The sequence below is a fragment of the Pistacia vera genome, unplaced genomic scaffold (genome assembly GCF_008641045.1).
Source record: "Pistacia vera cultivar Batoury unplaced genomic scaffold, PisVer_v2 Contig672, whole genome shotgun sequence".
Lineage (NCBI taxonomy): Eukaryota > Viridiplantae > Streptophyta > Magnoliopsida > Sapindales > Anacardiaceae > Pistacia > Pistacia vera.
This window is the reverse complement of record NW_022196526.1, coordinates 97,021-235,366: the sequence shown is the minus strand read 5'-3', so window position 1 is coordinate 235,366 and position 138,346 is coordinate 97,021. Positions and strand designations below refer to the sequence as shown.

The following is a 138,346-nucleotide window of genomic DNA, read 5'->3' as shown; positions in this document are numbered from 1 at the left end:
AATGATATACTGCTTGTTTGTGCTATCACTCTTGGATATTAATATTTCTTTATTTTGCAAGCTGTCAAAGCAAGAATCTAGAAAAACAGATGGGTGCGTGAAGGCTTCAGAAGATGAACTGACATGCACTATTTGCTTAGAGCAAGTGAATGGGGGCGAGCTTGTCCGTAGCCTACCTTGTTTGCATCAGGTTCATCCTCTATCCATTGTTGTTGTCAGTTAACATATTTTTAAGTCAACATTTCTTTACCTTAGTACTTTGTCAAAGTTTTTCCTGTAATGATGCTGAAAATCTCTATAATAGTGTACTACTGTGACAACTGTGCCATCATCAGAATTATTGCCACTTTGGACTTAAAATTTTCATTCTGACACAGGAAATTAACTGGGACCTCATGAGATTTAGGGATGTAATGACTGAATCCAAATTTATATAGAAAATCCCAGTCAACTTCTCTAACCTTTCACAACTGTCCCAAATACTTCCCCTTAATTGAAGTTTGAAACAATCAATCCTAATCGATGGGGCAACATTATTGAATTAACCTTCAATGTTGATTATTGGATGAATACTAAATACCGAAAATTATTAAAAGAAAAAATTAGGCTAAGTGGGCTCCTGACTGCCTTGGCATAAGATCTGGCCACAATCTAATCCAAGCAGAGTCTAGATCCAGCCATGACCCGGCCAAGAGATTATAGATCCGACCACGATCTGATTTTGCAAGGTCAGATCATGCTTGGGCTTACACCAACAGATTTCATTTGTTGCCACTACCATGCTGCCAGTAATCAGGCCACCACTGCCATTTCCGACAGCTCCACAATCAAGCAACCAAAATTATACCCTTACCCGCACAAATAATCATTGAAGCACCAAATTTAAACTCTTACCCACACAAATAATCATTGAATCAGAATCTCAGAAGGTATTTGAGAGTTTTACAAATCTTAGGGGAGGTCCATCGGAATTGCCCTGTTGAAAATCTTTAAAGATTGATTTATTTAAGTTGGTGAGGAATATATTTAAGTCCATCTAAGATTCTTTGATGTAATGATAGAATTCTCAGCCTGGCATTTAAGACTTGTTTATCTAGATTTGGGTTCTTGTGGTGGTTAGGCTGACATATAGGGAGGATGTGGATAATATATGATAAGTTGTATGGGTTATTATTTTGCAGTTCCATGCCAACTGCATCGATCCATGGCTACGGCAGCGTGGCACATGTCCTGTGTGTAAGTTCAGGATGGTATCAGGATCTGGATGGCAGGAAAACAGGGGAAGTGAATCAGACGATTCAGACATGGTTTGACGTAAACATCTTATATGCATATAGTATTTCGTATATGTATATGTATAACATCTGACTTGCACTAAAATAATTTTTGCTGTAGAACATGTGTATATAGAACCTCAGGGTCGGATAAAAGTGAAGGAACTGTATTGTTAGTGAACCCAGTTTTCTTAGCCTTGTATTTTTTTAATAATAATAATTGTGAAGATATGGTCAGGATGGTTACTTTGATTATATCAGCTTTAATGTCAACTGTTTAGGAGATATATATAATTTTATTAAAAAAAAGTGTGTATATGCTAGAAAATGCAAGTCAACACTTGAGATTAGAAGTATGACTTCAGATCTAAGGAAATGATTTTGATTGAAGGGCTTTTATTTTATTTTTTATTTTTATCAATTTCTGCTGTCATTATCCATTTATTCGTCACTGTTTTCATCATAATTCTTATTATATTGAGTGATTAAATTGGCCATCTTTTCTTCAAAAATGTACTATGAAATATCTTGCCGAGAAGCTTTTAAAATTTTGATACACGTTTAATGGTATATCATACATACAACATTTCAAGAAAATAATTATATTTCAAAAATAAAAATCTTAAATAAAACAGTTATTTCCCAAGTTCTCTCCAACCTTTTTAATTCATAAATTAAGACTTTTTTGCTTTAAAAAAAAAAAAAATTATTCGGCCGGCTTGTACAGTTGTACTAGGCTTCACCCCAGCTATTGCCACCCAGGGTTTAACTGTGGTGTAGTACAACTTCACAAAGTCAAAACTGTACTGCAGCAAACACACTAATCCAATCTTTCTTTAAATAAAACCAACTTAACTAATCCAAACCAGATCAACAAATTCTACTACAACAACTCCATTCATGGCTTCTCGAATTGTTTCCTTCAAGTCAACCATCCTATTCATTTCTCTTCTCCTCCTACAGTTCTCCTTCACCACTGCTCATGGAGGGAGCGATGGCGATGAAGATAGTGCTGGTCATGATGACCATGCAGATTTGCATGCAAAGGGCTTAATTTTGGTTAAAATATGGTGCTTGATCATTCTTTTTGTAAGCACTTTCGCTGGTGGCGTCTCCCCCTACTTTTATCGATGGAACGAGAGCTTTCTCCTCTTGGGTACGCAATTTGCCGGTGGGGTTTTTCTTGGAACTTCTATGATGCATTTCTTGAGCGATTCAAATGAAACTTTTCGTGATCTCACAACTAAAGAATACCCTTTTGCATTTATGCTGGCATCAGCGGGTTATCTTCTGACGATGCTTGGTGATTGTATAATCAGTTTTGTTGCAAAGGGATCAAGTGAAAATGAAGCTAAAGTGGAAGTGGAAGAAGGAAGAATAGTTAGTGATCCTAAAGAGGATGTGAGCCCCTTTTTTTTAAGGACAACGTCCTTTGGGGACACCATGCTTCTCATTCTTGCCCTTTGTTTTCATTCAGTGTTTGAGGGCATCGCTGTTGGAGTTGCAGGTATGTCAAGGATTACTCAATTCTCTATTACTGTTTTCCTCTAAATTAAATACACGTTAGAACAACTCTGCGTTTTGCATTATTATATTAGCATGTGTGAGTCCTGTGTATATCTTTAAAAATCGTATGCATGTTAATCACAAAACCTGACAACAAAGCTCTATATATATATTGATCATATATTCATACTGCTTCTTCATGATATAGATTAGTACTTATAATTATACATGTACTTTAAAATGAGCTCAATGTGTATACGAGCATAAGTTACTATCAGTAGTTTAATCTTTTGTTTGGCAGCTTGATATTCGTTTCTGACAATATAAATTTGTGTTTTCAGATTCTAAGGCAGAGGCATGGAGGAATTTGTGGACAATTTCCTTACACAAGATCTTTGCAGCTATTGCAATGGGAATTGCACTACTCAGGATGATACCAAAGAGGCCATTTTTATTAACAGTGGCTTACTCGTTTGCCTTTGCTGTTTCTAGCCCCATCGGTGTAGGGATAGGAATTGCCATCGATGCCACAACTCAAGGACGTGTTGCTGATTGGATCTACGCAATCTCAATGGGACTTGCTTGTGGGATTTTCATATATGTTGCCATTAACCATCTCATCGCTAAAGGGTTCAAGCCGCAAGATAAATGCTATTTTGATACCCCCTTCTTCAAGTTTCTTGCTGTGCTTACTGGGGTTGGTGTTATAGCAGTTGTTATGATTTGGGATTGATGTGATGCAATTTTCTGTAGTAATTTTGGTTTTTTTCGAGTATATTTATAGTTGTTCAAATTCCTGGATAAAGTTTGGGGAGCACTCACTATAATTGAGAAACTTTTTTCTTTGATACAATCATATGCATTAATTACGTAATATTTCTTGCTAATATATTCATCCACATCCATACAAGATGTACAAACATGGATGTCCAGGAAAGCGACCGTATACTGCCATGTTTAATGTTGATTGTTAAATAAGTAAGATTTCAAATTTACAATTATGATTACACTTTTTTTTTTCTTTTTTCTTTTTACCTAAGGTGTATGGACTCATTTATACGCACTTCGACTAAGTTTTTGGAGAGACTAACGTAGTAACTTGCCGTCACGACTTCAGATTGGGAATCGAATCTAAGATTGTGTGCCTATCCACATTATTTCAAATTCGTCCTGATTATCTGAATTACTCACAAATGGATACTTATGATTACAACCCTTATAGAGATCAATCATAAACATTGTCCAATGAGTGATAAAAATGTAATTTATGACCTTTTTTAACAAAGTGATAGTATCCCTTTTAAATTCTAGTAATAGTATTGATTTAAAAAAAAAAAAAAAATCTGCTACATAAATTGAGAAAAATAACATCCTAGCATGAAATATTTTGCTAAATATATTTACAAGAATTTAATATTGCAAAATTAATTAAGAAACAAGCATAGAAATGTACGTTGCTACAAATATCCTTTTGAATTTAATTTGAGTACATTGTAGAGAGATGATTTGATACTCTATAAGGATCGTAGTTGTTGTAACTACAAATTCAGCCCATCCATGATCATAACTGTTACTTACGTAATTGTTTTTTACACCCAAAAAAAAAAAAAAATACTGTAGATATCCAGATGGGTCAGTAGTTTTCCAATATGTTAAATTAAGTATTAACTTGATGATTAAGCTTTCATATCCATCATTAGTTGGTTAATACACAGTGAGAAGTATTGAAACAACCAAATCTCTATCATTCTTATGTTGCTTGAAAGGAAGGTGGATCAAATGTCCTCCTCCTCCGCGGCTTTTGAATTCTTAAGGGTTGGGACAGATGCTATATGTCACCAACCGAAAGGACATCTCCCACTCTGTCTTTCTCGATAGTTATCAACATGAACGTAAATTTGACTTAATAAAGCACTGCTTTTCATTGGTTTATTTGTGGAAAAATATTAAGGATTTATCTTCATCACTAAGACTAATTAAACGAATGTTGAATTTTTTAAGAACTGCCTTTAGTTATTAGCTGAATATTAACGTTACATATCTGGTGTTACCCTTAATTCAAAAGGTTTACAGTAAAAGAAAGACAGTCGAGACAGATCATTTCTTAATTAATCTTCAATGGCACTCTTTTTTGAACTTGAACCAGCAGTAGGTAACTCTCTCTTCTTCTTCAAACTTAGCTTACTCACTCTCGTCACCTAATCGACCAAACAAAATCTCATGCAGGCCTATATAATCCACACTCACTGGCGCCTTTCTTGAACCACTGCAAACTAAATACAAACTGTTAAAGTTCAACCTCACTGTATTCGCTCTCCAAGTTTTCAACAAGCTGATTCATAAATTAAGCATGGGGTCTCCAGCAAATATTCTTATGGGTTTTGTGTTTGTTATGGTCTGTCTTTGGGTTTTTCCAGAGGCTGCCGTGGCCACTTCAAACCATGCCAGCATTACAAGGCACTACACCTTCAACGTCTGTATCAAATTAACACTGATTTTTAGTTATTAATTATCATACTTATATATTTTTGTCCTGAGAATAGATTTGTTTTGCAGATAAAATTGAAAAATGTGACTCGGTTGTGCCACACAAAGAGCATGGTGACAGTCAATGGGAAATTTCCTGGTCCTCGTGTTATTGCCAGAGAAGGTGACCGTGTGGTGGTTAAAGTGGTCAATCATGTTCCAAATAACATCAGCATTCACTGGTAATAAAATAAAATGAAATTAATAATTGCAGTTGTCTTAATCTTTAACATATCTTGGTGAATGACAAATTATTGGTGAACATATATAAACGTGACAGGCATGGAGTTCGACAACTTCAAAGTGGATGGGCAGATGGACCATCTTATATAACACAGTGTCCTATTCAAACAGGCCAAAGCTATGTATACAACTTCACCATTGTTGGGCAAAGAGGAACACTCTTCTGGCATGCACATTTCTCATGGCTTAGGGCAACTGTCTATGGACCCCTTATCATCCTCCCAAGGCACAATGCTTCTTACCCATTTCCCAAACCAGACAAACAAGTCATCATCATGCTTGGTAATATCAACTCTGTTGCCATACATCTTTCCTATCTGTACTTTAGATTTTATGATGTAATATTTAATCTAGTGTATTACTCATATGTGTTTATTTTTGATTAAAAAAAAAAAAAAAAAAAAAATTCAGGTGAATGGTTTAATGCTGATCCTGAGGCAGTAATTAATCAGGCTTTACAGACCGGAGCTGGCCCAAATGTCTCCGAGGCTTACACCTTTAATGGACTACCAGGCCCATTGTACAACTGTTCCGCAGAAGGTGCAGCTTACATTTTGATTATTTGCCTATAGCTCGCTACATGCCATGGAACTTTTAATTTCTTACAAGCTGAAACTAATTTGCAGACACCTACAAGCTAAAAGTGAAGCCAGGAAAGACATATCTTCTTCGTTTGATCAATGCTGCACTCAACGATGAGCTCTTTTTCAGCATCGCAAACCACAGTTTGACTGTTGTTGGAGCGGATGCAACTTATGTTAAGCCTTTTCAGACTAATATCTTACTCATTACACCAGGACAGACCCTGAATGTACTTCTTAAAACCGAGTCGAATCCCCCAAATGCTACATTCTATATGTTAGCCAGACCATATTTCACAGGCATGGGCACATTTGATAATACAACTGTAGCTGGCATCCTTGAATATGGAACCTCTTCTTCCACAAATACTAAAAATCGTACAATTTTAAAACCATCTCTTCCTCCCATCAATGCTACAAATTTTGTTGCCAATTTTACAAGCAAATTTCGCAGTTTGGCAAATGCTCAATTCCCAGCCAATGTGCCTCAAACTGTGGACAAAAAGTTTTTCTTCACAGTAGGACTAGGAACCAACCCCTGTCCCAAAAATCAAACATGTCAAGGTCCTAATGGCACAAAATTTGCAGCATCAGTGAACAACATTTCCTTTGCTCTACCAACAACAGCACTACTTCAATCCTATTTCTTTGCGAAATCTAATGGGGTATATACAACTGATTTTCCTAGCGTTCCTTTGCATCCATTCAATTATACAGGAACACCACCAAATAACACAAAAGTTATAAATGGTACAACTAAAACTGTGGTGCTACCATTTAATACAAAGGTTGAAGTAGTGATGCAAGACACTAGCATTTTGGGTGCTGAAAGCCATCCTCTACATCTTCATGGCTTCAATTTTTACGTTGTTGGTCAAGGTTCTGGTAACTTCAATCCTAAAACGGACCCTGCCAATTTTAATCTCGTTGACCCTGTTGAAAGGAACACCTTTGGTGTGCCATCAGGTGGTTGGGTGGCAATTCGTTTTCTAGCAGATAACCCTGGTCAGTATATTTTGCTTAACCACTACATTAATAAACAAAACACTTACACATATTAATTATAATGTATTTTATGATGAAATGTACTGTCACTCAGGTGTTTGGCTTCTGCACTGCCATTTTGATGTCCACTTGAGCTGGGGCTTAAGGATGGCTTGGATTGTCCTGGATGGAAAACTCCCAAATCAGAAGCTGCCTCCTCCACCGTCTGATCTCCCCAAATGTTGACTTTTGAATTGAGCATGCATTCCATGCACAAGAACACACAACACTTTGTTGTTTTCCCTTTTTTTTTTTTTTTTTTTTTTTCTTTGGGGTTATGTTTAACTTAATTATTATGATTTTGGTGAGGTGAAAGAGTTAGCCTAGCCAACCTAAGATGGCAACGATGTGGGCATTGATGGTATCTTTTGTTGCTTTGGTTTGTGTTTTCTGAGATTGATGTTATTAGAGTTCTCCACTGAGAAATGGGATGGAGATTTTGTACTAATTGAGAATTGTCAATGCGTTTGTTTGTTTGAGAATATAAATAATAATGTTTGTTTATAAATTGATTAATGCGGTGTGAGTGACCCTTCATCATCCTTATTTTGCCTTCAGTTCAGCCAAAAACAAGAATATGAATTTCAATGGTCTTCAACCTTTTCTTCCTTTATCAAACAAAAAGTAATACTTTAAAGTTGCTTTAAGTAATGACTAACCCAAATCATGATTTTCATATGGTGGTTTAATATATATGTATCTTTTGAAATATTTCAGAAAAATTATCATTAGTTTTGACTATTTCACTCCTCTTTAATTAATTAGAAATTAAGGTCAAGTATCAATTCAAGATATGCAACTAGCTTAGGCATTTGCATTTTGATGGCTACTGTCCTTTAATAACAACATCAAGGGTTGATGATTACCCATGCATATTGATCCCAGAAACGAGTGGCGGGCTTAGTGAATATAGATTGTCATATCCACAAATAAATTAAGTATGAACTATTAAACAAATTATAGAAAGGAATGGTGCATCATTGAAGCTAGGCCACTTTGTTAATAATCTCAAAAGAAAATTGTTTTTCCAAATCATAAAATCATCAGTGTTGGTCCATGCTCCATCATATTTTAAAAAAAGTTATATATGATATGATGTGAAATCGATACTCTTTGAATAAATGCATAAGAGACCAGCAACATAAAAGTAATATTCAAGATTCCTTTGGACGATTTTAATCATCAATTCAACTCCATTATACTTTGTCCCTCATGCCTCCTTGATTCTATTTATATATCAACATTAATACAAAGCCTAAATTTGTGCAGATTGTCCAATTATTAATCTTTTAATTACATAAATTCGCCTGATAGTGAATAGTGATTCAGGTGTTCCAGTTGCAGCCCTGTGTTTTCGTGTAAGTCAAGCTTTGCGGGTGGCATGCAAAGCCACAGTTTTAATGGTAGTAGCTATATGTGTCGTTTTTTATTTGCTCTTTTTGGCCGTGCACGGCTCTGCTGAAGAATGGCTTTATCCACATGGCTGCCATTCTCTATGGCATCAATTAACTTTTCATATGACGAATGGATTGTTGACTAGAGAAAAAGGTCTCAATTTGGTCAAATGTGTTTATCCTTTTTTCATCTCAATACTAAAAGTGTCTTGTTCATTAATCATTGAAAGGCTGAGACTGAGACCTCATAAATCTAATAAATGTGTCGGTGCATTATCCAAACTTTTTTCTTAATTTAATTAAAGTACGTACTCAAATTATATATAAATATCGGTTCCTTCCAACTCAAACTATCAGGGTCAGGGACTACTTTAATTAGATAGCTGTTGATTAAAATTAAAGTTTAATAAAGGTTAATGACTACAGTATCAGTGAAGTGATGTGAGCATTCATTGATTTGTGAGTTAATTAAGGTCTGTACAGTTGCGGCCAATTGATTGTCAATTATGAGTGATATTGCAAAGTTTACCTACGAAGACTAGCAACACTTCAATTGATTTGTCATTTCACTAAAAATAAAAAACTGGTGAATTTTCTCGTATATTTTAATAATTTGATTAATTAAGAAACCTGGTACAATAATGGAATACAGGGTAGCTAGGAGCTACTGATGAGCTAGCTATTCAACTCTAACTTCTGTCAAGTTTCTCTTATTTATACAGTCATCTCTGAACTTCACCATTGGCAGTGTTTAGCTATTTACAGAGGCTCCAGAATTCGTAGAATCTTGCAGTTTATGATAATAAAATTGATGAAGAAAGTGAAATGTATGGTGGGAATGTTGTTTCAACTTTTTTCAGTGTTGCAGAGTGGTGATATGGCGAAATGAGAGATTAGACATTGAGATATGTTGGGAAGAATGTATGGTGAGGAGTTAGATAGTAGATCCCTATACTTTAGAAATGGATCTAACAAAGGTTTGCTATACTTTTTACTGAATCTGAACTCCCACTCCCAGCTCTCTCTTTTTCTCAAAGTGAGAAAGGTGACTTTCATTCCCAATGCAGATCCAATTCAATCACTAGTAATGTCTTATTATTAATTATTTTATATATTTGCCGTTTAATAACCGAAAGGAATCTCTCTTTCATCAAGCTAGACAAAAAGAAGAAAATTTACTGAAATGGGAAAAAAGAAGAAAATTAATTGTTTATAAAACCAACTAAAAAAAGAATCAAGTAGAAAAGGTCATGCTCATAATGTTGAGATCTAAAAAGTGAAGATTAAAACACAACCAAGATGAGTAAATAAAATAAATGTTGGTAGTTTGAGAGTTGGATTGAATTAAATCTCTATGATCTCTTCTTACATTGTGTAAAAGTTGGTAGCTCTTCTCGATTGTAATTACATCTGAATCTAGAAAATAAAAAAGAAAGAAAAACAAGAGTTAAGGACTTGATGGGATGACAAAAATGTACGAGTGGTTTCAGACAACACCAAGATCGATCCATCTCACAGAAGGAAGGAGGAGGGCTACAGAGTCGATCCAAGTAGAGCTAGACATTAATTACTCTCTTGGTCCCTCAAGAATCACCATGTTTATGCCAACAAACAAGCATAGCAACACAGCGCCTCATAATATAAAACCTTGCCTTTTGTTCCTTGGCCAAGCTACTACACTTTCGCGAAATGGAAGGACCCTTATTTGAAAAACTCCGTGGAAGAGGGCATTTAGTAGAAGAACTTTTCTGCAGGAGTGGAGACTTTGAAGAAGTACTCTTTGTTGAAAAACTTCTTGTAAATGAAGAGGACTTAGAACTGGATGCATGACTGCTTGAACAATCTTTCTTGGAAAGTTTCCACTTCTCGTCCATGTAAAATAAAAACTTTTAGCAACCAACTCAACACTTGTTTGGTGATTGTGAAAGAGAGAAAAGAAAGAGATGTGATAGAGAGTGCGGATCGGAGGAATTCTCTGGGCTTCAAGTGGGGCTTAATATTGTAGTTATATATATATATATAGTGGTGTAATAGGGTAAAACATATAGTGGTGTTTACCTGGTTGATTCACTTGCATGATAACGTAATGTTAATGATGTCGTGGCAAGATGTGATTAGCTGAGTAATTTACCCTTTACCATATAAAAGATTTCTTGCTATGCTGATTCTTCAGCTCCTTGAGATCCATCATTTATTTTGGAGACATACTTGTCGTACGGTGCAATTGCAGTCTCTTATTTTAAGGCTGAAGAGAGAGATGATAAGACAGTTGTTTAGCTGTTTCTCTTGCGATGAGGATCGTGCCCATTGTGCGACAAAATACACCCTTTAATAATTCATATGTTTTTCACTTTTTGGTGAAACTTTCTTCTTCTTACTTTCACCCTCCCTCTCAAATTAACCCCATAATCATTAACTCCATTATCTTCATTATTATCCCATATGCTTAAAAATCTCATCCTCGGAGATTACAATAAAGTTGGAGACGCCATGCATTCATACAATATAATTACTATATATCTTCTTTTAAGCATGGATGGATCTATCATAACTGCTGCTAATTGAAATGGATTATGTAAAGCTTTGGATTCTTTTTTGGGTTAACCTAGGTAGATTGTATGTGTAAACTGGTGTACCAAATCTTTTTAAATGCTTAATGGTTTATTAAACCCAGTTAATTATAATTATAATGCATAATTAACGCTGGTTAATGGGATTGTAAAGCATTTAGATCAACAAATCTGGAAGTACGTACAACCCAGAGTTTTAATAATAGAAATAGATAGTTAATTAGGTGATGTGAGCATGTGATTTGTAATGGTAGCTTCATAATTAAGTATGATGGACAAGACCAACCCACAGGATTAAAGTTCAATCTACAACAACTGAAGTTTACTTAGCAATGCAGAGATGATGAATTTGGTAACGGCTTTATGTGTAAATGAGAAATTAAATATCATGTTTGAATTGGTAGGGAAATATTAAATCATTTATGAACAAGTGCTTTGACTGGTCAAAATTCTCGGTTTCACAGAAAAAAATTAGCAGCAGCAGTTCACACACAGTACTTCTGAGTCAATAATTGCTTTGTTTTTCCAATGAACACAATTAATGACCTATTTTGGGTTAGAAAATAGCTCATTCATTGGCACATGATGAATCCTTGTTAAGATTATATATGAAGTGATGAATAGAATCAGTGTACTGGAACATGTGGGTTTATTAAGTTGGGTGTGAATATTATACCCAAAGCCGAAGAAGGAGTAGAAATTGGGAACCACATATTTGATTGGTCAAACATAAGGTTGTAGATGAGTCAAAATCAGGTCACATGGTGTGTTGTGGTTGGAAGGAATAGAAATACAAGGCATCTTTTTAAGAACAGAAGAGGGGGGTGGGGGTCCGGTGGGGGCTTACCAAAGTTTTTGCTTAATCATGTGGAGTTGAGAATAACAGCAATTGGGAGACCCACATGCAAACATGTGAGCTGCATACAACCATCGTCAGGGGGGGCTGCCTCTTCCTCTTCATTAAAATACGAGTCAAACTTTGCGTCATTTTTAACATCAAATTTCAGCCTAAGATATTTACTCAGAATCACGTTTGCGTTTTCCACAGGTTGACAACATTACATTAGTCATACCAATACTGGTATTATTCTCCAAGAAGCCAGATTTATTTTACCTGTTTATGAACATTTTCAGCAAATCTTATTCAGCTCTATAAACAAATTTTCATGTTTGGCAATTGCCAGACTTTAGAGTTAACTCTTGATTTTCATGCTTGTTTCCCTTTCAAATATATGAAAATCGAAACAAGAAATAAAATCTTACAGGTATGTCGTGAAAACTGACTACAACTAACAGATGTGCTCTTCATGTATTTCTTTGCAATTCTTCTCTGATAACCATATATAATTTAGCTTACTAAGATAACCCACTGAATTAGTCATCTCATAATCAAATGAAAACCACTATTGCATATGACAAAAAAGATTGTAGCTTTCCAGTTGCTGATTCTGGTGCTTAATTATTGAGTCCAATATTATTTAGCATCTTACATAATTGCTTGCAGTTTGGAAACCTATACTGGGTATTTTATTCGATTGAAATCATAATTTACATACAAACATAATCTAATTATTTCAGCAAATCGATGCCTTCATTTCATGTATTAAGTAAAGTGCTGTATATATAAATATGATCCACTAATATCTTCAAGTAAATTTTATTATTATTAATGGAGAAAATGTGTATACAAATCATTTAATATGTTAATTTCATTGGTTACACCTCTGAAATGAAGCACCAAACGATTCAACAGATGCTAATTTGCTTTATAATTCTATAGGCCGAGTTTGAGATATTAATTGTACCAATATATTAGATGGAAAACTATCAATTAATAGAAGCTGTAAAGCTAGCTAGATGGCTTCACCTAACAGAGTTAATATTCAATTCACCAATTAGGTAACTAATATTTTCAGTTTTACCTATAATTTGAAGACCCACACACACTACCAGAATTACTAAATGTAAAGCATCACGAGTTCTATATATGTGTACTCTTCGCATGATTAAACTGACCAAATTTATGCACAATGACTCGTTTTTCAACAAGAATATTATTAATTTTGGCATGCTGTAGTTAACTTATCTATTAGATTCCTCTAATTCGACTGCGACCGTAATACTAATGCATGCAAATTTCTGATCAGGACTTGTTTAATTTCCACATGCACGACTAAGTCACTTCTTCTGGATATCCGAATTTGAGCATATTGATTACTAATAAAATGAAAAATTAGATTGAATAATGAACGAAATAGAGAGGTGCGAAACCAAAATAACAGAAAATACACAAACACAAACAATAAAGAGAAAAAGTAATACGTGTGATTTACCGTGGTTCACACAATTAACAGGTTATGTCTCACCTAATTAATAGGCTACGTCTAGCACAATCAATATTATTTCAATACTACCTCACCTCTCTCGTTTATAATGAATGAATTTGTCATATTGTTTGTTATCACTCATTACAAGAGAAAAGTATGTTTATGTATTAGGTTTAAAAAACTAAAACTTAGTATTACAAAAATTCTTATTTCTGAGCCCAAACCCAATAAAGAATTAATAATTTAAAGAAATCATTCGACGGTTATACATAGAAAAAACTCAAACCGCCTACATGACCCATTAATACTGAAATAGTTGACAACTCTAACAAATGACAACCAATCCCAAAAACAAAAGCACAAAATCTTATAGCTTACCAGAGAGGATCAGAAAGATTTCGGGGTCTATATATGAAAAAAAGCTAGATATCAAATCTTCAATCACATATATATTGATACACAAAGAGAGATTATAACAGTAGAAAAATTAATTGAAGGTTCTACCTCTTGTACATCTTTATTTAGTGGAAAACTTCAGATTGTATAGTTGGCCTGGGGTATCCTGACAGTTTTCAGCAGTGGCATAAAAGATCAGTCATAAAGAACGACAAACGATTGAACATCAGAAGATGCTCTGTATGTTACATGATAATACATAGGTTCTATTCTCAGCAAATTAATTATGTCGTAGTAGAGAAACATACAATTAATTAAGACAGTTATTGCTCAAAATAAAAGAACTAAACCCTACTCTGGTATTAGCAGTTTTGCATATGGATAGGGAAGATGAATAGCAGAAACAACTGAATTTCAATTTTCAACTGGTTGGGAAGCAAAAGGATTAAGTAGAAATGAAGAGCATGTAATCAATCTTTTCAATTTCTGAATTCTAACCAGCGATTAAATACCTTCATACTCTTAACTCGATCAAACTGAGCAGATATCTGTTGGATGATTTGGAATTAAAATAGTATGAATAGTCACATATTTGCCGATGCAGCATCATCAAGATTCCCATTTTTGAAAGGAACTTTTCGAGAACTAATCCCCTCAATGAAGCCCTTATTAAAGTTTGTGAATCTTGATGATGCCGCATCCGCGAATACTGGCTGGTGGTCCTGAGATCTTCCCATGCATGTATCAGTATATATAGATAAACATAAACCCTAATTAACCCTCAAAAGAAAACAAATTCATATAGTAATTAAAGTATAAAGGAAAGCCGATAGAGAAGCAGTAAAGCCAACAAACCCACCTGAATAAATCATGATGCAACTATACAAAAAAGACCCACCATCAACGTTAACCCAAAAAACAAGTCATGAATGAGAAAAAATAATAAGTCTATAGCTACATATATCTATATCTATCTATATATTCCACTACTATATGTCTAAGATGAAATTATTGATACCAAAAAACAAATGCCAGCTATATATCTACACAGATCTGACTTATACAGTTGAAAAGCAAACAAAGAAGAAATGATATGAAAAGGAATATCATGATGAAGAGAATGAATAGCAAACCTTGTGAGTGTAGTAATGAGGATTGAAAGGAGAAGCGAGGGTATATATAGAGAAAGCTCAAGGAGACGATTGGTTTAGGTTTTGACATAGTCAGCAACGAATAGAGTTATATATGATGAGGTGCAAATCTATAGCGATCTTATATTTAAGAATAACAATCTTAAGGAGTCCAAACCTAGCGCACTTTCGCATACAGGTGTCCTAAAAAGAACTGGGAAACAAATTCATGGTGCGCCGCTGGCGTAAGAGGATGAGAAAATAAGTTTGTATAGTACATTTATAAAGCCGATTGTGAAGCCCAAGCAAGCATTTCATGTGAACTGTGGGGAGACTTTGTCAGGGATATGACCCCAGATATCAAAAGGCTGCCCTCTTTAGGGGATTCTTGCTCTCACCACTCACCACTCACTACTGTGCTTTTAATTCTACACTCGCACCTACTTGCCTTACATCTATTTGTAACTTGGTACTATATTAAATACTCTTCTGTTGATCTCTACTCAAACAATCTTGAAAAACTTATCAGTATCTTTCAAGTTTAGGAATCAATTAAATTTCTTTCTTTACAAGCTGAAGGGCAAAAGCAATTCTAGCGTATAAAAAACTAGGGAGACCTAATTTCCATATACTAACTCCAACTGTACTTGTTTCTTCCTTCTATATTTTTAAGCATTTCTTTCGTTGCTTCTTAATTATTCTAGAAAAAAAGTTTCACCATTACTGTAAAACAAGTCTGATGGCTTCCTATTATCATTTGATTTTGGTGGAATTTCAAGCTTCGTGCAGTAGCCTTCCTCTCCCTCTTATAAGCACAAACCATGTGTATTAGTTATGTATAATTATTTATGCACAGTTAATGTTTGGATGGAATGTTGTTGTTGATGAACTACAGTATATAATTGTGTGTGACATCATATTGTAATGCTTTTCTTACGAGTTACAGTAAACATAACCAGTAATTTGATATAGATAATTGGATCCGTACGGGTGAAAGATGAGGAAGGCATCAACCCAACTTCGAGAAAAAGTGAAAGCTGAATTCAATTCAAAAAGGGCAAGTGGCATTGATTAAGATAAGTGTACATGGTTCTTTATAATTATGATTGTAATTAGAGGATAATTGGCAGCGCAACGTGTGTTCTACGTGTAAAGGAATGATAGATGTATCAGAAAAGTGAGGTGCTTTAATTTGCTTAAAAATTATTTCTTTTATTATTATTATTATATGGGAATCAGTTTATTCGGCGTAATGTGAGGAGGGAATCAAATGGGTAATGTAGATTGTAGATGTGACAGTTTTAACAAAGATTAGAAAGGTCTTATAGTGGTGCGAGGCCATTGGTTCAGCGGTGATCAGCATATTAATAATCCCTCTGCCGCCTGTTTACAGTTTTTATATTATCGGAGAAGATGATTTTCCTTTACCTCGTTTAGTGCTATACTCATGATAGAGATAATGATCATCATTAAGTGAAAACTATACATTAAGAGGATAATCACTTCAAATTCATAATTCAAATAGGTAATTACTAACTTAGAGTTTTTTCAATTTGATTTACTCTCTTTGTTTCGAAATAAAAGTCGTTTTAAACAATTGCATACTTTTTAATAAACTAATTTTTTAATGTAAATTTTTTTTCTCTTTCTTACTCCCTCTCTTATTCGCTCCTCCTTTGAAAGTGCGATAGAAAATACAATAAAGAAAAAATGATAATGAGAAAGTTGTGTTAAATAGCGTTTGAAAGAGATACAGAAGAGATGAGGAGAGATGATATGTCATAGACAAGACAATGACACTTAATTTGAAAAACCATCGAAAGGTCATTTATTAAAAAAGCGAGAGAGTAGAATTAACACATGAAAGAAACATGTTATTTGCTTTGCTTTTTGTTTGGGGCAGGGTCCCTTGTGTTTATTTGCTTCTTTGTTTGAGCCCTTGGGGTTGTCCAAGGTGCTTTGCTTTTTGGGGCTTTCCCCTCTTCGGCTGTATTATAAATAATGAACTTCCATCATTCACCTAGTGGTGGAGGTAATTTGAGGGGAGGGTTGGGATGGCTATAAACACGCCCATCCATTTCATTATTTAATCCAAAAATTTGAGAGGTTAAACTATATCAATCACATATTGATACTAGTTATTTACTTTCTCTCAATTCTCTGACTTTGATATTGGTACTTGTTATTTACTCTTATCTTTCCGAAGCTGTATTTTATAAATTCTTTATAAAATTTCTGGTTTATCAGGAAAAAAACGTTATTCATTTTTAAACCAACCTAATTTTTTTTTCTCATGAAAAAGACAAGTATTTTAAGTTGCTTTTTGGTCGAGTAAAAGAAACATGTTATTCCTTTTTCATTTTCAAAATTATATCTATCCCATGACACAAACGTGTTATTCATTTCAATACTAACTTAATTTTATATTTATAATTATTTAGATTAAGGTGTCATTTCGAGATTGGGTTGGACTTGGTAAATCCAGCCTGATATTGATATATGATCCAAAATACACAGGTGAACTAAACTGGGCCTCTTGGATTTTGCCTTCCCAGCCCAAAGAAATAATAGACAAAAACAGAATAATAAACCAGCCAACGGAACGGAATTGAAAACACCCGCTTCTATATTACGATAGATTGTGCTTGCAGGCCAGTCATGAGACATATACAACACAAAGGCTACCGTCTCAGGATTACAGTATTAACTTGGCTGCTCTTTGACTTCACAAAAACATGTCAAATTCAACCAACCAACTAACTAATTAACTACAAGCATGTGCATGTCCTCTTGTACTCATAGTGAAAAGCTGCTCAACCTCAGGTGGGTGAAAATATCCGTTCTTCGGCGGCTCCTTCTTTCTCCCAAACGAACAGGGCTTTTTCCTCGGCGGTGGTGGACACACCGCTGGCACCACTGGTATCCGGCAGTCCTCACGTGTCGGCGTTGCAGACCCTTCTTGCATCATCATCATCATCATCTCCTCCAACGCCTCCTCCATCTTACAAAACTAAACTTCACTTAATGTAATGTAATGATAACTGTGTAAACTTATCGGTTAACTGTAGTTGGAGCTCCCAGGGAATGGTAGGGAAGAAGAGTTTTGAGTTTCGAGGACGTTTAATGATTATATATATACACCCCAATTTCGACAAAGATTTGCGAAGTGCGTGGCGTATTCTGGAACTTGGTAGTAGGAATTAGCTCGTGGCTGTAATGGATACAGCTAAGCTAAGTTAAGATCTACGTGTCGTGCAGTTGTTACGCTTTGATCTACGTGGAAAGACACGCGTCCTACTTAAAGTTCCATTCAATTGAAAATGGCGCCAATTAAGGTCTGTGAAGCGCGGGAGAAGCTGCATAACTTTGAGTTTTGAATGCTATGATTTATTGGCCACTAGATATTAATATTTTATTTCCTTTTAAATAATTTGTTTATAGAGTATTGGCATGAAAAATATGAATGAAGTAGGACCGTTCAAAAAGCATTGGATGCTAATCGAAGGGGTGTTAATCTGATGGCCATGGCCAAATTTATGAGTTGTGATTGAAGATTTGAATGGGCACTCCCTTACCTACTCTTGTTAGGCCTTTTTGGGTGCTTATCAAGTCTGTTAGGCGTGTTGTATAGAGGAGCGGCGGAGCCCAACCCAGTCCAGCTTAGCTTTAGTTTAAAACATTAAACTTTGGCATAAATAGTATTTAAAGGACACCCGTAAAGAAAATGATGTACAAAAAGAAAATAAAGTTGTGTACCAGCCCACAACAAAATATCTCTCCTTTGAAAGTCGTAGGCGTGGACATGATAGTTAGTGTTCAGTTTTGACAAGCAACACATACACATACACATATATCATCTTTGATTCAATGAATAAAGTCTTCTGGAGGGAACAGGATGTGCTCTATTGCTGCGCGCGTTTCAAGAAATTAATGTTGATCCACGTATTTTTATTTTATTAAATAATAACCCCAAATCAATACAAGACATGATTGTCCAACTCCCGCCCCGTTCAAACTTACCGTAGGACGTATGCTCCTAAATTTGCCGCAATTTCTTTTTTGGAAGATTTAGATGATGCCAACATAAATCATTTTAATTTACTTCAACAAAGCCTCAATCACTGTCACCATCAGTGGGTGGCCACGTGTTTACACAACTATATTAAAATCAAATCTCTACACGTACCACTACTAGCGGTCATCCCCAAGACACTGAGTGCGTTGGAGAATCAAGGCCCTTAACGTGGCATTGGAAATTCCATCTTCCAGCAATGGCGTGCCGGGATTATATTGCGGCGTTTCATAAATCCCTGCCTATTTCTAAGTTTCCGACAATTACCAAGTAAATTTGATAACGACAACCAAATAGGATTATTATTTAGTATTTAGATATTTGTATATTTAATTAATTACTGTTTATATTGATTTTAACACCAACAATTTACACGTGTAAAATATTAAGAAAATCTTAAAAATTACATAAATGAATTCATGAGATTTAAATATGGTGTTGAAATTATTTATGTTTGCAGAAATATAAATAATAGATAGATAAGAGAGATTTTTTTATAATAGTTCAGATACTTAAAGCAAATCCTACATTCACTGTTATTTTATCATTCTTTGACTATTTTCATGATATTATCCAAAAAGCGTACAAAAATAGAGAAATACTTTATTTACAAAGAGAAATAAGTTCTCATATGTCTAACCCTCTTTTTTAAGAAGAAATGTGTCTATTTATACACATTTGATGTCAATGTAATGAGTATTTTTATAAATTACTTTAACACGTGAAGAACTTTTATTTATCTTTAACTTAAAATGAGATGGAATTAGTATAAAATATCTTTGAGATGATATAAGTTTGACAGCTAATATACTTTATTTTTTAGATAGGTGTTAAACTTACTGTTAGTGTAATTTTGTAGCCATAACAGTTATAATAAAATTGAGAAAAATAAAAATGGTGAGTAATTCTCGTGGGTAGGGGACGGGATGACGATGTGATGTAAGTAACACGTGGGAGTGATGCTTAAAGTGAGAAAACTGAAACTAAGAAGAGGGCATGTGGCGGAGTGAGGGAGGAGGATGACAGTTGGTGGTGCACCCCACGTGAATTGGTTACACATCCCACCTTTAACATAACTTGGATTATTCTTTCAAAACACCCCATTTCTTAACCAAAAAATTACGTGCTTCTTGTTTATTATTTAATTGTACGTGAAATAGCTTCGGTTTATCCATTTTTTAATCAAGTTTGTTATATAATATGCCTAGTTTTGTTTATTATTTAAGATCAAAGGCATCAATATCTGATTTCCAATAACGGAATTATTCTAATAGATTTAGATTACATGCATACCTTAAATTACAAAAAGAAAACACAGGTGGCAGCATTAGATGTTTGTTAAGTGATATCACATCAATGACAAATCATTGCCAATCATAATCGGGAACCCATTTCTTTTTATTATTATTATAAACCATTTTATGCTGTCACTGTCTATTTTTACTATAAAAAGGTTGTGCATTTGAGTTAAAGTCGCCACTACTGGTTACATTACATGTAACGGAGGCGGTGAACTATTTTCCTAAAATAGCAAAATTAAAGTGGAAGGGTAAGACAGACGCAGAAAAGAAGGGGTTGGCTACTTGGCTTGGTTTACGGTTTACCTTGGCTTATATTTCTCAAAGTACGGACTGAAATCAAAGAATCTGACAGATGGTTCAGAGTCACCTACACGTGTTAGAGTTTGACAAGATCCCTCTTGGGCTGGGCCGGGCTTCTGCTGGGCTGACGATAACTCTGAGGAAATCACGGGACGGGGTGTTTTGTCTCTTCCATCCCGCTTGACGCCTGTTCATNGAGAAAAATAAAAATGGTGAGTAATTCTCGTGGGTAGGGGACGGGATGACGATGTGATGTAAGTAACACGTGGGAGTGATGCTTAAAGTGAGAAAACTGAAACTAAGAAGAGGGCATGTGGCGGAGTGAGGGAGGAGGATGACAGTTGGTGGTGCACCCCACGTGAATTGGTTACACATCCCACCTTTAACATAACTTGGATTATTCTTTCAAAACACCCCATTTCTTAACCAAAAAATTACGTGCTTTTTGTTTATTATTTAATTGTACGTGAAATAGCTTCGGTTCATCCATTTTTTAATCAAGTTTGTTATATAATATGCCTAGTTTTGTTTATTATTTAAGATCAAAGGCATCAATATCTGATTTCCAATAACGGAATTATTCTAATAGATTTAGATTACATGCATACCTTAAATTACAAAAAGAAAACACAGGTGGCAGCATTAGATGTTTGTTAAGTGATATCACATCAATGACAAATCATTGCCAATCATAATCGGGAACCCATTTCTTTTTATTATTATTATAAACCATTTTATGCTGTCACTGTCTATTTTTACTATAAAAAGGTTGTGCATTTGAGTTTAAGTTCCCACTACTGGTTACATTACATGTAACGGAGATGGTGAACTATTTTCCTAAAATAGCAAAATTAAAGTGGAAGGGTAAGACAGACGCAGAAAAGAAGGGGTTGGCTACTTGGCTTGGTTTACGGTTTACCTTGGCTTACATTTCTCAAAGTACGGACTGAAATCAAAGAGTCTGACACACGGTTCAGAGTCACCTACACGTGTTAGAGTTTGACAAGATCCCTCTTGGGCTGGGCCGGGCTTCTGCTGGGCTGACGATAACTCTGAGGAAATCATGGGACGGGGTGTTTTGTCTCTTCCATCCCGCTTGACGCCTGTTCATTTTTATGACTCATCCTCATCTCATGCCCAATCTAGTCCAACTGCCTTTTTGCATCATCCTTTCTTTCCCGTTAAGGAAATTGGATCCTTTCCCCATGTCTAACTCGGTTCAATTTTTTAACATCTTCTATCTTGTTTTTTCTTTATTAATAACCAACTATACATTTTATATAAGTAAAATTTACAAATTTTTATTTCTAGTGATGCAAAACTACTTTTTTCTATACATAATTACTATGATGTGTTGCGTGTAATATATTATTCTATATCGGTTAATATGTCATGTAAAAATTGAGATAGACACGCACCACTGATGTAATCACCTTAGATACACGTCAGATGTGTGTATTATAGGCACACATTGAATAGACAAAGACATGTGCACCCATTTTAATTAAGAGACTTCTTCTCGTTTGATTCTTTTCATCATAAGTATGACGTTCGTATCGTTTGATATAATAAAATCTTTTCTATCATAAGATTCTTCCTTTCGTATATATTTAAAGTAATTCGACTAAGCTTATCAACTTTGTATATGTTATTACGTTATAATGAGTAACTTAATAATATCATTGTCAAATTCATTTTTATCAAACATAATAGAGAAAGGAGTAGTTATTAATAGAGAAAGGATGCATTTCAGCCATATCTCAAACTAAGTATTTTAAAGGTAATAATATGAATACATATAGTTTGATATTTAAGTATATGATGCGACAAATGAAGGGGGGTTTGCTTTAAGTTTGAAAATTAAAAGCACACAAAATACAAAAAGAAGAAAGAAAAAATATAAAAAGAAAAAGAAAATAGTATGGCAAGGTGTTCCAAGAAATGTGGTGACGTCTGTCACGAACCACCACTGCCCTCTCCGCCCTATTTAAATCCCACCACTTCACCACATACTCTCCCTCATTCCTCTGCCTGCCACCTCTCTCTTTCTCTCTTTTTGTAACCATGCAACTTTCTTGTTCTTCACTTCCTTTTCACTTTATGTTTCTTCTTTTCATGTTTCTTCTTTCATTCTCTTCTCTTTTCTTTCTCTTACTTCTCTTTCTCCAATGGCGTTACCCCAATCACAAACGCCTCCCCCCTGGTTCTATGGGCTGGCCTTATATTGGAGAGACTCTTAAGCTTTACACTGAGAATCCCAATCTCTTTTTCTCCAATAGGCAAAAACGGTATATTAATATCCTTAAACTCCTACCTACTGCTTATGATAACCATCTCTAAATTAATTAATCGGGTTAAAATTATCTAGTGTATACTCCATTTTGTTTCTAGTTTCATAGTTATTTATTGCAGGTATGGAGATATATTCAAGACACACATACTGGGATGTCCTTGTGTGATGATTTCAAGCCCAGAAGCAGCAAAAGTTGTGCTAGTCAGTCAGGCTCATCTGTTTAAACCGACTTATCCACCCAGTAAAGAGAAAATGATAGGACCAGATGCTTTTTTTTTTCACCAAGGGGCCTATCATTCAAGACTTAAGAAGCTGGTTCAAGCTTCTTTTTTACCTTCTGCAATAAGAGGATCGGTTTCAGAGATTGAGCAGATTGTTTTGAAATTTCTCCCTACATGGAAAAACGCAACAATTAATACTTTACAGGAAATGAAGAGGGTATATATGTCTGTTTGTTAAACCGTATTTATCTTTTACTGCATGACTCTCTGCAAAATAAAGAATCTTACTAAAAGTTTGTTTTTATTTTTATATTTTTGTTGTGTTAGTATGCTTTTGATGTGGCAATGATATCGGCTTTTGGAGGCCGGCAAGATTTAGAAATGGAAGGTATCAAAAATTTGTATCAATGTTTAGAGAAGGGCTACAATTCTATGCCCTTAGATCTACCTGGAACTCCATTTCATAAAGCAATGAAGGTAACTAAAGACTGTTTCTTTTAGTTAAGGCAAGGTCCACAATTAACCTTGTTTATTACTGTTGATGTGATGTGGTGTTATTTGTCTTAAAAGGCAAGGAAGCAGCTCAATGAGACGTTGAGGAGATTGATACAAAAGAGAAGGGAAAGTGGGAAAGAAATTGAAGGGTTGTTGGGAGTGTTATTGGCAGCTAAAGACGATAAAATTAATCACCTTACTGATTCTCAGATTGCTGATAATATTATTGGAGTCATCTTTGCTGCTCATGACACAACTGCTAGTGTTTTAACATGGATCTTAAAGTACCTGCATGATAATGGAGATTTACTAGAAGCTGTTACGGTAATAATCATTTCATTTAATTTAAGTGAATTAATTTGTTTTTGAATCATTCCATTTTTAATAAAATAATATAAGAAATTAGCAGGTCTATATTCAATATATAACATTGATTGGCAATCATGTGTTACAGAGGGAACAAGAAGGTATTCGACGCAAAATAATAGAAGCAAATCGGGGGCTTACGTGGGAGGATACCAGGCACATGCCTTTGACTACCAGGGTATTATATTATCTTTGACCAAATTAATTAATTTAAACAAATAATTAATTAAGCTAATAAAAACAGTACTTATAATTGAAGTTAAAATGGATTTGATCAGGTGATTCAAGAGACTTTAAGAACAGCAAGCATACTCTCATTCACATTCAGAGAAGCTGTTCAAGATGTTGAGCTTGAAGGTTACTTTATCCCTAGAGGTTGGAAGGTTCTTCCTCTCTTCAGAAGCATTCATCACTGTGCTGATTTCTTCCCTCAACCCGAAAAATTTGACCCTTCGAGATTCGAGGTGAGATATCTTATGACGCTGCTATAAGATATGTAAATTTTATCTTGATGGTGAAGAAATATAAGGTTATGGATGAATGGTAGTGTCGTTTTCATTAGGTTAAAATGAATGTTTGGTGAATTTGAAAGAAATGTTGATAAAATCTTCAAAGTATCAGAACACGTGAGTTAGGTTTGTTGGGTAGTAACAGTAGTGTAGTGAATATAGGGTTATTTGGAAGTATGTAAAGTTCGGTGGTGAACAGAAGAAGAGAAGAGATGAGGAAGATGTACAGGTTTCATTTTAATTTAATTTATATTTTTAAATTTGTGTCTGTGTGTGATTGTGCAGGTGCCACCAAGACCCAACACGTACTTGCCATTTGGCAATGGAGTGCACTCGTGTCCAGGCAGTGAGCTGGCTAAGCTTGAAATGCATATTCTTCTTCACCATCTGACTACTAATTACAGGTCCTCTCAGGATTCTCATTCTAATGCTCACTCTTAATTACCAACAGGAATAGGGATTGCGGGAAGGAGATTAGGATTATGATTAGACGTCGTTTGCATGCATGCCATATTATGCAAACGTATTCCTGTTGTTTCTTCTTCTAATTAAACCTGCTTAGTTTTGAGTTACTATATATATATATATATATATCCAAACTCATTCAACGATATTTCGCAGCCGTCTCCATCACTGATTCACCCCTTTCTTCCCCGTCCTCGTATTCTCTAATCTCTGTCAAACAAACGTGATTCTGACCAATTTGAGACTACCTAATTATTATCCACAGTAAGCGACGACCTTTGCCAGCTGTACAAACTCCACATTATATAGTATATATATAATGCCAGTTGTTTACAACCCGAAGACAAATATGTACTCTTCTTTTTCATTTACAATTACACCACTGCTTCCCTCCACGTTGTACATTTTTTAATATTTTAATTATTTTTCCAAGAAAGTGAAACCCTTTCATTCAAATCTAAATTTAACAGTAAACATAATTGTTTAAAATCATGGAGTTAAATCAAAGTTGAATTTCGATGTTGGCCACATAGTAAGATAGATAAAGAGTCGGAGTCAGGGGGTCTATACGTTTGAAACTAACGAAATTTTTTTATTTTTTATTTTTTTAGTAGTCAAATTTGTTCTCATCCTCTTTTGGTGGTAATATAGATGTTTACTGATGGGTGGTTTTGTTATGTGATTGGTTACAGGTGGCAAGTTGTAGGAGACAAAGACGGTATCCAATATGGGCCATTCCCTGTACCCAAACGGGGATTGCCCATAAGGGTAATCCCAAGGAACAAAAAGGCAAAGTGATCATCAAAAGGATTGGTTGAGCAATGGATTCTTGATGATGACAAGTTGAAGTTATCCCAGTTGTGGGTTGAGAGTCCATTGTATTTGATATCAAAACTTCAGGTGTTGTCAAGGTCAACCAATGGAGATTTCTTACTGTGTAACTAAACCCTAGTTTGTAAAGAAAGAAAATGCAACAAGAAAAAAAAAATGTACTGTGGTTTATGAAAGAAGGATGAAATTTGTGTGGACTTGAATGTGGTAAAGCAGCTATCATGTTGCTTGATATTTGTTTCCCTTGTTTCTGGTTCATATAAAATAGCAGTGTTATTTACAGCAGCACGTTATTTGTGCACACTAGACGCCCACGTTTGGCTTGCACTGCCTCAGGTCTAAGTAAATACATGTGTGTGCAGTGTGTTCAAAGTGAAAGTTTTAACAAAGTTCATAATAATATTGGTGGAAATGAAATGAGTTTGAACATGGTCCAATTCTTTCTTATCCGGTTGTCACCTCACCTCACCCCACCTCTTTCTCTGCTTCCGTGAACTTGTTTCCAATTCTTAAAGCGTCAAACTAAACAATGACTTTGATATTATTCTCCATCAAACATTTATTATACATTTTCCCCAAGAATCACACCTCCAAGCCCGCCCCAAAAAGATAATGATACCACAAATCCTATGGATGTGTTCAATTTGATGATAGGAAATCATCTATACTTGTGATTCAGAATGTTACCAATTTCTCTGAAGTAATAGACTATCTAGTATTTTCACTATGTAGGGAATTGACAAAAGAAAAAAAAAAACAGGATTTTCTGTAGTCAATATCACGAGGATAAGGATCTTTCAGTTTAAGCTTAGCAAAGATAACTGGAATACTTGATAAGTACCACTACCAAGACTATCGTATAAAGTGCAACGGCTGAAAACTACAAATCAGGTCCCTTGTTCAAAGCAAATTGACACTTCAAATACAAAAAAGCTCTATCCATCAAATGGAGCTTATCGGAGGAATAGGAACGCTACATCTGCAGCTTTTACTACTTCTTAAACAGGATTAAAGATATATGCAGGTGTGCTACTAGATTGAACCCCCTCCATAAGCCTCATGAATACTGATAAATGCTACTTAGCTCCCTAATGAATGCAAGATGTACTGTTTTTACCTGCAAGCTCATACAAAGTCACATCCCACATTATAATCTCAGTCACAAAGTCCGCATAAATAAATAACATATCCCCAGCATCAAATGCATTTATGCAAAAGGTATTGTGATATTTATCAATAATGTTGAACAGATTAGAAGATGGTTTCTAAGAAGCAACCAGACCCACATTGCGCAAGATATAACTTCTCCCAAGAAATGTATTTTCATATGCAAATTATGGAAACAAATCTTGACACTTTTGAGAGTGACCTGCATCTTAAATTTCTGAATTTAATGACACCACATAACAGGTAAAGCTTTAATTCATTTTGGAGGGTATCTAGCTTGAGAACAAACACATTTAAGATACAGACTACTGTATTGCAGACTGGAGAAATACATGGAGAAGAATTCCTGAGTTACCTGATTAGGAAATAAAATTATTCAGCTTTCAAGGCCACATACAAAACACGAGTAGCCTTGGTAATGCCAGCTTGCATTAACACACACAAATATAGATGATACAAAAAGATAAGAAATGCAAGAGAAAAAACTCAGAAGCCAAAACAGGACCAATTACTATTGTCTTAAGTGCACAGAAACAGAAACACAAGGGACATACACGAAAGTGATATGGCTCAAATGCTCTCAGAAGAAGGAACCTCTTGAGTGTTTTGGAAGTGATCTTTTACAAGTATCTTGGATGTGCCTGTTATGAGCTAATATGTGGTTCAAAACAAGGATAAGCTGACATATGTTACATCTTTATGAGTTGGCTATCATGTGAATGTGAGGTGGCTTCCACATTCTCCAGGTCTGTTCTCTTTCTATGATGTCGAGCCCACAGTGTCAGTCTGCAGATCTCATCAATCAATGGAATGTTGGGTCACCATTACAATTACAGATATAGAGTTGCAAAGTAAGTTGGCTCATGAAGTAATTCTATGGTTACGTTCACGCTGCAATACCATGGTCGGGTAGATGATGAACAACAATATAAGGCTACACATCATTCTGAAGCCGACATGGCTTTATTGTAGATCATTTGAAGGTTAAAGCTTCCATCATTTGGTAGTAAATTCAGCTGAAGCTACCTATTTTTCTGTTCAGGATCTTTCTATGGGAAATATAAAGAGGTGAGTCAAAACAAAAGAGGAAATAGAGCTTGGTTGCAGGAAAAGTTCAATTTGTAGGTGCATAACCCAAAAACAATCCTAGAGAGGAATAAATTCATGCTCAACAATTAAAATTAGGAATTTTCCAGCTACTAATACAAACACTTCAGTAACCAAAGAACACTAAACATATAAAAGTAAGATATCCTATCATGTACAGATACTAACAATTTAAGACAATATGATAAATGATGACCATTGTGATCAAGGCTACTCCACTGGGCCTGGGCATGGAAATCCTTCAACTGAGCTGCAATAGCAGGAATATTCACGCCTGTGCTCAACAGTCCTATGATATGTTGGCACTTTTCCTAAATGAGCTTGACCCCAATAATCATTTCCATGCTCAACCTTCCTTGCATTCATCAAGTTCTACATAGAAGGCTACTTTTGGATTCTACAACCTTGGTAGCCAGAAAACTTGTGAGACATGATATATCCTAAGTGGGTGGTCCCAAGGGATCTGAACTCCTGACCTCTTGGTTGAAACCAAGCGTCTAACCACTCAACCCCTGGGGTTAAAAAGTTCCCAAGAATTAAAAAAAGGAATAGAATCATCAGATTGCCAGAAGTGCACACAATTACCAAGTAGTGGTCAACAATGATATATCACTAACATAGCTTCACAAAAAAGACTCTTTTTAAAAGGGTAAATACCAGTACACTGCATGCTCAATTGCAAGACTTCTTTCACAGCTTTTCATAATTAATATTTTGCGTCTGTGAAGTAATACAAGACATTAAAGGGGATCCATTAAAAATTAAAAGGCATTTAAATTTTCCTGTTAGTATATGGACAACTCACCAAAATTTAATAATTGTAGGCAAATTACATCCATGTTGTGAATGATTGCTATTACCTTCACCTTTCAACAATTCATTCATCATCATTAATTTCTTTCTTATATAGGCATTCTTCTCAACATCTTCATTTCATTTATGCTCAAATTTCAAAGTTATTGCTTTTTGAGAAACCAAAAAAGTTCAGCTGCAAATTCTTATTAGCCTTATACACATCCCTTAATACTCTGATCTTATACATATTTAAAAGTGCTATTCTAACTGTAACCTTCAGCATCTCATCTTCTCAAATTCTATGTGATACCGGTTCATAGAAGTTCCTTATGAACATTTATTTTTAGTCTTCACTCTTCATTTCAAGTCCATTTTTGTAAAGTTCATTTCCTTTAAGAACAATTCGGCATTAGTGTGACTATGGCTCAAGTCTAGATCCATAAACCTAGGCCACCATTAAGTTCATTCAACCCACATAGTTGTTGTAGGAAAAACCTCAGTGATGACAGTTTATTCACCATTCCAGAGTGCACAATATAATGACTTAGAGAATACTTAGTACTTCTGTTAGGCAAAAGATTAAATATAAGATTTCAGTTCTTATATGTTTCAGTACTAGCATATTGTTCCATGGAGCTAAGGTACAAAATATGGAAGAAACTGGTGTTTCCACAACTCTACCACCCAGTCAAAGCTCTTCTACTTTATTCCTATTTAATGGGGCCACACACACACACACACACATATATATTTTTAAACCAACTTCTTAAAGTCTGATCATGATGAAATTTGCAACAACATATTTTCAGGAAATAGGGGCTAACAAAGAAACATGTAGATTTAAAAGATAAAACAGCAGTCAATATGTTGTGGCCAAAATTCTATTGAATCAACAAAAGTTTTCTCATATAGCTAAATTCATGAGTTACTTACTAACCGGAAACTATCAACCAAAATATAGCAAGGAGGATAATTGGTAATGACGAAAGTGGTGAATTGGCAAAACTATAAACCCATTTTCCCTTCTTTCCCAACTGCCTTAAAAATGCTGAAAAACAGGTGACACAATTGGAGAAAATCAATGAAATGGTTAATGGTTACTAGAAGGATTGACATGGTTGAAATCAGTCAAGTCCTGGCCCAAACCAAAGTGGTTGACTATCTCTCTCGTAGCTTACTAAGGAGCTTGGTAGGAAATGAGACAATGCTATATCTACAGCTAGAATGTTTTTATTTTATTTTTATTTTTATTCTTTATTCGTTATTTAGTTTTATATGAGTATACTACAGCTACAGTTAAGAGCATTAAAAGAAAAACCCGGCTCGAAGAACCTTATAATCTGTTAAATGTAAGAAGCCATGTTGTGCTAAAACTGCTGGCTGATGATTGGTGAACAGATATGGTGGATACATGTCAAGCTCCAAATCAGCTAAAGGATTAAAATGGAGAAATGCAGTGCAACGGGCAGTTTGAACCTCTATAAATACAAAGAGAATTGCAAAGAAGAAGAACACAACATATACTTAACGACAAACCACATAACTCTACAATAAATTTTCAAGGTCCATTCCTGCCATCAGAACTTTCAAACTTCTTTGAGACACTGAAATTTGTGTTCTTTTGATCTGCTAGCTACTGTGTCATGTGTTTGTGTTAGGTTATTTGCTCTAGAAAAGGGCCATGGTCAAAGACAGATTTGTTCTAATTTAAGTTCATGAACATGGACATGCCCACAGATTGCGGATGATTGGACAAACCAAATATTGAGCAACTAAGTTCATATAAATTCTAGAAAAAACATTATGAGATTCAGGTATAGCTAATGGCATACAAAAACCTTGAAATTTCTCAATGAATCAACCAATATTAATTATGCAGGTGAGGCTGCCAACAAAACCAAAGTGAGCTCAAATTTCTCAATGAACCAACTAATACACTCAAGACTCACAAAAACAATGAGTATAAAAAATCATAGTCAAACTAAGAACATATAATTGGTATCAAAAGCAACAAAAAACATGACTGGTATGGGTAAAGAAAAAGTACACAACAATTTCATAATCTAACATTTCCTTCTACGTTCAAAGCTCAAACACTTCAATTAGATAAATCCATTACACTGCATAATTAACAGCTGCATACCTGTGCCACTAGTATACAAAAGGAATGAATTTGTGCATAACTTTGTTTGCATATTCCAGGTACCTTTCTCCAAAAGTCTCCACCATCAAAGCTTCCTCTAATTTCACCTTTTGCTCATAATACACCAAACACACTGCTATAACAAACAGCGAGCTCAGAGGTGCCCGAAGTGCAACAGAATATGTCACGAACAGAAGCATTGTAGAAGCATATATCGGATGCCTCACCCACCTATATGGTCCAAACTGGACAACAGCAGTTGGCACCACCACCTTCTCCGAATATTTTGCCAGGTACAATGTCGAATTATATTGCATCAACAAAGTCAGCACTATCAAAATCCACACTCCTACATTGTTCCACCCACCAGGAATTCTATGCAACTCCGGCGCTTCAAAGGCTGCAAGCCAATGACCAACCATAACTCCAATACAAAACAAAAGGCGAGACCAGATAGGCAGGCTTATATCCCACTTGGGGTCATGTTCACGAGTGTAGTAGTCGCCATATAACCGTTTTCTTACACTAACATTGAAGAAAAAAAAGTAATGGTACACAAAAAAGAAGACAAAAGGCCAACCTTCGAGGTAGCCATTTAAATGGGCTGGTGGTACCAGTGTTAACCATGTAAACACAGAGGTAACAACGGAAAGTTGCTCCAATATGCTAGCTTCACCTCGAGAATACTTTCTAAAACAATATAAGCCATAAACACCAACCGCAATAGCCACAAACCAAGGCCAAAACAACCAAGTCCAACTAAAGTACATCCAAAAGAAGGGATTTAAAACTAAATTCACAGTCCATTTAGTGGCTGCAACTGCAATGGATAGGATACCAGACCACTTGATGATATCAAAAGGGGTTACTTTTAAAAGGGCTGTTTTGAGTGAATCAAAGGTGAGGTTTTTCAAGGGTTCTAGCAATGGCTTTCGAGAAGAATCTGCACTTGTTGAATTAGAATATGAACATTTAAGAGGCGATAACAAATGGGTTCTAGTTCTTTTCAGAGGAACAACAAAACTTAATGTAGTTCTGATGGGATTGTGTTTTTGCTGAGAGCGAAAATACTGGTTCGGTATATTGTTTGGTAGCTGTTTGTTGAAATACCCAAGAGAAAATTTATTGTTGTTTTTTACGGTGAAACAAAAGGGAGCTGTTCTTGAGTAGATAAGCACCGATGTGGTGGCTTCCATGTTTAAGTGAAGCAAGAGATTAAGAGAGTTCTAGTAACAAATTTTGGGAAAGTCCACCAATTTGGAGTAAAAGCATAGAGGAGGAGTCTCAAGGTCAAACAGTAGTGTTGTTTCAGAGTTTCAGATGTCATCGACTGATGTTTAGGATAGAACATGGGCCCAAATCGTTATTGGTGTAACTGGGTCACGTCCACTTCTTGGATGGGCCGAATATCATAAGCATGTTAAATTTTTTTGGATCAGCAGTGTAAGGCTAATGTGAAAACAATTGGCATACATAAACTGACGAGAATTGCCTTTTGCCGTTAAGACGTCCGAATTTTAACGATTGAGTGGGAAATATGTTTTTTGAAACATTCCGGGTGGGAAATTACTTACGTCTTACCTTGGGTGGGAATCATTCTCCCAACACATCAAATGTAAAACCTCTACAGATTCTCTAACCTAAACCAAACATCAAAACTAAAAACCCTATTCACTTTTTTATTTCATTTCCTCTTAATTACTCATATTAATTATGATATTTTCCAAGCTCGGCCGTGGCCTCACGCGATCTTCTCATTCTAGAGTGAGTTTTTGTTTTTGTTTTCCTTTTTTTTTTAAGCACTTTTTTTTTTTTTTTTTAAATTTTGATTTTGGTTTTACTTTGAGTTGATAGAATTTGTTGTACGGTACTGGTGGACTGCGATCGGCGATTGAGGGTGGGGGGATTCTTCGGGTACCACGTGTTGCGGATGGAGTGGATGGAAGATTGGGGTTTTGGACGGGATATTTAGCTGCAATAGGAGGTCAAAATGACTCGTATTTGTCAGATTTGAATCATGCTCTTGCGAACCCTATAATTCGCAGGTTTTTCTCCACTGAAGCGCCGAAGAATAAGAAAAGTATGGCATTGCTTTTTTTTTTTTTTTCTATTTGTTGTCTTTGCTATAATTTATTGTTTAGAGTTTGTTGTCTTCTTTGCTATAATTTATTGTTTAGAGCTGACCCTTGTTTAATTAGAATACCGGAAGTCGTTTTATTAAATTTAGGAGTGGAACATGAGCAGTTTTGTGTGTTTGAAGTGAGAAAAGTACTTTATTGATTTCCGATAGGGAACTGTTTGAAACCTTTTTTGCTTTTGGAGGAAAAAAAAGTTGCAGTTAGATTGGATTCGGGCAGTTTTGTGTGTTTTTATTGAATTTTCTTTCAGATTTAAGAACCATCATGTTTGATTATAAGCAAAATATAATATTTATTCTTGTGAAAGCGAAGAAAGGTAACCTTTGGGATGTTTTTAAAATAAAAACTCGGATTCTAAGTGGATACAATTTTGAATTTCAGAGGAAGATAGTAACTTGAAAAGCTAAATAACTATGTTTAGGTTTCTTGTCATTTTGTTTTGTTGATTACAATTTAAACATTTGATTATGTTGTGCTTTGTATTTGCAGATTATGAGAATTTCTACCCAAAGGAGAAGAAGGAAATACCAAAAGGAAATGAGCAGAAATCTGAGTCCAAAGGTGACTACCACTCACTTTTCAGCTTTTTTTACTGGCACTCTATACCCTTTGTCATTTTAAATTGGAACTATCTAAATGTTGTTGTTTTTATGCTTGCAAAGAATGTTGGCATTAAAAATCGTTCTTAACATCTGGAGGATGTACACAATTATATGATTATACTGTTCATGTTGCATAGACAATGAATCTGCTTGTAAGCTGAATATAACATGTAGTAACTAATTATAAAACAATCTTCTGTCAGTTTGGAATTATTACTGGAGGGCTTTTTATTGTGTGTTTTAGATAGCTTATAGTATAAAATGGTGACTTTGTTTTCTTTGGGTAGGTGTCATGTTTTGGTTTGATGTTTACTACTTTTAGATGAACAAACTGTTTTCCATTCTTCAGGACAAAGTGCCTCTTGCTTGCTCGGCTGGCTAGCATCACCAAATTTTTAGGCATGTTTCAATCTGGAACTTGGAAAAGGGTAATGTGTGTACCTTAATCTACTAAGGGTCATGTTTGTTTTGGGTGTATTGAAGTGGGAGGGGAGAGTGGTTGTTGTAGCCTATGATAGGTTTGGTGTTGAAGATTTATTGTACATCTATTTATACCCAAATTGTTATATTTATACCCAATTTGTTATATTAGACAACTGGTGGTCCGGGAGGAACTGAAGAAAATTAGATTTTTGAGGTTTTGGTTTGGCTGTACATGGGCAAATTACAGTGGCAAACTACTACAAACCTTTTCTGTAAACTTTTCACAGAAAGTGTCCTGTCCCAAGTATCTCAAGGTCAGACAGTGTTATAGAAGTCATCGACGATGGTTACGATCGAAATGGGCCCAACTTATTATTGGGGTAACTGGTTGTGGTCCGCTTCTTGTGGTGGCCCAAATATCATAAGCGATGTAAAGCTAATGTGAAATAAAAATTGTATTTATACCAAGTTTGTTTTCTAAGTGTGATTTATTTGATTAAGGTTATAATAAGATATTATATGGTTTTATATCATAAATTAGAATTAACGTATCAACCAAATATGTGAGATAGGCAGCTATGGAACGTGTCCCCATTTAACTTAAAACAAGAGGCACAACACCAAAAGCAGCACAAAAATCTAACCGGTTGTTTGTTACATAATCTACCTTATCTATCTCATGCCTTGTTTGTCAAGTTGATATGTGATTATTAATTTATTATTAAGAAAAATAAAAAAATAGACACAAATATCGCGCGTCTCCAAGCACTGGCTACTTGCCTCAATCATCATATTCATCAACAACAGATACAGATTCTGTAACCTAAACCAAACATCAAAACTAAAAACCCTATTCACTTTTTTTTTTATTTAATTTCCTCTTAATTACTCATATTAATTATGATATTTTCCAAGCTCGGCCGTGGCCTCACGCGATCTTCTCATTCTAGAGTGAGTTTTTGTTTTTGTTTTCCTTTTTTTTTTAAGCACTTTTTTTTTTTTTTTTTAAATTTTGATTTTGGTTTTACTTTGAGTTGATAGAATTTGTTGTACGGTACTGGTGGACTGCGATCGGCGATTGAGGGTGGGGGGATTCTTCGGGTACCACGTGTTGCGGATGGAGTGGATGGAAGATTGGGGTTTTGGACGGGATATTTAGCTGCAATAGGAGGTCAAAATGACTCGTATTTGTCAGATTTGAATCATGCTCTTGCGAACCCTATAATTCGCAGGTTTTTCTCCACTGAAGCGCCGAAGAATAAGAAAAGTATGGCATTGCTTTTTTTTTTTTTTTCTATTTGTTGTCTTTGCTATAATTTATTGTTTAGAGTTTGTTGTCTTCTTTGCTATAATTTATTGTTTAGAGCTGACCCTTGTTTAATTAGAATACCGGAAGTCGTTTTATTAAATTTAGGAGTGGAACATGAGCAGTTTTGTGTGTTTGAAGTGAGAAAAGTACTTTATTGATTTCCGATAGGGAACTGTTTGAAACCTTTTTTGCTTTTGGAGGAAAAAAAAGTTGCAGTTAGATTGGATTCGGGCAGTTTTGTGTGTTTTTATTGAATTTTCTTTCAGATTTAAGAACCATCATGTTTGATTATAAGCAAAATATAATATTTATTCTTGTGAAAGCGAAGAAAGGTAACCTTTGGGATGTTTTTAAAATAAAAACTCGGATTCTAAGTGGATACAATTTTGAATTTCAGAAGAAGATAGTAACTTGTAAAGCTAAATAACTATGTTTAGGTTTCTTGTCATTTTGTTTTGTTGATTACAATTTAAACATTTGATTATGTTGTGCTTTGTATTTGCAGATTATGAGAATTTCTACCCAAAGGAGAAGAAGGAAATACCAAAAGGAAATGAGCAGAAATCTGAGTCCAAAGGTGACTACCACTCACTTTTCAGCTTTTTTTACTGGCACTCTATACCCTTTGTCATTTTAAATTGGAATGGTCGAGCAGCTGAAGGGATTATGAATTTTCCTTTTCTTTGTTGTTTGATGGGATAATGATAAAATATCTGCGTAATGGTACTATGATTCTATTGTTTATTCCTCTGCCCTGATTGCACCACTCTCAACCGTAAAGTGGAAGGGAAAAAATGAAATTATGAAAAAAATTAAAAAGTTTTAAGATTGAAAATAAAAAAGGACCGACTATTGATATGAAATAAATTTAATTTCTTTAATGATTTCAGGTTTTGTTGGGGAAATCTCGACTGGAGCACAAAATGACTTAGAGAAGGTGACAAAAATGACATATGACCAATTTGCAGTGTATGGCTTTAGTGATAAGGTGGGTCTCCTCTCTTTCCACAAAGGGAAGACTCATTTGAGATGTGAAGCCCTACAGCAGCGAGACTGGGCAATTATACAGTGAAGTGCGAGAATGGGTGGGCAAGGCAATACACGAACGATTGAACTTATAGGGGAACACAGGAGCAAGTGGCTCAGATTGCTGAGTTATTGCTGAAAAAAGGAAGTTCTCCACCAAGATGATATGGTTCAAGTTTGGGTGAACGGCCATTCAAATCCAGTGAGCTGACAAATTATGACAGATTCAAGCTAGGTTTTCAAGAGGAAGAGAAGAGTTCGCAGCGCAGAGAGTGGAGGTGTGAAGGATGTTCTCCACCTCTGGAACCTCAGGTTGCTCCCACATAGTAACTGGGGGGTATATTTGGTGTTCGTAGGTAGATGATCTACTTTTCCTTGATGAATTTTTACTAATGTAATTTTTATTCATACTATAGTGTTGTATTTTCCTTGAAAAGATATTTTGACAAATAAAGTCCCTAATTGTCAAATGTTTTCGTGGTCGTGGGAACTTAGCTTGCTTTATTGACGGTGGAAAATCGTTGCCCCTGCCTGCGTGATTGACCTTTAGAATTATTAAATTGTGGAGACATGTTCACCTGCTCTTCTTCTATGGAGCTACAGAGATTTCATAGAAGACCGCAAAGCAAATGTTGAAAATTTTATTCATATGGCTTGTTGATAGTAATTTCTGCAATATTTATAAAGGACATCAGATCCGAGCCTGATGGAGTTAGACCCAATTATTCCAGATTTTGGGGCATAAGAAAAGGCAATCTAATTGTTATGTTAATAAGTTGAAACTAAATTTCAAACCGGGGTTTGGCCATGTACTGAAACTATAACGACATGATAAAGTATGTTGACAAGCATTGTTCCTTTGCCCATCTAATGATTTCTTATTGAAGCTATTAAATCTTCTCTACAAATAGAAAAACGTTGAGCCTAATAAATGCAGGAAAAAAAAAAAAAAAAAAATCAATTTTTACATGGTCAAATATAATTGGACTGTTAAAAGACAGATTTGTTCTAATTTAAGTTCTGAACATGGACATGCCCACATATTGCGGACAAACCAAACTTGAGCAACTAAGTTCGTATAAATTATAAATGCTAGAAAATGATGAGATTCAGGTATAGCTAAATGGCATACAAACCCTTGAAATTTCTCAATGAATCAACCAATATTAATTATGTAGGTGAGGCTGCCAACAAAACCAAGTGAGCTCAAATTTCTCAATGAACCGACTAACACTCAAGGCTCATAAAACTGAGTATCAAAAAATCATAGTCAAACTAAGAAATTAATTGGTATCAAAAGCAACAAAACATGACTGTATGGGTAAAGAAAAAGTGCAACAATTTTCATAATCTAACATTTCCTTCTACGTTCAAAGCTCAAACACTTGAATTAGATAAATCCATTACCATGCATATTAACAGCTGCATACCTGTGCCACTAGTATACAAAAGGAATGAATTTGTGCATAACTTTGTTGCATATTCCAGGTACCTTTCTCCAAAAATCTCACCATCAAAGCCTCCTCTAATTTCACCTTTTCACCAACACACTAACATTGTAGAAGCATTGTAGAATCATATCGGATGCCTCACCCACCATATGGTCCGAACTAACAATGCATTTGGCACCACCACCTTCTCTGATAGGCAGGCTTATCCCACTTGGGTCAGTTTCAAGAGTGTAGTAGTAGCCATATAACCTTTTTCTTACACAACATTGAAGAAAAAAAGTAGGTACACAAAAAGAAGACAAAGGCCACCTTCGAGGTAGCCATTCAAATGGGCTGTGGGTACCAGTGTTAACCATGTAACACAGAGTAACAACGGCAGTTGCTCAAATAGTTAGCTTCACCTCGAGAATACTTTCTAAAACAATATAAGCCTAAACACCACCGCAATAGCCACAAACCAAGGCCAAAACAACCAAGTCCAACTAAAGTACATTCAAAAGAAGGGGTTTAAAACTAAATTCCCATCCATTTAGTGGCTGAATTGCAATGGATAGGTACCAGACCATTGATGATATCAATTTTAAAAGGGCTGTTTTGAGAGAATCAAAGATGAGGTTTTTCAAGGGTTCTAGCAATGGCTTCGAGAAGAATCTGCACTTATTTCATTAGAATATGAACATGGGTTCTAGTTCTTTTCAGAGGAACAACAAACTTAATGGAGTTCTGATGGGATTGGGGTTTGCTGAGAGCGAAATACTGGTTCGGTATATTGTTTGGTAGCTGTTTGTTGAAATACCCAAGAGAATATATGGTTGTTTGTTAGGTAAAACGAAAGGGGAAGATTAAGAGAGTTCGTGCAATTTTAGAAGTCGTAAAAGCATAGAAAAGAGAAACCTCTTTATATTCGTCACTTAATACAACCTTAGCCAAACAAAATTAAAAGAGTTGTGATGCAGAACCAAGAGACTTATTTTAGGATAGTTATTTAGTTTTAAGATTTATCTTTATTATCTGTGAAGTTTGATTTAATCAATTATAGTTATCTATTTGAATAAGACTTATGTTTAGGTTTAGGTTAGGTCATTATAAATAAGCCTGGAATATGAATAAAAATTATTGATTGATCTTCGTTATCTTTTTCTCCCCTTACTCTCCCTTTCTTCTAATTTCTGCTCTTCCCCTTTTAATTTCTATCTTTTCCATTGTCTCCTTTTTCTTAATTCTTTTCTACCTCTTGCCCTTTCTTGCTATTCTCCCTAATCTGTCCCTTTCCTATTCTCCTTTTTTCTCTATTTCTCTATTCTTTCTATCTATTCTATCTTCTCTTTCTATTCTCTCTTATTCTTCTACATCAAGCTGTCTTTGCATTATTTTATTGTATAATCAGTTAATAAGTGATGATCAAGATAGCTTTTCTCTTAAATTTCTAGTATGGTTGTTTCTGATACGAATATGATGGATTTTTTTTGTTTCTTTTTGAAATATATAACTTTCTTCTTATTTTCTCTAATTTTTATTATACACAGATTAGTTTCCAAGAGTTCAAAAACAAACTTCTGGAACCTGGTTTAGTGGACCATATAGTTGTTTCTAACAAATCAGTTGCAAAAGTATATGTGAGGAGCTCCCCACCCAATCAAACTAGTGTAGATGATTTCCAAGGTCCTGTCAGTGGTGCGCCTGCAAAAGGACATGGGGTTCAGTATAGATACTACTTCAATATTGGCAGTGTTGAGTCTTTTGAGGAGAAGCTGGAGGAAGCCCAGGAAGCTCTGGGGATAGACCCTCTTGATTATGTACCTGTTACTTACATCTCTGAAATGGTTTGGTACCAAGAATTGATGCGGTATGCACCAGTACTCTTTCTTTTGGGAACCCTCATGTTTGCTGGGCGGGTAATTAAAATAGATGCTCGCGGTTTGCATGGAAAAGGTGGAATATTTGACAAAGGAAAAGCCCAAGTAACAAAAATACGCAAAAATGCCAAGAATAAGGTTAGTCTTCTGTTTCCTCAAATAATCATGGTGCTTACCTTTTTCTGCATTATTTTTTCTTCTATTTTATACCAATATCCATGAAGTTTTTATATTCATACCACAGTGAGAAAACTGTTATAGATTTGTATTCTCCTATTGTTATTTATAAAGTGGAATATGCCAGGTCTATTTCAAAGATGTTGCTGGCTGCGATGAGGCAAAGCAAGAAATCATGGAGTTTGTGCACTTCCTCAAGAAGCCGAAGAAGTATAAGGAACTTGGAGCGAAAATTCCAAGAGGTGCGCTTTTGGTTGGCTCTCCAGGGACAGGAAAAATCCTCCTTGCAAAAGCAACTGCAGGGGAGTCTGATGTGCCTTTTCTGTCAATATCTGGTTCAGATTTCGTGGAGATGTTTGTTGGTGTTGGACCATCTAGGGTTAGAGACTTGTTTCAAAAAGCAAGGAAGTGTGCTCCTAGTATAATTTTTATTGATGAGATTGATGCTATTGGTCGAGCAAGGGGGCATGGAGGCTTCTCAGGTTCCAATGACGAGCGTGAAAGCACACTCAATCAGTTGCTGGTAGAGATGGATGGCTTTGGGACTACTTCTGGAGTTGTTGTGCTTGCTGGCACTAACAGGCCCGATATTTTAGACAAAGCTCTATTGAGGCCTGGTCGTTTTGATCGCCAAATAGCTATTGATAAACCTGATATCAAAGGCCGTGAGCAGATATTTCAGATCTACTTGAAAAAGATCAAACTTGATCATGAGCCATCGTATTTCTCTCAAAGGCTTGCAGCACTTACTCCTGGATTTGCTGGAGCAGACATTGCAAATGTTTGTAACGAAGCTGCCTTGATTGCTGCAAGGGGTGAAAGTGCACAGGTCACAATGGATCATTTTGAGTCTGCTATAGACAGGGTGATTGGTGGTCTTGAGAAGAAAAATAAGGTAACCAATCTTTAAATTAACTTGTCATTGTTTGAGCTCTATATGTGTTGCTTTATAGATTCTTCAATGCGATAGGACTTCCTGTATGCTGCAGCCTGCAGGATAACTTTTTATTTTTTCCTCAGTGACTTATTTTTCTTTTTCCTTGAAAAGTTACTAATATGCTGTCTTTGGACAGGTGATAAGCAAGCTGGAACGCCGGACTGTTGCTTACCATGAATCAGGCCATGCTGTTGCTGGCTGGTTCTTGGAACATGCAGAACCTTTGTTGAAAGTGACAATTGTTCCTCGTGGTACGGCAGCACTTGGATTTGCCCAGTATGTTCCAAATGAAAATCTTCTTCTGACAAAGGAGCAGCTTTTTGATATGACTTGCATGACACTAGGTGGTCGAGCAGCTGAAGAGGTGATTATGAATTTTCCTTTTCTTTAGTTGTTTGATGGGATGAATGATAAAATATCTGCGTAATGGTAACTATGATTCTATTGTTTATTCCTCTACCCTGATTGCACCAACTCTCAACCGATAAAGTGGGAAGGGAAAAAATGAAATTATGAAAAAAAATTTAAAAAGTTTTAAGATTGAGAAAAAAAAAAAAAAAGAAGACTGACTATTGATATGAAATAGATTTTAATTTCTTTAATGACTTCAGGTTTTGTTGGGGAAAATCTCGACTGGAGCACAAAATGACTTGGAGAAGGTGACAAAAATGACATATGCCCAAGTTGCAGTGTATGGCTTTAGTGATAAGGTGGGTCTCCTCTCTTTTCCACAAAGGGAAGACTCATTTGAGATGATGAAGCCCTACAGCAGCAAGACGGGGGCAATTATAGACAGTGAAGTGCGAGAATGGGTGGGCAAGGCATATACACGAACGATTGAACTTATAGAGGAACACAAGGAGCAAGTGGCTCAGATTGCTGAGTTATTGCTGGAAAAGGAAGTTCTCCACCAAGATGATTTGCTTCGAGTTCTGGGTGAACGGCCATTCAAATCCAGTGAGCTGTCAAATTATGATAGATTCAAGCTAGGTTTTCAAGAGGAAGAGAAGAGTTCGCAGGCAGCAGAGAGTGGAGGTGTGGAGGATGGACCTCCACCTCTGGAACCTCAAGTTGCCCCCGCATAGTAAGTGGGGGGAAATGTTTGTGTTCATACGATAGATGGTCTACGTTCCTTTGATGAATTTTTTACTCGTGTAATTTTTATTCATAATTATAGTGTTGTATTTTCCTTGAAAAGATATTTTGACAAATAAGGTCTCCAATTGTCAAATGTTTTCGTGGGCACTGGGATTGCTTTATTGACGGTTGAATAATCTTTTGCCCCTGCCTGCATGATTGACCTCCAGAATCATTCAAGTTGTTGCCTGCTTCTTCGTATGGAGCTACAGAGATTTCATAGAAGACGCTGAAAATTTTATTCAGCTTATTATTAGTCATTCACTGTAGCAATATTTATAAAAGCCATCCGATCCGAGGCCTGAGCCTGATGGAGTTGACCCTATTATTCCAGATATCGGGGCTTAACACAAAGGTAATCGGGATTCGGTTATGTTAGTGAAACTATAATGAGATGATAATGTAGTTGTGCCTATCTCTAGAAGTGTGTTGAGAGAATGTAATAAATTATGTTTGGGAGTATTTAATAATGTACTTTCAAGCGCTTGTTCACGTTGCCCATCTAATTCTTCTCGACAAACAGAAAAAACGTGTGAGCTTAAATAAATGAAACAACTAATTATCTTACCTGGTCAAACATAACTGGACTGTCACACGCTTATGGAGCTTTTAGTATTTATTTGATTTTATAATGCATTGCATTCCATTAATTCAACTCTCATTCTTAACTAACATAAAAGACAATTCCAATTTAGACTTTTGTTCAATAGAAAATATAAGCAACTGTTGTTCTCCATTTCGACAATTATTTGAGTTACCAACCATCCTCCTGAATAATACTAATTAATTTTGATTTAATACATGAGATGAGTTGTTGAATTTGTTTATAAATTAAAGAATTAATAACTTGAGAGAACATTGTCATATTTAAACTTGGAATCGTTGCTCCTCATTTCTCGTAAGCTTTCACACCCGTGCCTTCATTCTAACATTTATTTATGAATTCTTAAATTAAAAAAGTGACTCATAATTCAATAACTGTAGCACTATTATTTTTCTTTTGCTTTTTGATGAAGTCTCCATTCTAATGGTGGTGCCCTTGAGTCCTCTAAGTCAAGATTCAAATATATGTGGCCAATTATATCATCACCTTCCTCTCTCTTTCCATTCTTGAGCTCTCTTCCCTATTTAACTTCTTCATTTCCTCCTTCTTCTTATTCTTATAGCCTCTCTATATTTATCTCATTACATAGTATTTAAGGTCTTAATTTAAGATTTTTGAGGTTGGTGAACACCTCTTCTGTTTTTCCTCTTTTTTTTCTTCCTTCATTTTAATTGCTTTAATAAGCCTAGCTTCATGTTTCCTTCATTGAGTTTGTTACAGATCACACAAATTTTATTCATCTCCCCTTATACACCAATGTCCTATTCTTGCCTAAACACCACTTATTCATTATGTCTAAGCTATTAATGACTGCAATTTTTTTTACTTTCTTTTCTTCTTTTTGATTAAATCCTTTATCTTCTTCAGTTACATTCTTATTCGTTTTCTTTTTCCAGTTTTTCAGTTCAAAATGGCATACGAAAGTCAATATGATCAGCAGGCTCCTCTCATGGCAAAATATGAGTGTCTTCTATTTGGTAAGTAATCTTTGTACATATTAGAATCTTTTTAATTGCCAGAAATAGATGGTATAGTTTTATGACAATTGGAAATATATTTGTGTTCAGATGTAGATGACACCCTTTATCCTCTGAGTTCTGGTTTATCAAAACAGTGCACCAAGAATATTGAAGGTAAATGCATGTAGACATGATTTTCTAATCTCTCTTATGTATTTCTTCTTCAAGTTGTTCAATGTTTAGTTGATTATTGAATAAATTTCTCTTGTTCAGAGTACATGATTCAGACACTTGGCATAGAGGAAAGTAAAGTTTCTGAGGTAAACCGGGTTCTGTACAAAAATTATGGGACATCTATGGCTGGTCTCAAGGTATGGTAAAAGTTAAATCTCTTTTTGATATATCATTATAGAACAACGATAATTATAGTCCCTGACTTTACAGGCTATTGGCTATGATTTTGACAATGATGATTATCACAGGTATCTTTTTCCTCCTCCCTGATTCATCTCCTTCAAAAATATCAAATATGTATCATATATGATCTCACACTTTTTGTTTTTGTAGTTATGTTCATGGGAGATTACCCTATGAGAACCTGAAACCTGATCCTGTTCTAAGGCATCTGCTACTTAGCCTGCCTATTCGTAAAGTTGTAAGTTCCTTTGCCTCTTATCTGATTAACAAGCCAATTGGCTAAAATTTTTTTTGAGTAATCATATTTGATTCTGTGTAACAGATTTTCTCAAATGCGGATAAGGTTCATGTGGCTAAAGTTCTTCTCAAGCTTGGATTGGAGGATTGTTTTGATGGGATTGTAAATTTTGAGAGTCTAAATCCCACTAACAAAACCACTGATTATGATGAAAACAAAGATTCTGAAATTCTTGGTGTCGACAATGATTGTTCAGCACTTCCAAAGACTCCAATTATTTGTAAACCATTCCCTGATGCATTTGAACAGGCTTTCAAGACAGCTAACATCAACCCTGAAAAAACAGTAAGATAACCTTTTTACTCTGATTTACTTGATGCCACCAACATCTACCTTTAGGATTATGAGCAAAGGGTTGTACGAGAAATAATCTCTCTTTCATCTTGATATAACTTTGAGCATTAATCTTGCTTTTATTAACAACAGTTTTCTTGATTTTTCAGCTGTTTTTTGATGATAGCATCCGCAATATAGAGACAGGAAAAAGTGTTGGCCTCCATACAGTGTTGGTAAGTTGATAAATTTTTGACAGATACTACTAGCAGGAAAAAAATTCCCAAACTTGTTTTGATGGTGATTAATATTCATCACCCAATTGTACCAGGTGGGCACATCACGTAGAACAAACAGTTGTGATTATGCCTTGGAGAGCATTCACAATATCAGAGAAGCACTGCCAGAGCTATGGGATGCCAACAACAAGTCCGAAAGCATCAAGTATTCAGGAAAGGTTGCTATTGAGACCACTGTTACAGCCTAGTGTAAATTTGTATGACGACAGCCATGTGTATAGGCTGCAGTTAGCCCTACCAATATCTACTATTTTTGTTTTTGAGGATTTATCTTTAAATATGAACATCAATAAAATCTCCTTAAATGTGATTTTAGATCAGTGTTTAATATTTGTTTCGGAAAAGCCAAAAAACAATCCCCAAATGGAGCTAACATGGGCTGTCTCTGTGTTGGGATCCATATATGACTTGTGATAAGAGTCACTTTATGCAAACTTCAATAACTCAGTGTAAATTTATACACCATAGATCGTCTTCTGTATATAAGTCGTCTATTTATTTAATTATTTAACAAAGTCCATCCATTTTCAAGAGTGGATCTACGTGAACTGTCTCTTCGATTCCCTTTTATATTCTCCATATCTCATTCCATGAGGAGCAGATCTTGTTAATTATTAGTAGACATGAAAGGATGATAAACACGTTCTAAATGAAGTAATATTAACCAATTATATTTATAAGAATACATTATTCACAAGCTGACGTAATGTATTCAAGCAATCTTAAAGTTGGTTTACATTTATGAAAGTAAAGCGACTGTTTTTAGATATTGACTTTGGAGCCGCGTCTGCAAACAATCAAAATGCTTCGTCCAGCGACGACCATGTGTCAGTTTACAAAAACCTGTGAACACAGTTCCATACGCGACACAACGTGTCAGAACTCAAGTCGACCACGTCATAAAATTCAGAAAATAGTGGCTCCTACTTTTCAGTATCTTCCAGAATTGCAACCAATTAGAAACTGTCGCTTTGATATTAATATTGGGTATTGGGTTCATGGGTTGTTCAACCTCCCTTATTTAAAGCGCCTTGTTTCAAACACTAAAAACCCTTTTATATCTTCCCATTTCTCTCAACTCTTAACCTCTTCTTCTTATCTCTCTCCAGCTTTACTACTTTTGTTTCGCTCCTTTTCTAACAAGACATTGCTAATTTTAGATCTGGTAATGTTCATTTTTTTTTTTTTTTTAATGTTAAATGATTCTTTATATGCATTTTTAGTAACATTAGTTAGATGTTATATCTAGTGCTTTTGTATACACACATTTGATCTCGCTTTTTTTTTGTTGATGCACTCTTGTGTTGAAGATTGAATAAAGTTGTATAATAGGTTTTTGATGCTTTTATTTACAGATTGTTTGATGAATAATTTTGGGTTTGTGTTGCGGTTCCATCTTCCAAGTTTTTGTTGTTAAAGTTTTGAGTATTTTTTGGATTTAGAATTTCGACTTTGCTTGCTAATGGTATTCGCTTTCAAAGCTTTTACATTTCACTTTTCTGTCCCGTCAAATCATATGTCATTAATGAAAGTTGAAAAATTCATTATCTGTTCTTATAGGGTAATTTGATAATTTTATGCTTAATGCTCGAGTTTAGGTCTCTAAGATCTCAAGTGATGCCTGAAATTTTAATTGTGTGCTTTTCTTTTTGTTCTTTGAAGTGATTTAGTTCAAGATGGATTACAACAATGAGAACAATCAGATTTCAAACCAAAAATATGATTGTCTCCTATTTGGTAAGTGTTGATTTGCATTTTGGAAATCCCTTTTATGTTTTAATTTAAATGTTATTGACATTAAAGTATCAGCTTGTTTTGTGTAATTTCCAGATCTAGATGACACCCTTTATCCTCTGAGTTCTGGTTTATCTTTGGAAGTCACCAAGAATATTCGAGGTATTGAATACATATCATTTTGACTTCAATTTCTCTGCAAATGATTCATTTTCTTAATTAAAAGTCATGAGCAGTTATTTACTTTTGTATTTTTATTTCTAGAATATATGTTCCAGAAGCTTGGCCTGGAGGAGAGTAAAGTTCCTGAATTGTGTATTTCCTTGTATAAACTCTATGGGACAACAATGGCTGGTCTTAGGGTATGATATTGGCGATCTTTTCTTTGAATTTTATCAGAGTGAACTTCAACATGTTGACAAGTAAATTTCTTATCATGGTCTTCTTTTAGGCAATCGGCTATAACTTCGACTATGATGACTTCCACAGGTACCCATTTTTCCTTTGTTTCTGTTTGTGTAGTTGATGTAAAGCATACAGAATAACATTTTCCTTGTTTCACAGTTTTGTTCATGGGAGATTGCCCTACAATATGCTAAAACCCGACCCTGTTTTAAGGAATCTTTTACTTAGTCTGCCTATTAAGAAAGTTGTAAGTTTTCTTTCTTTGTTAGAACACACGCAACTTGTTTGTTTTTCTTTTTTCTCATGGTAACATTTTGTTGTTGTGTCTAGATTTTCACCAATGCAGATAAAAATCATGCTAGCACAGTGCTTAGCAAGCTTGGTTTGGAGGATTGCTTTGAAAGGATTATATGCTTTGAAACTTTGAATCCCACCGACAAGGACACTGTTCCTGTAAATGAGAATGTCTCTGAATTAAGAGAAATATCTGACATCAATGATTATTCTTTACGTCCCAATGCTGATTTGGAACTTCCTAATACTCCAGTTGTCTGCAAACCATTTGAACAAGCATTTGAACAAGTTTTCAAGATTGCCAATATCAATCCTCAGAAAACAGTAAGATGTTTATTCCTCTTTCTGCATAACAGATTGAATTAACATTTGAAATGCACTGCTTAATTCTGAAAATACATGCTTTTGTTTTTTTCATCACAAACAGTAAGACCTTTGTGCCATTTGACATAATTATGTGTATTGTATGGCAGTTGTTCTTTGATGACAGTGTTCGAAATTTACAGACTGGTAAAAAGATGGGCCTTCACACTGTGTGGGTAAGCTGTTGATCTCAAACAAAGAATAAATGTGCTTAATTGTTTTTCGTTTTTTTATATAACCTCGATTTCTTGGTTAAAACTATCTATGAAACGGGTATAGGTGGGAACTTCTCACCGAGCTGATGGTGTGGACTACGCACTAGAGAGCATACACAATATCAGGGAGGCATTGCCAGAGCTCTGGGAAGCTGAAGAGAGGTCTGAAAGTGTTGTGTATTCAGGAAAGGTGGCTATCGAAACACCAGTGAAGGCTTAGCTTTTAGTCATTTAGTGAATGAGACTTTTTTGCCTTCGCTATGGTGTAGCAGGAGAGTTAAATGTAACTTAATATAAACTTTAGTATCTGTATCTTTTTTCCTCCTTTCCTGTTTTTAAGTGAAACTTGCAGACTTTATCTCAAACGGATTATCCCCGATGATGGTAAATAAGCTGAGACAGTTGCATGTAGTTAGACTTCAGTTGCCAATAAATATATGAATCAGCATGTTTTAGTATGTTAGAGAAGGGTCTCGCCCATGTAGTTCCTGAAAAAAAAAAAAAAAAAAAAAAAAACCTTGAACAAAGAACGTTCGTTGCAATCTCTGCTTGAGGGGGACGACTCAATTGGCAAGTATTACTGGCTATTATGACCAGAAATGATTACAGAAAACTTACTGCAAGAAATAGAATTTAAAAAACACGATCTATAAGCCCCATTTGCTCCTGAAACAAAAAAAAAAAAAAAAAAAAAAAGCTCGGTTCATGGGTTGTTCAACCTCCCTTATTTAAAGCGCCTTGTTTCAAACACTAAAAACCCTTTTATATCTTCCCATTTCTCTCAACTCTTAACCTCTTCTTCTTATCTCTCTCCAGCTTTACTACTTTTGTTTCGCTCCTTTTCTAACAAGACATTGCTAATTTTAGATCTGGTAATGTTCATTTTTTTTTTTTTTTTTTTTTAATGTTAAATGATTCTTTATATGCATTTTTAGTAACATTAGTTAGATGTTATATCTAGTGCTTTTGTATACACACATTTGATCTCGCTTTTTTTTTGTTGATGCACTCTTGTGTTGAAGATTGAATAAAGTTGTATAATAGGTTTTTGATGCTTTTATTTACAGATTGTTTGATGAATAATTTTGGGTTTGTGTTGCGGTTCCATCTTCCAAGTTTTTGTTGTTAAAGTTTTGAGTATTTTTTGGATTTAGAATTTCGACTTTGCTTGCTAATGGTATTCGCTTTCAAAGCTTTTACATTTCACTTTTCTGTCCCGTCAAATCATATGTCATTAATGAAAGTTGAAAAATTCATTATCTGTTCTTATAGGGTAATTTGATAATTTTATGCTTAATGCTCGAGTTTAGGTCTCTAAGATCTCAAGTGATGCCTGAAATTTTAATTGTGTGCTTTTCTTTTTGTTCTTTGAAGTGATTTAGTTCAAGATGGATTACAACAATGAGAACAATCAGATTTCAAACCAAAAATATGATTGTCTCCTATTTGGTAAGTGTTGATTTGCATTTTGGAAATCCCTTTTATGTTTTAATTTAAATGTTATTGACATTAAAGTATCAGCTTGTTTTGTGTAATTTCCAGATCTAGATGACACCCTTTATCCTCTGAGTTCTGGTTTATCTTTGGAAGTCACCAAGAATATTCGAGGTATTGAATACATATCATTTTGACTTCAAATTCTCTGCAAATGATTCATTTTCTTAATTAAAAGTCATGAACAGTTATTTACTTTTGTATTTTTATTTCTAGAATATATGTTCCACAAGCTTGGCCTGGAGGAGAGTAAAGTTCCTGAATTGTGTATTTCCTTGTATAAACTCTATGGGACAACTATGGCTGGTCTTAGGGTATGATATTGGCGATCTTTTGTTTGAATTTTATCTGAGCGAACGTCAACATGTTGACAAGTAAATTTCTTATCATGGTCTTCTTTTAGGCAATCGGCTATAACTTCGACTATGATGACTTCCACAGGTACCCATTTTTCCTTTGTTTCTGTTTGTGTAGTTGATGTAAAGCATACAGAATAACATTTTCCTTGTTTCACAGTTTTGTTCATGGGAGATTGCCCTACAATATGCTAAAACCCGACCCTATTTTAAGGAATCTTTTACTTAGTCTGCCTATTAAGAAAGTTGTAAGTTTTCTTTCTTTGTTAGAACACACGCAACTTGTTTGTTTTTCTTTTTTCTCATGGTAACATTTTGTTGTTGTGTCTAGATTTTCACCAATGCAGATAAAAATCATGCTAGCACAGTGCTTAGCAAGCTTGGTTTGGAGGATTGCTTTGAAAGGATTATATGCTTTGAAACTTTGAATCCCACCGACAAAGACACTGTTCCTGTAACTGAGAATGTCTCTGAATTAAGAGAAATATCTGACATCAATGATTATTCTTTACGTCCCAATGCTGACTTGGAACTTCCTAATACTCCAGTTGTCTGCAAACCATTTGAACAAGCATTTGAACAAGTTTTCAAGATTGCCAATATCAATCCTCAGAAAACAGTAAGATGTTTATTCCTCTTTCTGCATAACAGATTGAATTAACATATGAAATGCACTGCTTGATTCTGAAAATACAAGCTTTTGTTTTGTTCATCACAAACAGTAAGACCTTTGTGCCATTTGACATAATTATGTGTATTGTATGGCAGTTGTTCTTTGATGACAGTGTTCGAAATTTACAGACTGGTAAAAAGATGGGCCTTCACACTGTGTGGGTAAGCTGTTGATCTCAAACAAAGAATAAATGTGCTTAATTGTTTTTCGTTTTTTTCTATAACCTCGATTTCTTGGTTAAAACTATCTATGAAACGGGTATAGGTGGGAACTTCTCACCGAGCTGATGGTGTGGACTACGCACTAGAGAGCATACACAATATCAGGGAGGCATTGCCAGAGCTCTGGGAAGCTGACGAGAAGTCTGAAAGTGTTGTGTATTCAGGAAAGGTGGCTATCGAAACACCAGTGAAGGCTTAGCTTTTAGTCATTTAGTGAATGAGACTTTTTTGCCTTCGCTATGGTGTAGCAGGAGAGTTAAATGTAACTTAATATAAACTTTAGTATCTGTATCTTTTTTCCTCCTTTCCTGTTTTTAAGTGAAACTTGCAGACTTTATCTCACACGGATTATCCACGATGATGGTAAATAAGCTGAGACAGTTGCATATAGTTAGACTTCAGTTGCCAATAAATATATGAATCAGCATGTTTTAGTATGTTAGAGAAGGGTTTCGCCCATGTAGCTCCTGAAAAAAAAAAAAAAAAAAAAAAAAACCTCGAACAAAGAACGTTCGTTGCAATCTCTGCTTGAGGGGGACGACTCAATTGGCAAGTATTACTGGCTATTATGACCAGAAATGATTACAGAAAACTTACTGCAAGAAATAGAATTTAAAAAACACGATCTATAAGAAGAAAAAAAAAGGCAACATTACATTTTAAAGAATTGTGATCTGCCATATAATACTTATATACACAATTTGAATGAGTAAATTTAGTATAGTGCTTATACAGGGATCTCTAGTCTCCAAAATGATTCAACTATCCTTTCATTAGCCAAAAGAGGACGAATAATGAGAAAGCATGAAGAAAATCAACCTTTCAATGAATATTTCTTCCCAGTGAATGCTTGGAACTTCCGTTTTTCCATCTTCTCAGGTGAATCTTGGCTTCCGCTCTTTGGAGCAACCTAAATCATAAAAGTCAATGCAATAGATAAGTGGGAGTCTCCTGAGTTAGGTTTGTCATCAATTTGTGCGTGTTTGTGTGCTTTAAAATCAGGTGATGAAGTCCTCTGATACCAAAAAAACTAATAAAACATGACATACTTTTGTAGTTTCATTTAAGGTCTGGCTTGCATTTGATCCAAACACGAGTTTTCCAGAATGCTGACGTGATGAAGCACTAGACTTGGAACCATTAGTTTTACTGTCATCTTTTGGTTGCTGGGGTTTATGCAAGAAAGAGGGAGCTTGTGCAGCTGGTTGTGTTGAGGATTTGCCATCCAAGCGTTTCCCTGAACCAGTAAAGGGGCTGAACTTTGCGATCTTTTTGGCTGGCTCTTCTTCAACTGAAAGATTGGGATTATGGTCATCTGTTAAGAAAAATATTCACAAAACTTTAAGTTCCAATTTAAATATCAAATGCAACATTTTTAAGTGAAAGATACCTTCAGGTCTTGTCCTGTTCGACAGAGAAGATGTAGGTTTTTCTGGTTCTTTATAATCAAGTGGAGGGGCAAAGTCCACCTCACAGTCTGTTTCAATAATACTGACAGCAGAGGAGGGCTTTGTTTCAACTATATCAATATAATACTTCTTATTGTTATAAGGAACCATGATGGTATCACCAGTGGTCAAGCAAGAGTAGCTCCTCAAAGAAGTCTCCAAGCTGCAAGTGACCATAAAGAAAGAAAGTTGACAAACAAATGAAGGGAAAGAATCATTCTTGCAGGTACTTTATAGAAAGGGAGATGCCAGGGTGATAAACAAACATGGCTTTGGGATTTGAGATGTCTAAGAAGTCCTTGGTGTGGGGCTGTAGCCTCACATAAGATCCCTTCACTAGACTGGTATTTTTTACTTTCACAATGTCTCCCTCTTGTAGGAGCATGTTTTCCATCATCTGAAATCATAAAACAAATAAAATAAGTAGCATCTAGAAACTGATAACGGCACTCATACATATTTTCACTAGCAGTTGCTTTTCACTTCAGAGAGAAAGGAGCCTGACTTATGGTTTGCATACAATCATCAATACAAACAAAGAGGCAACCATATTCATAAAGGAAATAGAAAAGCAAAAAGCATACCCAGTATGGCAAGTATATCAGACCCTCATCAGCAATGAACTCTAGGACGCCACAATGAGTGATCCGCCCAGCAGAAGTATTACTCAACTCAAACAACATAGGGTACTCAATATGTAGAGAAGCTGAAGAGAAAAGGTAGACGTTGACATTGACATTAAGAAAACTGCATTTGAACATTCAGCTTGAATGGAACTAAGAAAAATTGCATTTGAAATTCAGCTGGTCTGGAATGAATGAAGATAATGCAAAACTAAAACTCTCTACTTACCAAGGCGATCAAGAGCTGAGGGTGGCATAACAACTGGAAGTATAAAGGTACAACATAATCAGTAAATTTGGAAGCCTTTGAAGAACAAAAAATAAAAGAACTTTGAATCTCTTTTCTAACAGAAAAATGAAAATTAACAAAACTTGGCCAAGAAAAGAAAACATACTTTTATCACCCTTTTCCAGATGCGGCTGCAAAGATTTTAAGTAATTAAATTTCATCGACAATCTGATGTTTATAGAGCATTTAAGGAAAATCCAAAGCATAAAGGTCAAATTTAAATTTACTGATATTAACTAGAGATTTTGGAAAATTAGTCAAAACCTACTTTAGTTGAAGTCTAGCGGATGAACTAATTATAAATATAAAACGTTGATAAGCTTTGCAGCTAAAATATTAGTAGCAGTTCATCTAATTTAGGAAAGGCTTTTGAGAGTAGCTGATTAGATCTTTGGTTATTTCACAGAGAGAATCAGCAAAGCCTTAACCACTAAATCTCCTTTCTTGGCCAGAATTAAAGGAAAAGAAACAAAAAATCAAATTATCTTACCTTATCAATGAAAGAAACAGGATAGCAACGATAAAGACGTTCAAATGTTGAAATGCGGTTGTTTCCGTGAGCCTAAAATCACAAAACACATGATTAGAAGAGTGAACAAGCACACATTACCATATCATAACTAAATAAATTAAAGCCTGATCCAAAAGCATCAAAGAAATTAGACATATATAGTAAATCTTTTCATCATACAATAATAAGCAAGATCGTGGATTGCGATCCACCAACCGTTTGATAGTATTATCTAGTACAAGCCGGTAAACCAACTCTTAATCATGCTCAACAATCACACTGATCAAGCATATAACCAGGAAAATTCTTATCATATAACATTGCAATTTTGGCCCACAGATCCTTACTTCAACAAGCACGTACTAAAACTAAGTGCAATGATGAATGAGTAACATACCATGATCACCAAATCAAAGAGCTAAACCCCACAAGATAGTGAACAATCTGCATATATTCACAAAACAATAAACAAGTAAGCATATCAGTGGACATAAAAGAAACCCAGTTCACATCTTGATCAACCAAAACCAGAAAAAACTAATCCGAGAACAAAAACGATAAACTATGACTTTTAAAAAAAAAAAAAATCCCATGAACCAATGCACAAAAGCATAGTGATGAAGAAAAGACAATAAAAAATATAAAAGTGAAAGACGAGAATAGAAGTTTATGAATGTAAATAAACATGTTTTGGTTGTGCAGCGATCAAGAAGTTGAAAAAAGAAGAACCTTTGAGGTGTATGATAAAAAAAGTTGGCAATTGTAGAAGGGTTGAAGTTTGAAGTTGGTTTTTTAATGTTTAATAGTTAAAAAGAGAGTGAAGGTATTAACTCTAATCCTAGTTAAAACCTGGTTGGGCGATTCCTTTTATGAGTTATGAGACGTTTTGTTAACTTATATTATTGTTTTTCTGCCTTCAATAATATTTGATCCCTACATCAATAACACTCTCTTTTACAACCTTAGGTGAGAGTTCGTAATTGAATAATTCACAACGAATGTCACATGAGTCGCACATAGATCTTATTAATTAATTATGAGCTACTAAATCAGGATTATGAACAAAATTTATAAAAAATAATTGTTAGTGTAATATTACTCATATTTGATTTATCTTACACTTTTATGTAAATTTTGTAAAACGAAAAGATGACTCTATTATTGGGCTTATATTTACACAAGAATATAAAAGAATCGGGTCGAAAATACTATTTAAGGCCCAATTCAGAGAGGAGCCATCTAATCGTCCATATAAGTAGTGTTTATGGCCCGTTAATTACCTTTTTACATTATTGGGCGTAAAATCATGTCTCTTTTTCGAAGGCCCATTGTAGGAAGAGCTCTAAATCCTGTCGACTTGCGTAGCCCTCGGTTTTTCCCAGTCGTTGTCCTTGTAGGTGTTCCTGTCAGGAGTACAGCACACCAACACCAAGTTTCACAGCAAAATAGGTTTATGATTTGTTGATTTGAGCCCTTGTTTGACCTTCGTGCCAAAATTTATAAGGTCAACATGGCCCGGCGGGAGCTTTCCAGCACTTTAAAGAACTTGAAGGTAATACATAACCTCAACCTTTGAAGATTTGTACTGGGTCTTGCTTTTATTTAAATGCGTTTGCTTGATTTCGTTAGTTTTTGCGTTCAGTTCAGCTCGATTAGCTTATTCGGAATTCTGAGCTGATATGGGATTTTTGGTTTATAATGATTGTAATTTTGTAATAGTTTATGCAAAGGGTGACTCATAGGGAGGAGAAAATTAAGAAAGAAGAGGAGGTCAAGCCTGATGGGAACTTCATATTTCCTGGAACCGTTAAAAGAAAATGGTATTATTACTTTGTCAACTTTTCTGCTTTGGTTTGAAATCTTGTTTGACGTCAATTGAAATTTTTTTATTTTTGTATGCTTTTAACTTTTAATGTCAGTCTGGCATTAGTCTGCTTATGGAATGATATGAGTTTACTGAAAGAGTTGGATTTATTACTCAAATTAGAGACCATAATGCCTCAGCTGAGGTTTAGTTTAGGTCACCAAAGGTTATATTCTATATTTTCATATAGCTGAAATGAGGGTCCTTGATGTAAAAATCTAGACACTTTTGTTTCCAAAGTAAGGGATACTGAATATCTCAGTGCAAAGGCCCTTGCTTTTTTGAGTATGCTTATTTTTTAGCTGGAAGCTATTGTCAAAGATACAGAACACTTGTTGAATCAGAAAGTTCAAGTAATCTTGTTGAGTTTAAGATGGGTTTACATTTTAACATGTGTCATTAGCACAAGTGAAATCTGTTGAGACTTTAATGAATAGGCATCGAGATGTGACATTTGGATTGTATGAGGAACACAATGACCTTCCTTCAAAGATGTATTTATACAACTTAAACTCTAGAAGTACATTTGTAGATGCCCAGTATGGTAGAATAGCAGCAATCATCTACAGAGCTTCAGTTTTAGTTTAATTTTCTGTAATGATTTTCATTTTTGACAGGCTTTTACCTGTCTTCTTTATCCTGCGTGATGGTTTGTAATGTATCATTGTGTGCATGCAGTGTGGTTATAATGGAGGGGGATCCACATCCAGGAGCTATTGTAGGCCGGATGTCATTTCAAAGTTTTAATCCTTCTATTGATGTGAGTATACAGGTCGAGTGACTTGAAAATTTTCCATTTGACCATTGACTACTTTTCCTCATGTCTAAGCCTTGTCTTGGTAGAAACTGAATGAAGCAGCAAGCAATGTTCAACAACCAGAAGCATCTGCCTCATATTCTGGCAATCAAACTGTAAGAAATTCTGAAAGGTAGGTGGTTCTTTATTCTGATTGTCTTTTACACAATCACCAGGATATATTTTCCACTGCATTTGAGTGACATGTCTTTGAAAATTGTTGGAATGTTTTTACTGTATTTAATGCTAAATTATACACAGAGTTGGAGTTCTGTACTCAAATACATAGAGTTAAGTTCTGAATTTCCCTTATTTTTTGAGTCTGCCATTTCTAAACTTTATGGCTGTACCTGAAGTTACCAGACTCAACTGTCACTTCAAGTTGTGGGCATGAGCTTAATTCACAAAACAGTAAAGGAAATAAATGAGTTCAATATGAGTTTTCGCCCTTGTTTATTGATTGATTGACTTTTTCTCTAGGGATGCTTCTGTCCTCATATCTAGTCTACAATGTCTTTTATTATTATTTTTTTCACAATTCTCTATAAATTCACTATAGGAATATGGGTTTTTGTTTGTCACTATCCATGTGAAACATCTCTGATCAAAGCAATTTTGCAAAACTAATTTTGATTTTGGATGACTGATAAATCCCTTACACACTTCATAAGTATTATGTATGGAGATATGGTAGAAAAATGTGCGGATAATGGGTGAATCAGTGGATAGAAAATTTAGAATTACAATTTGTTTGCTTACATACATATGGATGATATTTTTTCAGTTGTTACTTGCACTGACACAGATTATTGTTATCGTTCTTTGCTGTGGTATAGAGAAAATGGATCTTCACAAGATGGAGCAGAGTGTTTGAAAGTTAGACTGCCTGGTGAGGGAAATATAGACCTTAAAAGAAAACAGTCTGAAGTAGAGTCTGAACAACAATATTCAAATAAATCACCAAAAACTATTGAAGCTGGGAATCAATCACCACCAAGTAAACATAAAGGCTCCTATAAGCAGGCAAAGCGGGACAAGGTTGACTGGAGTGTTCTTAGACCACCAAAGTTCCCAAGCAAAAAGAGTGAGCATAATCAGTAGATTTTAGTCAACATTTTTTTTTTTATTTATTTCAGGTGAAAGTTGAAACTGTAAGCTTGTGATCTTCTGAATTTTCAATTTTGTTCATTAGCCACTTGATTTTATTGCTTAACAGTAAGAGGTAACCTCTCTCACACTCTCATGTCCGACGACATGTACTGAAACTTAAAAGAACCAAAATAATTCAGAACTATTAAAATTTGCATTCGAACAGTCAAAAACATTTTTGTACCTGTTTGGTTGTTTCTTTAACAAAGAATAAAATAAATGAACATATTGTAAGATATATTAATGCCCAAAATCATCAAGCAAAAATCATCTAAACCTGGCATTACGTTCTACGACTACCGCACAGCGGTTGAAACAGAGTAAAGGTATGATAATATGAAAGTTGAATCCATTTAGCCATTGGGTAATGGGTATAACCTTAACAATATGGCAGTGGAGCTACTCCTGGATAGGTTTCCAGCAAGAGAGAGCATAACTCACTCTCCCTTTCCACCCTTGGAGAATCCACTTGGCATCCTCATCGATAACAAAATCTGAATTGTAACCTGATTTCACTAAACTCTTCATTTCCCTCAATATTTCCTTATCTAATGGGTGTTGCCTGAACCCAGCCCTGGCATTTCTAACCTGCCACTTCTTGTAAGTCTCCGGCCTTTCAATCCTCTGTATGTCCTCACAGGCAATCACATTCATGATATCTCTCCCGAATGTTTCTCTCTCAAACATCAACCTCTGTTGATCTTCGCGAGGTATAGTGGCCTCAAGCATATCAAACAGTGCAGAGAAATGGAACAAAGCCTCCCGGAATCTTGTGATGAAGAATGGTGCACTGTAAGTACCATTAACCACCCCGTGGATGAAGATATCTGGATTAATTCTCTTTATTAGTCTTAAAACAATGTCCCTTGGGCTGTTAACGAAGTCCACTGTCTCATCCGGTATGCTCCTCATCCGGTACAAACAGTTAACAACAGTCATCTCATCCCTGTCAATGTTGATATCCTCAACTTGAATAGTATCCCATTTCTGCGCTATGACATTGTACTCAAATGGTACATTGAACCTCTCTCAGTATCTTTTCAAGCGACGCCCTGTCTCTTCAACTCTTTCTGCAGGTCGAAATCCCGGTTGAGGAAATTCAATTCCTGTTATACGAAGCTTGGGAGGTCCACCAGGCCTAGCCGATAGACATTGGATAAGATTAGGCCATTGGAAACCGCAAAGGATGCCAAAATCAATGATGTGGAGCCTTGTTGCTTTCTCTGACAGTTTCATAATGGTTTTGTTTGAAAGGAAAACTGACATTTTCTTGAAGGGGCACACTGAACTAAATAACCTGTAAACTTTTAGGATATCAGCTGCAGATATTCTGTTACTTACAGTTGGGCTATAGGCTGGAGTTTCTGTGCCATCGAGTCGTGCCTCAAGACCATTAACAAAATAATGCGCCATTCTCTGAGTTCCATCTCCAATTGCAGAAGAGTGCTGTTTGATTTGTTTCAGTAGTTCATTTGCAGTCCTTTGTTCATAGCTAACCACAGCTTGTGCACATTGAGTCAGTAGATTACGCAAATCCACCACCTCTCTTCTGTTACCCCGTTTCTTCTTTGTGTGTTTCGTTCTTCCCTGTCTGTTATGTTGCAACTCCTCACTTGATCTATTCTGGATTGGTCCATGAAGAGAACACAATTCTGAATTGTTATTCTCAGCGTTGCTGAGTAATACGTCATCATACATCTCTGTTTCGTCCGGGTCTGCAAGAGAAAATGCAGGATGCTTCTTGCTCCTCCCATCTTCAAGATAATCATTATCATCACGCTGATAAATTTTACGACCTCCTAACCCATCTGGAGGAGAATAACTTATAGTCTTCTCTGCCATGGTTACTGCCACTACTTCTGGCTTCGAAGGCTTCAATAAGTTGCTTTGGGCAGCAACATTTACACCGCCATTAAGATGTCCCTTACCAGCTTCTCCTATTCCTCCCCGGAACCATTCAAAAGGTTGTATCTGACTATACAAATCTGGTACCAAAAAGGTACTAAACGGAGAGTTAATAAGAGAACTTTGAAGTAGGGTTTGATCACAAATATAATTAGATTCAACCAGGCTACTAGCAATTGTATAGCTATTACTGCTATTGTTACTGCTTCCCATAATGAAATAATCATCTGGACTGTAGATGTTCTGATTGAAACAAGGAAGAATTTGATTTGGCGAAGGAGGGTATTTTTGGCCAAGGACATCATAGAAGGATTTTTCAGCAGCTTGGAGGGCCAAAGAATCCTGCAACATGCAGTTCTTGTCTTCTAATTCTTCTCCCATAAGCATCTCACTTATGTACTTGAGAACAGAATTAGCAGAGTCATCGTCATCGCATGCATTATATGGAGAATCTCTGTTAGGGTTTGCGTCTGAAAATGGAGCTGAATCAATAGGAAGCTGTGAACTGGTCGGAATAAAAGGTGGATGAGGATATGTGGAGTCACCACTTTCAAGATTCAGATTTTGAAAGACCGATGAAATTGAACCATTGTCAAATTTAAATCCGTACATAGAACCATGTAATTCTTGGAGAAAGCTATCCATAAACACCTATGTGAAAAGAACTGAATAGAAGTCTGATCTTCAATAAGTGTATTCCTCTATTTGGTTATTCAACAGAAACTTACGGCAGAATACGGTTGGTTGCATGAAAAAAATGAAGCCTTGAATCTTGATTATAAGAGACCCACCAACAGGACTGGATATAACTAAACAATACCAAAAGAACACAGAAAAGAATGAAATTATGAAGTGAAAGTGATAAGACCAGATGAAAGGCAAGACAATCAAGAGTAGCCTCTAAGAAACCTTATTGATTCTGGAATATTAGAACCCTGAGTATGCCCATACACAGATTCAGCTAAAGTGGTAATAAGGCCAGGAAAAGTCAATTCTGTGACACAGAAACAGCCGCCATTTAATCTTCACCAGTTTGAATGATTAGTGTTAGGCCACTTTGGTTGTCTCTAAGCCAATGAGGAGACATACTATGCGTCTTGATGAACAAGCAATTGACCACATTATAAAGTTGTTGAGAAGTGAATCATCAGATTTCTGTAAATAATGTTCTTTACTTGTCAACCACGTACTTGGGTTCAAAGTTTTATGAAGTAATTAAACGGTATTCTATTTTGATACATTCTATTTACACAAGTCAGACGTCTTATCTTTTCATCATGTAGCAAATTCCTCAACTTGAAGATTAAACAGGGTAAAAGATCCATTCTTGTACATATTTGCTTTTAGAGACGAGTTCTGGACTTCATTGGCTTATTACAAGAAATCCCGTAGACTTTTTTGAATAATCTATCAATAACCTGTTGTTTAATTAAGATGTATGATACATTTGAGAAGTGGAAAGTAATCATATATGGTAAATTGGAAACTCGTCACTCTCTAATTTTAGTAGGTTCAAAAATAGGAGAGCCTTTAAGCCAATACCTATGCCAAAAATTATGCTAAGCTGTAGCACACACCGACCTAAATTTGTATGAATCTTTTTTTTTTTTTCAATTGAGTTCATAATTTGTACCTCTTTTAATTGGAATTGCAAATCAAATGTAAAATACCATAAAGTTCATGCTAAAATATAGGTGATTATACAGTGAATACTCTGACTGGAGAATGAGTACAGGTGCTGTCTCTCTTTCTTTCCTGTTGAGTGTGCTTATTATTAAACCAGGATATCATTATAATCAAAATACTACCAAATTAGCGTGCTTGGTAGAATAGTGAGCGAATAGCGATAATTTCTTGGTGTTGCCATTTATTTTTGAAGATTTTTTTAGGTTGTATTTGAATTCTCTAAGGCCATGCCTTCGGTTATGAAACTGTCTGCTTGAATGTCTCTAGGCTTGCGCATTCAAAATGAAAAGCAACCTTCCAAGTATTACCCCAATATTTCACACCTACACTTGAATTCTAGCTTAACTTATATCCACATAAGGCATGTTAAAAAGAATTGAAGGAATCTGATTTTGAGCTACAACCAAGAAAAAAAATAAATAAAAATTCATCATTTACATGCCAATTGCCTTACCAGCCAACAGACTTCACTCCCTCTATACACTAGTGTAATTTTCTTTAGCAGCTTTCTTAATTCTCTACACTCCCATCTAAAATTCTCCCTAGACTTTCTTTTCCATTCATCTGCTCTCTATGATCCAATTTAGATCTAAGCAAACTAGTGTAGGAATTTTATATACTTCAATCATCACAACAGCATAGAAAATTGACTATATAGCATTTAATTTTTCTCTTACATCAGCATATGGCTACAGAACAAAATACTAAAGAAAAGTACTTCACAGAATCTCATGATGCACCAGCTAGAAGTATTCATAGGTCTGGTTTTAATCAAGGCTGGACAGGTTTCCAGAAAGAAAGAGCATAAATTAATCTCCCCTTCCATCCCTGCAGCATCCAATTGCTGACTTCATCGAGAACAAAATCTGGATGAAAGTTGGATTTCACCAAAGACCTCACATTCTTCAACAAATCCTTATCCAGCGCGAGTTGCCTGAACCCAATTCTCAGATTCCTTGCCTGCCATTGCTTATAAGTCTCTGGCCTATCAACCCTCTCCATACCCTCACATGCAATAACATTCATCGAATCTTTGCCATATATTTCTCTCTCAAATAGCATCCTCCCCTGATCTTCACGAGGTAAATTAGCCTCAAACATATCAAACAATGCAGAAAAATGGAATAGTGCCTCACGGAAGCGTGGGAGAAAGAAAGGTGCATTGTGGGTACCATTAACAACTCCTTGGATGAATATGTCAGGATTAATTTTCTTGATCAATTCTAAAACAGTATCTCTTGGGCTACTAATGACCACTGTGTCATCGGGCAGGTGTTTCATCCTGTACATAGAATTAACAATTGTCATCTCTTCTCTGTCAATCTTGAGATCCTCTAATTGGATATTCTGCCACTTCTCTGCTATAGAAGTGTATTCAAACGAGACATTAAACCTCTCGCAGTAAGATTTTAATCGTCGCCCAGTCTCTTCAACCCTTTCTGCAGGTCGGAACCCTGGCTGAGGAAATTCAATGCCTGTCATGCGGATCTTGGGAGGACCACCCGACCTTTTTGAAAGATTCTGAAGAAGGCAAGGCCACTGAAAACCATAGCCAATGCCAAAATCAATTATGTGAATCCTTGTTGCCTTTTCTGATACTTTAATTATCGTTCGGTTTGCCATGTAAAAGGACATCCTATTGAAGGGGCACGATGAAATATATGCCCTGTAAGCTTGTAAAACATCAGCAGCCGACGCCCTACTATTGAGATGTGTAGAAATCGGTTTCTGGGTGCCAGCCAGACGGGCCTCAAGACCATTAGCAAAGTAATGGGCCAATCTTTGAGTTCCATCACCAGAAGAAGAAGAATGCTGCCTAATCTGCGTTAAGAGGTCAGTTGCAGTAGTTTGGTCATAGCTAGCGACAGCTTGTGCACAAAGAGTTAATAGAGTCCATAAATCCACCACTTCCCTCATTTTTCCCTTTTTCTTTGTGCGTGTTGTTCCACCATTAGACCCTTTTGGCTGCCCAGTCTGCTGCATCTTTCCACCTATTCCATTTTTCCCCAATCCGTGAAACAAACATGATGCAGAACTATTATTTTCACATTTACATAACAACACTTCATCAAACTCCTCCGATGGCTCATATTCAGAAACTGAAAGCGCCAAATGCTTCTTGCTCCTTCCTTCTTCAAGATAATTACCATCCTCTAGCTGATAACCTTTCCTTCCCCTTGACGCATCTGGTGAACTGTGTTTCCCGTCCTCTGCTACGCTGGCTACTACATCTTCTCTAGATTTTGATAGGCGGCTAATCTTGGAAGTGACAGTATCATCGTTAGGAAGGGAATTACTAACTTCCCGTAATTCACTGAAAAGACCAACAGGCTGTATCTCACTATATAAATTTGGTAAAAGAAAGGTACTTTGAGTAGACTTAATAAGAGAGGACTGATTACTTATCCAATTGGGCTGAACCAAGTTGTTGGTAACAGTACTGTCATTACTGCTATCAGCACCGCTACTAGTGGTGCAATAATCATCTGGGCTCTGTGAGTTTTGATTGAAAGATGAAGAGAATTGATTTGGTGAAGGGGGGTATTTCTGGCCAAGAACATCATAGAAGGATTTTTCGGCAGCTTGGAGGGCCATACAGTCCTGCAACATGCACGTCTTATCTCCCAGATCTTCTTCCATAAGCATCTCGCTTATATACTTGAGAGTTGTTTGAGAGAGCTCACTGGTGTCTGGAGAATCCCCAATTGAGCCCATACTAGAAGGTGAAATTATATCACTAAGAGGGTCTGAAAGATCTTTAAGGCCGTGATTCTGATTTGAATAGACTGAAACTAAACCAGGGTCAAGTTGCAAATGATTCATGGAACTAGAAAATCCTTGGAGCAGTGTATTCATAAAGAACCAATTTGATGATCAAGAGAGGATTTTGAGGGAAAGAACATGAAAATTATGAACTTATGGTTCTGCTGCCTTGCTTAACTAAAAAGAATCAAAGATTCACAAAAGAAAACCAAATCTTTGCACAAGTCCCGATTGAATAGACAATAAATATTCTACTTGCCAAGAATTTTAAAAAAAAAAAAAAAAAAAAAGATGGATAAATGACTAAACAACTGAAAAATCAGCTGAAATAGTACTGCAAGAATACAGAATAGAGAGATTCATATCATGAAAAAAAAAAGAACAATTAAAGGAGGGAGAGTACCTTAGCTTTGGGTTCTAGATAAGAGAGAATGACATGTAGCTAAACACACCTGGTGAGAAGGGATATGCTAAGTAATAAAAGGGTCGGTTAAATGAGACAAAAATGGCCGCCATGGCATATATTGACCAGTATCATAATACTGTTCTAAATTTTAGCCAGATTTTCGTATTATTCTTCCTAATAAATCTTATAAATATTTTTATATAAAATAAGATGATAAAAAAAAAAAATCAAATGTATTATATTCATTATAAGATTTTTATGAAGAAATTTTATAAATATTTTTATATAAAATAAAATAAAAAATAAATAAAAGAATAAAACAAAAAATTAAATTTATTAAATTTAGTTTTTTATTATTAGTTATCGTCTCACTTTATATAACATATTTATTAGTGTTTTATTTCCTGCAGCATCGGTAAGTCTTACCAGTAATCACTAATACTATTAATCTGATATTACTTTGACTTTTAAGACAAATATGACAAATAGCTTGTCTTCATGTAAAAGCAATTGACTACATGTAGGCCATGCCAGCTGTGAACCCAATTTTCTTGCATTACGAGTAGAGTGGTGGGATGTGTTTGTCCCCGACAAAGACTCAACGCCGCAAGATTCAACTAATCTTGAGGTAGTAACCTTTAAGGTTTTTTTATTTTTATATATATATAAAATTGAATGATTTTTAAACCAATTTATATATACCTTAATTAATTTGTTAAAATCTTAAAATTATCGATCAAAATTAATCTTTCGAGAGCCTAAAATTATTAAAATTAATTTTTCGAGATCTTAAAATTATTAATCAAATAAAAACTCTAATGATACCTCTATTATTAGTTAAGAAGGAACTCAAATATAAAATTTTTTAAATAACCTAAAGATTATATATATATATATTATTCCCAATAAAATTCAGACTTTAATTAATTTTCCTATATTAATACACCAACAAAAGATAACGAATTCGAGTGGTATGATTCTTTATGTGGTTTAATAGGCTAAAACCTGTGTCATACAAAAGTATTGATGGTAGGCTCATACTAGAAAGTATGAATCTAGAAAGTTGTTGGGTGTTTTGTTTTTTCCTCCTATTATTTGAATTAGATGCTCCAATATATGACTGCTTTAATTCCCACTATCTGAATCTGCCAATCTATTCCCTACATCTGTCTCTTAGTCTCTGCCTTTCTTGAATGATCATTACCCAGAAAAAGTATGAATCCGTGTTACCTTGTAAATATCTTCAGTAGATCCCTGTTATAAAAACAAAGGTGATTTCTCGTGATTCTAAATTATTAGGCAAAAAGTTTTCAACTTCAACTATCTCCTTCCAGGAAACTTTCAGCAAGCTCATATTGTATATAGAAATAAAACTGCATTAGTAGTTCAAAATTCAACAATCTCACATCTTTCATAGATACCTCATATTCTCTGTCATGAATTTGCGGAAGCATATCAAACGGACCCAAGATTAACAATATGTGAAATACCCAAATACATTACTAGGTGAGATAATATAATTAATACCTACCAAAGCCCCAAACAAATAGTATTTAGTATCTCCCCCTCATGTCGACAAACATAGTTCTATCTATTATAAGCTAATTAATTCTCATCATCCTATATCAGTAGGCTAATGGAGATACACAGTTCCTATTAGGAACTACCTTCCTAATCCCTGTAAGAATTATATTCTTAATCACAAGGAAACCAAAAGAGGTAAAGAGCCTCAACATTCTCCTTTAGTAAATTTATTCAAAGAAAATGAAGCAAAGACTCCATAATACACCACCTGTTTCACGGATGCAACTGATTGTATAATGTTTGTTTATAGCCTCCAAGCAAAGAAATAATCCCAAAAGATTATGCCTTTTACTGAGTAGCTTAGCTGATGTTGTACGAGCAGTCAAAAGGGAATCTGTCCACCGTGATTGCAGCTGCAGCCGAAACAGAAACTTCTGCTTGCATTATCTTAGACCTTTAAACTAATTTTTAATAAGAATCCCTTAATAATTTACACTTTTTTCTTTTGCTAGACAATTACTCGAAACCTGATGTTACTGATTTAAGAAGAGGAACAATTTTGTTTATCATCACAATACCATTGATAACCTGGTGTTAAAGCATTTTTCTCTTACATCAGTAGAACAAACCATATGGCTAAAGTATAAAAAATTAGAGAAATACAATTCACAGGATCTCATGATCCACCGGCTTTATCAATCCTGGACGGGTCTCCAGAAAGAAAGGGCATGGGTTATTCTCCCCTTCCATCCCTGCAGCATCCACTGACCGACTTCATCAATAACAAAGTCCTTATGATAATTCAACTTTCCTAAAGTCTTCACGCTCTTCAAAATATCTTTATCTAGTGCCAGCTGCTCGAACCCAATTCTCAAATTCCTTGACTGCCAATGCTTATACGCCTCTGGCCTTTCATCCCTCTCTATACCCTCACAAGCAATCACATTCATCGAATCTTTTCCATATATTTCTCTCTCGAACAGCATCCTCCCCTGATCTTCGCGAGGCACATTAGCCTCAAACATATCAAACAGAGTAGAAAAATGGAATAGTGCCTCACGGAAACGTGCAAGAAAGAATGGGGCATCGTGGGTGCCATTAACAACCCCATGGATGAATATGTTTGGATTAATTTTCTTTATCAATTCTAAAACAGCATCTCTTGGGCTCTTAATGAGCACTGTGTCATCCGGCAGATGTTTCATCCGGTACGTAGAATTAACAACTGTTATCTCTTCTGTGTCAATCTTGAGATCCTCGAATTGAATATTCTGCCATTTCTCTGCTATTGCATTGTATTCAAATGGGACATTAAACCTCTCACAGTAAGATTTTAATCTCTGCCCTGTCTCTTCAACTCTTTCTGCGGGCCGGAAACCTGGTTGAGGGAAATCAATACCTGTAATGCGGATCCTGGGAGGACCACCTGGCCTTTTGGAAGCACGCTGAATAAGGCAAGGCCACTGAAAACCATAGCCAATGCCAAAATCAATAATGTGAAGCCTTGTTGCTTTTTCTGAAAGTTTCAAAATCGTCCGGTTTGCCATAAAAAATGAAATCCTATCGAAGGGGCATGATGTAACATATACCTTGTAAGCTTGTATCATATCAGCAGCCGATGCCCTACTATATAGATGTATAGAGATCGGTGTCTGGGCGCCAGCCAGGCGTGCCTCAAGACCCTTAGCGAAGTAATAGGCCAATCTTTGAGTTCCATCGCCAAAAGGTGAAGAATGCTGCCTAATCTGCTTTAGGAGCTGAGTTGCAGTCCTTTGATCATAGCTAGCCACAGCTTGTGCACACGTGGTTAAAAGAGTCCACAGATCCACTACTTCTCTCTTTTTTCCTTTCTTCTTCGTGCGTGTTGTTCCGCTATTAGACCCTTTCGACTGGCCAATCTGCTGCACCTTTTCTCTTGATCCATCTTGCCACAATCCGTGAATTAAACATGGTACCGACTTATTCTCACATTTACAAAGCAATACTTCGTCAAACACCTCCAGTGGTTCATGTTCAGAAAGAGAATGCGCAAAATGCTTGTTTCTTCTCCCTTCTTCAAGATAATTACAACCCTCTAGCTGATAATGGTTCGAACTGTGTGTTATGTCCTTTGCTATGCTAGCTACCACCTCTTCTCCAGAATATAATAAGCCAGTGTTTGGGACGACAGTATCATCATTAGAAAGGGAATTACTAACTTTGCCTCGACTGAAAAGTCCAAAATGGTGTATCTCACTACATAAATTGGGTACCAGAAAGGTACTTTCAGGAGAGTCAATAAGAGAGAATTGATTACGTGTACAGTTGAGATGAACTAAGTTGTTAGCAGTAGTACTGCTGTTACTGTTATCAGCGCTGCTACTAGTATTGCAATAATTATCCGGGTTCTCTGAGTTATAACATGAAGGATAATGATTTGTTGAATGGGGGTATTTCTGGCCAAGGACATCATAAAAGGATTTTTCAGCAGCTTGAAGAGCCAAAGAATCCTGTAACATGCATGTCTTGTCCTCCAGGTCTTTTTCCATGAGCATATAATTTATATACCTGAGAGTTGCATGAAAGGGTTCACTGATGTCTGCAGGATCTCCATATTTGTCAATACTAGAAGATGGAGAAAAATCACTAAGAGGGGTTGGATAGGTTGGAAGGAAAGATGGATCAAGAGGATCTATGAGGTCAGGGTTGAGTTCAAATTGATCAACTAAGCCACGGTCAACTTGCAAATGATTCATTGAACTAGAATATCCTTCAAGAAGTGTATCCATACACTATGCAGGAGAATTGAATCAATGTTGATTTTCAAGATTATGATGCAAATCAAAGATAAAGAGACGGAAGGCCAAACATTTCTACAAAGTTCTATTGAATTAATTCTCCAAAATTACAAGACTAGTATTAAAAGAACCGAAAATAAACAGGATTAATGAGCTAAAACTGAAGCCTGAAAGCAGTAAAAACAAGCTAGAAGGAAGAGGAACAGATAAAGAAAGGATGAGTACCTTAAGGAAAGCTTAGCATTGGGTTGAAGATAAGAGAGAATTCAAGTGTAAGTATATAGATATGGTAATTAGAATGGAGATATGCTTCTGCTGATAAAGGAAAAGGCTGGCTGTTTTAATGAGAAAGAATTCATCCATTTAAAATCGTTGGAAAATGTTTGACTTTGAATTTGAAGATATGGCTGACAATTCTTGATGATGTAAAAGCAATTGTTGACATGTAGGCTTCCAAGAACGAGAGAGTCAATAATACATCGAATGTAACATATTATTTGCAGTCAAATTAATTATAATTTAGCATGTACTTATTTATAGATGATGTAATATTAATATACAAATTAAAACCAAACTCCAAATAACTTAATTAGTATGAGTGTAATTTAATGTAAAAATTTCTTCCAAAAAATCTATCCAACTGAATTGACTACTACTTATGCTAAATCAAATAAAAAATATGGAGAGAAATAGGAATTTATTTGATGAACAAAGATAAATGTTTTGTTTTCCTTCCAAATAATACTAATAGTTAACTGTTGCAGTATTGACTTTGTCTTCATATATAAGATGATTGATGAATGTTATTCTAGGTAATTCTAACAGAGTTATTGGCATACCGACAATTATTTTTCTCCTCTTATTATTTAAATAATCCTGCAATGTCTCTGTCCTTGACTGCAACCTAACATATTAGCAATTCCTTGCCAACGTCTTTCTCTCCTCAACAGATCCTCCAGTGAACAGGAACCAGAAAAGCTCCAATCCCCCTTATCTTAACTTAGAATGAAGACCCCACAACTGCACTGAAAATTGGATTTGGATTGTATCAATTGAAAATAATGTTTGTTTAAAGCCACCAACAAAGAATATGATCCCAAAAGATTATGCTTTTGACTCAGAACGTAGCTTAATTAGCTGATGCAGCTCCACCAATCAAAGGGACGCACTCATATTTAAATTAAATTATAATACCATTAATAGCTTGCTAATAAAAAACTGAAAAGCCTTGGTGATTGCAATTGTCATCATGTACAGATTCATTGCACCCCAAACTGAACTTTTCCTTGCACTATCTTAGACCTTTAAACTAATATATAATGACAATACATCACCAACTCAAATAGAAGTAACTGCTTGTCGCTACACCTGCTTGCAGAATATCCAGCTCCACCCACTGCTTTGTGTTGGTGACATACTGCCTACTCCATCTTTCAATCCTTCACATGTCATAGAATCAGTCATACTGATCATAATCTTATAATGTGTTGTAAGGTTTTAGTAGATCTAGTCTTACATAATTGCTCATGTGGTTGTGGGTATAATTTTTCTCTTCTCCATAGACGCAGACTTTACGAAACTTGTTAAATTATTAAATCTTATATGATTTGTAGTTTATTTCACCTATTTATAGTCTTGATATGTTATATATTTCACAACACCCTCAAAAATCAAAATGGAAAGTGAACTGCTTCCAAGATTATAACTTATGCTATTAACAAAAGAAGGCTCATGCCTGTTGCAGTAAGATCACTTAAGACTGAAGAATATAAACACAATAACATAGTGTCACCTCCTACATCGCTTAACGAATGAGTTCTAGGATTTAATTTATAACGTTCGAGTCCACTAAACTAAGAAAATATGTTTTAGATAAAGCGTTTTGCGATTGTTGCTACTATTAAGCCATGTTGTTGGCTCTTTATAATTTTTGCTACTATTAACCAATGTAGTCGGCTCAATTACAGGCGTCGCTTCCTATTAATCCAGTTACTTCTGAAAAAATGTTTGTTAACTCAACAAATCGCAAACTAAAAGCACTGAAATTTCCCATATTACATAATAACAACAGCTGATCAGCAGACTACATATTGTTGCCACTATTAAGCCATATGGCTGTACAATAACTAGTAGCAAAAAACAAAAAAAAAGAAAGAAAACTTGCTACACCTTATGAGCCACTCCTAGTCTTGAACAAGTTTCCAGAAAGAAAGAGCATGGATTACTCTTCCTTTCCATCCCTGCAGCATCCAATTGGCATCCTCGTCAACAATAAAATCCTGATGATATTTTGATTTCACTTTATTCCTCACTGTTTCAAAAATTTTCTGGTCCAATGGCAGTTTCCTGAACCCAGCCCTCTGAGATCTCACCTGCCACTGCTTATACGTCTCTGGCCTTTCCACTCGCTCTATACCTTCACATGCAATGGTATTCACAGCATCCATTCCAAATACTTCTCTTTCAAACAGCATCCTCCCCTCATCTTCTGTCGCTACATTAACATTATACATATCAAACAATGCAGAGAAGTGGAATAATGCCTCCCGGAATCGTGTGAGAAAGAAAGGTGCGTTGTGAGCGCCATTAACAGTCCCATGGATGAATAAATCTGGATTAATATTCTTGATCAATTGTAAGACGGTATCCCTTGGGCTGCTATCTATCATTGTGTCATCTGGGAGGTTTTTCATTCGATACAAACAGTTAACCACTGTTACCTCATCTCTGTCAATCTTAAGATCTTCTAATTTGATGGTTTCCCATTTCTTTGCTATGACATGGTACTTAAATGGGACATTAAATCTTTCACAGTAACTTGTTAAGCGACGCCCTGTCTCTTCAACTCTTTCTGCTGGCCGGAAACCTGGTTGGGGAAGCTCAATGCCTGTGATGCGAAGCATGGGAGGTCCATCACTCCTTTCTGAAAGAAGCTGAATCAAGCACGGCCACTGAAAACCATAGCAAATGCCAAAGTCAATAATGTGAAGCCTTGTTGCTTTCTCAACTAGTTTTGCAATCGTTCTGTTTGCCATATAAAATGACATCCTGGTGAAGGGGCAGGAAGTAACATGAACCCGGTAAGCCTTCAGGATATCAGCTGCGGATGCTCTATTACTTATATGCGAATATATTGGTGTCTGAGTGCCAACAAGACGTGCCTCAAGGCCATTAGCAAAGTAATGAGCCAATCTTTGGTTTCCATCACCAAAAGCAGAAGAGTGCTGCCTAATCTGCTTCAGTAGCTCATTTGCAGACCTTTGGTCATTACTAGCCACAGCTTGTGCACATTGAGTTAGCAGAGACCACAAATCTACTACCTCTCCTTTATAAACTTTTTTCTTTGTACGTGTTGCTCTACCATTAGACCCTTTTAATTGTCCATTCTGTTGTGGTTTCCTGTTTGATCCGTTTGGCCCTGGAGAACATGACGGAGACTCATTGTTCCCAGACTTGCACATCAGCAATATTTCATCCATCTCTGATTGCTCAAACTCTGTAAGAGAAAGAGCTGAATGCTTGTTATTCCTCCCTTCTTCAAGCTCATCACTACCCTCGCGCTGGTCAATTTTCCTTCCCCTTGATCCGGTAGATGAATGCTGCCTCCCATCCCTAACTGAGCTCGCCAAAACCTGTTCTCGATGCAGTGGCGGGCTGCTCTTCGGCGCAAAAACAACACTGTCCAGATTTAAAATAAAGTTGCTAGCTTCCCCTACTTCTCCACTGAATTGATTGGAGGACTGCATCTGCATCTCACTGAACATATTTGGCACCAGAAAGGTACTTTCTGGAGAATCAATCAAATTGGTAGAAGAATAATAGCTGTCACAGCTATCGGTACTGCTAGAACTCCTGGGGAATTTATCATCTGGGTTCTCAAGGTATTTTCTGAGAGAAGGAAGGACATGATTAGGTGAAGGGGGGTATTTCTGGCCAAGGACATCATAGAAGGATTTTTCTTCAGCTTGGAGGGCCAGACAGTCCTGCAACATGCAGGGTTTTCCCTCCAAATCTTCTTCCATAAGGATTTCACTAATGTACTTGAGAACAGCAGTAGAGTGGTCAGAGCTGTCCGGAGAATCTCCATCTGAGCCCGAGTCCCAAGATGGAAAAGAATCACTTGGTGGATTGGTGTGAAGAATTGGTGGATGATGATCTATTGAGTCATGATTGAGTTTAAATCCATTAACCAGATTCTGATTTGAATAAGATGAAACTGAGCCATGGTGATCAAATTTCATTTCATTCATGGAAGCAGGAAATCCTTCAAAAAGGGTATCCATAGACTCCTTTCTGGTCACTGAAAAAATCTTGAGTTAAAAATGAAATTAAAATCTGAAACTTCTGGCTAGATTTTGGGGATGAAGAAATGAACTTAATCAAAAGACTAGAATAGAAATTTAATATTCAAACTTGTCAGGAAAAAAAAAGATGCAAATTCTGAAACTGAAAAACAAGGAACAAATAAATAATTAACAGATTGAGAAGAAAAAAGTGAACAGTTGAAGAAGATTCAAGAGTACCTTTACCTCAAAAAAAGCTTGGCATATTAAAGAGAAAAGAGAAATAATGGTAATGGATACTAGTAAGTGGCGTTGGCTCCTAGAATATAAAAAGGAGGCAATTGATGCAGTTTTAATTTTAAAATTTATTGAACCTTCCGGGAAAATACTGTATCTAGTGAGACAAGAGCAGCCGCCATGTCATTTGCGTTTTAAGACACAAAATGGGTAATCCTTTTATGTTGCTAGTAAGGACTCAGGAGGAGAGGAAATCTAAGATAAGGTTGACTTTTAAGGCAAACACAAAGCTTGATCCACAAGGAATTTGACCAACATCATCATCTACATGTGATGTGAATGTGAATGAAATGCAACATAAAGATACAGTAAAAAAACATGTTTGTTTTAATACGGACTATTCCATTCAAAATCCAACCATATTCTATTTAACTGTAATTATTTTTCACAATAAAAGTTTATAAATTAATAAAAATACCTCTATTCACCCAAGCCACGATAGCACACTAGCAACCACCACCAAATGCTAGTCATTGCCACTACCATCGTCAACGTCGAATCGATACACGATCAACTGAACTGACTGATTGTATGTCGATATGGCTGAAAATAGTCAGATACATGATGAATCTGATTAAAAAAGGTCAGATCGGTGCATGATTGACCAGATCCAGTCAATCGTACGTCATTTCATTGACTAACAACCACCTTTCGACAGTGGTGGTCGGTTGTTAGCTATCGGTTAGGTGGATGGAAGTGTTTTTGTTAATTTATAAACTTTTATTGTGAAAGGTGTTTAGCTAAATTAAAAAATATAGGTGGTTAAAAAAATAATCTAAATATTTTCAGAATATGTTTTAAAAAAATATACTAAACACATTCTCAGAACCCTATCCTATTTGATTTAATCTTATCATATTCTATTCAAAATAGAATAGTGTTTCAAATAATGTAACAAATTGACTACTATTCTCATCAAACCTTTCTAATCATCCATGTATGATATATAATATAAAATCTAAAAAAGAGTTTACACAATTAATGCACCCCAAACAAACCACCATTCTTCAAATTTGAAATGATCTTCTTCTAGGAAACCTCTTGGCTTTTGCTTGCTTCCACTTTAAGGTATCTAAGTAACTTGATTTACAGATTTTCTCCTTTTATCATATATATATTTATATTTATGTCACATTCATATAAATATTTATGTATTAATATTTCTTTCTGTTTCATAATCATACTAATAATATAAATTGTTTATCCCAATCAATCAAACATAAGATTACATCAATTAATATATTAAAAGTTTTGTATGAGAATATTATATATACACGTGTTTTGACTACTTCTCCGTGACTGTATATCATTTATTCTATTATATGGTTAGCAATTACCATCTGCATGTACTGGTTCAAAAGTTGAAAACTAAACAAATATAAAACATTGGACCATAGTAAATTAAAACAAACTATAGTTTAGCTCCTTGGTATGTATGATATAAAGTTAATTATAAAGCAATAAAGAACAAAACAATGCTTACCAAACATAATGGACCCATTATAATTAGAATATATATATATATATATATATATATATATCCAGGCCAGCAGGCTGCAGGAGGTTTTTGTAAATGACTAGATTCATTTCATCTTCATTTGAAATGGATCTTTTACTTTGACTATCTTAAACTACAATATAATGAGATTCATTTCATCTCTATTCTCAGTCCCTTTGACTGTCGCAAATAACTTGTGCTCTTTCTTCCTTCTTTCGCTGGGTGTTCAACAATATCTGGTGTTGGATTCTTGCTTATAAATTAAAAGTTTTTATTTGAACGAGATGGTGTAAAGTAATGTTGACCCCCAATGCCATATCTCTCTTTTATTTACTCAAGAAACTAGGAATTGATTATGCAAGAAATGTAAGTTTGTACTCCAAGTTAATTATTTCATTATTTATGTTACATAACTTTAGAATATTAATTATATGTTGAATGCTAATGTTATTGTATTCATTGGGAACCTCAACCACTTTGACTGGTTCTTGTCTTGAGGCTGCTGGAGTCAAGGGGGAAATATATTACACTTTTTGACTTTTTGATTGACATACGGGCTGCCACGTCTCAGTTACAACTGTGTGTGAAACAGTGAGTTGTATATGTTCATGAAAACAAAATACAAATAAGATACATACCACATTTTATATACACAGCCGCCGAACAAGAAAAATGGTCGAAAATTATTTTTGTCTTTTAAAGCAGTTTTCAAATGCTCCGCTTTTGAAAGGGCACTTGCTCTTCCAATCAACTCTTAAGTGTTCAACTTTTCGATAAACAATCTAAAAGAGATATGTCCAGAATGGACCAGATTCACCTCACCTCCATCATTTTTCTTTAGAACGTGTTTGCGTTTCATCTGGGCGAAGCAACGTGTTTGAGATTAGAATTGACAAGGAGTCCTTGCCTGCCACCATTCAAATTTTACTTTTATATATATATATATAAGAGAGAGGAAGTGGACTTAATTTGCACCATCACTCAGACCTTAAAGTTCTCATATTATTGATCTGTTATTCCTTTATTGATTTTTGAAAGTAAGAATGCCTAACCTTTTATACATCCACTATTGACATATGAGAACTAAAAACCATTATTACTTGGATCATAAATTATAGAGAATCTAAATAAACACCTTTTCGAATACAATTTACTTACCAAAAAAAATTATAGAGAATCTAAATAACAATTCACCAGCATATGAGACAGCATCTAATACTTCACACAAGGAAACGATCAACATAAAAAAGAAGGGTAAGAGAACAATGAACTCCAAAAAATCACTTTATTAATGCAGTAAACAGAGCCAAAACACAACCTGGGAAATATATACAGACAAAAAGCTAAGATCTAGACTCCCCTGGTTACCAGCGGAACCAAGGCTGACAATCAAGAAAAAAATACCTCTGTTCATTACACTAATATTTTGACAAGCAAGGCAGCAGCCTCCACAACATAAGAATTGGAGAACGTTCCAACCCTTACTCTATCATAGGGTTTAATGTCCATAATCGTATTATACATAACATTAGACTACTTCATAGCTTAGTCAACAGCCTTTAACCATATGTTAATCACACATAGTGGCCGATAGGGTTCTTCTGCAAGAAGGAAGGACAAGTGGACAACTTTAGGTAACCTGAAAAAATGTTATGGAAAAAAGTTAGCTTCGTTCTAGATTTCCATACAGAATAAAGCTTATAGTCTTAATATACTATTATAGCAACAGTAGATTCACATATGCGTATGTGCACTTAAAGTGAGGGAGAGCAAACTGAAATTTGTTAGGAATAATACCTTCATTTATTTTCAAAGTTCTCCTGGAAGAATCTTATAGTTCTCAATTCTTCCTTCTAAGATATGTGCTGATCAGTACCCTATGCTGGTACCCAACTGCCAGAAGCATAGATAATCCTTCCCTTCCATCCCTGCAGCATCCAGTTGCCATCTTCATCAATTACAAAGTCCTTGTGGTACAAATGCTTCAACTTAATCCGAAGTTTCGCCATCAGCTTCAGGTCCACTGGCAATGGCTTGAACCCAGCCCTCATGGTTCGTGTATGCCACTGCTTGTATGACTCAGGCCTCTCAATCCTCTCCAACCCCTCACAAGCTATGGCATTTATTGCATCTCGTGAATAAAACTCTTCCTCCAATAACAATCTCTCTTGACTTTCACGGGCCATAGTAGAATCAAACATATCAAACAATGAGGAGAAGTGGAAGATTGCTTCCCGAAAACGTGTGACGAAGAAGGGAGCATTATACGATCCATTAGCGACAGAATTGACAAAAATAGCTGGATTTATCTTCCTGATTAAGTTCAAGACAGCATCCCTTGGACAGTTAACTTCAACGGTTTCATCAAGCAGGTACTTAAACCGGTACAGACAATTCACAGCAACCACCTCATCGGATTTAATCTTGAGGTCCTCAAATTTGACAGTTTCCCAGTGCTGTGATGCTATGCCATTGTACTCAAATGGAACATTAAAGCGCTCACAATACCTTGCCAAGCGACGACCTGTCTCCTCAATTCTTTCTGCTGGTTTGAAACCAGGTTGGGGAAGCTCTATCCCGGTTATGCGTAACTTGGGAGGGTGGCCACCAGATCTCTCTGAGAGAAGTTGAATGAGAATTGGCCATTGAAAACCGTATACAATACCAAAATCTACAATGTGAAGAGTTGTTGCTTTCTCAGCTACATTCATAATCATTTGGTTTGCAAAGAAAATAGCAAACTTCTTAAATGGACAGGCATTAAGATAAACTTTATAAGCTTTCAATATAGTGGCAGCTGTTTTCATGGGAGCGAAGCAAGTAAAGAAATTTTTATGTCCTGTTCCACTGCCAGCCAAACGCGCTTCAAGGCCTTTTGCAAAGTAATGGGCCATCCTCTGAGACCCATCACCAGTTGGTGAAGAGTGCTGCCTAATCTGCTTCAGTAGCTCATTAGCAGTTCTGAAATCATTGGTGGCAACAGCTTGAGCGCAGATAATCAAGAGAGTCCTCAAATCCACTGTATCCTTCTTCCTTCCCTTCCTTGCACGAGATTTCCCGCCATTAGATCCATTGGATTGTTCATTCTGCTGCAAGCTGTTGCTTGATCCAGTATGCACAGTTTGAACCTGAGCCTCATCGGTGCACAATATAGGCTCACATTTTAAACATCCAAGAAGCAACACCTTGTCGAACATCTCAGATAATCCAGCCTCAGATAATCCAGCCTCTTCCACAGAGACAGCCGATTGCTTATTTTGCCTCTCTTCTTCTAAGCCTGCATCCTCACGCTCATGATTCTTTCTACCCCTTGATCCAGCAGGCGAGTTTTCTTTCCCATCCTTCTCCTCCTTGACTACAACCTTGGCAGTCTCTTCCTTTTGGCCCTTGGAGAAACCATAGCTTTCCAAATCAATAATCAGTTGATTACCAGTCGGAAGGAATTTACTAGCTTCCTCCAACCCCCTCTGAAACTGCAGTATAGACTGTGTGTCACTAAACATATTCTGAGCAAGAAGCTCATTCACAGAAGAAGTCATCAACCCGTGCCCGATATTAGTCATGCTTTCTGGTGGATTAACTGAAAACTGCAAATTGGGCTGCTCCGAATTGGATTGGAAATGGTAACCACCAGAAGGTGGGATTTGTGACTGAGAGGGATTATACTCTCCAATATCGCCAACCAACAGAGTATCAACAAAATCACTACTACCACTACCGGTTCTAGTTAAGACACCAGTATTGCTATTAACATCGTTGCTACTATTAGAAAGAGTACTGTTGCTTGCTAAACTATCGTTATTGAGGTCAACAGAAAGCTGGTGTTGAGGTTGATTAAAGGATGAAGGATAGTGTGGCTGCTGCTCACCAAGTACATCGTACAGTGATTGCTCGGCGGCTTGAAGAGCAAAAGGGTTATAAAACATAGATGGCTTATCTTCCATGTCCTCTTCCATCAGCATTTGGCTTATGTATTTGAGAACCGGGTCTGAAGAATCACTATCATCCGAGGAAGAGGAAGCCTGTCCCTCAGGACTCCAGCCGGTTGAGGGAACAAAGGAGCTTCCATCTAGAATCAAACTCCCAGAATCAACAAGAGACTCTATTTCTGGACTGGAGGTTGACAATGGTGTGAATATACCAGGATCAGGGTCAGGGGAACTAAAAGGGTAGTCCAAAAAGTTGAGATCTGGCGAAGAAATAGTGAACTTGGATCCATTTTCAGTATTTGGATATTGATTTACATTAGATACAAAGGATGCATCATTGAATTGAAAATCATTTATGATATCAGAGAATCCAGCAGTATTTTGATCCATGGAAATAAATCAAAAGGTAAACTTTGGAAACCTAAACTCTAAATCAAGTTCAAAGTAGAGATATATTTGAAAAACCAGAGCTAAGCAGACCCAGATAACAATAACTGGTAGAAGTAAAAGCAAAAGAAGAAAATATTAAAGTGGAAAGTAAACTTGGAAAGATATCAAGGTAGGTTCTCACCAAGAAACAGCAAGTCACTGAAGTTGAGGGCGGTGCGGAAGCAAAACAGAAAGAAAGAAAGGGAACAGATTTGAGGTTTGAATAAATAAGGAAAGAAACAAAGAGGAGGAGGAAGTTGTGTTTTGATACATAAAGATGGTGGGGGTGTTTCTGGGAAGTATCCAAGGCCTCAAAGACACTATTAACAGGCTAAAAGAGTCAACGCCTTATGATGATTGGCTGCGACGCTGCGCTTGACTTGCCATTCCCACCGCTTCAAATTTCTACATATGACTCATCTTAATCTAAAGCCATGCTACTGCTTAGATATTTATTTAGTGAAAATTAAAATTAGTTTTAAACATTTTAATTTTTATAATGAATATCTTGAAGAGGTATAAATAGATTACATAAATTTTAGTAAGATAATGGGTTTAGTGTAGGGGTGAGTGCAGAGAAGGGAAAGGTCTAGACTCTAGAAGATGGTATCGGTGAAGACAAAGATGATGGGACCTACCGCGCGTGTACCGTCCGATGTCAAAGTTCAAGTTGTTGACCAACTAATCACATTATAGAAACATCCTAAGAATTCACCTTAAACTAAATGAGGATAAAATATTTATTTTCTCTTGGACATGACAAGGTAAAACAAGGGGAAAAAAGAAAAAAGGAATGCCTTGGGAGCAAAGCTAGCTTAGTAATGTCATTATATTTGGTCAAGTAAAATTATTCCATTTCTCCGGTGGGTTAGGTGAAAGCTTTAGGAGCAAGTCTCTCCGTCCCTTCATACTAAAAATAAAATATACGTCATCTGAACATTACTACCTCCAACTCTACCCACCGGTTTATCAATTCCTAAGAAATAAATTTTGATCACTTTTTCTGTCAATCTAAAGCCCTTATGTATCTATTTTATTAAAGTAAGGAAAAAGAGCTTAAGACAACTTAAATCTTGTGAATAGTACTAGGATCTGTTTGGTTGTCAGGATAAATCAAATAGTTTATTATTTATTATAAGAATAATACGAGTCCTCCGACACCAACTTTATATTCTATGCAATTTGTTGACTGTGACCTCCAGAAGCAGAAAAACTCAGTCAATTTTACAAAGAAAGAAATAATCTTTAATAATTAAAAAGATAACCTTACTTACCCCATGACTAATCAATAATTTTACCCAAAAAAAACACTTAAGGTTGATTTTAATATTTGTCTATCAGNTTGAGGAGCAAGTCTCTCCGTCCCTTCATACTAAAAATAAAATATACGTCATCTGAACATTACTACCTCCAACTCTACCCACCGGTTTATCAATTCCTAAGAAATAAATTTTGATCACTTTTTCTGTCAATCTAAAACCCTTATATATCTATTTTATTAAAGTAAGGAAAAAGAGCTTAAGACAATTTAAATCTTGTGAATAGTACTAGGATCTGTTTGGTTGTCAGGATAAATCAAATAGTTTATTATTTATTATAAGAATAATACGAGTCCTCCGACACCAACTTTATATTCTATGCAATTTGTTGACTGTGACCTCCAGAAGCAGAAAAACTCAGTCAATTTTACAAAGAAAGAAATAATCTTTAATAATTAAAAAGATAACCTTACTTACCCCATGACTAATCAATAATTTTACCCAAAAAAAACAATTAAGGTTGATTTTAATATTTGTCTATCAGTTGATAAAAATAGGGCCGCATTTGTTTGACCTTATAAGCTGATCAAATTAGCTTATAAACTCTAAAATTAAATTAACATGTTTGTTTATAGCTATTTTGAGATTATAAGTTGGACTTATAAGCAAACAAAAAAAAAAAAAAAAAAAAAGGGTTGAGGGAAGATATTTTTTTTTTTAATCTTATAACCATGTTAGTTTGACCAAGTATATTATCATATTATTCCTATTTAATTTTAAAATTCTATAATATACCTTTATTCTCATATCATATTATTATAGTATATTTTTTAGTTATTTTAATAATAAAATGTACTATCATACGTATCAATTACTTATCAGTCACTTATAAGTATGGTTATCAAATCGTGTATTGTATCATGTATCGAAAACCTAATTTTTCGAATCATGTATCGCGTATCGTATCGTAAGATACATATTTTTCAAAAAATTAATAAAATATTAAAAATTTCTAAAAATTAATATCATCTCCATGATTAATTAACGAATTTTATGGTATTATTAGCTTTAAATTATAGTATTATATAATAAAAATTAATCACAAAATTAAGAATCTATATCATTTCTTCTCAATCATTCAATATATATATCTCCACTTGTGTTATTATTATCATATAAAATGGGCAACACATCTTCCTTTTCACTTTCTCCATGCAAAATAAGTAAATTTAGGCAGATTTTAGTGAACCGGGTTAGGTGACCCAGATCCGACCCGAACTTTTTTTTGGGTATTTGACCCAAATTAATAAAGTCATATCGATTTGTATCGATATTTTTAAGAATATGAATGGATACGTATCGTATCGTAAAATATATATCAACATATTGAAGGGTTTAGGTTATACTCTCTGATACATATCATTGATAACCCATATCAAATCGTATCGTAGGATACTAATAACTATGCTTATAAGTACTTTAACCAAACACATAATTACCTAAATTTAAAATGCTTATAAGCTCAAATTAGCTTATAAGCACTAACAACATTGGTTACTTACAAGCCAATTTTTATAAGCTTAATAAACACCCTCGTAATGTGATGATGTTTACCATTACTTCCAGTTCATTGAAAGAGCAATTTTTCATTTTCCTAGGATACATATTAATGTATCAAAAAGTTTAGAATATATTCTCTGATACGTATCATTGACAACCCGTATTGAATCAGATCGTACGATATGTATCGCATATTGTAAGATACTACCAACTATAATTCTAACAGTACCTAGTATTTTGGCCTTTACTTTGGGTCCAAGCCTGCAAATAATGGGCGATGACCACTAAAGAATTGAAACTTAAGAGTTAATGCATAAAGACTTTGGCTTCGACAAAATTTTGAAGATAGCAATGCTTAAATGCTCCATTTTCTGCCGTTTACTTGGTCAGGTGAAATTGATTGAGGTCATGAATGTGAAGCAACATTGCAACATAACTTCCATTATTAATTAAAAGAAAAAGAAAGTTTCTACAAATTAAATCTCTGAAGCCGCAATCATATTTTTGGACGTTATTCTCGTTGGCTTTGGCCTTAATCTCAGAAATAACTTGGCATATTTGGGGCTAAAATAATATGCTTAGATATCAAAATACTAATGAAAAATTGTCCAGTGAAGTTGACTGAGATATTCTATCGCAAAGAAGTCGTCCACCAGTCCTCCAAAAAAAGCATAAATTCCGCAGCTACACATTTCCATCAACAGGAGTTTCTTAAAAGAAACAAAAGTGGGGCAACAACAACAAAAATGCCATGCAGAGTAACACAATGTGCAAGAGCAAAAGATTTATACTGTATTTATTAAGGGATTAGATGAATGGGAGCTAGAAGAAAAGAATCAGGTACAAAGAAATCAAAAGATCTGTTTCTTTGTGCATTGGAGAGAAAGGGCTTCTGGTCCTGGGAGAATCTCATCTCAATTCTTCATTCAAACATATATATTGTTTACCATGAATACTCTATGAAGGTACCCAACAGGAGAAAACATAGAGAGCCCTTCGAAACAGAAAGTTCCCTGGTATCTCATAAATTGCTCTCTCAATCACTAACCTCTCTTGATCTTCAAGGGTTGTCCTAGTATCAAACATATCAAACAGTGAAGAGAAGTGCAAAATTGCTTCCTAAAACTGTGACAAAAAAGGGAGAGTTATGAAATACATTAATAATGAAATGGACAAAAATATATGGCTCTATCTTTCTAATTAAGTTCATGACAGCATCCCTTGGAGGCTTGGACAGTTTACTTCATATGTCTCATCAAGAACCTTCTTAAACTGAAACAGAAAGTTCCCTGCTAGAACCTCAGAAGTATCAAGCTTTGGATAGTTTCCCATTTATGTGATGTTATGCATTGTACTAAGATGGAACATTAAAGCTTTCACAATATTAGCCCAGCAACAACCTGTTTCCCTAATTCTTCAGCTGGTCGGAAACCAGGATGGGGAGGCTATATCCCAGTTATCCATAGCTTGGGAGGGCCACCGGATCTCATTGAGAGAGGATGATTGACCACTGGAAACCATATGCAATGCCAAAATCTACAATGTGAATTGTTGTTGCTTTTACAGCCTCATGCATAATCATTTTGTTTGGAAATAAAATGTCAAACATATTAAATGGATTGGCAGAAACTTAAAAATTTATAAGCATTCTATATATCAACCGCTGTTTTCTTTGGAGATAGAAACAGAAAGTTACTTTTTGTTCCTACTCCACTTCCAGCCAAGCGTGCTTCAAGACCAATGATGAAGAAATGAACCAGCCTCCGAGACCAGTCACCAGAAGGGGAATTGTACTGCCTAATCTGCCTTCGTAGTTCATTCGCAGTCCTGTAGTCATCAGTGGAAGCAGCTTGTGCGCTGAGATTTAGAAGAGTCTCCAATCCACTGTTTCCTTCTTCTTTCCTCACTTCCTGGCAGAAGATTTCCTACTGTTAGATACATTTGATTGTCCATTTTGCTGCACGCTGCTGCTTGATTTAGTCTACAAAGCTTCAACATGATCCTCACTAGCGCACACCGGAGGCATACCATTTTTATCAGTGTGAAGCAGCAACACCCTTTCGAACATACCTGATAGTTTATCCTCTTCCTTATAAGCAGCCGACTGCTAATTAATCCGCTCATCTTCTAGAATGAAATGCTCCCAGTGGTGATTCTTTCTCTCGATTGATCCTTCAGCTGAGTTCACCCTCCCTACACACACACACATTCTCACATTCTTCTTTACCTTGACCACCACCTTTGACGTCACATCCTTTAGCTCCTTAGACCATGGCGTTCCAAGTTACAAAAAAATTAGTTCATTACCGGAAGGGAGAAAAAATTTCTCCATCTTCTCTGTCCTTTTTTAGTAAGAGAAAAACTCTCTCAACTGGAGCGATTGTGGGTGAGTGCTTCTTGGGTTTGCGTCTGTTCTAAAGTGGTGACTCAAAGTCTGCTCTGATAAGGGGCAGTCACGGGTGTCACCTGGGGTTCGCCGGCGCCGCCGATCAATATTTTTTTCTTTTCTTTCTCAGATCTGTCTGCTCTGTGTTCCTTTTCTGCTGTAAGGCTGTTGATGTTTCCCAAAATGAAACCTAAGGGTAGCATTAAGAAATTTTCTGGTGTGTCTAAGAAAAATTTGGGTAACATTTCGTTTGATGATGCTTATTTTGGGAAGGATTCTCACTCGGACTCAGGGGTTAGTCGCTCTTCTTCTGGGGCTGGGGACAGCCATAGTGACTGTGATGAAGGTGAGAAACAGGGGTCAGAGTCAATTCCTGGGATTGATTTAAAAATGCTGGGAGGTGTGTGTGCTGGTTCGGTTGCTGGTGGAAGTACTGATGGCGAAATTCTTGGGGAAGTGTCTAAAGGGAGGTTGGCTGGTCTGCAGGTGATCAGGGAAGTCGAAGCCGATCTTGTAGCCCTCTAGCATTTCGGGATTCTCAAATGGAGGTGGCCTCAAATGGGGGTGGGTAGTGATGCTCCTAGCCTGGGGTTCAGGGAGCTTCAACCGCCGGTGATAGCAGCGAGCAATCCTTCCACTTTGGGATGGACGCGGGTCAGGTAGATGGGTCAAGGTCTTTGGGCTGGGCTGCCCATCAAGTTGGTGATGGGCCTAAGGATTCCCTTCAAGACAAAGGCTCTAAGGGATGCCTTTATGCTGCTGGGCCTGGGAAATTCTGAGTAAACATTCAGATTTGGCCTTTTGGCAGATTGTCCCTAGTCCTTTTAGCTCTAGTGAGGTGCTTGGTCAAACTGGGTCCCCTGAATCTACTCCTCTATCCCTAAAGAGAATAGTTGGGTCTTGGGTGCATGTTACTTCAGGGAAACCCTAGAAAGAAAAATTACCATTACATTACTTCAAGCGTTCTGTGAATGCTTGCGGTATTCCGTCCATCAAACCTCCTGTTTCAGTTGCAATGGATGGTAGAAAACAGTGGGAATCTTGCCTTGTAGGATCTTTTCTTGAGAAGAAGCCTCTTTTCCATGTTGTCCAAGCGGCAGCGATGCGAATGTGGAAGAAGTATAGCCTTTCTCATGTTATGATAAATGACAAAGCATTCTTCTTCTTTAAATTTGAATCTGATTCTGACATGCATCAATGCCTAGAAGACGAGCCCTGGCTCTTTCAGAACCAACCCATCCATCTCCAAAAATGGAAACCTGCCATGGATCTTTTTTACCCAAAAAAAAACACTTAAGGTTGATTTTAATATTTGTCTATCAGCTCATAAAAATAGAGCGGTGTTTATTTGAGCTAATAAGCTGATCAAATTAACTTATAAGCTCTAAAATTAAATTAACATATTTGTTTATAGCTATTTTGAGATTATAAACTGAACTTATAAGAAAAAAAAAAAAAAAAAGTTGAGATAAGATACTTTTTTTTATCTTATGAGCATGTTAGTTTCACCAAAGTATATTACCATATTATTACTATTTAACTTTAAAATTCTATAATATACTTTTATTCTTATATTTCAAACAGGTCATATTATTATAGTATATTTTTTAGTTATTTTAATAATAAAATGTATCATCAAACGCATCAATTACTTATCAGTCACTTATAAGTATGGTTGTCAAATCGTATATTGTATCGTGTATCGAAAACCTAATTTTTCAAATCGTGTATCCCATATCGTATCGTATCGTATCGTACACATTTTTCAAAAAATTAATAAAATATTAAAAATTTATAAAAATTAATATCATCTCCATGATTGATTAACGAATTTTGTGGTATTATTGGCTTTAAATTATAGTATTATATAATAAAAATTAATCACAAAATTAAGAATCTATATCATTTCCTCTCAATCATTCATATTATTTCCAAAATCAATATCAATATCTATATCTCCAATTGTGTTATTATTATCATGTAAAATGGGCAACCCATTTTCCTTTTCACTTTCTCCATGCAAAATGGGTAAATTTGGGTAGATTTTAGTGAATCGAGTTGGGTGACCTAGATCCGACCCGAATTTTTGTTGGACCTTTGGCCCAAATTAATAAAGTCATATCGATTTGTATCGATATTTTTAAGGATATGAATGGATACTTATCGTATCGTAGGATACATATCAATGTATTGAAAAGTTTAGTATATATTTTCTAATACGTATCGTTAGCGACCTGTTTTGAATCGGATCATAGGATATGTATTGCATATCGTAGGATATTACATACTATAATTCTAACAGTACCTAGTATTTTGGCCTTTACTTTGGGTCCAAGCCTGCAAATAATGGGCGATGACCACTAAAGAATTGAAACTTAAAGAGTTAATGCATAAAGATTCGACAAAAATTTTGAAGATAGCAATGCTTAAATGCTCCATTTTCTGCCGTTTACTTGGTTAGGTGAAATTGATTGAGATCATGAATGTGAAGCAACACTGCAGCATAACTTCCATTATTAATTAAAAGAAAAAGAAAGATTCTACAAATTAAATCCCTGAAGCAGCAATCATATTTTTGGAAGTTATTCTCGTTGGCTTTGGCCTTAATCTCAGAAATAACTTGGCATATTTGGGGCTAAAATAATATGCTTAGATATCAAAATACTAATGAAAAATTGTCCAGTGAAGTTGACTGAGATATTCTATCGCAAAGAAGTCGTCCACCAGTCCTCCAAAAAAAGCATAAATTCCGCAGCTACACATTTCCATCAACAGGAGTTTCTTAAAAGAAACAAAAGTGGGGCAACAACAACAAAAATGCCATGCAGAGTAACACAATGTGCAAGAGCAAAAGATTTATACTGTATTTATTAAGGGATTAGATGAATGGGAGCTAGAAGAAAAGAATCAGGTACAAAGAAATCAAAAGATCTGTTTCTTTGTGCATTGGAGAGAAAGGGCTTCTGGTCCTGGGAGAATCTCATCTCAATTCTTCATTCAAACATATATATTGTTTACCATGAATACTCTATGAAGGTACCCAACAGGAGAAAACATAGAGAGCCCTTCGAAACAGAAAGTTCCCTGGTATCTCATAAATTGCTCTCTCAATCACTAACCTCTCTTGATCTTCAAGGGTTGTCCTAGTATCAAACATATCAAACAGTGAAGAGAAGTGCAAAATTGCTTCCTAAAACTGTGACAAAAAAGGGAGAGTTATGAAATACATTAATAATGAAATGGACAAAAATATATGGCTCTATCTTTCTAATTAAGTTCATGACAGCATCCCTTGGAGGCTTGGACAGTTTACTTCATATGTCTCATCAAGAACCTTCTTAAACTGAAACAGAAAGTTCCCTGCTAGAACCTCAGAAGTATCAAGCTTTGGATAGTTTCCCATTTATGTGATGTTATGCATTGTACTAAGATGGAACATTAAAGCTTTCACAATATTAGCCCAGCAACAACCTGTTTCCCTAATTCTTCAGCTGGTCGGAAACCAGGATGGGGAGGCTATATCCCAGTTATCCATAGCTTGGGAGGGCCACCGGATCTCATTGAGAGAGGATGATTGACCACTGGAAACCATATGCAATGCCAAAATCTACAATGTGAATTGTTGTTGCTTTTACATACTCATGCATAATCATTTTGTTTGGAAATAAAATGTCAAACATATTAAATGGACTGGCAGAAACTTAAAAATTTATAAGCATTCTATATATCAGCCGCTGTTTTCTTTGGAGATAGAAACAGAGAGTTACTTTTTGTTCCTACTCCACTTCCAGCCAAGCGTGCTTCAAGACCAATGATGAAGAAATGAACCAGGCTCCGAGACCAGTCACCAGAAGGGGAATTGTACTGCCTAATCTGCCTTCGTAGTTCATTCGCAGTCCTGTAGTCATCAGTGAAAGCAGCTTGTGCGCTGAGATTTAAAAGAGTCTCCAATCCACTGTTTCCTTCTTCTTTCCTCACTTCCTGGCACAAGATTTCCTACTGTTAGATACATTTGATTGTCCATTTTGCTGCACGCTGCTGCTTGATTTAGTCTACAAAGCTTCAACATGATCCTCACTAGTGCACACCGGAGGCATACCATTTTTATCAGTGTGAAGCAGCAACACCCTTTCGAACATACCTGATAGTTTATCCTCTTCCTTATAAGCAGCCGACTGCTAATTAATCCGCTCATCTTCTAGAATGAAATGCTCCCAGTGGTGATTCTTTCTCTCGATTGATCCTTCAGCTGAGTTCACCCTCCCTACACACACACACATTCTCACATTCTTCTTTACCTTGACCACCACCTTTAACGTCACATCCTTTAGCTCCTTAGACCATGGCGTTCCAAGTTATAAAAAATTAGTTCATTACCATGAGGGAGAAAAAATCTCTCCATCTTCTCTCACCTTTTTTAGTAAGAGAAAAACTCTCTCAACTGGAGCGATTGTGGGTGAGTGCTTCTTGGGTTTGCGTCAGTTCTAAAGTGGTGGCTCAAAGTCTGCTCTGATAAGGGGCAGTCACGAGTGTCACCTGGGGTTCGCCGGCGTCCCCGGTCAATAGTTTTTTCTTTTCTTTCTCAGATCTGTCTGCTCTGTGTTCCTTTTCTGCTGTAAGGCTGTTGATGTTTCCCAAAATGAAACCTAAGGGTAGCATTAAGAAAGTTTCTGGTGTGTCTAAGAAAAATTTGGGTAACATTTCGTTTGATAATGATTATTTTGGGGAGGATTCTCGCTCGGACTCAGGGGTTAGTCGCTCTTCTTCTGGGGCTGGGGACAGCCATAGTGACTGTGATGGAGGTGAGAAACAGGGGTCAGAGTCAATTCCTGGGATTGATTTAAAAATGCTGGGAGGTGTGTGTGCTGGTTCGGTTGCTGGTGGAAGTACTGATGGCGAAATTCTTGGGGAAGTGTCTAAAGGGAGGTTGGCTGGTCTGCAGGTGATCAGGGAAGTCGAAGCCGATCTTGTAGCCCTCTAGCATTTCGGGATTCTCAAATGGAGGTGGCCTCAAATGGGGGTGGGTAGTGATGCTCCTAGCCTGGGGTTCAGGGAGCTTCAACCGCCGGTGATAGCAGCGAGCAATCCTTCCACTTTGGGATGGACGCGGGTCAGGTAGATGGGTCAAGGTCTTTGGGCTGGGCTGCCCATCAAGTTGGTGATGGGCCTAAGGATTCCCTTCAAGACAAAGGCTCTAAGGGATGCCTTTATGCTGCTGGGCCTGGGAAATTCTGAGTAAACATTCAGATTTGGCCTTTGGGCAGATTGTCCCTAGTCCTTTTAGCTCTAGTGAGGTGCTTGGTCAAACTGGGTCCCCTGAATCTACTCCTCTATCCCTAAAGAGAATAGTTGGGTCTTGGGTGCATGTTACTTCAGGGAAACCCTAGAAAGAAAAATTACCATTACATTACTTCAAGTGTTCTGTGAATGCTTGCGGTATTCCGTCCATCAAACCTCTTATTTCAGTTGCAATAGATGGTACAAAACAGTGGGAATCTTGCCTTGTAGGATCTTTTCTTGAGAAGAAGCCTCTTTTCCATGTTGTCCAAGCAGCAGCGATGCGAATGTGGAAGAAGTATAGCCTTTCTCATGTTATGATAAATGACAAAGCATTCTTCTTCTTTAAATTTGAATCTGATTCTGACATCATCAATGCCTTGAAGACGAGCCCTGGCTCTTTCAGAACCAACCCATCCATCTCCAAAAATGGAAACCTGCCATGGATCTTGTCAGCCCTTTTGGATACATAGCCATTTTTTATGTTTGGCCTCAAGGTTTACTGAATTGCCCTTAAATAAGGTTGTATCTTATTCATGTGGTTTGGTTGGCCCTTGATTGAGTTATGTTTTGGGTTTGGTTGATTGTTTACCTTGAATTGATCAAGACTTAGCAGATTTGGAGTTGCAGTCTTCGCCGCGGCGACGTTGGCTTGTGTATGGCGTGTCGGTTCTGTAATTCTTCGCTGGGGCGACAGAGATTCTCGCCGCGGCGAAGGGCCAGCTGAGTTTTTGTTTGAGTTTCTAAAGTTCTTTTCTAAGGCAAATGACCATTCTACCCCTAATTAGCAGGAAAAGTGGGGAGTAAAATGCAAAAAAATTTCATAGAGAATAGGTTAGTGTGGGGTGTAGTGTAATGATCAAAGGATAAAGGTAAAATTTTCAAGAAAGAGTAAGGGCAAAATAGGAAAGAGTGTATATATATAACTAATAAGATTTTAGTTCTCTAAACCCCTTCATTTCACCCATTCCACCGCCTCTTCATCTCCCATTTTCTCTCAATTCCTCACTCAATTTTCAGGGATTTTTGAGAGTTTTGAGTTAGGATTTGACAAAGATTGATCCTAAGCAAGAAGAGGTAAGAATCTCTACTCTAGTTGAGTTTTTATTTATGTAAGGGTTAAGTTCTTACAAGTTTATGCTTAGAATAGGGAAAGCTAAGGTCCAACAAGAGTAGAGATTTTGTGTGAAGACTACTCAAGTAGGAGGTAAGTAAATCAACTCAAGCTAAAGTTTAAGAATCTTTGGAGTAAGATTTTCTTTATGCTGTTATATATATGCTTGTTGAAAATTGAGTAGAGATGTTGTCTACTTGTTGAGAAATGGATTTGAAATGAATATTATGTTGTGTTTGTTGGATATGTTTCCTTTATGGAAGTGTTGATATGTGAGATTTTGAGATAGTTGGAGGAGATTGTAAATTTTTGAGGAGTGTTCTTCTATGATAGGAATTATGTTCATAGAAGGGAGTTACTTCTCATTTTGGATGATTAAAAGAGAATAGATTTGTAGTTATAGAGGAGTTTTTGTATGCACATGAGTTTTTTGATGAAATGCCTAAGTGAAAAATGTTACCAAACGTCCTGTCACAGCCGTGACTTTCTAAGTGATTTTTGGCATCTTACGGATTGAACTGTTTTAGACCAACATAAAAGTTGTAGCCCTGTCTCTAAGTTAAAACGAGACCAAACCGTAGCAATCCGAGGTGTATAACTCAAGTTATGGCTTCTTGGTGTCCCTGCGCAGAATAACTGTTTTAATGCAATATGCATTTGGCATTTCATAAGTGTTAATGACATGAACCATCCATATGCATTAATTGTGTATTGAATGGTAGCTGGGATAAGAGTAAAAATGTTGAGTATGAGCTACATTATGAATAAGCTTGAGATAGAGTGAGAACTGTTGTGAATAGAATACTCTAAGAGTATAGCTTAGAAAGAGTAGATAACTTTGTGAATAGACTACCCTAAGAGTTAAGCTATACTATTGAGTACTAGCTTGAGGAAAGAATGAGTATTAGCTTGAGCACAGAGTAGAGAATTTTGAGTATAAGCTATACTATGAGTAATAGTTTGAGTGAGAAAGAGTAGAGAATTTGAGAATAGCAACTCTAAGAGTAAGAGAATGAGAACACTCTAATAGTAAGAGAAAGACAGATTGGCACTAGCGAATAAAAGGAGAAAGTGCTACAAAAGAATAGAGTAGGTTGTGCGATGGGAACCCGTGAGTGATGAGTAACGTCACAGTGGGCACTTTTGTTATCCCCAGCCATGCCTCCGGTTAGATGGGGCCGTGACCGTCACGAAGAGTGGAACATGAGTTTCCAACCGTGCCTCTGGTTAGATAGGCCGTGACATCAGAGAAGAGAGAGAACACACTCACGTGGCCAAGGTTTCCGATCCATCATACTGATCCGATCAGCAAAGAATGAGTAGAAGTCACAAAGAGTGGGTTGGTGCTTTGTGATCTCCACCTAGCCTTGCCTCCGGTAAGATGAGGTCGTGGCATGCAAGTGAGGAAGAATGAGCAAACATAGAAAGAGTAAAGAGAGACAATGAGTGATTACGAAGAGTGGGATGAGTACCCAGCCTGCCTCCGGTAAGATGAGGCCGTGACCTACAACATAAAGTTAACAGAAAAAGAGTTATGAGAAAGAGAGACAAAAAGAGAATCAGTAGAAGTCATGTAAGCAGAGAAGTCCCCGTGTCTCCAAAGATGGGGCCATGACATTCAAAGAGCGAGTTAGTAGAAATGAATTATGAGAATGAGATAATAGAAAAATGAGAAAGATAGAAAGCTTGAGAAAGAATGAATAAAAGAGAGAGAGTATGAGAAAGAATGAGAGAGTTTGAGTTAGTAAGAATAGAGAGTAGAAGAAAGACATGCAGTTCTTTGCATTAATTGCATGTTACATCTCCTACATGCTGCACCATGAGTTCTTCCATGGTAGTGAGAGTATACGATAAGAAAGAGAAAGAACCATGATTTTCCTTCATGGTGAGTATGACGATAATAGAGAAACCATGATTTTCCTTCATGGTGATTATGATGAGAATAAGAGAGAACCATGATTTTCTTTCATGGTAAGAATAAGAGAATGAGAAAAAGAATAAGACAAGAGAAATAAGAATAAAAAGCAGAACAGAGTTAAAGGAAAAAAAGTATTAGAAAGAAAGAGAAAAACAGTGAAATTAGAATGAATAATGATAGAGTAAGGAAAGAACCAAAGAGGTTGCGGGGGACAGGTGTAAAGGATTTACTTACTGAGCATTGTTGTGCTCACCATTTTTCTTCCCTGTTTTGCAGGAAATAGAAGCAGCAGTCGATGAACGTCGAGGAGCGAGAGTTGGCACTACTGTCCACCAACTATGAATTTTGTATTAAGTAGAAATTTTTAATACATAGTATATTGTATTTGTAAAGAATTATCATTTTATTGAGTAAAGAAAACTTTTGAGCCCACTATTTTTCATACGCTATGTATATCTATAATTTACATAGTATGAACTATAAGAATAGTAATAGAGAGCAGGCGTTACAGATCTTTATAAGGAAGCCCCTAAAGTGGTTCCTTTATGGATTAAGCTTTTTGATGTACCTATGGAATATTGGAACAATGTTGGGCTCAATTATATTACAAGTGGTGTTGGTAGGCCCTTAGGGCTTGATAAGGTCACCGAGGATACTTACAAGGTAGGAGCAGGTCGTATTGGGTTTGCTCGTGTGCTGGTTGAAGTTGAGGCCTCTAATGCCCTTCCTGAGATTATGGAGTTTGGTACTCTGTGTGAGGATTCTGGTCAGAAGCTGATGATTGTTCGGTTGGAGTATTAGTAGAAACCTTCCAGATGTGAGAAGTGTTCGGTTTTTTGGCATAAAGATTCTAATTGCCCTTACCAGCAGAAACCTAAGCCATTGAGACTTCCAAAAGCCCCTCAAAAAATGCGGATTGCTTGAATGCCATGGATTGGGAAGGATTCCAATTGGTTTAGCAGAAAGGTAAAAAAAAAAAAAAAAAAAAAATTATCTGCATTTTCTAACCAAATTCCAGTTTTGATCCAGGTGCCTCCCGTGCAAGTTGCTTAGACCAAGAAGCCCCTCACCCCTAAATCTTGTTTTGGTTCAAAAACTAAGCAGCCGGTTGTTCGGAAGGACAGTCTCGAGAATAGTACCAAGAATAGATTGCAAAGCTTATCTTCGATGCCTGTTGAAGAGCCAGTTGATCAACCCCCTAAAACCCCGAAGTCTATTGGTGTGGCCATTGGGAAGAGGAGTGGTATGGAACTAGAAGTTAATCAAGAGGAGGATACGGTTGAGGTGTATTCTGATCAGGTTCCTGTGTTTGAATTTGTCATGGAAGGGGTATCTGAGAAGAGCTCTACTATTGAGTTTGTTCCTGGGGATGGGATTGAGCAACCTCCACCCTCTGAAGTGTGCCAATAAGTTTGCCTAATGTTGCTTGCTGGAACGTTCGGGGGCTTAATCAACCTTTGAAGCATTCTGAAGTTCATCACTTTTTGCGTTCTAAGCAAGTTGCGTTGTGTGGGTTGTTAGGAACGAGGGTTGCCCTTCCTAATTGTCAATGAATTTTTGATATTGTGTTTCGTAACTGGAACTGGAATTCTAATGCTGACCAGAGTAACCAGGGATGTCGTATTGTTGTGGGATGGGACCCTTCCTTGTATAGAGTGGAAGTTCTAGAGTCTTAGCCCCAAGTGATCCATTGCTTGGTTAGCGATCCTGTAGGATAGAGGCTGTTCAATGTGTCCTTCATCTATGCTGCTAACTGTTATATTAATAGAAGAACTTTGTGGTCTAGTCTCAATCAGTATAGTAACAGGGTGGGCAGCCATCCGTGGCTTCTTTTGGGTTTCAATGTTACTCTGAAGATTAATGAATGTTTGGGGGGTAATACTTCAGTCACTTCGAGTATGCATGAGTTTATTGATTGTGTTAATTATTTGGAGGTGGAAGATCTGACTCAAGTTGGAGTTAGTACACTTGGAATAGCAAACCTCATGGAGATTATGGTGTCTTAAGAGAGATAAGTTATGGGTAATCCCAGTTCTTGTGCTTTTTCCCCATGGAAAGGCGTTCTTTTTCCCTCAAAGTCGGTGATCACAGCCATCTGTGACTTTCATGCCGGGGCACATTTCTTTGAAAGCTAATCCTTTCCAATTTTAATTATTTGTGCATAAAAGGGGTTCAGTGGGGCTGTCCAGAAAGCATGGAGGTAATTACGGAGTGCTCTATGTTTTCAGTGGTTAAAAAATTGAAGCCCTTAAACCTGTGTTTCGTGCTCTCATAGAAAACAAGGCAACCTCACCAGAAAGGTAATGTGCTAAGATCTGAGTTGGATAACATCCAGCTACTCTGGATGCTAATTCGTTGGATAGTTGCTTACGAGAACAAGAAGCTTTCTCCAGTGCGCTTAAACTGCTCTGTTAGGAAAAGAGGATCTCAAACAAACATAAAATTCATTGGCTAAGTGTTGGTGACCTTAATTCTGTTTCTTCCATAAAACTTAAAGGCTAGGCACATCTCTAGAAGAGTTGAATGGATCTAGCTTGATTCTGATTTGGTTGTTGAAGGCAAGCTTTTGGTAATGTTTTGTGGACCACTATAAAGGCTGCTTGGCACCAGCCCCCCTGTTCGCCCTTGGAAGGGTTCGATAATTGTTTGTCAAGAAATCTCTAGGGAACAATGCATATCATGACTGTCCATTAATAATGAGAAATTAAGGCTGCCTTATTTGACATTGGCATGAGAAAACACCTGGGCCTAATGGTTACTCTGCCAAATTCTTTAAAGAGCTTGGAACACAGTTGGTGATGAAGTGTCTAGGCTATCTCTGATTTTCTCCAATGATAAGCTTCTAAGGAGGTTAACACCACGATTATTGCCCTTGTTCTGAAAATTGCTGTGCCATCATGTTACCGATTTTCGATCCTATCTCTTGTTTTAATGGTTGTATAAGGTGATCTAAAAAATTATATCCAATCGGATTAAGGGATGCTTGGGGGAAATTGTCGATGTTACTCAATCAGCCTTTGTCTAGGATGCCAGATCAGTGATAACATCTTGCTGCAGAAGCTTTTTAAAAACTATCACCGTAATACTGTGCGCAAGGTGTGCATTTAAAATTGATATTCAAAAAGCTTATGACTGTGTTGATTGGGGTTTTCTTTTGAGCTCTCTGAGAGGGTTTGGATTTCCAATAAAATGATTAAGTGGATCAGTGCTTGTGTTACTTCCCTTCCTTCTCTATTTCTATAATGGGGAACTTCACATTTTCTTTCCCAGTAAAAGGGTCTGAGGCAAGGTGATCCCTTTCCCCTACTTTTTACTTGGTTATGCAGGTTCTTTCTCTATTCATGAGAAGAAAATTGATGAAAGAGAGGGCTTCGGTATCACTTCCGGTGTGATAAGCAGAAAATCAGCCAACATGCTTGTGGAGATGATCTTTCATGTTTTGTTTGGGAATACCATATCTGTTCAGGTGTTGAAATAGGCTCTCATGATATTCTTGAGTTATCTGGTTGGTTCCCAACTTATCCAAGAGTGCTGTGTTTTTTTGCAATGTTCCAGATGTCTAGAACCTCTATAATCATATTATGAGGTTCCAGAGGGTAAGTTGTCTGTCAAGTACTTGGGTGTCCCCTTGATTACCTCTAAGTTGTTCATCGAGATTCATGCCTTAATTGAGAAAGTGGACCAGCTTTTAAGTTCTTGGAAGAACAAAAGCTCTCATATGCGGAAGTTTGCAACTCATTGTTTCTGTTCTTTCATCCCTTCACGTTTACTGTGGAGTTTTCATTCTCCCAAGCTTTTTCACTCTCTAGAAAAAAATGATGCACTCCTTCCTTTGACTGGCAATGAGATGAGAAGGGGAAGTGTCGAGTTGTTGGAAAGTATGTGTCCGAAGAAAGAGGTGGTCTTGGAATCAAGCCTCTAAGAGCAAAATATGCGCTATGTCTTACACGCTGTGGAACATTGTTACATGTGGTAGTATCCTACGTATAGATACATGTCCTTGATATAATTCAATACGGGTCGCCAACCGATATGTATCAGAGAGTGTCATAAACCTTTCGATACATTAATATGTATATTATTATATGGTACGTATCCGTGTATATCCTAAAAATATCGATAAAATTTATTAATTTGGCCAAAGGCCAAAAAACTTTTCCGGTCAAATCGATCACCCAACCCGATCACTAAAACCTGTCTAAATTTACCCATTTTGGATGGAGAAAGTGAAAAGGAAGATGTGTTGCTCATTTTGCATGATAATTAACACAAGTGGAGATATAAATTTTGACATTAACTTGGAAATGATATGAATGATTAAGAGGAAATGATATAGATTCTTAATTTTATAAATTTTGATATATATACCATAATTTAAAGCAATATACCACAAAATTGTTATTAATCACGAGGATGATATAATTTTTAGAAAAATTTTATTTTATTAATTTTTGTGGAAAAAAGTATCTTATGTTGATATGATACAACAAAAACATGAGTGTTACCAGCAGAGACTCCCTTGGGTCAAGTGGGTTCATTCTTATAGGTTGAAAGGTAAAAGCTTCTGGAGTGTTCGAGTGCCTGGGATGCTACTTGGTGTTGGAGAAAGTTACTTGCTTTTAAGGACGAAGTCCGAAAACATATTAGATCACTTTAGGGGAGGGTGGTATGTGTCTCTTTGGTATGATTACTGGCACCCGTTGGGCCTCTGAAATCCTTATGCCCCAAGATTGTTCTATGAGACTAGGCTGGGTCATGCTGCTGCGTTAGGACGTTGTTTTATAATAACCAATGGTGTTGGCCGCGATAATTTTTGAGGTTGTCCCTGCGTTACTGTCTTCTTCAGTTCCTCCCCCTTGTGAAGGTATGCAAAGCTATTTTTTTTTTTTGGCAGAGTAGAGATGGTAAAAGAGTAGAGTTTTCCACTAAGCAGGTTTGTGGGATCTATCCGTTGCTAATCAAGTGGTCCCATGGTGTAGTTGATTTGGAATAGCTTTTGTATCCAAGGCATTCCTTTATTTCTTGGTTGCTTTCAAGTCCAAACTTTCACCCCAGGAAAAATGAGACATTGGAGCATTGGTGATGAACTATTTTGCAAACTTTGTAGCACGGTTATGGAGACTCATGACCACCTATTGTTCCGCAAGTATGCTCAAAAAGTCTGGAAGTACGTCCAAGCTAACAGGAAGTTTTTTCCTTCGCGGGTAGTTGGCAAGAAATTATGCTTGGTGGCTTTAATTTGAAAGGTAAAGAACCTCTACTGTTTGGTAAACTACCTACGTGCCTTGATTTATTTTTTTTTTGCAAGAAAGGAACTTTCGCATCTCCAAGAATAGTAGTAGAAGCGAGAAAAGTTGGAGTCTTTATTGTGGAGAAGTTAGGCTACGACTCTAATCCTCGCTTTAAGGATAGCCTTTATGTCCATTGATTATGTCTGAATGGGACCTCCCAATGGATGCATTAAGGGTTATGTGCAAGACTTCATAACTAGGCCGAGGAGATGGGATGAGGTGTTATGGTGGGTTGATAGGGTTGGTGTGTATGATAGGGATCCTGTTAGTAGGTTGATTAGGATTACCGATGTTTTTGTTTTTAGGATTTTCGGTCTATTTGACTAGTAGGGCTATCCCTATTTTTGGGGCGTCCGCCTTGATTCTTTGAGTGTATATAATATCTTCTTTTGTACAGGCTTGGATCTGTCTGGCACTGCGTTTTGTCGTTGTTTTGTGTTCTGCTTCGCCCTTGGGTCTGTCCAAGGGTTTGCAAGCTTAAGGGTTTTCCCCTTTCTTGTTTTTTCTTTTCTCAATTATTAAGCTATAGACGAGATAATGAGCTCCCATTTTGTGCTCAGGCACCAAGATTACGGTGAATGGAAGACTAAAATGTATATCCAATAAGTTATTAACTGGTGGAGGAATAGTGACATTTAAATCCAATTTTGTTATTTGGCTGTTGATTTGGAAAGGCTACAAGGGTTTCATTATTAACTTGGAAACCGCTTAGTGAAAGCATATTTCAGAGAATCCAGCAGAACTCGGTTCCATTGATATCAATGAATCAATTCCTATTATCAAACTTTCAACCGCATAAACCTTAAAATCTATTCTTTACATATGCGGGGTTGCAACCAGTTAGTCAAAGCCTTCTGAATTGGCTGCACTTTCCAGTGTCAATAATACACTCCATTTGACTTGCTAAGCTAATAACAGCAGCAGCAACTTTGACTTTCAGCTTTGACAAACGGCCACATTGACCTGATCTGAAGTGACCGGTGCTAAATCTCTACTTCGTAAACAACTTCTAAAATAATGAAAACAAATGCTGCGTTTGTTTCAGTTTTGAGAATACTGGCTCCGTTTGGTTCACAATTTGATGTTTTTGGGAAAAGTTTTTTGAAAAAAATTAAAAAAAAAAGTTGAATTGGGCGGGTATTACGATGTAGGATTTACAAATTGTAAAATATCCCATATGTTTGTTTTTTTACAAAACACCCCTTATAATAAAATATTAAAAGTTAACAAAAACATCCCCAATTCACCCTCAAATACGGACAGCTGGCCACCACCGCCGGAGGGTGGCCGGAGTTGCCGTAACAAAAACATTAAAAATATTTAGGGGTATTTAATTGAATTAATAAATTTAGGGGGTTTAAAAAATGTTGAATAATATTGTGAGATTTTGGGTATTTTACTGTTTAACTTTTTTGGGAATACTAAAAGTAGTATTCCCAAAATCCAACCAAACGAAGCCACTATTTTTAGTATTTCCAAAAAAGTTAAACAGTAAAATATCCAAAAATTTATATTTTTGGGAATACTATTCCCAATATTATTCAACTTTTTTAAAACCCTTTAAATTTAATAATTTAATTAAATACTCCTAAATATTTTTTTTAAAATTACAAAAACATCCCAATAATCCATATTTATCAGATTCTGGCCACCACCATCGGAAAATGGCTAAAATCTAGTAGGATAGTGTATTACCGGCTGAATCTGGCCGGTAGTACGCCGATCTAGCCTTTTTCGGCCAGATCCACCGTAGATCTGGCCAGAAAAGGCCAGATCTAAGGCCAAAGATCTGGCTGTAACACTCGGTCACGACGGCCAACAAACGGTCGTCGTTGACCATCAACGACAACCGTTTGTCGGCCGTCGTTGAGAGCAAATACGGCCAGATCTGGCCGTTGACGGCCAGATCTGACTGTAGATCTGGCCTTTTCTGGCCAGATCCATCGTGGATCTGACCGGAAAAGGCCATAGCGACGCATGACCGGCAAGATCCAACCGGTCATGCGCCCATACGGCAACTCCGACCACCTCCGGTGGTGGTCGCTGGCTGGAGGTGTTTGAGGGTGGGTTAGGGGTATTTTTGTTAACTTTTAATGTTTTATTATAGGGGTATTTTATAAAAAAACAAACATAAAGGGTATTTTATTAATTTATAAATTCTACATCGTAATATGGCAGAGTAGAGATGGTAAAAGAGTAAGTTTTCCACTAAGCAGGTGTTGGATGGTCTTCCGTTGCTAATCAAGTGGGCCATGGTGTAATCTGATTGGAATAGCTTTTGTATACCAAGGCATTCCTTTATTTGGTTGGCTTTCAAGTCCAAACTTCTCACCCAGGAAATGAGACATTGGAGCATTGGTGATGAACTATTGCAAACTTTGTAGCACGGTTATGGAGACTCATGACCACCTATTGTTCCGCAAGTATGCTCAAAAGTCTGGAAGCAGTCCAAGCTAAAGGAAGTTTTTTCCTTCGCGTGGTAGTTGGCAAGAAAATATTGCTTGGTGTGCTTTTAATTTGAAAGGTAAAAGTCCTCTCTGTTTTGGAAATAATCCTACGTGCCTGATTTTTTTTTTTTTTTGCAAGAAAGGAACTTTCGCATCTAAAATAGTAGTAGAAGCGAGAGTGGAGTCTATTATTGTGGGAGAAGTTTGGCTACGACTCTAATCCCTTCAGCTTTAAGGATAGCCTTTATGTCCATTGATTTATGTCTGAATGGGACCTCCCAATGGTTGCATTAGGGTTAGTGCAAGACTCTCATAACTAGGCCGAGGAGATGGGATGAGGTGTTATGGTGGGTTGATAGGGTTGGTGTGTATGTAGGGATCCTGTTAGTAGGTTGATTAGGATTACGATGTTTTTGTTTTTAGGATTTCGTTCATTTTGACTAGTAGGGCTATCCCTACTTTTTTCGGGCGTCCGCCTTGATTCTTTTGAGTGTATATAATATCTTCTTTTGTACAGGCTTGGATCGTCTGGGCATGCGTTGTCGTTGTTTTGTGTTGCTTCGCCCTTGGGTCTGTCCAGGGTTTGCAAACTTAGGGTTTTCCCCTTTCTTGTTTTTTTTTTTCTCAATTATTTACGCTCTCTGAGAGGGTTTGGATTTCCAAATAAAATGATTAAGTGGATCAGTGCTTGTGTTACTTCCCCTTCCTTCTCTATTTCTATAAATGGGGAACTTCACATTTTCTTTCCCAGTAAAAGGGTCTGAGGCAAGGTGATCCCCTTTCCCCTTACCTTTTTACTTTGGTTATGCAGGTTCTTTCTCTGTTCATTGAGAAGAAAATTGATGAAAGAGAGGGCTTTCGGTATCACTTCCGGTGTGATAAGCAGAAAATCAGCCACATATGCTTTGTAGATGATCTTTTCATGTTTTGTTTTGGGAATACCATATCTGTTCAGGTGTTGAAATAGGCTCTCATGATATTCTCTGAGTTATCTGGATTGGTTCCCAACTTATCCAAGAGTGCTGTGTTTTTTTGCAATGTCCCAGATGAGTCTAGAACCTCCATTAATCATATTATGAGGTTCCTAGAGGGAAAGTTGTCTGTCAAGTACTTGGGTGTCCCCTTGATTACCTTTAAGTTGCTTCATCGAGATTGCATGCCTTTCATTGAGAAAGTGGAACAGTGTTTAAGTTCTTGGAAGAACAAAAGTCTCTCATGTTCTAGAAGGTTGTAACTCATTGTTTCTGTTCTTTCATCCCTTCACGTTTACTGGGCTGGAGTTTTCAATCTCCCAAGCTCTGTCACTCCTTCTATTGAAAAAATGATGCACTCCTTCCTTTTGACTGGCAATGAGATGAGTAAGTGGGAGTGTCGAGTTGCTTGGAAAGATATCTATTGCCCGAAGAAAGAAGGTGGTCTTGGAATCAAGCCTTTTAAGAGAAAAAATATTGCGCTTATGTCTTACCACCTGTGGAATATTGTTACCATGATTGTTAGTATTCTACGATATACGATACATGTCCTACGATACAATTCAATACGGGTCGCCAGCGATATGTATCAGAGAGTGTATCATAAACTTTTCGATACATTGATATGTATCATACTATATGATACGTATCCGTGCGTATCTTTAAAAATATCAATACAATTTTATTAATTTGGGCCAAAGGCCCAAAAAACTTTTCCGATCAAATCCGAGTCACCTAACCCAATTCACTAAAACTTACCTAAATTTACCCATTTTGCATGGAGAAAGTGAAAAGAAAGATGTGTTGCCCATTTTGCATGATAATAATAACACAAGTGGAGATATAAATTTTGACATTGATCTTGGAAATGATATGAATGATTAAGAGGAAATGATATATATTCTTAATTTTGTGATTAATTTTGATAATGTAATACCATAATTTAAAGCCAATAGTACCACAAAATTCGTTAATTAATCATGGGGATGATATTAATTTTTAGAAATTTTTTATTTTTTTATTAATTTTTTTTTTAAAAAGGCGTATCCTACGATATACGATATGATATACAACTTGACAACCATGATTGTTACCAACAAAGACTTCCTTTGGGTCAAGTGGGTTTGTTCTTATAGGTTGAAAGGTAAAAGCTTTTGGAGTGTTAGAGTGCCCTGGGATGCTACTTGGTGTTGGAGAAAGTTACTTGCTTTAAAGGACAAAGTCCGAAAACATATTAGATCTACTTTAGGGGATAGGTGGTATGTGTCTCTTTGGTATGATTACTAGCACCCGTCTGGGCCTCTGAACCTCCTCATTCCCGCAAGATTGTTCTATGAGACTAGGTTGGGTCATGCTGCATGCGTTAGGAATGTTGTTTATAATAACCAATGGTGTTGGCCGTGATATATTTTTGAGGTTGTCCTTGCGTTACTGTCTTCTTCAGTTCCTCCCCCTTGTGAAGGTATGCAAAGCTATTTTTTTATTTAAAATTGATATTCCAAAAAGCTTATGACTGGTGTTGTTGTGTGGGTTTTCTTTGAGTCTCCCCTTAATTATTTGGTTCATAAAAAGGGGTTCAGTGGGGCTGTCCAGAAAGCATGGGAGGTAAATTACAGGAGCTGCTCTATGTTTTCAGTGGTTAAAAAATTGAAAGCCCTTAAACCTGTGTTTCGTGCTCTCAATAGAAAACAAGGCAACCTTCACCAGAAAGTTAATGTGCTAAGATCTGAGTTGGATAACATCCAGCTACTCTTGGATGCTAATTCGTTGGATAGTTGCTTACGAGAACAAGAAGGCATTTTCTCCAGTGCGCTTAAGACTGCTCTGTTAGATGAAGAGAGGATGCTCAAACAAACATCTAAAATTCATTGGCTAAGTGTTGGTGACCTTAATTCTGCTTTCTTCCATAAATCCTTAAGGCTAGGCACATCTCTAGAAGAGTTGAATGGATCTAGCTTGATTCTGATTTGGTTGTTGAAGGCAAGCTTTTGGTAAATGCTTTTGTGGACCACTATAAAGGCCTGCTTGGCACCAGCCCCCCTGTTCAGCCCTTGGAAGGGTTCGATAATTTGTTTGTCAAGAAAATCTCTAGGGAACAATGCAATATCATGACTCGTCCCATTAATAATGAAGAAATTAAGGCTGCCTTATTTGACATTGGCTATGAGAAAACACCTGGGCCTAATGGTTACTCTGCCAAATTCTTTAAAGTAGCTTGGAACACAGTTGGTGATGAAGTGTCTAGGGCTATCTCTGATTTTTCTCCAGTGATAAGCTTCTGAAGGAGGTTAACACCACGATTATTGCCCTTGTTCTGAAAATTGCTATGCCACTTCGTGTTACCGATTTTCGACCTATCTCTTGTTGCAATGTGTTGTATAAGGTGATCTAAAAAATTATATCCAATCGGATTAAGGGATGCTTGGGGGAAATTGTCGATGTTACTCAATCAGCCTTTGTCCTAGGATGCCAGATCAGTGATAACATCTTGCTGTCTCAGAAGCTTTTTAAAAACTATCACCGTAATACTGGTGCNCAGCAGCAACTTTGACTTTCAGCTTTGAAAAACGGCCACATTGACGTGATCTGAAGTGACCGGTGCTAAATCTCTACTTCGTAAACAACTTCTAAAATAATGAAAACAAAATATTGAAGTAGAAGGAAACAGTATTTTTCTGTGTAAATAAACTTCCAAAATTTAATTATACTAATAAATAAGTTATTACAGGATAAAATTTTCCAGCCTTTGCTTGGGGATCAAGCCGGTAAACGATAAGTCAAAAATGTAACAGTGCGGTAGAACACTTGAACTAGTGGTAGCAGCAGTAAAAGAATTGAAAATTGTGTTAATGAAGAAGACTTCAGTTTTTAAAAGTATTGACAACAACAATCCATAGCCGCAGCTACTGTACCTGGAGAAATTGGTAGCCGAATGCCATTCTATTTTTGAATACTTGGCTTGGTTAAACGAAATTAAGCTCAGCGGAGCAAGTACAGCATAGCTACTGCAGGATTTCTATCATTCATGAACTAGTTCTTAGACAAACAATCTTTGAAACACCAGAAGGATTTTTTTTTTTTTTTTTAATCATTTTCTTCCTCTTTTGAATAAAAGAAAAAGTAGGTCATGTTGGATTTTTCTTAATGTCAAACAAAAGCATTGTTTAAGGAAAATAACATCCTGTTAACCGATAAGATAAAAAGATACAAGAGAAGTATAGGCACTAAGAAATCAAAACATAACTCCTAGCGGTAAGTATTCTATATATGCAAAACAATTGCAACCCAAATAAGCCACATCAAGCCATGATAAGACTCCGATCCCCTTACATAAATTGGTGTTAAATTACTACTATTACGTACTACACATTCTAAAATAAGGCAAGCCTAATTTTGTCTACTGAAATGCAACATAACACAATATTGTCGAAGGAAGCTCATATCAACTCCTAGCTAACCCATCTATGCCAATGCCAGGTTGCCCCCAATAGCACAAACATCATTGCTTGCCTCTTGTGAAAGTCAAGTCCTATGCAGGTACCCATGCAGAGGAAGCATAGGCAATTCGGCCCTTCCATCCTTGCAGCATCCAGTTGCCATCCTCATTAACACTAAAATCATTGTGGTAAATAGACGTCTTACCTCTCAGCTTCTTCATGAGTTTCGGATCCAATGGAAGCTGTCTGAATCCAGCCCTCATGTTCCGCACCTGCCACTGTTTGTATGTCTCAGGTCTCTCTACCCTTTCCAAGCCCTCACATGCTATAACATTCATGACCTCCCGCCCATAAAATTCTTTTTCATACATCAACCTCATCTGATCTTCGTGGTCAATATTTGTGTCCCACATATCAAACAATGCTGAATAATGGAAGAGTGCCTCCCGGAACCGTGTGACAAAGAAAGGGGCATTGTAGGATCCATTCACTACAGCTTGGATAAAAATAGTTGGCTTTATCTTCTTAATTAAGTTTAAAACAGCATTCCTTGGACTATTCACCACAACTGTCTCGTCAAGTAGATTCTTAAACCGGAACAAACAATTCACTGCAACAACCTCATTGGTTCTAATTTTGAGGTCTTCAACTTTGATGTTTTCCCATTTCTGTGCTATGGCATTGTACTCAAATGGAACATTAAAGCGCTCACAGTATTTTGCCAAGCGACGCCCTGTCTCCTGGACTCTTTCAGCTGGCCGGAAACCACATTGAGGAAACTCTATCCCAGTAATGCGTAGCTTGGGAGGTCCACCAGGTCTTTTTGCGAGACGGAAAATAAGAGCAGGCCACTGGAAACCATACAAAATACCAAAATCAATGATATGCAGCGTCATTGCTTTCTCAGCTAATTCCAAGAACGTATGGTTTGCAAAGATGATTGCAATCTTGTTGAATGGACAGGCCTCAATATAAACTTGATAAGCTTTTAACATATCAAGAGCTGATCTTCTTTTGGAAGAGAGAACAGTACAGATCTGGGATCCAGTGCCAGCAAGGCGTGCTTCAAGGCTATTGGCAAAGCAATGAGCCAACCTCTGAGTTCCATCACCAAAAGGTGAAGAGTGTCGTCTAATCTGCTTCAGCTGTTCACTAGCAGTCTTTCGATCATCAGCCGAGACTGCTTGTGCGCATAGAATGAGAAGAGTTCTCAAATCCACCATTTCTTTCTTATTGCCATGTTTCTTAGCATGATTCTTCTCAACATTAGATCCACTTGTTTCCCCATTATGCTGCCTTATCTTATTTGTTCCATTACTTTGTGAGGCATCATCAGAAGCACACCTTGAAAACTTATTCCGGTCTCTGCAGACAACAATCTTATCAAACATCTCTGATAACTCAGTGTCATCAATGTCAACGGCAGACTGTTTGTTACTCCTCTCTTCTTCTAAATCTGAATCTTCCCGCTCATGATTCTTTTTTCCCCTCAACCCAATAGGCCAATGCTCTATCTCGTCCTTCTCTGACTTCACTACCACCTTTGCAGCCTTTTCCTTCCATTCTGGGACGAATATTTTGCTATCTAGATCAATAACCAGTTGAGTATCTTTAGGAAGGAACTTACTAGCTTCCTCTACCCCTTTATTGAACTGAGATACCAATTCACTCTCACTAAACAAGTTTGGAACCAGCGGCTCACTAACAGGGGACACCATACCATTATTAGCAAAGCCATTTTGAAAGCTCCTTGATGACCGTGAGCTAGAATTTGAAGTGGACTGAAACACAAAGTTACGGGGAATAGGTTTTCCTAACCAGGAGTTTTGGAATTCCCCATCATCAACAGTCCAAAACGAATCAACCAAGTGACTAGTACCAGAACTAGGGCTACTGTTACTACCATGATCACTAACACAACTTGAATAATAATCATCTGGGATCTCAACATTATAAGGAGCGGGTTGATCAGGAGAGGCAGGGTACTTCTGACCAATTATTTCATAGAAGTTTTTTTCAGTGGCTTGGAGAGCCAATGGATCATGAAACATACACGGCTTCTCTTCCATGTCATCTTCCATAAGCATCTCGTTGATGTACTTGAAAGTAGCAGAAAAGTCATTATCATCAGAAGGAGAAGAAGAGTCTCCCTCCAAACTCACACTAGATGAATGAGCAGAATAGCCAGAGTCTGGTTCTGACGGTACAAATGGATTATCCATATATCTCATATCTAAAGAAGGATCATCGAAATTAAATTCAACCCCATTAGCAAAATTTGGGTACTCAATCGAATTGGGAAAGTTGAAACCGTCCATCGACCTGGAGAACCTAGTGAACTCTGAATCTATTATCATCTATATAATCAACGCCTTAAAATACCCAGAACAAATATAACAAAAAACTTCAAAGTAGACAAGATCAAAACAACCTCTGCAACATATCTAAAACCAACACCTATTTCTAAAAAATCATAAACACAACAAAAAAACAAAAAACAATAAATCAAAGCATAAGAACAAAGATCTTTCACCTCAACTCAAAACTTGATTCATGATAAAAATAAGAATTACTGTAGTGACGAGAAGCTAAAACGATGAGAGTGTACCTGACATTGAGCCTAAAATTTAGGACAAGACATTGAAACAAAGATAAACGCGTTTTCTACCGAGCAAATAAAAAATATCAATTCAAGAATCTCTCTGATAGGCTGTCACTTATCAGTTAGCAACATCTCCTATCCTTCGGTCCTTCCTCGTTTTGCTCTGGGCCCGCATGGCATGACCTGACCCAGATGGTGCAAGAGCACTATTATAGTGTTATTTGAAGAAATGGGTCCGCTCTGATTTACAGGTGGCAGCTGATTAGGTATTGCTAAGTGTGAAAACACTTGATACGGTCAAATTAAGTGAAAAATCATAAATCATATTATCGGCAAAGTAACAGTTGTGTTTTTCATCTTCCTTCTTAATTCTTATGCGTGTCATTAGGTGATTTGTCTTAACAACAGCGTAGCTAACACTGTTAAGAGACCTAAATTCACTTGAAGTTGAAGTCTTATTAGTTCTTAGTTAATCAATACTCTTTTGAATTTTGTTTAACCACTGAACTCGAGTCGTCTGAACTCTGAATATAATAAAAATAAACCCATTTACTTAGATTTGATGAATAAAAGAAATGTTGAGCCTAATTCAACTTTCTGTCCCCACCTCTATCTATTACAATTGTTGACTATGGAATTAAGGAAAACCAAACTATCTTCTTCTCTGGACATGAGCCTGAGAAAGAGGAATACTTTTACATATATGTTTGGTACATTTGCTGGTTTTAAAGTCAACGTTTCAGGTTGAGGATGCAAATTTTGATATGTACTCTTCTCAATTAAGAGCTGAATTTTATTTGTGGTAACAGATCCGTCAGCTCTTGAAGGTAAACCCAACTAGGAATTCTGGCCACAGCATTTATTTAATATACTAAAATGTTTCCCTTGCAAATCAAAGTGTTGAAATCAATTAGTCGGACGAAAAAGATCCTCTAATTCTTAAATTAACAATCATTATTGTGGATAATAAGCTAGATTCCAACCTCTGCCCTAATTTTCAGAAAAGCCCATGTGCCTCCTTAATTAAGTTTCATAGCATTACCTAATTCAATTTCTAAAAAATAATATGTAAATAAAGATTCAGACATGTGATCCAAAAAAAAATTCCAACAAAATTGGAACTGTTCTCTTCTGATTGTCGTCGCCAATGCCATCCTTATTTATCTCACTGGACAGAGCAGAGCCAGATGGGTATTCTCCTGCTTATTCTGTGACGCTTAAAGCAAAAGCAAAAATAATTTTATTGGTGCCAGATATCAATCTTCTTGCCATTAAGAAAAAGCAACAGTAAGAATCTTGACATTAANGATTTACAGACATGTGATCCAATAAAAGATTCCAACAAAATTCGAACTGTGTTCTTCTGATTGCCGTCGCCCTCCTTATTTATCTCACTGGACAGAGCAGAGCCAGATGGGTATTCTCCTGCTTATTCTGTGACGCTTAAAGCAAAAGCAAAAATAATTTTATTGGTGCTAGATATCAATCTTCTTGCCATTAAGAAAAAGCAACAGTAAGAATCTTGACATTAAAGCTAAGTGCTAAACAACAAAAAGTGAAGATCACAATCACTAAACAACTTCAAGATGATGGATGATCAATTCATGTCGACAAATAAATTCCTTCCGTTAGCAAGCTCTTATTCCGTCAGTCATTTACAGACGCCAGCCTCTCCAATAAGGGAAGGAATCACGGCAGGGTGGGGTGCGAGGGAGAATATAACATGGATATCTTCATACTTCTTCTATTCCTTTTGATAACTTTTTACATAAATCATAACAAAAATACACAGAAAAGAAAAAAAAAATTCCAATTAGACCATCCTTCTCTAAACCCATCAAGACTCACACGAGAAGGCAAGTCTCAGGCTGTGGCTTGAGTTGTTGTTTGGCCTGTTGCTGAGACCAATAAGCATGGGCAGTTAGAACCCTATCCAAAAGTTCCTGTGGGACAGGCTCTCCCCTCCTTTGTTGAGGGGATATTCTTGCCGTGTGCACTAGCGTTTTCCATTTGTCCTGAACACAACCAAATCACGTGATGTCAAACTTTTTAACCAAAACTAACAAGAAAAAACAGCTCAAAAGGAGTAGCTATAGTTATTATATAATAAGTCATCAAACAAGACGGCCAAAATTATTTGAGAGAAGAGAAGGATGCGGAATAAAAAGTAAACGTGTGAAATGGGAATTCAAGAGATTGAGATTCCTTCTGGTTCTGGGACAGTTGTAATAAACAGTTTTAATAAAAAGCTATAAAGATTAAAGACCACCTAATCACTTACCTCTTCTACAAGTAACTATTTGCTTGAATACGTTAACCTATCTCTCTCTTCCACTGGACCCAACTTCCCATGCCATAAAGTAAACTTTGTTGAATTTTGAAAACAAGAGATATAGAATACAACGGTCAGGATGCAATCAAACCACCTCATTGAAGTTACAAATATATTCTTTAAAAACAATAACTGCTTCGAAATGTTATGAGACAGATGTGAACAGTCGGAAGCAGTAACTTTTTAAAGCTAAAATGTTACAAAAATAAATAAATAAATAGGACTTCATATTTGTATAGAGAAAATGGGAAATGCTCTTACTCACCTTCAAATCCACGTAAGTTCTATGCTTGGCATTGTCAAAAGCTCGCAGTTTAACATCACGCCACCTGCAAATGAATAAAATATTTATAAGCCCATATGTGATAGCATCACTTATCAAATTCATACTTCACCACCAACATGTAGTTTTTCAATTGTGTATAAAAGCTATCATACCTTCCAGTTCCAAGTTTCTCAACTGCTTGAACAAGTGCTTCAACTTCAGCAACAGAGAAAGGTCGACGAATTCGGCGTTGTATGATCTCAGAACGCTTAGATTTACGGTGCACTGGAACAACAGCTAGAGCCTCTACACTCATTGCAGGAACAGTGACCAGTGCTTTAGAATCCTTTGTGCTATTGTCAATTGACATGTCAGTAGGAGAGGGTGCTGAATCATGATCACTTTCAATGAAGTTGCTTATGTTAGTCACATGCAGCTCGGGTGCAACATCGCAAGTGCCCTGCTGAATGATACCTGAAGTGGATGTATACCTGATAAAAAGAAATTCTTCTCTCAGTCACATTTTACCCACCTACTAATAGAAACAAGGACAAAAAAGAGTAGGAATGTTAACACATAAAATCAAGTATCACTGTCACAAAAGTTTACAGCAGAGTACCTTTGTATCATGTAAAATTACAGGGCATCATTTTCATATAAAGGCAAAAAACAGTACTTAGGCATCAGCAAAACATGTATACTCTTTCTAGAAAATACAAGTTCATTATTTATTGATTTAAATTAATTTGTTTCTCATTTCATTTCCACACCAGAAAAGAATCCACCAGAGAGAAATCAATTTATCTGAAAATTTATTTACACAACTAACTATGATAATGAAATGAAGTTTTAAAAAGGTACAGTTTCCCATTACCTGGTAAGAGGCTCAGGTGTATCACAAGAAAGCATAAATGGATAATCTCCAGAACACAGAGTTGGGGGAGTCTGTGAAGTGTTGGGCTCCAGGCTAAAACCCAAGGCATCAAGTTGATTATCATGAGATATTCCAGTCTGAAGTAGTGTTTTGTTGTCATCTCTAACCTTCTTCCCCTGAAGAAGCACACCAACACGTAATCCACCTCCAAGTATGGCATTCACTGCCTCCATAACCCTCCTCTGACAAAAAAAAAATCACATATCATCAGAAACAACGGATAGAAACAAAGTGGACAATCAATGAGACACACCAATCACATTGAAATATGCAACAAAAGCTGAAAATAAATCAAAGCACGCATATATTATATTATAAAGTAGATTAAGTGCATCAATTACAGCATACATATATGGATTTTCACAGCCCATAATGATTAGAATCTAAAACCATATACCTTCAGTGAACCAACAGTTGCAGTTTCCGGCATTTCAATAAAAAGCTCTGGCACCCTGAAAGACTTGATCCTAAGCTTCACTGAGTAAAAGGAAAGACACCTTCATGTAAGAATCTATTTGATTATCACACACCAATCAAGTCAAAGAAGCATAAATGAGTCATTCCATCAAAGGCTATCATACCGTGAGAATCCCTAGATCGGAAGGTTGTATGCGGACCTGCTACTGAAGATGATGCTCCAGCGGCTATAACAATGTACAGCTTATTAACAAACTGAGACAGCAATGAACCCCAAACCAAATACAAAAAAAGGTGAAATAACACGTAGAAAATACCTTCATGCATCTTCGAACACAAACCAGAAACATCTCCATTCATGACCCTCTTTGGTGAAACACAAATGTCCTCACCACTTATTCCTCCATCATAATTTGATACTGAGCTATAGTTAAAAAGTCTCCTTTTCTTGATAGGATAATTCCTTTCAGATCTTATGCTTTTGTAACAGCTATTCCTAGTTCTGTAAACAGTCCTCAGTTCACCATCTGAAGCATAAAAAAACCCCTTTATTATACAAGTTATTGAATTGACTAACCATGTAATATGCTGCAATGATCACATAATAAGTGGTAAATAAAGAATAAAGCACCACTTAATATCTTAAAGTAGACACTCACCAGTATTAGAAAGTGTTACATCCTTCAATTTTGGGCCTACTTTCCAATATTTAGAAGCCAATATTTTCCTTATTCTCCTGTCTCCAATACGTGGAGCTGCCCTAAAGGATTTTTTTGTGGTGTTTGGGTGAGTACACCCAGAAGATTTTTCGTCATCATCTCTACTAAATACATTTACATAATCCCGGCTTGCGGGAAAAGAACTATGGGGACTGTGGTCCCTGCAAGAAGGCAACTTGGGACTACTATCTGAACTAACTACTGCAGGAGGTTTCCCATCCCAAACCACTGGATCATCTAAACTGCACCCATCAACCTTAGTACCAAATTGCACCTTCCCAGTCTTATGTAACTCATCTTTTATAAATTTTTTAGTTTCAACCTCTATTTTACAATCCCCATACTCCCTGTACCCAGAGGGGCCTACCTCTACTTTGCTAGCTAAGATTCCCATTTCATTCTTGGCTTTGCCATTCACCAACTTCTGATCACTAAAACCCTCAGAGCAATCAGAAGTTGTAATTACAGAGGCAAATCCCAAAGGGGCGTCTTCCTGGTTACACGGGGATTCCTTAAGACTATATTTCTGATCTTGAGCTGGTGAGACAAGCTCAGAGACAAAGAATCCCCTATCCCAGCTTCCTTGATCAGATGTTTCTACTTTCAATTGTTTATTTTCATCCTGCTTTTCTTTGTTTTCAGAATCTTTTACAACAGCAGACTGATTTTCATCAGTTGATGCATTACTGGAAGTAGGGGGAGTTTGCTTATCAAGCAATAACTTTCCAGCTACGGTGGCCAGTAAGTCAAATGCACACATTTGATTGTCTTCACCTCGCTTCTTGAAAGCACTTCTCCTCTAAAAGAACCAACAAAAAGTGATTGTCAAAGATCAATATCCTGGACAAAGAACAGAAATACATCCATATATATATAAACTGAGCCAAGAAAGTATAAATCAATAAATTACCCTAGCTGATCTGGTAGCTCTAGGCGTATAGGGCACCTGATAGCCATTAAATCCGTAATCTAACCTCTTCTGCAACACCATATCTCAGAGATCACACCAAGAACAACATATCAACAAAGCATCTCAATCCATTCAAAAAAAAAAAAAACCGTCCTCCTTGTAAGTCCCTTAAGCTTCCTGAAAATAATGACCGTAAGCAATGAATTTGATGCCTTACACAAACTATGACTAATAACATATTTAAACTACCAACTGAAATTCCCTCTTTAACATGTGAATAAAAGTTGGGTCAAACAAACTATAATAGCAACTAATAAAACCAGCAGCAGAATTTCAAATGGTAAAATAAAACCATAAAACATAATCATCAAGAGACCAAACTTCCAATCTCCTTAATTCCCAATAAACATCAGAAAAAGGCATAAAACAATCAGAACCATAGCCAAGAAATAGTTATCATGCATTGGTGGGCTTTCAAAATTCGAGAATCATGTCAATTCCATGGAAATCAAACAATACCAACACAAATTCCCCAACATAGACCTGAAAACTACCACACAATTACTAGTCACACGAAAAATTACCCAATTAGGCTTTAAAAGTTTGTAACTTTACCATTGCAAATTCCATATGAAACCCCAATTCCTGTTTTTAACAACAGATCCACATGATCTGATGTTAGAAACAAGAATCAGACCAATCCCAAGTAAATAATCAATCGGACAAACCACAAAAACAAAAAATTGACTTAAATTATGTATAACTTCGCAAAATGGATAGCCAAGGGCTTAATTTCAGACATCAGCCTCACCTAATCAGGTGCATAAAACCATTAAAAAAGTTTAAGATATAAAAATAGACTTAAACCGCACCAAAACCCTGAAAATGAGAATCCAGCCATAAAATTTATGCAATCATTCAGGCACGTATAGTTAAAATTTTGGACAATTCCGAAAATAATTATAAATTAAATTAAAAGATCTTAAACCCTAAACGAAAATCGATCTTGGAAAACTGAAAAAATACATTAAAAAATAAAACTTGCTCATTTGTGAAGACTGAAGAAAGGTCGTATATTTATAATTGAATATTTTCAAATGTCGGAATTATCCACCAAATCACAGATCGAACCAATCAAAGATACGAATTGAAAATCAAACAAACCAAATCAAAATAGAACAACAAAATTGATCAATTCTTTAAAATTTAAAAAAAAAAAAAAAAATTCAAATGAAAAGCTACAAATAGTGGACCCATTTCCTTGCCCATATTGTAAGAGCAAAAAATCAAAACCTTGGAATCAAATCACCCTGTCGGGGTCTAATTTTCTTTCAAAAACAAAAATTTACCGTGCTTTGTGGCCACCCAAAACAGACCTGTCAACCGGTGAGGAACCTCATTTTTTGTAAAAAAGAAGGAAAAAAAAAAAAAAAAACTTAGGGGGAATTCAGCAAAGAAAACACACAACAATTTCACACTCTCACCTCTTGACAGTGAATTATCGTTCAAGGCTGGAACTTTTTTCCGAAGAAAAAGCAAAATTGGCAGAAATGTAAAGATCGGAGGGATAACTGTAAGAGAATAATTATTTTGTTCTGTTTTTCTTTTTCTTTCCAAAATCACACCAAACTTTCTCTCATTCTCTATCCCATATTTTCCCAAGAAACAAACAAATCCTTTTGGGTTTTAAACTCTACCCGTTTTAATTTACCTTTTGAAAATTCTCTCTTTCTCTCTCTTTCTGATCGCCAAAACCCTCTGAAACCCACCCAACTCTTTGCTTAAACCCCAGTTCTTATACCATTGACCCCTTGCCACCGAACCTATCGGTAAACTCCCATAGATTTACCTTCTCTAGCCGGTAGCTTTAAACAGCCAAAAGACCGGTTCTTCCTAATTTAGTGACCCACTAATGTTTTAGATCAACTCTGATTCTGACACGTGGACCAAATAGTGGATCATGTGGTTGTGTGTAATTTGCTTGATCGAGAAAAACGTTGGGTCACGAAGATACCGAATTTTTGTAATTATTTTTATTTCTACCATGGTTTTTGGTAGGATCTAGGGATGTCCAATTTAAATTTATTTGTATAAAAATCACAATAATATTTTGGTTTATACTTTTATACATCATTCACGTAAGCACATTGTGCATATAATGTTTATGGGGTTATATCCCCCTACCATGACAAAATTATATAAGAAGTTACTTTACCTTTAAAGTTTTAGGTTTTGTTTGGTTTATTATTTTATGACTTTTAGAATAGTGTTTTAAAAAAGAGTAAAATTAAATTATCTTTATGAGAAAAATAATCATTAATGTATGGGCAAGATGAATAAAATAGAATAGGATTTTAAAAATATTAAAACAAATGTATTTTTGAGTTTAATTTTATTGAAAAAACTAGAATAGTATTTTAAAGAATGTACTAAACAGAGCCTTAATAATTTTAGTTAATACATAAGTGACTGAATATGAGGTATTTAACCAAATATTGGAAGATCATTCAACTATGAAGCTATAACTTTAATTTGCACTTATTGTGTGATAATTCTAAATCAAATTTAATTAAGAAGGAAGGTTATTAGCTATTTTGTTCATACTCACAAAGTAAATATTTGGACGTATAAATCAAGGCCAAATTTTGGTATTTTAATCAAAATTGGATTTAACTTATTGATAAGTCATCAATTTTACTGGTTCAAAGTTTCAGCTTTAGAATTAGAACGCATGATATGAGTATATGACCTCAATGATAATAAATTTTAATGTACAACTTACTATGTTATAATTTACAGCACGTGTAATTTAGGACCAGCATCGTAAGTTATCGTACACAACTTAACAACTATAAACAGGCAGTTACAAAGCCTCACGTGGCAAACAGATCTAACATCAACATTTTAATTACGTTTCTCTTTCTATAATCAAATGGCTCAGATTCTCAGATCCGTAAAGGGCTTTTGTCTTAAACCCAATTTGAGAGGGTATTATGGTCATTTAAAATTATGTACGTATTGAAGCAGTTATCCTGATAAGTGCGTCACGAACTTTTTTAGATGTTGCAAATATTTGTGGCCATATGTTTTTTTTTTATAACTTCAAATCCGTGCCACGTAGGATCAGTAAAAGACGAGAACTATGACGTGGCAAAAGGGAAGGTTACTATTGGTGGCTTTTTGGTGTGTATTATCAGTACATTTTATGGGGTGGTGGATTTAAAATTTTTTGAAATTGAGAGAGAGGGCAGGCAGGTGGCCCGTAGGCCGTGGGCCCGTGCTTGTGGAGCTATCAAGCAAGTGACGGAGGTGTGGGAGGAATCTCCGTCGGTAATAACGTTGACGTTGGTGGTACGTGGATGGTGAAGAGCTGAGATTGTTAACGACGTTAAGTTCGGGGATAAGCGTTGTGACTTGTGAGGTTTGTGGTGGGTCCGAAAGCAGTGGTAGGCCCCACGACGGATTATTATTCGTTCTAAAGAAGAAGAAGGTGTCAAAGTTTTGGTCTCTCTATTTAATAATAAAAATTGCAGAGAAAAGTATATTTAATGGATAGACAGGTGGCGGAAATCCGAAAGAAGTGGGTTGATCTTACAATGGGAAGTTGGGGATTTATCGGACGGCTCTCGACCATAGAGGTTCTATTCCATTGCCGATTCTTCTGGTCAGTGGCAGTTATGTTCACTAGGTGAATAAGAGTTTTGGTTAAAATGTGATTTTGGTATTAATTGCTTTATTCAATTCTTGATAGTTGGCAAATCAAATGATGTTTAATTACTTTAGATCATTTAATTTAATTCCAATTGATCGACTTTAGTTTTCTAAAATAATTCAAATGACTCATCGTTATGGTGTAAGATTGGGTTTTTTTTTTTTTTATGTAAATTAATCCATTTCACATAGACAAATATGTAAATCCCAAAGGCTAATAAGAATGGGATGGCTTATTATTATGCCAATTCTTAGTCGGTCAGATTTGTGTCGTGTGTTCCTAAGGTACATCAAAGCCCAACGACCAAGATCCTCTCAAGTGTCACCTTGTTTGATCTTGACTTTCACCATAAGGTGACTATTACCATAAGTACGGGTTAAACTGTAATTAGTATGATTCAATTTGCCACAGGTATGGTTTATACTAACTCAGATCCAAATTAAAGGAATTATGCATATAAGAAATCTCATAACATCCACTCTCAACCTCTGTTAGATGAGACGGGTATAAAAGGAGCCCACGACCCACGTTTCAGAGGACAATTTCAATGATAGTAAAGTTCAGGAGATAAATACTTTGATCTTTTTAGAGAGAGTATATTGCAAGAACCAAATTCATTGATCTCGCAGTCGTTCCTTTGTAACCTCAGAAGACCCGGTAACACCTCAAAATAATAACATGATAGTGGATGCATGTTTGGTTTTTATAACCACTGAACCACTATAAATCTCTCTTGTTCTTGACTTTGTTACGTCACTTTAACGATCGTGCTGGTTATCCGTAATCATGTGTACATCTTACCCAATCCCCTCTAAGGTTGGTTGGGTATTTCTAGTTGATTTGAATTATCGCATCGACACTTATTAATATACAATTTCTGGAATAAATATATATATATTTTTTTTTATATTTTATCATGATGAAAATGAATTATTATATTTCAAATGGTAAAAACCATAAGGCTCGTTATAAATACCTATATAGTTTTCGGTGAATATACTTTGTGTTTGTTCTTCATACATATAAACTACGAAAAGAAGTTATAAAAGTAAGCAAGTTCTTGTCAAAAGCAAAAACTAGTTGACATAATGAAAGGCATAAAGGTTATATAAAATTCCATTTATGGTCTGCCGCCAATTGGGATTCTGATCTGATCAAGTAGTGGGATCATACATTACAACACTGAATAATTAATTGATTTTATAATTTATGGAAATGGAACAGTTTGTGTTTTACCAAACGAGTGAATAATAGTTTGATGCACCAACCGAAATGAACTAACAATGTTATTGGTCCATGATGGTTGAACTAATTAAAACCACAATCTCCTAAATAATCCATAATAAATAATTATTTCCCAAGCTAAAGTACGTACGTATTTAAAGGACACATGCATGGATAATGAGTAAACATGCATGTAGAGTTTTAACAGCTCATCTCATCTCATCTTTGTACTACAGTTATTACATAAGTTTTCTCATCTTCTCTCTCATTATCTGTCAGCGTAATTTTTTAATATATATAATTATCCTTTACATCAAGGGAGCAACACCTACAACAAAATGTTTACAGTGTTCCCAATTTGCCTTGTAAGCTGTCCCTGAAAAGAGAGAAGGAACCATTGCATTTGTTTAAGGCAAAACAAAATAAAAAATATTTCTATTCTCCCCAAGAAAGCTGGAAAGGGCGGCATTTTTATTCAACAAGTTTCTACCCGCCTGGCTGCAATCCATTAAAGAGCTCCATATGGTTTTTGTCTTGTTGAGGTAAATTTTGCAGTTCAACCGGGATGCCTACTTCGCATGCTTGCCACGTTTGTTGGATGCTGACTGGACTGGGTCCAGCTGGCACTTTGTCATTTGCCGTTTTCTCAAAATTACTACTATATTTAATTTCGTACTTTAAAAGTTTCACATCAACCATATTAATCAGTGAATTTCAATAAAGCTGATGAAATTGTTGACTTAAAAAAGAACATCATTTTGAACTTTGATGAGCAGGTATGGACAAATAAATATATATATATCAGAGGGTACAGAGTTTGAAGTTTACGAAACTCTGAGATTTCTTGACGTAAAAGCAAGAATTAAAACTGATTCATTAAATGGAAAGTCAATGAGAATGAGTTGCCTCACATCACAGTATTCAAATTAATTTCTTTGCATGTTCCCCGGCATCTTTCAACATAGACTTCCTAACAAAATATTTTTGTTTTCATCTTTATAACATATAAAAATACATTTTTACCCAAAAAAAGAAAAGAAAATGTATTCCTATTCATGTTCCAATTCCAATAACAGTTTTGCTTAAAACCAACTTTTAATGGTGGATTTGTTAAGATTTGACTCAATTCAAATGCTAAATAATGAAGTTGGTTCATGGGTTGGCACAAAGCATGGCCTCATGGATAATTTCCAAATTCCAACCAACACATTCTATTTAGAAAGAGAATAATGGGAGGCTTTGTCTTTGGTTGATTGGATGTATATTATGTAGTGAAAATAGGTAGCAGGGCGTTTGTCCGTTTCCAATTGATGAATATTTTACTACTTTAGACCAACAAAAATCTCATCAAGAAATTTATTGCAAGGACAACGAATGGGTATTAGATCATTTGGGAGAAAGCTCAAACGGTGATATGATTGTGTTATGAAATGGGGCCAACTAGAAATGAAGAAGGGAAGTACTATGTTGTAGGTTGCCAAAGGCTAACATTACAAAATATCTTCCAAGGAACTCTGGGACAATTTTCACCCAAACTATTTTATTTTGACAAACTTAGAAATAGAAAGCGATAGGTTGAGTTTTTTATTTTCCATGGAACAAAAAACACATTCATTTAATAATAATAAATTTAATTTATTTTCCCAAATTATCAAAACTCGTTTTAGATAATGTAAAAATATTTTTTTTACACGTGTCCAGTTTACTAGAAGTCTAAAGTGAGGTTATACTTTCTTCAAGAGCGTGCTGTTATGTTTTGGCACTTTGATGTTAAAATCACAGTATATATATATATTTTTTTTCATTAAGACTGTCTTTTTATTTTAATTTCTAATACCCATGAAACAGGGACATCTACCCAAACATTCACCTGGAATAGAGAGACGGAATTCACAGTTTCACACGCACGCAGCAGAAGGGGCTATATATTATTTTATTGAATACTTGTAGCTTCTTTAATATTAGTAAACGAAATTACAAATATTAAGGTTCCGTTTGTTTTGTTTTTGAGAATATTATTATTAGTATTCCTAAAAAAGTTAAACAGTAAAATTACAGAAACTCACAATATTATTTAATATTATTCAACTTTTTATAAACCCTCTAAATTTGTTAATTTAATTAAATACCCCTAACTATTTTTTTTAAAATTACAAAACACCCCTAAACTCACATTATATCAGATTCCAACCACCACTGCCGAAAGTTGGCCAGAATCTAATATACTGGCACACTACCAGCTAAATCTAACTAATAGTACGCCGATCTAGCTGTTGACGGTCAGATCTTTGTCTATAACCAGACGTCAACGACGACTATATCTTTGACCGTCGTTGACGAGCAAATATGGCCTTCAAAGGCCATATCGACGCACGACCGACAAGATCCAACCAGTTATGCACCAATACGACCACTCCGACCACCCTCCAACTGTGGTGGCCAACTGTGATTATTCAATGAGTGGATTAGAGGTGTTTTTGTTAACTTTCAAAGTTTTATTATATGAGTGTTTAGTAAATAAACAAACATAAGATATATTTTTATTAATTTCTAAATCCTACATCGTAATACCAATCCAATTCAATTTTTTTTAACTTTTTTCAAAAAACTTTTCTAAAAAATGCAAAAAAGTGAACCAAACGGAGCATAAACTATTGCTTAGATATACCAATTGGCAGACAGCACTACACTCGAACCATAGAAAATCAATTGAAGTATTAACATTATGTCTCCCCCGTTACTCAGCAGCTGGTTGGAGTTTGAACACCTCCTTATCTATAAGTAATCGAAATTGCTACAGAAAAACACTTATTAATATACAGTAAAACCTCTTTATAATCATAATTTTAGAACCAATTAAATTTATTGTTATAAAGAGGTTATAATTTGAGGTTATAATTTAATAAAGATGATGTTATAAAAATTATTGATTTGATTTCTTATTTTATAATTAATGATTTAATAGTATTATAATTTCAATTCATTGTTTTAATAATATTAGGATTTTAATTCAAAATGTATCTTTAAATTTTTCTACTTTGCTAATATAGGAAAGCTGTCTAGATTGACCTTTAAAAAAATTGATAAAGAAACATCACATAACCTGAAATTTCGATATTTGATTGTTGGATTCATCTGTGATGTACTAGCAATAATTAGTTAAATGACCTTGTAATATAATGTTTTTAGTATTAAATTACAAAGTTGTCTATACGATGTATCTCTAAAGTAATGACACTTCACACATCACCTGGGTGAAAAACTTGGATACAAAATGTATGGCAATACTCTTAACTTGTCTACTCTTTGCTCCACACAATTTCTTCACCACCAGTGATATCGTTAANTTTTTTTTTTCATTAAGACTATCTTTTTATTTTTAACTTCTGATACCCATGAAACAGGGACATCTACCCAAACATTCACCTGGAATAGAGAGACGGAATTCACAGTTTCACACGCACGCAGCAGAAGGGGCTATATATTATTTTATTGAATACTTGTAGCTTCTTGCTTAGTTATTAAACTATTGCTTAGATATACCAATTGGCAGACAGTACTACACTCAGAGAGAGACTCGGACCATAGAAAATCAATTGAAGTATGAACATTATGTCTCCCCCGTTACTCAGCGGCTGGTTGGAGTTTGAACACCTCCTTATCTATAAGCAGCCGAAATTGCTGCAGAAAAACACTTATTAATATACACTAAAACCTCTTTATAATCATAATATTAGAACCAATTAAATTTACTATTATAAAGAGGTTATAGTTTAATAAAGATAATGTTATAAGAATTATTGATTTAATTTCTTATTTTATAATTCATGATTTAATAGTATTATGATTTCAGTTGATTGTTTTAATAGTATTAAGATTTTAATTCAAAATGTATCTTAAAATTTTTCTTCTTCGCTAATATAGGAAAGCTGTCTAGATTGACCTTTAAAAAAATTGATAAAGAAACATCACATAACCTGAAATTTCGATATTGATTATTGGATTCATCTGTGATGTACTCGCAATAATTAGTTAATTGACCTTGTAATATAATGTTTTTAGTATTAAATTACAAAGTTGTCTATAAGATGTATCTCTAAAGTAATGACACTTCACACATCACCTGGGTGAAAAACTTGGATACAAAATGTATGGCAATACTCTTAACTTGTCTACTCTTTGCTCCACACTATTTCTTCACCACCAGTGATATCGTTAATGCAAAGACATCCGACAAGACCCTAAATGGAGCTCATTGTAAGGATGGAACCAAAAAACTAAAATAAAAGTAGAAGAAACAAGAAAAAGAATCATGAAACAGTAACATACTTCCTAGGATCAATTATACTAAGATATATTTAAGAAATGGATACAATGCACACACGCAAACAAACATGTTGCTTCCACATGACACCAAAAAAGTTCTATCAACTGCAGAATCCAACAAGCATATATGAAAACATTGGCATTTTTTATCAAACATGAATACCTCATTCTGCAGAAAAATTACCATACTGCCACGGGTTAAATTCAATTGATTTAACTTCAATCTCATCAACGCTACCTGAACTCTCTACAGCAGCCCGATGTTCAGAATATTTTCCATTGAATCGGTAGATTTCCAAGTCACCCCAAGGTGTAGATGTAACTTCCTCAGTCAAGTCAAACCATCTTGGTGTAAATTGATGCCCCTTGGCCTCTCTGGTTCTCTTTTCAGCTCTCTGCCTCTCCTCCAAACTGATAGAATAGGGGGAAAAAAAGAAAAAGAGAAAACCTATGAAGGAAAGCTATTTGAAATAACATAAATTTGAAGAATTCAAATCATAACTGTTGATTTTACTCTTCCACATTTTGGTTTCACAAAATTGTTGGGGAAGGTATATAGCACATGGGAGTATCTATTTTTTTTCTTTTCTCCAGATCACACATTAGAAGGGAAAAATAAACAGAAAGTTTCATAAACTTCTTTGACTTCCATTGTCAGCTTACCAGAGTCATGACAGAGATGATGAAATGGAAGTCTTTAAAAATCTTCTAACTCAAAAAGTATAACCAAAAAGAGCTCATTATTATGTTTCACTAACAAATCTCCTATGCTGAAAAAAAAAATGTAGAATCATGTGAGCAATATAACTGTAACATAATCCACAGCCAGTAAGGCACGGTTAGTAAACCCTGTCATGTTCTTTATCCATTTAGACAAATGTTAGTGCATGTGAGTTAGAGGGAGAAACCTGCTCTTTTCGGCACCAGCTTTGGACATATCACCCTTCTCAAGTGCATATCGATCAGGACGCAGACGAGAATCTGATGCTAACAACTTCTTAGGAGCTGTGTCAAAGCTGTTTATTTTATGTGCAAAACATGTGTATTGATATTTGTCATTCTGAGGAACATCGGCAACATGCCAAACCTGGACAAGAGAAACAAGAAGTTGCAAATGAGCAATAGAACGGGTCACAAATTTGTTACTAGTTCACAATTCAGCAACACAGGACGGCAAACACAACGTATGTATGCCATCAGAAAGCTGTCTCAAAGACATACTGCATTTTGCAACCAAATCACAAACTTCTCTAATCATTCATACAGGGAAGCGTAATAATGCATGTGAGCAATGGGAAGAGAAGTGTATGGAATAAACACTTTAGATCTTTCATGTTAGCAAGCATGACAACCAAACCAAGACAATGTTTCTGCATGAACGAAATAATGCCAGACTCAGAGTACTGAAGACATGCAAGATGGGCTAGCCGCATCTCCAAAGTTTTCCACATAAATAAGAGTCAACTTGTTACCATAAATAGTAAAAAAAAAAAAATACAGATAAGTGTGACTAGTACTATTCAAAAAATACAACTAAATGCGTGATACCAGGAACTAATAAACTAATTCATCAATTTCAAAATCAAAACTAACCGATTAAAGAAACTATTGTATGCTCATATTCCACATAAAACAAAACTGAGAAAAGAGTTTCATAAAAATATATGATAAGATCAACAGTGGAATGAAAGCAACCTCTTTCATTTCTGTGCCTGGAAGAGGTTCCCCATCCAAGTCACACGGTTGATAACTCATAGACTCATTCCACTTCCCAGTCATCAATATTTTAGGCTCCTCAGCTGCATTATAAACGTACCCATCCACTTCATAGCGACCAGCTCTGCAATAACAAATTGATCATCATCTGCAGGTTGTAAGTGGAGCAATAACAAGCATTTGGGCATATTACAAATGCAAATATGTAGGAATTCTAGGATTAGGATGTTTTCAATGTAGGAGTTATCTTGACTTTATCTAGTTTATTAAATTTAAATAAAAAGATAATCCTAGACTAAGAGTTATTTGAACAGTCTAGGTTCTCTATATAACTAGAGATTATAGTATATGAAATAAAATTATTGGGGAATATAGTCCTCATTTCATGGTATCAGAGCCAAGTTCATCTGGCCAAAAAAAATAATGGTGAAAACTGCCATGACTAGCGAAAGGCAAGGCAGAAGCCGAAGCCCTCCAATTGATCCAATGGCTGAAACATCTTCAAGTCAGGGAATTGAACCAACGAGAGGTCAACCTCTATTAAATGGTCACAGTAACATTGACCATAACTCTATCCAGATCAGTGTCCACAAGTTGAATGGAAAAAACTACATAACATGGTCTCAAGCTATGAAATTGATGATCAGGGGAAGAGGCAGGTTGGGCTACTCGACTGGATCTGTTAAAACTCCACAAGAAGATGACCCGGCTTACTAGAGTTAGGATGCTGAGAATAGTACTGTAATGGCCTGGTTGATTAATTCCATGGAGGAGGAGATTGGCCGACTATTCTTATTTCTTCCTACTGCAAAGGATATTTGGGATATGGCTAAAGAAATGTACTCAGACATGGGAAACTGATGAGACCTACTCATATTTACAAAAAGAATAAAAGGGCTAAGTAGTGTGGGATTGCAAGTGGGGTTGCAAGTAGGAAAGTTTGTTAGCCACAAGGCAATGTCAAGGGAATGTGTGTGATGTTATTTGGGTATAAATCTAGGATTATGGCCTGTAAAAAGGCAGAGAATATTTTAGTGGAAAATTTGGAAATGGAGGTCCCTAGCTCCTTGAATTGCTAGGTTATCTTTCAATTCCTTGTTGTTTACTTTTCTTGTTCTTGATCAGGTTGTTTAAGCATTCCTTTAACAATTCTGCAATACAATATTCAATTCTATGCACTGATTCCTCCTATTAATTGATCTGTGTTTGGTTGAGTTGGTTGTGTTGGTAAGTTCTTTGCTTTGTTTGGTTGAGTTGGTTGAAAGTGCCCAGGTTCCTATCAATTGGTATCAGAGCCAAGGTTAGGGAATGGTAGACGCTAGAATGGAGAATAGACTAGATAGCTTAAAGAATAAAATGAGTACAGTGAAAGAAGATTTGGGAACAATTAGAGAGTGTTTAAGGGAAATGCTAGCCTGGATGAGGTGTAAAGATGAGGAGAAAGCCAGGAAAGTAGAGAGAGATGGTTCGATAGAGATTCCAGTGGACCAAGGGCCAAACCTAGAAGGGACAAATGACGAAACCATGAACACAGAGAGAACACGACCTGAGTTTGGGGGCCAAAAGTTGGAGATGTCGATCTTTTTAAGGGAGGATTCGTATGGTTGGTTGTTTAGGATAGAAGGGTATTTTAATGTGTACAGAGTTGCCGAAAATGAAACGCTGGCAATGGTGACAATTTGTATGGAGGGTGATGCGATAAATTGGTTCTAGTGGATGGAAGTGAGAGCTTCGATGACTCCTTGGGCCACTTTGAAACTGGCATTACTTCACCGGTTTAGTGGGTCTCAGGAGGGAGGGCCTTATGAAGCTTTGATGGGAATCCGATAGACTGGCACAGTGGAGGAATATCGCTGGAGATTAGAAGCTTTGTTAGCACCTTTGCGTGAAGAAAGAGAAGATATATTGTGGGCTGTTTTTATCAATGGGCTCAAACAAGATATTAAGGCTGAGGTGAGATTGGGCCATCCCAATTCATTGATACAACTTATTGAGTTAGCTCAGAAAATAGAGCAAAAGAATTGGGCTTTAGAAGAAATGAAGGGTGGGCTTAATAGAGCTGTAAAACAGTTAGGTTGAATGGGTTTAATAGAAGAATTATTTCAGTTGGGCTAGGTAAACAAGGAATAACAAATATAGTTGAGTGTGGGCTTGAGCAATTTGAGAATGGACCTAGAAGTGGACTTGGGTCAGATATGTATGGGTTGGGTCAGGTTATTGGATTAGGAGAAATTGAATCTAGGGCTCAAATACAACACAATCTTTCTTTCTATAGCCCCAAGACATATCCCTTCATCGATCAGCAGCAACACTCCGTCAACCTCTCGTCGGAGCGTCGATCATAGGAGAAGAGGCAGGGGAGCTTGGCGCCGACCGCCAGTCACCAGAGTACAAGCTCGGAAGCGCTTCGAACGATCGATCCCAACCTCCCTCAATTGTGAACAACCCCTTGCTGGCAAATGACAGAAGATGAGGAAGAGCTGGGTAAAGAAGAAGAGAGCGGTGAAGGAGTGGAGAAGTGATGTTGTGTTAGGTAAGAATTTTCCATCTTTCCACCTTGAGGACAAGGTGATTCTTCAAGGGGAGGGTCATGATGAGACCCCAACTCATATTTACAAAAAGAATAAAAGGGCTAAGTAGTGTGGGATTTTGTAAGCGGGGTTGCAAGTGGGAAAGTTTGTTAGCCACGTGACAATGTCAAGGGAATGTGCATGATGTTATTTGGGTATAAATCTAGGATTATGGCTTGTAAAAAGGCAGAGAATAGTTTAGTGGAAAATTTGGAAATGGAGGTCCTTGGCTCCTCGAATTGCTAGGTTATCTTTCAATTCCTTGTTGTTTACTTTTCTTGTTCTTGATTAAGTTGTTTAAGCATTCCTTTACCAACTTAGCAATACAATATTCAATTCTATACACAGATTCCTCCTATTAATTGATCTGCGTCTGGTTGAGTTGGTTGTGTTGGTAAGTTCTTTGTTTTGTTTGGTTGAGTTGGTTGAAAGTGCCTAAGAGCGCAGATTTTTGAGTTAAAGTCACGATTGAGAGAGACCAAACAGTATAATATGTTTGTTACCCAGTATTATAGTACATTGGCTCAACTGTGGCAAGATTTGTTTGTGGAGACAGATTGGAGTTGTACTCAGGATAATGTCAAATACACAAAAATGTTGGAGAAAGAAAGAGTATTTGAATTCCTTGCTAGACTGAATAAGGAATTAGATGAAGTGAGAGGGAGAGTTTTGGACAAAGAACCCTTACCCTTTATCTGAGAAGTATTTGCAAAAGTAAGGAGTGAGGAAAGTAGGAGGAAAGTGATGATGGGAGAATCAACTAGCATCTCAAATCTACAACCTGAATCGGGAGCTTCAGCCCTAGCTTCTAAGGGTTGGGAGAGTTCTATTGGAGATCAAAGAAGGAAAAAAAGGAGGAAAAATCTGGTGTGAATACTGTCATAAAATTGGGGCATACTAAGCCAATATGCTACAAATTACATGGCAGGCCATCAAATTGGAAGCCTAACAAACCAAGTAGTAAAGGGTTTCATGTTGGAGTTGAAAATGCAGTCAAGAAATCTGAAGATCAGCCATCTGTACCATTCAGTAGAGAGCAATTGGAACATCCGCAAGAATTATTTGGCCAATCATGCTCATTTGCCGAGACTGGTAATTCCCGTACAGCCCTACATACCATCCCAGGAACAAACAAACCATGGGTTATAGATTCAGGGGCTTCGGACTATATGTCAAGTAATTCGTGTGTCTTTGTATCCTACAGCCCATGCTATGGCAATCTAAGGGTAAAAACTGCTGATGGTTCCATTGCAAATGTAGCTGGTAAAGGCACAATAAAACTATCCAGAAACCTTTCTCTAGATTTGTTCTCCATGTGCCTAGTTTGACTTGCAAATGCTATCTATTAGCAAGTTGACTAAAGATCTAAAATGTGTAGCTAAATTTTCATCTACCTGCTGTGAATTTCAAGACTTACTCTTGGGGAGGATGATTGGCAATGCTAGAGAAAAAGTGGGACTCTACTACTTTGATGAAATAGCTACCAAGAATAACAAAGTTCTAGTATCTAGGTGTAATGCTACCTCTAGTTTTGCTGATTTTGAAATAATGTATGGTATCGTAGATTAGGCCATCCTAGTTTCTCTTATTTGCAAAAGTTGTTTCCAGTATTGTTCAGAAATAAAAGCTTATCTTCATTTGAATGTGAAATCTGTCAACTTGCAAAACACACCAGGTTAATTTACCCAGCACATCAATATAAGAGTTCTAAGCCTTTTTCAATAATTCATAGTGACATTTGGGGACCATCTACGGTTACAAACATTGTAGGGTGCAAGTGGTTTATCACTTTCATTGATGACCACACTAAACTATGTTGGGTGTATCAAATGAACAACAAATTGAAGCAGGTCAAATTTTCCAAACCTTTCATTCCATGGCTAAAACTCAGTTTAAAGAACAAATTCAGGTCCTACGGACAAATAATGGTAGGGAATATTTTCATTCTATCCTAGGAAACTGTCTATTAAGTCATGGGATTATACATCAACGGTCTTGCGTTGATACCCTATAGTAGAATGAAATAGCTGAAAGAAAGAATAGACATTTCTTAGAGGTTGACCGAGCCTTAATGTTTACCATGAATGTACCTAAATCTTTTTGGGGTCAAGCAGTTTTAACTGCCACATATCTCATAAATAGGTTACCCACTAGGATTCTTAATTTTCATACACCTTGAAACTTTTCTTCAAACATTTCCTACATATATGACCCTAAACTCTCTTCCGTTAAAAGTGTTTGGCTGCACTGCCTTTGTTCACATTTAGTCCCATAATAAAGGAAAGCTAGATCCTAGGACCCTTAGATGTGTCTTTGTTGGATACTCCCTACTCAAAAAGGGTATCAATGTTTCTGCCTTGTGAGAAAGAAAATGTTTGTCTCTAGAGATGTCACCTTTTTTGAGTCCTATTTGTTCTTTCCCACTCCTCTTCAAGGGGAGAGTTCATGATCAGTCTTGGGAAATAACAATTCCCTTAAGTCCTGTTAGTTAGAGTCAGAGTTCGAGTCAGAGTCCAAGTCAGTGTCCTATAGCAAGCAACCTGTTAGGCAGAGCCAGAGTCCTACAGACCTGAGTTCAAATCCAAATCCAACTCAAACCATGAGACAGGGAGAGGACTGGCAAGACTGAAGCAGCCTGGACTCCAACGTTATTCTCGAAGAACTGATCACCAAGGTGGAAAGCATAAACAGTTATCCCAACTGGAAGAAGTCGATAACTCACAGTCACAAGGTAAGAAAACACTATCCCTTGATGAATCTGAGTCAATTTGTGAGGATATTCATCTGCCTATAGCTCTTAGGAAGGGGGTTTGATCTTGTAAACTCCATCCTATTTCTAAATATGTGTCTTATGATAAGTTGTCAACAGCTTCCAGGGTGTTTACCACTAATCTTTCAACCATAGAAGTTCTAAAATCAGTACAGGAAGCTTTAGAGGATGAAAAATGGAGAGAGGCTATGATGGAAGAGATGAAGGCTCTAGAGAAAAACGGGACTTGGGAGCTGGTTAGTTTACCCGAAGAGAAGACAACCGTAGGTTGTAAATGGGTGATCACAGTGAAATATAAGGCAGATGGTACAATTGAGAGGTATAAGGCAAGGTTGGTAGCAAAGGGGTTCACACAATCCTATGGAGTAGACTATGAGGAGACCTTTGCTCCGATAGCTAAATTGAATACTATCAGAGTGCTTTTGTCTCTTGCAGCAAATTTGGACTGGCCTTTACAACAACTGGACATTAAGAATGCTTTCTTGAATTATGACCTAGTAGAAGAAGTTTATATGGAGTTGCCTTCAGGATTTGAGGGGAACAAGAAGGGCAGCAAAGTATGTGATAGGCCTCCTATAACCAAGGTTTACAAAAAGAGGAGAAAGGGCAGCATGGGAAATTCACTGGACAAGGGCAGCAAAGGAAATGCAGTTTTAAATCAGTTAGGAAGAATCTCCATGTAAGGGCAGTGCGAAAAGTGTGAGTTCAGCAGTATTTAAGAGAGAACAATTTGTAAGCTGAGGAGGATAAAATCTGGACTCAAGGGAGGCTGCTAGACCCTCGAAGTGCTAGCCAACTTTTAACTTTTCTTGTCTTCTATTTTTGTTGTTGCAGTTATTAACAATTCCCCATCTGTATATGAGAATATCAGTTTTTGTATTACAGAGCAGGTTGTTTTTCTGATTTCCTTATAATATTTGGTTGAGTTGTGTGTTTCTGGTGATTCCATCAATTTGGTATCAGAGCCTGGTTGGGAATGGTCAACCAAAGATGGAGAAAGGGAGAAAACGTTGAAAAAGAAATGAAAACAGTGAAGGAAAGTATGGACACAATGAAAACTGACCTGGGAAGTGTGAGGGAGTACTTAACGGAGATGCGCGAATTAATGCGTATAGGGAGGAAGTGAAAGCGAGACAAGGAAATCATCACCTCAACGGGGAACAAAATTCCAGCCCGACAAGGATTGGAAAAAATCCGCACATAATGAGAAGAGGAGAAGAAGATTCGCAAACTAGAACTACCGATATTTAACGGAGATGACCCTTTCGGATGGACCTTTAGAGCGGATAGGTATTTTGCGGTAAACAAGTATGAAGAGGAAGAGAAAGTGCAGCAGCAGCGGTGGTGTATGGAGGGGAGGGCTTGAACTGGTACCAATGGGTTGAGTCTCGTTCGCCAATAAATTCATGGAGTTCCTTCAAGTCAGCACTAGTGGAGAGTTCAGACCTTCGTATAAGGGATCTGCGCATGAGCACTGGTAGCGTTAAAGCAACAGGACAGTGACTGAATTCCGCGAACAGTTTGAAGAAATGTCAGCTCCCTTGCGTGATTTAGGAGAACCTCCTGATGGGCATTTTCGTAAATGGGCTGAGAGAAGATTAGGCTGAAGTAAGAGTGAGCAATACAATGACCTATTTGAGTTAATGGATCAGCCCACCGCATAGAAGAAAAAAACTGTCCTGGACAAATCCAAACCCAGGCCTTTTAGAATCAATGGGCAGATCCACACCCCATGAGCAAACCAGAGATATACAGTCGGGTATCACACACGCCAGATCTGGGGAGACAAAGTGGTGGAACCTAGTGCTAAGCCTCCAGAAACGGCAGGGAAATCGCGCATGTATAGAGAGAAAAGCCATGGGAGGAACCCTCAGCCACCACGCCACACGGCTTCCGACGACTGACCGAGGCAGACTTGCAGTATAAGCGCGAAAGGGGGTTGTGCTTCCGGTGACGAAAAATTCGGGCCAAATCACAAGTGCAAGAGCCGATCTCTTCAAGTCCTTCTACTGATGGATGACGATGAAGCTGAAAGAGGGAGACACGAGTGACCAAACCCGAAAATTTTCAGGAAGGTGACCCACTCTCACTATCTATGAACTCCATCGTGGGCATCACTACCGACGCACAATGAAGCTTCGGGGCAGATTGGGGAGAAGAGGTGGTGGTTTTAGTACATGGAGCTTCACATAACTTATTTCACAAGGGTTGGTGCAAAATTGGGAATCCGGTGGATGGATCGAAATCTTTCGGTGTCATGGTGGGCAATGGATTCAAGGTCCAGAGAGGATATGCAGAGAGGTTAAGATTGAAATGCAAGGGATGGAAGTGCAGCAGGATTTTTTTCCTTTCCAATTGGGCGGTGGCGGATTTGGTCCTTGGGATCACTTGGCTTAGTACTCTAGGTGATGTCTACTCTAATTGGGGCCGATTGACTATGGCGTTTATAAGGAAGGAAAACGGTGGTTCTCAAAGTGATCCTTCCCTAGTTAAAACTGTTGTCCTCTGAAAACCTTACTGGCATGTTCCACGGAAGGATGGATTCCTGGTTGAATGCAGCTCAAAGAAGTTCAGGAGACCGAGAGAGGAACAATTGGACCCCGTGGTAGCAGAGTTGCTTATGAGTTTTTACCAGTTCTTAACCAACCCACTAGGCTACCCCCCCCCGCAACTTGACCACGCTATCACTCTGCAACCAGAACTAGCCCACCCAATATCAACCCTAAAATACCCTTACCTGCAAAAAAATGAGTCGAGGAGATAGTTGGGGAATAATGGATGCAGGAATCATTCAACCGAGCACCGCCCCTACGCCCCCCGTACTGTTATGTCAAGAAGAAAGACGGGAGTTGGAGATTCTGTGTTGACTTTAGAGCACTCAATACCATCACCATTCCAATAAGTTTCCGATTCCTGCCATTGACGAGCTGTTGGATGAGCTAGCCGGGCCACGTCTTTTCCAAGTTAGATTTGAAGTCGGGTTATCATCAAATTCGAGTTAGAAGAAGACATTCCGAGACAGCTTTCCGAACTCATGAGGGCCATTATGAATTCTTGGGATGCCCTTCGGCTCACGAACGCACCATCCACTTTTCAGGCTCTGATGACACAGTTTTTCGACCTTTACTGCAAGTTTATTCTAGTTTTCTTTGATGATATCCTCATCTACAAGCCTGGACATGTCAACACACATTCACAATTTGAGACAAGCCTTCCAGATTTTGCAGGATAATGCGTTGGTGGTCCACCAAAGAAATGCCTATTTGCTAAGCATAAGCTGGAATACTTGGGCCATTTACTCAGCTGCCGGCGTAGAGGCTGATCCACAAAGATTGTTGCAATGACATCCTGGCCAGTACCACATAATTTGAATGTTTGAGGGGGTTCCTCGGGCTCACGGGGTATTACCGACGACGATTTGTGAAAGGTTACGGATCCATAGCCCAACCATGACTCAGTTATTAAAAGGATTCGTTTCGCTGGATAGAGCAAGCTCAAGAGGCATTCGACCGTCTTAAGCGGCCATGACTACTGTCCCCGTTTTAATTGTACCTATTTTTGAGCTACCATTTGAAATTCACTGATGCTTCCGGGGCTGGAATGGGGCTGTTTTAGTGCAGAATGCAAGACCGATTGCCTTCATCAGTAAGGCTTTCTCACCGCAATCCCGATTGAAATCGCTTATGAACGGAGCTGATGGCAGTTTTCTTCGCGTTCGTAAGTGGAGTCATTACCTCATTGGCCGAAAATTTGTCATCAAAACGGACCAGCGCAGCTTGCAGTTTCTTACGGATCAACGAGTTAAAACACCAGATCAACACAATGTGATTTCGAGCTCATGGGTACTCTTTTGAGATCCACTACCTGCCCGAAATTCTAAAGTAGCGGATACTGCATTATCCAGGAGAGAGGACACCAAGAACTAACGCCATTTCACCAGTCCAGTTCACAGACTATGAGACTATCTCAGCTGAACCACAATCTACCCGAAGCTCAAACTGGTTATCCAAGACCTGCTGTTCGACCCCAACAGTCACCCTCACCACCAGCTTCGCAGAGCTGCCTCATGTTCAAAAACGGTTGGTTCTACCTCGGAACTCCACCTTCATTCCAAAGTTATTCGAAAGTTCCTTGAGCCCGAGTGGGGGTCTCTCTGGGTTTTTTAGGACATATAACGAATTGCTGCTCTCGTTTATTGGGAGGGTTCCGTCGGGATGTAATTAATTTTTCAAGCTTGTGCGGTCTGCCAAGTCAACAAGCATTCCTCACTCAAACCTGCTGTTTTGTTACAGCCTCTTCCATACCCACCCAGTGTTTGAGGACCTTTCAATGGATTTCATAGGGGGTCTGCCGAAGCCAAAGGAGTTGACACTATTTTCGTTGTCGTCGATCGCACTCACAAAATACTCCCACTTCCTCCTATTAAGCCATCCTTATACGGCCAAGGACGTAGCTAATGTGTTTTATATCAGAGGTTAAACTCCATGGGTTTCCACTATCTATTGTCTCGGATCGCGACAGGTCTTCATGAGCCATTTTGGCAAGAGTTGTTTAAGCTGCAGGTACACTCTTAAATTCAGTTCCGCCTATCACCCCCAAACTGATGGGCAAACGGAGGTATGTTAATAGATGCTTGGAACCTACCTCCGCTGTTTCTGCAGCTCCCACCGCGACAGTGCCTAAATGGTTGGCAGGGCTGAGTTTTGGTACAACAGGACATACCACAGCTCCACCAAAATGACACCTTCAAGGCTCTTTATGGTAGGGACCCCCCCATTCTGTTTAAACTCAATGACTGCCCCTCACTGATTGAGGATGTCAACCGCCAGATTAGGGACCCGCAATGCCATATTGGAGGACCTCAAGCATAATTTGGCTGTGGCCCAGGGTCAGATGAAGCAATCTGCCGCCGTCCATCGCCGAGAGTTTTTATTCCAACCAGGGGATTTCGCCTATCTAAAGCTCCAACCATACCGATTTAGATCCTTGGCTCGGAAGCTTAATGAGAACTAAGCCCTCGCTTCTATGGCCCCTTTAAGGTATTAGAAGGATCGGGTCTGTGCTTATCGATTGGACCTCCATCCTACGTCTCGAATCCACCCGTGTTTCATGTTTCCCAACTTAAGCCAAGCTCCATTCTTCCGTTCCCCATTCAGCCTCCCTTCCTTTTTAACCGAAGACTTGGAATTACAGGTTACCCCAGAAACAGTCCTGTCCACACCCCGACTACTGGATGGCTCCCTAGAAGTACTGATTAAATGGCAGGACCTCCCCACATTTGAAGCTTCTTGGGAGCTTCTGATACCATCCACTGCGTTTCCGGATTTTCACCTTGAGACAAGGTGGCTCTTGAAGGGGGGGGTATTGATAGGCCTCCTATAACCAAGGTTTACAAAAAGAGGAGAAAGGGCAGCATGGGAAATTCACTGACAAGGGCAGCAAGGAAATGCAGTTTTAAATCAGTTAGGAAGATCTCCACGTAAGGGCAGTGCGAAAAGTGTGAGTTCAGCAGTATTTAAAGAGAACAATTTGTAAGCTGAGGAGGATAAACTGGACTCAAGGGAGGCTCTAGACCCTCGAAGTGCTAGCCAACTTTTAACTTTTCTTTGTCATTTATTTTGTTGTTGCAGTATTAACAATTCCCCATCTGTATATGAGAATACAGTTGTTTTGTATTACAGAGCAGGGTTGTTTTCTTGATTTCCTTAATAATATTTGTTTGAGTTGTGTGATTTTCTGGTGATCCATCAGTATGCAAGTTAAAAAAATTGTTTATGGCCTAAAGTCGTCTCCGCGAGCTTGGTTTGAGAATTTACCAAGGCCATTGGAGGTATGAGTTCATTCAGGGGCAGGTCTGATCATCACGATTTTTTCAAAACAATGATGGTAAATTTACTATCATAATCGTGTATGTAGATGACATTATTCTACAAGAGACAACTTTGAAGAGTGGAGACAATAAAGAAGGTTCTTGCTGGGATTTGAGATAAGGATCTAGGGCAATTGAGGTACTTTTTAGGTATGGAGATTGCTAAATAAGAGAGGAATAGCTGTTTCTCAAGGGAAATATATCCTTGACTATTACAGGATAGGTGCTGGATTTAACCAGCCAAGATCCTATTGAACTGAATTTGAAGTTTGAAAAGTTAGTGGAGATACACCTTGAGAAAGGTAGATATCAAAGACTGGTTGGAAATTGATATACCTATCTCATACTAGGCCTGCATAGCTCTATTGTGATTGTGGTTGTCAACATAGCATAATCCAATGGAGAAACATCTTGACGCAATTAACAGAATCTTGAGGTTCTAAAAATGACCCCTGGAAAGGATTGTTCTTAAGAAGACTAGAACAGAAAGTGGAAGCTTCTCAGATGTAGACTGGGCAGGTTCGTGAATGAAAAAAATCAACTTCAGTTATTGTACTTCTATTTGGGGAAATCTAGTAACCTGAAGAAGCAGAAACAAAATGTGGTGGCAGAAGTAGTTGTGAGGCTGAGTTGTGCAATGGCCAAGGTATTTGTGAGCTAATGTGGTTGGAGAACTCTTAATATAAATGGGGATCAAAGTGAGAACTTATGAGGCTTATTGTGATATAAAGTTGTAATTGGTATTGCACATAATCCAGGCATCATAATAGAACCAAACATGTAGAGATAGACACCACTTTATCAAAGAAAGAAGATAAAAAAACTCCACGTGTGACCTACCTACCTACTAAAGCCCACAGATAGCAACATCCTTACAAAGTATTGCCTAGACAAAGTTTTGACAATCTGATTTCCAGCTGGGAATGATCAACATTTTCTTACCAGCTTAAAGGGAGTGTAGGAATTCTAGGATTAGTGTTTTTTTAATGTAGGAGTTATCTTAACATTATTAGTTTATTAATTTAAATAAAAAGATAATCCTGACTAAGAGTTATCTGAGCAGTCTAGTTGTCTATATACCTAGAGTTTGTAGTAATAAGAATAAATTATTGGAGAATACAATCCTCATTTCAAAATATAATCTTAAACAAATTTACAGAAGGGCCTGAATAGCTTCAAATTAAAAATAAAATAATAAAGATATCCTAAATGAAAAGAATTACTTGAAATGTGTGAATTGAAAAGAGGTAATAAATTACCCAAACCAACCACATGGTTGAAATATAGCACAACTTTATCCCCCGTTGTCAAATTTGTCATGATCATCTCCCCGGTGAATACACCCAAGTTCGTCCAAAATCAAATTATTAACCTTGTGGGAGGTGGCACCAAATCTAAGACCACACCATCTTTTTTAAGAGTACCACGCGTTCTGCACATCATAAACTACATGAACATGATATAACGTACAAGATTGAAAACTGAATATACCAGGCTTGACAAGTGGAAAACAGCTGTTGACATCAATAGAACCTTTAAAGAGACTCAATGTAGACATTGATTAGCATAATTATAGGATATAACATAGGTTATATAAGAAGTAAAAACTGAGTTAAAAGCAACATCTTTATTACCTTCCAACAGGGTACACACGAGAGTTTCCCAAAAACTTAGTTTTTACTTTGATGTCACATCATAAGTAAATGCTCGTTTTCAGCATGCCAACACTCATTGGGGATGATGACTCACCTGAAATGGAATAGAGTGAAACACAAATATAATTAACTACACCATAGGCAAACTAAAGAGCAAGCTCAAGACATAATTAAAAGACGGTCATAATTCATAATTACCTTAATGAAGAAAAAATAAAGAGGAATGGTAGTTTTGCTGCTCTATGAAAGCTACAACATGTATTCTAAGACATAGTAGATGGGGAAAAGTAGAATGCGATTCATTTAGGGAAAAAAAAGTAATTTGAACTTCACCGGTTCTGCAATAAATAATCCCTTCATGATTAGCCATTTCATAAGTCTCCCCAAGAATCGGATTAAAAGGCTCCAGGTCCGCTGGTAGCATAGTAAACAGATATAGCCCATGATGCTGCATCAGAAATACTTTCCATCCACTCTGATACCCTAGCATAAGGCTCATGAAGAATTAAAGGAAAGTAAACCTCACCAGCATATACCAACCGCACATAGGGATCCTCACATTCATCTGCTTGATCCAACATTGACAGTACTCCTTAACTGCGAAAGCATCACAGAACTTGAAACTGTAAGACATCCTAAAAAAAGAAAAATATTAACACAATCTATTAGCGTAGCCACACACAGTGGCACAAACCTCTGCCATTTTTTGAAGCATTGTCATTGGCTCAATATAATTACAGGAAGTGTCACCATTGACGTACCATCTGAACCTATAATTTGTGCATCATCTTCCAGTAGCTATCTCGTTCCTATTAATAATTAAAAAAAAAGGCTCAAAAAAAGCATTAAACTAGGTACTGGACATATAAGCTGCTTATAAACTTCACTCTAGTAAAAAGAAAAAAAAAAAAGAAAAGAAAAAGAAAAAAAAGAACTAAAAAGCAATAAAGAAGGAGACCTTGAAAGAATTTCTATGACTTCTCCAGCAAATGAATCGTCATAGCTAATCATGTCAACCGTATTACATAAAATACACAATGAATTGAAGACAACCACTGCTACCACATACATAGAACATTTGCATATTCTCTGCCCAACAGTATTAACTATTTCTCATTATAGCAAAGGATAAGTTATACTATGCAACATTCTTACATAAAAGCCTGACAACATCAAGATTCTGAGAACAGTAGATGGAAGTGCAAACATAAGAAATGCCCAAATTTTAGAGAAATGCAAACAGAAGAAATGCATCTGTCCTACTGAAAAAGGATTTTAATTTTAATTTTAAATAAAATGAAAATGAGAAAAATGCCTCTTGCTTCCATCTTCCTCTCTGAGCTTCCTCCTCAGCATCTTCTTTGCCCCCCTCTGGATTTATGACTTCTACTCCTTCATAACCAAGGACCTAAAAAAGATATTGACCAGAAACTGATAACTTGAACCTTTTCAAAAGATTTATCCAAAGTTTAAAAGTTTGATAATTCTAACCAGATCCCCAATCGAAAAAATTCAAAGGCAACACAGGAAGCCAGCACTCATGTAAAATTTTAACAGAACGGATAAACTTCACGCAAGTAGTAGCTAATTTGAACTCCACATCACTGATCAAGCTAAATTTAACCCTTGTTCTCGTCAAAAACTCAATAAAAACAATTATTTCTCATCTTAACTCTAAACTTAACAAATCCCTTAACCAGTCATTTAAGCTTACTTGTCATCCAAAGTTCCTAAACTCCTCATAAATCAAACAATTCAATTCTAATTCATT

At 36.5% G+C, this 138,346-nt stretch overlaps 20 protein-coding genes across 27 annotated transcripts in view; 11 read left to right on the top strand and 9 right to left on the bottom strand.

Annotated features, from left to right (window-relative positions):
* The window catches only part of LOC116112995 (E3 ubiquitin-protein ligase SDIR1-like), a 3,624-nt gene extending 2,095 nt beyond the window's left edge, over positions 1–1,529 (top strand). Inside the window, exons 7-8 of one of the 2 annotated variants that reach the window (XM_031399120.1) lie at positions 71–190; positions 1,182–1,529. In XM_031399120.1, coding sequence (XP_031254980.1) covers positions 71–190; positions 1,182–1,313 — 252 coding nt within the window. In that variant the 3' untranslated portion in view covers positions 1,314–1,529. Of the gene's footprint in view, positions 1–61; positions 191–1,181 lie in introns of both variants that reach the window. The other variant, XM_031399119.1, reaches the window with a different exon arrangement.
* Positions 1,530–2,033: 504 nt separating this feature from the next.
* LOC116112998 (zinc transporter 2) lies at positions 2,034–3,667 on the top strand. The gene is made up of 2 exons (XM_031399123.1): positions 2,034–2,781; positions 3,122–3,667. Exons 1-2 carry the CDS (start codon positions 2,175–2,177, stop codon positions 3,511–3,513), a joined length of 999 nt encoding a protein of 332 aa, XP_031254983.1. The 5' UTR covers positions 2,034–2,174; the 3' UTR covers positions 3,514–3,667.
* Positions 3,668–5,069: 1,402 nt separating this feature from the next.
* On the top strand, positions 5,070–7,650 carry LOC116112993 (laccase-2-like). The gene is made up of 6 exons (XM_031399117.1): positions 5,070–5,253; positions 5,337–5,488; positions 5,587–5,831; positions 5,961–6,089; positions 6,176–7,135; positions 7,230–7,650. Exons 1-6 carry the CDS (start codon positions 5,131–5,133, stop codon positions 7,358–7,360), a joined length of 1,740 nt encoding a protein of 579 aa, XP_031254977.1. The 5' UTR covers positions 5,070–5,130; the 3' UTR covers positions 7,361–7,650.
* A 2,482-nt stretch (positions 7,651–10,132) lies between these two features.
* LOC116112980 lies at positions 10,133–10,535 on the bottom strand. Its single transcript, XM_031399103.1, has one exon. The coding sequence runs from the start codon at positions 10,440–10,442 to the stop codon at positions 10,152–10,154; it is 291 nt and encodes a 96-aa protein (XP_031254963.1). The 5' UTR covers positions 10,443–10,535; the 3' UTR covers positions 10,133–10,151.
* Positions 10,536–22,681: 12,146 nt separating this feature from the next.
* LOC116112994 (abscisic acid 8'-hydroxylase 2) lies at positions 22,682–25,940 on the top strand. The gene is made up of 8 exons (XM_031399118.1): positions 22,682–22,952; positions 23,077–23,395; positions 23,506–23,655; positions 23,749–23,997; positions 24,128–24,217; positions 24,318–24,503; positions 24,834–24,952; positions 25,706–25,940. The coding sequence occupies exons 1-8, from the start codon at positions 22,729–22,731 to the stop codon at positions 25,809–25,811; spliced, it is 1,443 nt and encodes a 480-aa protein (XP_031254978.1). The 5' UTR covers positions 22,682–22,728; the 3' UTR covers positions 25,812–25,940.
* A 658-nt stretch (positions 25,941–26,598) lies between these two features.
* LOC116113004 lies at positions 26,599–32,370 on the bottom strand. 4 transcript variants are annotated; one of them, XM_031399131.1, is made up of 2 exons: positions 31,057–32,370; positions 26,599–26,961 (listed from the first exon to the last, which is right to left on the bottom strand). In XM_031399131.1, the coding sequence occupies exon 1, from the start codon at positions 32,250–32,252 to the stop codon at positions 31,065–31,067; it is 1,188 nt and encodes a 395-aa protein (XP_031254991.1). In that variant the 5' UTR covers positions 32,253–32,370; the 3' UTR covers positions 26,599–26,961; positions 31,057–31,064. The 4 variants fall into 4 exon arrangements, with proteins under 4 accessions (XP_031254991.1, XP_031254992.1, XP_031254993.1 ...); XM_031399132.1 differs by lacking the exon at positions 26,599–26,961 and adding an exon at positions 27,016–27,797; XM_031399133.1 differs by lacking the exon at positions 26,599–26,961 and adding an exon at positions 27,813–28,060.
* A 624-nt stretch (positions 32,371–32,994) lies between these two features.
* LOC116112988 (ATP-dependent zinc metalloprotease FTSH 10, mitochondrial-like) lies at positions 32,995–34,473 on the top strand (the record flags this gene model as incomplete). The annotated part of the gene is made up of 3 exons (XM_031399111.1): positions 32,995–33,136; positions 33,684–33,755; positions 34,146–34,473. Coding segments are annotated over 3 exons (264 nt in total), but the record flags the coding sequence as incomplete, so codon positions are not given.
* A 432-nt stretch (positions 34,474–34,905) lies between these two features.
* LOC116112987 (ATP-dependent zinc metalloprotease FTSH 10, mitochondrial-like) lies at positions 34,906–42,604 on the top strand. Its single transcript, XM_031399110.1, has 9 exons — positions 34,906–35,170; positions 35,261–35,486; positions 36,034–36,105; positions 36,419–36,516; positions 38,705–38,769; positions 39,528–39,999; positions 40,166–40,933; positions 41,112–41,339; positions 41,587–42,604. The coding sequence occupies exons 1-9, from the start codon at positions 35,120–35,122 to the stop codon at positions 42,058–42,060; spliced, it is 2,454 nt and encodes an 817-aa protein (XP_031254970.1). The 5' UTR covers positions 34,906–35,119; the 3' UTR covers positions 42,061–42,604.
* Positions 42,605–43,199: 595 nt separating this feature from the next.
* LOC116112981 lies at positions 43,200–45,277 on the top strand. Its single transcript, XM_031399106.1, has 9 exons — positions 43,200–43,335; positions 43,613–43,693; positions 43,784–43,849; positions 43,949–44,046; positions 44,120–44,157; positions 44,243–44,330; positions 44,415–44,675; positions 44,834–44,899; positions 44,995–45,277. Exons 2-9 carry the CDS (start codon positions 43,627–43,629, stop codon positions 45,148–45,150), a joined length of 840 nt encoding a protein of 279 aa, XP_031254966.1. The 5' UTR covers positions 43,200–43,335; positions 43,613–43,626; the 3' UTR covers positions 45,151–45,277.
* Positions 45,278–45,886: 609 nt separating this feature from the next.
* On the top strand, positions 45,887–48,329 carry LOC116112996 (uncharacterized protein C24B11.05-like). The gene is made up of 9 exons (XM_031399121.1): positions 45,887–46,127; positions 46,625–46,699; positions 46,793–46,858; positions 46,961–47,058; positions 47,148–47,185; positions 47,261–47,348; positions 47,432–47,719; positions 47,869–47,934; positions 48,038–48,329. The coding sequence occupies exons 2-9, from the start codon at positions 46,639–46,641 to the stop codon at positions 48,191–48,193; spliced, it is 861 nt and encodes a 286-aa protein (XP_031254981.1). The 5' UTR covers positions 45,887–46,127; positions 46,625–46,638; the 3' UTR covers positions 48,194–48,329.
* A 363-nt stretch (positions 48,330–48,692) lies between these two features.
* Positions 48,693–51,059, top strand: LOC116112997 (uncharacterized protein C24B11.05-like). Its single transcript, XM_031399122.1, has 9 exons — positions 48,693–48,845; positions 49,348–49,422; positions 49,516–49,581; positions 49,684–49,781; positions 49,871–49,908; positions 49,984–50,071; positions 50,155–50,442; positions 50,592–50,657; positions 50,761–51,059. Exons 2-9 carry the CDS (start codon positions 49,362–49,364, stop codon positions 50,914–50,916), a joined length of 861 nt encoding a protein of 286 aa, XP_031254982.1. The 5' UTR covers positions 48,693–48,845; positions 49,348–49,361; the 3' UTR covers positions 50,917–51,059.
* Positions 51,060–51,245: 186 nt separating this feature from the next.
* LOC116112990 (ubiquitin fusion degradation protein 1 homolog) lies at positions 51,246–54,935 on the bottom strand. 2 transcript variants are annotated; one of them, XM_031399114.1, is made up of 10 exons: positions 54,869–54,935; positions 53,986–54,032; positions 53,568–53,639; positions 53,184–53,208; positions 53,018–53,050; positions 52,750–52,871; positions 52,432–52,562; positions 52,108–52,328; positions 51,767–52,008; positions 51,246–51,627 (listed from the first exon to the last, which is right to left on the bottom strand). In XM_031399114.1, the coding sequence occupies exons 2-10, from the start codon at positions 53,986–53,988 to the stop codon at positions 51,532–51,534; spliced, it is 945 nt and encodes a 314-aa protein (XP_031254974.1). In that variant the 5' UTR covers positions 53,989–54,032; positions 54,869–54,935; the 3' UTR covers positions 51,246–51,531. The 2 variants fall into 2 exon arrangements, with proteins under 2 accessions (XP_031254974.1, XP_031254973.1); XM_031399113.1 differs by lacking the exon at positions 54,869–54,935 and adding an exon at positions 54,318–54,425.
* Positions 54,936–54,964: 29 nt separating this feature from the next.
* LOC116112991 lies at positions 54,965–57,557 on the top strand. The gene is made up of 5 exons (XM_031399115.1): positions 54,965–55,140; positions 55,308–55,408; positions 56,131–56,212; positions 56,296–56,381; positions 57,085–57,557. The coding sequence occupies exons 1-5, from the start codon at positions 55,099–55,101 to the stop codon at positions 57,347–57,349; spliced, it is 576 nt and encodes a 191-aa protein (XP_031254975.1). The 5' UTR covers positions 54,965–55,098; the 3' UTR covers positions 57,350–57,557.
* A 56-nt stretch (positions 57,558–57,613) lies between these two features.
* LOC116112985 lies at positions 57,614–68,808 on the bottom strand. Its single transcript, XM_031399109.1, is given in 3 exon segments — positions 57,614–59,953; positions 61,763–63,854; positions 66,378–68,808. Coding segments are annotated over 3 exon segments (6,321 nt in total). The 5' UTR covers positions 68,450–68,808; the 3' UTR covers positions 57,614–57,796.
* Positions 68,809–70,451: 1,643 nt separating this feature from the next.
* On the bottom strand, positions 70,452–73,177 carry LOC116113002 (scarecrow-like protein 30). Of its 3 annotated transcripts, none has more exons than XM_031399127.1 (2): positions 72,982–73,177; positions 70,452–72,758 (listed from the first exon to the last, which is right to left on the bottom strand). In XM_031399127.1, the coding sequence occupies exon 2, from the start codon at positions 72,739–72,741 to the stop codon at positions 70,642–70,644; it is 2,100 nt and encodes a 699-aa protein (XP_031254987.1). In that variant the 5' UTR covers positions 72,742–72,758; positions 72,982–73,177; the 3' UTR covers positions 70,452–70,641. The 3 variants fall into 3 exon arrangements, with proteins under 3 accessions (XP_031254987.1, XP_031254989.1, XP_031254988.1); XM_031399129.1 differs by having other exon boundaries at positions 70,452–72,768; positions 72,988–73,177; XM_031399128.1 differs by having other exon boundaries at positions 72,988–73,177.
* A 2,625-nt stretch (positions 73,178–75,802) lies between these two features.
* Positions 75,803–79,318, bottom strand: LOC116113000 (scarecrow-like protein 14). Its single transcript, XM_031399124.1, has 2 exons — positions 76,334–79,318; positions 75,803–76,175 (listed from the first exon to the last, which is right to left on the bottom strand). The coding sequence occupies exon 1, from the start codon at positions 78,853–78,855 to the stop codon at positions 76,414–76,416; it is 2,442 nt and encodes an 813-aa protein (XP_031254984.1). The 5' UTR covers positions 78,856–79,318; the 3' UTR covers positions 75,803–76,175; positions 76,334–76,413.
* A 4,958-nt stretch (positions 79,319–84,276) lies between these two features.
* LOC116113003 lies at positions 84,277–89,405 on the top strand. The gene is made up of 2 exons (XM_031399130.1): positions 84,277–84,569; positions 88,956–89,405. Exons 1-2 carry the CDS (start codon positions 84,283–84,285, stop codon positions 88,990–88,992), a joined length of 324 nt encoding a protein of 107 aa, XP_031254990.1. The 5' UTR covers positions 84,277–84,282; the 3' UTR covers positions 88,993–89,405.
* A 14,875-nt stretch (positions 89,406–104,280) lies between these two features.
* Positions 104,281–107,280, bottom strand: LOC116113001 (scarecrow-like protein 14). Its single transcript, XM_031399125.1, has 2 exons — positions 107,163–107,280; positions 104,281–106,901 (listed from the first exon to the last, which is right to left on the bottom strand). Exons 1-2 carry the CDS (start codon positions 107,167–107,169, stop codon positions 104,647–104,649), a joined length of 2,262 nt encoding a protein of 753 aa, XP_031254985.1. The 5' UTR covers positions 107,170–107,280; the 3' UTR covers positions 104,281–104,646.
* A 1,580-nt stretch (positions 107,281–108,860) lies between these two features.
* On the bottom strand, positions 108,861–114,514 carry LOC116112992 (telomere repeat-binding protein 5-like). The gene is made up of 10 exons (XM_031399116.1): positions 114,218–114,514; positions 112,734–112,910; positions 111,764–112,622; positions 111,422–111,631; positions 111,269–111,331; positions 111,085–111,164; positions 110,628–110,869; positions 109,927–110,244; positions 109,754–109,817; positions 108,861–109,171 (listed from the first exon to the last, which is right to left on the bottom strand). The coding sequence occupies exons 2-10, from the start codon at positions 112,812–112,814 to the stop codon at positions 109,001–109,003; spliced, it is 2,088 nt and encodes a 695-aa protein (XP_031254976.1). The 5' UTR covers positions 112,815–112,910; positions 114,218–114,514; the 3' UTR covers positions 108,861–109,000.
* Positions 114,515–122,159: 7,645 nt separating this feature from the next.
* Positions 122,160–123,774, bottom strand: LOC116112984 (oxysterol-binding protein-related protein 3C-like). The gene is made up of 3 exons (XM_031399108.1): positions 123,691–123,774; positions 122,904–123,082; positions 122,160–122,406 (listed from the first exon to the last, which is right to left on the bottom strand). Exons 1-3 carry the CDS (start codon positions 123,772–123,774, stop codon positions 122,160–122,162), a joined length of 510 nt encoding a protein of 169 aa, XP_031254968.1.
* Positions 123,775–138,346: the final 14,572 nt, after the last annotated feature.

What these genes read in the sequence shown, in the direction of transcription:
- LOC116112998 (XM_031399123.1), top strand. Translation starts at nt 2,175, where the DNA reads ATGGCTTCTCGAATTGTTTCCTTCAAGTCAACCATCCTATTCATTTCT. An exon ending in CATCGCTGTTGGAGTTGCAG is followed by an intron (nt 2,782 to 3,121) that starts GTATGTCAAGGA and finishes TTGTGTTTTCAG; the next exon opens with ATTCTAAGGCAGAGGCATGG.
- LOC116112993 (XM_031399117.1), top strand. Translation starts at nt 5,131, where the DNA reads ATGGGGTCTCCAGCAAATATTCTTATGGGTTTTGTGTTTGTTATGGTC. An exon ending in ACAAGTCATCATCATGCTTG is followed by an intron (nt 5,832 to 5,960) that starts GTAATATCAACT and finishes AAAAAAATTCAG; the next exon opens with GTGAATGGTTTAATGCTGAT. An exon ending in TTTTCTAGCAGATAACCCTG is followed by an intron (nt 7,136 to 7,229) that starts GTCAGTATATTT and finishes ACTGTCACTCAG; the next exon opens with GTGTTTGGCTTCTGCACTGC.
- LOC116112980 (XM_031399103.1), bottom strand. Translation starts at nt 10,442, where the DNA reads ATGGACGAGAAGTGGAAACTTTCCAAGAAAGATTGTTCAAGCAGTCAT.
- LOC116112994 (XM_031399118.1), top strand. Translation starts at nt 22,729, where the DNA reads ATGCAACTTTCTTGTTCTTCACTTCCTTTTCACTTTATGTTTCTTCTT. An exon ending in TTCTCCAATAGGCAAAAACG is followed by an intron (nt 22,953 to 23,076) that starts GTATATTAATAT and finishes TATTTATTGCAG; the next exon opens with GTATGGAGATATATTCAAGA. An exon ending in ACATGCCTTTGACTACCAGG is followed by an intron (nt 24,218 to 24,317) that starts GTATTATATTAT and finishes GGATTTGATCAG; the next exon opens with GTGATTCAAGAGACTTTAAG.
- LOC116113004 (XM_031399131.1), bottom strand. Translation starts at nt 32,252, where the DNA reads ATGGAAGCCACCACATCGGTGCTTATCTACTCAAGAACAGCTCCCTTT.
- LOC116112987 (XM_031399110.1), top strand. Translation starts at nt 35,120, where the DNA reads ATGATATTTTCCAAGCTCGGCCGTGGCCTCACGCGATCTTCTCATTCT. An exon ending in CGCGATCTTCTCATTCTAGA is followed by an intron (nt 35,171 to 35,260) that starts GTGAGTTTTTGT and finishes TTGAGTTGATAG; the next exon opens with AATTTGTTGTACGGTACTGG. An exon ending in GTGGTCGAGCAGCTGAAGAG is followed by an intron (nt 41,340 to 41,586) that starts GTGATTATGAAT and finishes TAATGACTTCAG; the next exon opens with GTTTTGTTGGGGAAAATCTC.
- LOC116112981 (XM_031399106.1), top strand. Translation starts at nt 43,627, where the DNA reads ATGGCATACGAAAGTCAATATGATCAGCAGGCTCCTCTCATGGCAAAA. An exon ending in GTGCACCAAGAATATTGAAG is followed by an intron (nt 43,850 to 43,948) that starts GTAAATGCATGT and finishes TCTCTTGTTCAG; the next exon opens with AGTACATGATTCAGACACTT. An exon ending in ACATCAACCCTGAAAAAACA is followed by an intron (nt 44,676 to 44,833) that starts GTAAGATAACCT and finishes TTGATTTTTCAG; the next exon opens with CTGTTTTTTGATGATAGCAT.
- LOC116112996 (XM_031399121.1), top strand. Translation starts at nt 46,639, where the DNA reads ATGGATTACAACAATGAGAACAATCAGATTTCAAACCAAAAATATGAT. An exon ending in AGTCACCAAGAATATTCGAG is followed by an intron (nt 46,859 to 46,960) that starts GTATTGAATACA and finishes TTTTATTTCTAG; the next exon opens with AATATATGTTCCAGAAGCTT. An exon ending in GACTATGATGACTTCCACAG is followed by an intron (nt 47,186 to 47,260) that starts GTACCCATTTTT and finishes CTTGTTTCACAG; the next exon opens with TTTTGTTCATGGGAGATTGC.
- LOC116112997 (XM_031399122.1), top strand. Translation starts at nt 49,362, where the DNA reads ATGGATTACAACAATGAGAACAATCAGATTTCAAACCAAAAATATGAT. An exon ending in CAACTATGGCTGGTCTTAGG is followed by an intron (nt 49,782 to 49,870) that starts GTATGATATTGG and finishes GTCTTCTTTTAG; the next exon opens with GCAATCGGCTATAACTTCGA. An exon ending in GTCTGCCTATTAAGAAAGTT is followed by an intron (nt 50,072 to 50,154) that starts GTAAGTTTTCTT and finishes TGTTGTGTCTAG; the next exon opens with ATTTTCACCAATGCAGATAA.
- LOC116112990 (XM_031399114.1), bottom strand. An exon ending in TCTGGAAAAGGGTGATAAAA is followed by an intron (nt 53,051 to 53,183) that starts GTATGTTTTCTT and finishes TTATACTTCCAG; the next exon opens with TTGTTATGCCACCCTCAGCT. An exon ending in TGATATACTTGCCATACTGG is followed by an intron (nt 52,563 to 52,749) that starts GTATGCTTTTTG and finishes TTATGATTTCAG; the next exon opens with ATGATGGAAAACATGCTCCT.
- LOC116112991 (XM_031399115.1), top strand. Translation starts at nt 55,099, where the DNA reads ATGGCCCGGCGGGAGCTTTCCAGCACTTTAAAGAACTTGAAG. An exon ending in GCACTTTAAAGAACTTGAAG is followed by an intron (nt 55,141 to 55,307) that starts GTAATACATAAC and finishes ATTTTGTAATAG; the next exon opens with TTTATGCAAAGGGTGACTCA. An exon ending in GTTTTAATCCTTCTATTGAT is followed by an intron (nt 56,213 to 56,295) that starts GTGAGTATACAG and finishes TTGTCTTGGTAG; the next exon opens with AAACTGAATGAAGCAGCAAG.
- LOC116113002 (XM_031399127.1), bottom strand. Translation starts at nt 72,741, where the DNA reads ATGGATACCCTTTTTGAAGGATTTCCTGCTTCCATGAATGAAATGAAA.
- LOC116113000 (XM_031399124.1), bottom strand. Translation starts at nt 78,855, where the DNA reads ATGGATCAAAATACTGCTGGATTCTCTGATATCATAAATGATTTTCAA.
- LOC116113003 (XM_031399130.1), top strand. Translation starts at nt 84,283, where the DNA reads ATGAAACCTAAGGGTAGCATTAAGAAATTTTCTGGTGTGTCTAAGAAA. An exon ending in GGGGAAGTGTCTAAAGGGAG is followed by an intron (nt 84,570 to 88,955) that starts GTTGGCTGGTCT and finishes AAATGCTGGGAG; the next exon opens with GTGTGTGTGCTGGTTCGGTT.
- LOC116112992 (XM_031399116.1), bottom strand. Translation starts at nt 112,814, where the DNA reads ATGGTGTTGCAGAAGAGGTTAGATTACGGATTTAATGGCTATCAGGTG. An exon ending in GTGTTCGAAGATGCATGAAG is followed by an intron (nt 111,332 to 111,421) that starts GTATTTTCTACG and finishes ACATTGTTATAG; the next exon opens with CCGCTGGAGCATCATCTTCA. An exon ending in ACACCTGAGCCTCTTACCAG is followed by an intron (nt 110,245 to 110,627) that starts GTAATGGGAAAC and finishes TCTTTTTATCAG; the next exon opens with GTATACATCCACTTCAGGTA.
- LOC116112984 (XM_031399108.1), bottom strand. Translation starts at nt 123,774, where the DNA reads ATGACTGGGAAGTGGAATGAGTCTATGAGTTATCAACCGTGTGACTTG. An exon ending in CAGGCACAGAAATGAAAGAG is followed by an intron (nt 123,083 to 123,690) that starts GTTGCTTTCATT and finishes TCTCTTGTCCAG; the next exon opens with GTTTGGCATGTTGCCGATGT. An exon ending in GCTGGTGCCGAAAAGAGCAG is followed by an intron (nt 122,407 to 122,903) that starts GTTTCTCCCTCT and finishes CTATTCTATCAG; the next exon opens with TTTGGAGGAGAGGCAGAGAG.